Below are 136,434 nucleotides of genomic sequence, written 5' to 3'. Positions count from 1 at the left end.
GTAGTTTTTTCGTTTGATGCTTATTTCGTGAGATATTTGGCCCGGTCACTATTAATGGACCACCCTGCATTTATGTACCTACCAGCTTAACCCGCCTTGGCGGAAGGAAGATAACTACTAAACTTTGTAAGGCGGTATGTGAACGACTCCTGGTAGTTGCCAGGTTCTTAAACATTGCCAGGCCTAGACCTCGGATGACATTTCACTCCCCGCCAAGGCGTTGGGACAATCAAAGATTTTTCCGCGAATCAGAAAGAGATTCCAATGACTCTTAAATATAGAAACACACAGCCAAACCTTTGACTCGATATATGGGGAAGCGTGTAAAGAAACAAGTTACACCACTGACAAATTCGCACCTTTGACCATAAGCATTCTACACATGGACAACTTTGAAAACGCCAACATAAAATCATTTGATTACAAGAAACACAGAGCACTAGTAAAACTTCTGAGAAAGCTTTCAAATAACGGCCACCATTTAACTAGGCCAACTGAAATCTTCCACAGCACCTTAAAGTTCGATTATGAAAGTCTCACCATAATAATAAAATTTAAATGCCTCTGAGTGCGTCGGTCAACAAAACACAGTTACGAACACCTACTCATATCACGCATACAATACGAAGGAGCGGGTTCACAGCTGCACCGCTTCACTTCAAATTTTGTTCCCAGCGAAGTCACAGAACTTGTATCTCCAAGCTGCCCATGTCGCCAAAACGCCCAACCAACTTCACTTCACAACGTATGACAGTAAGCACGCTCGTTCGGCAGCCGTTGACACTCGTCTCCCAGCGATTGTCACGAGATCTCTGGGGTTACCCGTCGAAGGCTAACATTCAACTCGCTTCGCCCGCCAACCCGGAAGATAAGACTCGCGAAAAGCAAAGATATCTTAGCTCAACCACAATCGATCTCAACGATACATGAACAAAATAACGCTGGCGCCAGCTCGCCACAGCTCATTATTCTAGTAAGCAGCTTCGATACATGAGCTGTTAAGCTGATTGTGCGATAATTCTCGCACTTGTCAGCTCTTGCCGTCTTCGGAATTGTGTGGATGATGCTTTTCCGAAAGTGTGATGGTACGTCGCCAGACCCATACATTCTACACACCAACGTGAATAGTAGTTTTGTTGCCATTTCCCCAAATTATTTTAGGAATTCTGTTGTAATGTTATCTATCGGTTCTACCTTATTTGATCGTAAGTCCTCCAAAGCTCTTTTATATTCTGATTCTAATACTGGATCCCCTATCTCTTCTAAATCGACTCCTGTTTCTTCTTCTATCACGTCGGACAAATCTTCCCACTCATAGAGGCTTTCAATATAGTCTTTCCACCTATCCGCTCTCTCCTCTGCATTTAGCAGTGGAATTCCCGTTGCACTCTATATGTTATGACTCTTATTTTTAATGTAATCCAAGGTTGTTTTGACTTTCCTGTATACTGAGTCAGTCCTTCGGACAATCATTTCCTCTTCGATGTCTTTACATTTTTCCTGCAGCCATTTTGTCTTAGCTTCCCTGCACTTCCGATATATTTCATACCTCAGCGACTTGTATTTCTGTATTCCTGAGTTTCCCGGAACATTTTTGTACTTCCTCCTTCATCGATCAATTGAAGTATTTCTTCTGTTACCCATGGTTTCTTCGCAGTTACCCTCTTTGTAACTATGTTTTCCTTCCCAACTTCTGTGATGGCCCTCTTTAGAGATTTCCATTCCTCTTCAACTGTACTGCCTACTGCGCTATTCCTTATTGCTGTATCTATAGCCTTGGAGAACTTCAACCGTATCTCGTCTTTCCTTAATGCTTCCGTATCCCACTTCTTTGCATATTGATTGTCTTAAACTTCACCCTACTCTTCATCACTACTATATTGTGATCTGAGCCTTTGTCTGCTCTTGGGTACGCCTTACAATCATGTCCTGATTTCAGAATCTCTGTCTGATCATGATGTACTCTAACTGAAATCTTCCCGCATTACCCGGTTTTCATAAGTATATCTCCTCCTCTTGTGATTCTTGAACAGAGTATTCGCTTTTACTAGCTGAAACTTGTTACAGAACTCAATTAGTCTTTCCCCTCTCTCATTCCTTGTCCCAAGGCCATATTCTCCTGTAACCTTTTCTTCTACTCCTTCCTCTACAACTGCATACCAGTCCTCCACGACTATTAGATTTTCATCCACCTTTACATACTATACTCACGCTCATAAATTAAGGATAACTGCAGAACGTGGTGCCACACAACCTGGCACTACACAAAACTGGCGCTAATAGCGTAGGCACATAGGGAACACACACGGCTCATATCTGTAAGTCCACGGCATTGGTGATAAGTTGAGAAAACGGTATCGAAACACATGTGCTACGAAACGCCACTGTTTCCTGCGCATGCACTCCAACATCAATATGGGATATGAACACCATGCACACGTACACAGGCTACACAACGGGTTGGCTTACTCTGGATCAGGTGGTCGAGCAGCTGCTGGGGTATAGCCTCCCATTCTTGCACCAGTGCCTGTCGCAGCTCCTGAAGTGTCGTAGGGGTTTGAAGACGTGCAGCCATACGTCGGCGTAAAACATTTAAAATGAAGCGAAAAGCCAGTTAACAACAACCAATAATCACAGAGCACCAAAAGGCTTAGAATTTTCATCAAAATTCTCTTTTCAAAAGTTCACAACAAGATCAAAATCAATAACCACCAAGCGCTAGAAGGCATAGAAACTGCCTTGAGATTTTTAAGTATTACAAGGTCAAGATCAACACAGAGTGCCGGAACGTTTACAAATACAGCCTTTTTTAAAAACTAAAAAGAAAACTCCTTAAAAGAAATAGATGGTGACATTTTACTGTTTTCAGGGTTGATTCCAGGAGGGGTATGCAGGAAATAGCATATTCAACGAGGAATAGAAAATTAAGAAGATCGCAGTGGCAGAGCGTCGCAATAAGCCTAAGAACTTCGGTGACAGACGAACCGCAAGGGCAACTCGGCACGGAATAGCGGTCCCAGTGAGATCCTAGAACCGTCTTCCGCCCATAAATGCACCCGCGCCTTCTCCCGTCGTCACGTCGCATCAAGTCGGCCGGCTGGTGAAGCACACCGGAACAGTTTGTTGGCCGGTCGCAAAACCAGGAGCTGGGTCAGCAAACAATGTGGCTAACTAGGCCAGCCTGCAAAACTGACAACCTGATATTACTGTTAGATCAACTCAGACAGTAGCGACGTGAAAGGCGAGGATACGTCGCGCGGGATTAGCCGAGCGGTCTCGGGCGCTGGAGTCATGGACTGTGCGGCTGGTCGCGGCGGAGGTTCGAGTCCTCCCTCGGGCATGGGTGTATGTGTTTGTCGTTAGGATAATTTAGGTGTGTGTAAGCTTAGGGACTGATGACCTTAGCAGTTAAGTCCCATAAGATTTCACACACATTTGAACATTTGAACAAAGACTAGGATAATTCACCATTTGAACCTTCTGAAAATTTGATCCTTTAAAACAAATAAATGAAAAACACATAAAGAAGGCCATAACACCTGAAATATAAATCAGTACCCAGAACAACGCCCTCTGGCCGTAATAACGGCCTTGATACGCCTCGGCATTGAGTCCAAAAGAGCTGGGATGGCGTGTACAGGTACAGCTGCCCATGCAGCTTCAACTCGATACCACAGTTCATCAAGAGTAGTGACTGGCGTATTGTGACGAGCCAGTTGCTCGACCACTATTGACCAGACGTTTTCTATTCGTGAAAGATCTGGAGAATGTGCTGGCCAGGGCAGCAGTCGAACATTTTCTGTATCCAGAAAGGCCCGTACAGGACCTGCAACATGCGCTTGTGCATTATCCTGCTGAAATGTAGGGTTTCGCAGGGATAGAATGAAGGGTAGAGCCAAGGGTCGTAACACATCTGAAAAGTAACGTCCACTGCTCAAAGTGCCGTCAATACGAACAAGAGGTGCCCGAGACGTGTAACCAATGGCACTCGATACCATCAAGCCGGGTGATACGCCAGTATGGCGATGACGAATACACGCTTCCAATGTGCGTTCACCGCGATGTCGCCAAACACGGATGCGACCATCATGTTGCTGTAAACAGAACATGGATTCATCCGAAAAAAATGACGTTTTGCCATTCGTGCACCCAGGTGCACGCAGGCGCTCCTCTCGGCGATGCAGCGTCAAGGGTAATCGCAGCCATGGTCTCCGAGCTGATAGTCCATTCTGCTGCAAACGTCGTCAAACTGTTCGTCCATATTGTTGTTGTCTTGCAAACGTCCCCATCTGTTGACTCAGGGGTCGAGACTTGGCTGCACGGTCCGTTACGGAAAAGATGCCTTTGATCTCGACTGCTAGTGTTACGAGGCCGTTGGGATCCAGCACGGCGTTCGTGGGGGAAACTGCTGGACTTGCTTCCGTTTCCTGACTTTCCAATCTTGGAGCTGCAAATCTCTCGCTCTATCCCTCAACTGCCCCACTCTGGCAACTTCAGGCTGGCTAAGTTGCAAGGAGATAATGACCCTCAAACGATTGCCCAAATGTGCTAGGTGGGTCAGAATTTTACCAATTATGCCAATTTTGCATGTCGACTGTCCTGCAGAAAGGACAGGTTCCGCTGCACCTCATCCAATGCCACGGAAATACACTCCTGGAAATTCAAATAAGAACACCGTGAATTCATTGTCCCAGGAAGGGGAAACTTTATTGACACATTCCTGGGGTCAGATGCATCACATGATCACACTGACAGAACCACAAGCACATAGACACAGGCAACAGAGCATGCACAATGTCGGCAATAGTACAGTGTATATCCACCTTTCGCAGCAATGCAGGCTGCTATTCTCCCATGGAGACGATCGTAGAGATGCTGGATGTAGTCCTGTGGAACGGCTTGCCATGCCATTTCCACCTGGCGCCTCAGTTGGACCAGCGTTCGTGCTGGACGTGCAGACCGCGTGAGACGACGCTTCATCCAGTCCCAAACATGCTCAATGGGGGACAGATCCGGAGATCTTGCTGGCCAGGGTAGTTGACTTACACCTTCTAGAGCACGTTGGGTGGCACGCGATACATGCGGACGTGCATTGTCCTGTTGGAACAGCAAGATCCCTTGCCGGTCTAGGAATGGTAGAACGATGGGTTCGATGACGGTTTGGATGTACCGTGCACTATTCAGTGTCCCCTCGACGATCACCAGTGGTGTACGGCCAGTGTAGGAGATCGCTCCCCACACCATGATGCCGGGTGTTGGCCCTATGTGCCTCGGTCGTATGCAGTCCTGATTGTGGCGCTCACCTGCACGGCGCCAAACACGCATACGACCATCATTGGCACCAAGGCAGAAGCGACTCTCATCGCTGAAGACGACACGTCTCCATTCGTCCCTCCATTCACGCCTGTCGCGACACCACTGGAGGCGGGCTGCACGATGTTGGGGCGTGAGCGGAAGACGGCCTAACGGTGTGCGGGACCGTAGCCCAGCTTCATGGAGACGGTTGCGAATGGTCCTCGCCGATACCCCAGGAGCAACAGTGTCCCTAATTTGCTGGGAAGTGGCGGTGCGGTCCCCTACGGCACTGCGTAGGATCCTACGGTCTTGGCGTGCATCCGTGCGTCGCTGCGGTCCGGTCCCAGGTCGACGGGCACGTGCACCTTCCGCCGACCACTGGCGACAACATCGATGTACTGTGGAGACCTCACGCCCCACGTGTTGAGCAATTCGGCGGTACGTCCACCCGGCCTCCCGCATGCCCACTATACGCCCTCGCTCAAAGTCCGTCAACTGCACATACGGTTCACGTCCACGCTGTCGCGGCATGCTACCAGTGTTAAAGACTGCGATGGAGCTCCGTATGCCACGGCAAACTGGCTGACACTGACGGCGGCGGTGCACAAATGCTGCGCAGCTAGCGCCATTCGACGGCCAACACCGCGGTTCCTGGTGTGTCCGCTGTGCCGTGCGTGTGATCATTGCTTGTACAGCCCTCTCGCAGTGTCCGGAGCAAGTATGGTGGGTCTGACACACCGGTGTCAATGTGTTCTTTTTTCCATTTCCAGGAGTGTATTATCGAGAGAGAAACTTACCTCCCCAGTGGAGCTCGCTGAAATGCAAAGCGGAGTTCCCAACACCGCCCGTAACCGGGCCGCCAGCTCTAGAACACTACCCTCGGTGCTAAGCTCTCGAATTCTAAGCTCATACTGCAAGTGCTCCTTCTGTAGATGCCCGATTCTGGGACAGCACTTTGAATCTATAGCAAACTAGCTTCCTGCGAACAACAGAATAAATGAATACAATGTCGACAGACAGTAAGTAATCTTCATGCACTAAGGAAATGATCACAGCAAATGACAAATGACTAGAGAAAGGGTAGACAATTCTAGACCCTCCTCCAGGCCTTGATTAATAAGAGTTTCAACTAACATAAATTAGGAAGTAGCTCTTAATTTAATTAAAATGGAACTGACATGCCCCCAATAACAACAGCTTCTGTTTAGTGAAATTAACAAATAGAGAACAGGCACGCCTTCTTGAATAAGTAAAGGTAAAGTCAGGTAGGCCATCTTTAATAACAGCTTCAGTTAAGTGAAAGTAACAAATAGAAAACGGGCAGGCCTTCATTGATAACAACTTCAGTCGAGCAAATTACCTGTAGGTACCAATAAAAAATGATAGCTAAGATCTGAAAATCCAAAACGTACGTGAAGTTCACGAATCGGAGCTGAAGCTTACCTGTTATAAATAGGGTCCAGAATTCAGCACAGCGAGACTCACATCAACTCTATCATCGGTGTGCCACGTCCCATAGCTGGCTGGCCAGGCTACGCACGAAGACGGCACTCGAAGTCAGCCACGAATTCAAATCGACCCACCAATATGCCCAGCAAGCACATTCCGGACTGATTACCCAAGACGCTTGGGCAAGTGTTCGCCTTAGTCGCTGGACATATCTCTCATACCGTCCTCCTCGCTCCGTTACGACACCCCAACTCGCCACGTCACAATACGCCCCGTCTCCCATCAGCAACCACGAGCAAAGATCTTAGTGACGTCAAACGAGAAGGACATCAGACGACAGAACGCGCTACTGGCGCCAGGAATTCGAAAGATGACGCCAGCAATGTCAAGCTCAACCTCCCCTCAGTAGGACTTCTGTTAGTTGGGAGCCTTCACAGATCCACCAATAAACAATACCTTAAGCAACTCCAGCAATACTAAACCCAGTCACTGTGCAGCAACAGGGACGAAGTGCAAGTAATTCGGAGCACACAGAACCTAGAAGCGGCGAAAAGACTCAATACACTTCGTCTACTGAGACGACCAGCCAACGGTTATTCCTGATGAAATCACAGGCAAGGATAAAGTGTGCAAATGAATCGCCAACTGACAGCTTATTACCAAGAGGTCACTTCGACGGACGGCAGCACAATAGGTGGCGGCGGCAACACACTTTCGATGGAAAACCAATAACCATCAGCCTCTTGCGGAACAGATCCTTTGATTACTTCCAGCAGAATCGACCAACCGTCGTCCCGACAGCTCGGAGCGCCAACTTCCTCGCAGAGCTGTCGAAACGACACTCGCATGTCGTAAAAATTCGGCCCACCGGTCAGAAGAGAAACCAAGGAGAGGAAATCGCCCGGAAGAGAAATCGATACGAGCTGGTGCAGCTCAAGGCCTGAATGCTTGTTTTACCCATCAAGTAACAATTACTTAACAATAAAACGTGGCTCCACAGCCAGAAAAATGTGTCTCAAGTACTTCTGGCTGAGGAAGCGTACGATTACACGCTTACATACCTCTCGAACGTTTCATTTTGTCCTATATTAGCATACCTTAACTTGAGGCACACTAACATCGAGAATTTCCCACTCAATTGTTGGAGGCCTGTCCGGTTTGTCTGAAAAACAGGGTTCAGGCGCTTTTTGTGACATAAAGATTCTGAGCCAGATGCATTCGCTTGTCCTGTTTCAGGGGAAGCCACTCGGTCTGCAAGATATGGGCATTAACAGAGGGTGGAATTGCTGTTAGTTGGGGCCTCCAATGTTAGACGCATAATGGGGTCCCTTAAGAATATGATTGCCAAGCTGGAAAAGAATTCCACTATGTTATCCGTGTGCACACCAAGGGGAGTCATCCAGATGTAGAACGGATCTTTCCAGACGCCATGAAGAGCACACGGTACTGTCAACTGCAGGTTGTGGCTCATGTCGGTACCAACGGCGTGTGTCACTTTGGACCGAACGAGTTTCTCTCAGATTTCTGGAGGCTGCCTGAAAGGGTAGTGACTGCCAGTCCTACTTGCCAGGCGAAGGTTGAGCTCACCGTCTGTAGCATCATCGACAGGACGAGTGCGGATGTGGTACAGAGCCGAGTGCATCGCCTGAATCAGAGGCACAGACTGGTTTGCAACCTTATAGGCTGTAGATTCCCTGCCTTGCGCCCGTAGGTTGGCGGGATATCTGGCCCTGCTTAAGGGGCTCCGGAAAGGCTCAAAATCATGAAAAGTTCAATTTTTTTTTTTTGAGTTTTCTGAATCTGCAGACTATTACCTTTTAATAGATATATAATTTATTCAATTCCGAAGGCTACAACTATTTTTAAATTTATTTTTTTTTGAAATGTGTTCTACATGGGCGTGACCCACTGTGGCGCTGTTAAACTGCTGTCAAATGGTGTTATTATTAACGTCCGTGTTCATCTGGTACATTTTAGTCATGTGAGATAAAGTATGTGTTGTGGCTAACCTGTGATGGTTCAATATATATCGCTGGTGTGATTGTCGATTGTTTCATGTTTATTTACTCTGTCGTTATCTCGAAAATATTCGTAATTAATTCTGTTTCTTGAGTCTCTGTTTTGTTGAAGTATAATAATGAGTAAAAGTAAAGTTATTAGAAATCCTCTGAAGGCTTTTAAGAAAAGGAGAAATGTTGGAAAGCCAAAGGTATGTGTTATTACTGTAAACAGTAAACACGATGAAAATCCCCAACATAGCTTGTGTCCCAAAGAAGAAGACAGTTGGTGTAAATATAACAAAGGATTGCTAACTGGTGAAGTGTACACTCATAAGCATAGTCTGCCTCATGCAATAATGGAGGTGATAAAACCTATTTTCAGAGACTTAGCAGCACCTGAACTGTTGAAAAAGTGTATTCACGGAAAAACTCAAAACCCCAATGAAAGTGTAAATAGTGTTATATGGTCGAGAATCCCCAAGACTGTACTTGTTGGAATAGAAACACTTCACTTTGGTGTGTATGACGCTGTTGCGACTTTCAATGATGGCAACATTGTAAGGTACAAGGTATTTAGAAATATGGGAATGAAGATAGGTTCTAACATGGTACGAGCGATGCTTGCTTTAGACAAGGAACGCCTTCGGGCTGCAGACAGGGCTGTAAAGAGTCTAGAAATACAAGCAAGAGTAAACAGGAGGAGGAACAAGAGGAAGCTGGAGGAGGAGTTTGCAGAGGATGAAGATAATCCATCCTATGGACCTGGAATGCACTAAAAAGTTAATCCAATCTTTGTCGCTCGATTCCAAAAACTTTTATTTTCTCATACTAATTACATGTTTTCTAAGGATCTTCCAAACATATTTGTTTCAAACTTTCAGTAAATGTTACACAGTACCTTCTGCATAATTTAACACAGCCTTTTTCCAAAAAACTGTATATTTTTGAATATATAAATAAAAAATTGCAAAAAAATGTTGTGAATTTTCATTACAATTGAAAAAATCATCTTTAATAACTGAACTAAAATTTTGTAAAATCCCTGTGTTAAGTTGTAGCTCATATTCCAATAAATAATCTGTAAAAAGTTCAACTTCCTACCTCAAATAATTTGTGAGGAAAGATGAAATTTATAAGCGTTATTTTAACATCGCAAGTATAGGGCGTTCCGGTGCCCCTTAACATGCTAGTGGTCCTAAACACACAAGAGGCGGCTACGGGTAGCAGGGGCTGTGTGGAGTGGACTAGGTGATTTTTTAGGTTAGAGGGCCACGGGAAAAACAAAGACTGTCTCAGTCTCAAGGGTAACTCGCCAAACACAGGACTAGGGTAGATCTAGGTGGCACTGGTATTATAGTAGTAAACTGTCATAGCAGTACTGGGATAGAACCAGAGCTCCAAGCGCTAATAAAAAGCACAGAAATCATTATTTACTCAAAGCTGGCTGAAGCCGGAGTTATGTTGAGCCAAAATTTTAGCAAAGGACCTAAGAATGTTCAGAAACAGTAGATAATACGCAGTTCGTGGCGGCGTGTTTGTTGCTGTTGGAAGTAGTTTCTCTTCTAGTGAAATTTAAACATAGTTCCTGAGAGTTATTATGGGTAGAGGTTATACTTGACAACCGGAATAAATGAATAATTGGTTCCTTTTACCGACCCCTGACTCAGACGATACAAGATTCAAACCACTCATACTATCATCGATATGTTGGCGAAAAAAGTAGGTTCAAAGCCGGTGGTAGGTATTAAACATAGTCCGAAACTGTACTAAATGCTTCCTCTGAAAATTATCTTGAGCAAGCACTTCATGAGGCATCTCGAAATGTAAATGGTTGCAAAATCATATGTGACCCTCTTAGCAACAAATAATCCCGGGCAAACAATAAGCATCATGACGGATACAGGGATCAGTGACCACAAGGGGGTTGTAATGAGGCCCAATAACGTAACATACAAATCCGCTAAAAATAATCGCAAAATACATCTATTTAAAAAAGCAAATATAAGTTCGCTTTACGCCTGCCTAGGAAACAGCCTTCATTACTTCCTAACCATGTAAGGATAGACCAGATATGGCTTAAATTCTAAGAAAAAGTATGGACAGGGATTGAGAGATCATTACTAAATAAATTAGTCAGAGGCGGATATGATCCCTCACGGTATACAAAACACGCCAGAACATCGTCACAGGACCAATGAAAACAAAATGACAAACTTAAAAGAGCACAAAATCCCAAAGAATGTCGAAGTTTTACAAAAGATAGAAACTTGGCACTGTCTTCAGTACGATTTTCTTTCAATAGGTTTCACAACGAATCTGTCTCGAAATCTGGCAGAAAATCTAAAGAGATTGTAAACTACGCCAGAGGCAAAATACAATCAATACCTTCACTACGGAACAGCGATGGTACTGTTACCGACGAAAATACCACTAAAGTGGAATTACTAAACTCAATTTCCTGAAATTCCTCCAGAAGGAAGACGAGGTAAATATTCCGGAAATCTAATCAAAAATTAATGCCAGCATGAGAAACGTAGACGTAGATACTCTCGATGTAGCGAAGCGACTCAAATCACACACTAAGCGATAGTCTTGCTGTCCAAATTGTGCACGAACTAGATTCCTTTCAGTGTATACCGGTGAAATAGCTCCGCGCCTAGCAACCGCTCGCTCGGAGAAAGATCCGCACCTAAATACTGTATAGTTGCATAGGTAACATCAGTATCCAAGAAAGATAAAAGGAGTAACCGAATGAATTGCAGCCCCATATCGCTAAAGTCGATTTGCAGAAGGATATTAGGACATATATTGTATTCGAACATTATTAATTACCTCGAACTAAACGATATTTTGAAGCTCAGTCAGCACACATTAAGACAATATCGTTCTTCTGCAACACGACTCACTCTTTATTCTCAGGAGGTAAAGAGTACTATCAAAAGGGGAGCTCAAATTGATTTCATATTTCTGGATTTCCAGAATGCTTTTGATATTGTTCTTCACAAGCGGCTTAATAAAATTGCGTTCCTGTGGAGTATCATCTCAGTTGTACGGCTGGATTCGTGAATTCCAGTTAGAAAAGTCACAGTTCATAGTAACTGACGGAAAATCGAGCAAAAGAGAAGGGATATCTGGTTTCACAAAGAAAATAGTATAGGCCCTCTGCTTTCCCTACTCTAGTAGGTAAAATGAGCAGCCTTCTTAAATTGAGTGCAGATGACGCTGTCATTTACCGTCGAGTAATGGCATCAGAAGATCAAAATTAATTGGAAAATGATTTCGACAAAATATCTGTGTGGGGTAAAAAGCAGCCATTGTCTCAAAATAACGAAAAGTGTGAGGTCACCCCCATGAGCACTAAAAGGATTGCCGGCCTTAGTGGCCGAGCGGTTCTAGGCGCTACAGTCTGGAACAGCGTGACCACTACGGTCGCAGGTTCGAATCCTGCCTCGGGCATGGCTGTGTGTAATCTCCATAGGTTAGATGGGTTTAAGTAGTTCTAAATTCTAGGGGACTGCTGACCTTAGAAGTTAAGTCCCATAATGCTCAGAGCCATTTGAACCATTTTGAATTAAAAAGATTCCTTTAAATTTCGGTTACACAATAAATCACACAAATCGAATGGCTGTCAATTCCCCTAAACTCCTAGGGATAACAATCAGGAACTACTTAAACTGGAATGATCATATAGATAATGTTGTGAGGAAGGCGCCCCAAACATTACGTTTTATTGGCTGAACACTTAGAAAGTACAACAAATCAACTAAAGAGACTGCCTATAATACGGTTGTCCGTCCTCTGTTACAGCACTGCTGTGCGGTAATGGATCATTACCGGATAGGATTGACAGAGGACATAGAAAAATTCAGATCAGGGCAGCTCGTTTTGTACTATCGCGAAATAGGGGAGAGTGTGGCACGAATGAGACAAGCGATTTGGGTTGATAGTCGTTAAAACAAAGATGTTTTTCGATGTGGCGAGATCTTTTCATGAAATTTCAATCGCCAATTTTCTCTTCCGAAAGCGAACATTATTTTTGACGATATGTTACTCAGGGAGAAATGAAGAAATGATCATCGTCATGAAACAAGATAGATCAGGGCTCACTCGGATAAACTGAAGTATTCGATTTTGCCACATGCTTTTCGAGAGTGGAAGGTTAAAAGAACAGTGTTAGAGTGATTCGATGAACTTTCTGTCTGTTACTAAGATGTGAAATATAGAGTACACTACTGGCCATTAAAATTGCTACACCAAGAAGAAATGCAGATGATAAACGGGTATTCATTGGACAAATATATTATAGTAGAACTGACATGTGATTACTTTTTCACGCAGTTTGGGTGCATAGATCCTGAGAAATCGGTACCCAGAACAACCACCTCAGGCCGGAATAACGGCCTTGATACGACGGGGCATTGAGTCAAACAGAGCTTGGATGGCGTGTACAGATACAGCTGCCGATGCAGCTTCAACACGATACCGCAGTTCATCAAGCGTACTGACAGGCGTATTGTGCCGAGCCGGTTGCTCGGCCACCATCGACCAGACGTTTTCAATTGGTGAGAGATCTGGAGAATGTGCTGGCCAGGGCAGCAGTCGAACATTTTCTGTATTGAGAAAGGCCCGTACAGGATCTGCAACATGCGGTAGTGCATTATCCTGCTAAAATATAGGGTTTCGCAGACATCGAATGAAGGGTAGAGCCACGGGTCGTAACACATCTGAAATGTAACGTCCACAGTTCGAAGTGCCGTGAGTGCGAATTAGAAGTGACCGAGACGTGTAACCAATGGCACCCCATACCATCACGCCTGGTGATACGCCAGTACGGCGATGACGAATACACGCTTCCAATGTGCGTTCACCGCGATGACGACAAACACGGATGCGACCGTCATGATGCTGTAAACAGAACCGGGATTCATCCGAAAAAATGGCGTTTGGCCATTCGTGCACCCTGGTTCGTCGTTGAGTACACCATCGCAGGCTCTCCTGTCTGGGATGCAGCGTCAAGGTTGACCGCAACTGTGGTCTCCGAGCTGATAGTCCATGCTGCTGCAAACGTCGTCGAACTGTTAGTGCAGATGGTTGTTGTCTTACAAACGTCCCCATCTGTTGCCTCAGGGATCGAGACGTGGCTGCACGATCCGTTACAGCCATGCGGATAAGATGTCTGTCATATCGACTGCTAGTGATACTAGGCCGTTGGGATCCAGCACGACGTTCCGTATTACCCTCCTGAACCCACCGATTCCATATTCTGCTAACAGTCATTGGATCTCGACCAACGCGAGCAGAAATGTCGCGATACGATAAACCGCAATCGCGATATGCTACAATCCGACCTTTATTAAAGTCGGAAACGTGATGGTACGCATTTCTCCTCCTTACACGAGGCATCACAGCAACGTTTCACCAGGCAACGCCGGTCAACTGCTGTTTGTGTATGAGAAATCAGTTCGAAACTTTCCTCATGTCAGCACGTTGTAGGTGTCGCCACCGGCGCCAACCTTGTGTGAATGCTCTGAAACGCTAATCATTTTGCATATCACAGCATCTTCTTCCTGTCGGTTAAATTTCGCGTCTGTAGCACATCAAATTCGTGGTGTAGCAATTTTAATGTCCAGTAGTGTAGTTTCACAGGGTGGTTATTATTAAAGTTCCAGTCTGTAAACGGCCACTGCGTTGACCATGGTGAGACTTAATGCCTGGAATCTGGTATTCGCGCCACACTCTTGCCACCGTGAATCTCGGAATATTGAATTCCCCAACGATTTCCGAATTAGAACACCCCATGCCTCTAGTTCCAGCTACCATTCCGCATTCAAAGTCTGTTAATTCCTGTCATGCGGGCATAACCAATTTGGAAACCTCTTCATATCAATCACCTGGGTGCAAATGACAACTCTGCCAATTCACCGCCGTTTTATACCTCGCAAGCACGATACTGCCACCATTTGTATAGAGTGGTACAAATAAAAGTGGCCCGACAGAGTGCAAACCACTTGTGGGAGCATTAATGTAGCAGGAAAAGACCTACAGTTACTTCCAACATGATGGAGGAACTGCCCATACAGCTGGCCGAACCTCGGAGCATCTTCTCGGGTAACGGAGTTGTTAGCAGAAGTCAGTGAGGTCGCGGCCCTGACTGTCAGTGAGCGATTACATTTTGTGAGGAGCCCACAAGTCTAATGGTATCACAACAACCCTCACAGTCTTCAGGAACTGCAGAACATTCCAGCAGTCCGGCTTCGATCCACTTCAGCAAGTCACTGACGAGGGCCGAAAAGTACCAGCAGCTGCACGGTGGCCACTTTCAGATTCTGCTACAGTCAGGTTAGTGCTGTATTTCCTTTCCTCTTCTGTTTTACTCAGTTCGCCGGAATACTTTTACTTGCCACACCCTGCATATGTGCGTATGACCATTCCATGACCTTTGTCACCTCAGCCTAATGCAGCCTACTTCCTGTTAGTGTGTCCCAGGTTACAAAATAAACACGCACGTCCGTTTGGAGCGTCTCCTTCTGGGAAATAGCCACCGTATCGCCTAGTCAGTGCGTATCACTGCTACTCCACAATCTCTGATAACACGTCCACTTATCAGCCCGGCGCCACGAGGTGAGGCTCAAAAGCGACTTGCACTCGCCAACCTAACCCGCAACAAGCGGGTATTATCTGCTGCGACCACGCACGCCGAGTAACAACAGGTAAGTTTCAACAACCAGTTACTAGGAGAATGTATAACAACCTACTGTGTAAGTCGCTACAGTTACAAAACATGTTTCACTTTAATCTTCCTTGTTTGTGGTTTACACCTGATACAAGTTGTGCTGCACGAGTGATATACGTGTTCTGACGCTTCACAAGCATTCCAAGCCTCGTAGAAATGCCTGCAGATGGAATACAAACTGCTGTTTGTAGTCCTGTATGCCGTCATCATTATCATCAGTGTTGTGCCAAAAGGCAGGTTTCCACACGGTAGTTCTCCATGCTGTCCAGTCTTCTGCCATCCTCTTCGGGTCTGCATAATTTCCTCTTCCCTTTATGTCGTCTATCATCTTGTATCTCCTTCTTCCTCTCAGTCTTCTCCCACAAACCAATCCTTCCAAAGCATCTTCTAGCAAGCACTCCCTTCTCAATGAATGTCCGAACCAGTTCTTCTTCCTTTCTCTTACAACCTTCAGCAGACATCTTCTCTCACCAACCCTTTCCAATACTCTTTCGCTACTCACTCTTTCCGTCCAGCTTATTCTCTCCATTCTCCTCCACATCCACATCTCAAATACTTCTAACCTTTTTTCATCCTCTCATCTCAGCGTCCATGCTTCTGCCCCATACAGTGCCACACTCCAGACAAAACATTTGCCAAGCCTTTTCCCTAGTCCTTTATCTAATTTGCTACATAAAAGTCTCCTCTTTCTGTTGAATGCCTCCTCCGCTATAGCAATTCCAGTTTTCACCTCCTGGTGACATCTCAAGTCTTCATTTATTGTGCTTCCAAGATATTTAAATGCACTTATTTGGATAATGGTAGATTGTCCTATTTTAATATTGGACAGTCTGCGTCTTGTACGGATGACCATACTCTTTGTTTTTGCTGTGTTTATTTGCATCCCATATTCCACACAAGCTTCATTCAGATCGTTTAGCATATTATTCACTGTCCGCTCACTTTCTGTCACTAAAACTATGTCATCAGCTAATCTTATACATTCTATTTTCTTTCCACCAATACATATTCCTCTTTTTCCGTCTAAGCTTTTCACAATAATCCCTGCAAGGTATACGTTAAACAATAGCGGGGAAAGGCAACAACTTTGTCTAACACCTCGTCCAGTGCTCCTTCCTTCTGAAATTTCATTTCCAACCCTTACCCTTACTTTCTGCTGTAAATATAGATTATAGATTCTGTATCAGTCGTTTCTCTTTCCAATCTACTCCTTTCCCCTTTTGCTGTATGCCAAGATCTATTAAATATCCCAGTCAACCATTCTGTGGTACACACTAGGGATATACGTGTTAGCAGAGCACGGTTTCTGAATCGCTAAACACACCTACTTTAACTTAAATTTATCGACTGGTATGTATAGTCTTTGTTCTAATGTAGGAGCAAACGAACCTAATTCCGCACGGGTAGACCTAACTATCAATTACAGGGCGACTCATTTATGATGTGTAGTGATATCGCCAACATTCCTCATGAATCAGCCTACCTGTCTCTGGAAACCGCATCAAAATCCCTACAATAGTTCTTAGGATTAGCATTCACATACAGTAACATCGTGTTGGTACTTTAATTCGTAGTTTGTATAGACATTACGCTGTTCTCTTGAGTTTTACCATCTGTTTAGTTCACTGCTTTTCCCGTCAGATATCGCCTCCTCTGTAGCTGACCAGCTAGTAGCTCCTATCACTGCCACGAGATATCGTTCCCGACGCCAGTTAAATAAGAAACACGCAACTAAACCTGTATCACGTGCTCACCGTAACTACACACTGAGATGATAAGAGTCTTGGGATGCCTCGTAATATCGTGTCGGACCTCCACTTGCACGGCAGCAGATCGACATGGCGTGGGCTCAACAATTCACTGGGAGTCCCTTGCAGAAATATTGAACCATGCTGTCTTTATAGTCGTCGAAATTCCAAAAGTGATCCCGGTGCAGGATTTGTAGCACAAGCTGATCTCTCGACTATGTCTCATAAATTTTCAATGGGATTCATGTCGGGCGACCTGGCTGGCCAGATCTTCTCTCGAATTGTCCAGAATGATCTTCAAACCATAAGCGAATAACTGTTGCCCTGTGACATAGTGCATTGTCATCGATAAATATTCCATTGTTGTTTGCGAACATGGGGTCCATGAATGGCTGCAAAAGGTCTCCAAGTACCCGAACATTATCAATTCCAGTCAATGGTCGGTTCAGTTGGACCAGAAGACTGGATCCCTTCCATGTAAACACATCACAAACCATTAATGGAGCGACCATCACCATGGACAGTTTCTTGCTGACAATTTGGGACGATGGTTTCGTGGGGTGTGCGCCACACTCGAACGCTGTCATCAGCTCTTACCAACTGAAATCGAGACTCGTGTGATCAGGCCACGATTTTCTAGCAGTCTAGGGTCCAACCGATATGGTCACAAGCCCAGGAAAGGCACTGAAGACGGTGGCGTGCTGTACTCGCGTCGGTCATCTGTTGCCATAGCCCAATAACGCAAAATTTCTCTATACTGCCCTAACAGAAACGTTCATCGTATGTCCCGCATTGATATCTGCGATTGTTCACGCTGCGTTGCTTGTCTGTCACCACTGACAACTCTACGCAAACGCCGCTGCTCTCGATCGTTATGTGAAGGCCGTCGACAACTGTGTCTACATCTACATCTACATACATACTCCGCAATCCACCATACGGTGTATGGCGGAGGGTACCTCGTACCACAACTAGCATCTTCTCTCCCTGTTCCACTCCAAAACAGAATGAGGGAAAAATGACTGCCTATATGCCTCTGTACGAGCCCTAATCTCTCTTATCTTATCTTATCTTATCTTTGTGGTCTTTCCGCGAAATATAAGTTGGCGGCAGTAAAATAGTACTGCAGTCAACCTCAAATCCTGGTTCCCTAAATTTCTTCAGTAGCGATTCACGAAAAGAACGCCTCCTTTCCTCCAGAGAATCCCACCCGAGTTCCTGAAGCATTTCCGTAACACTCGCTAGATGATCAAACCTACCAGTAACAAATGTAGCAGCCCGCCTCTGAACTGCTTCTATGTCCTCCCTCAATCCGACCTGATAGCGCTCGATCAGTACTCAAGAATAGGTCGTATTAGTGTTTTCCGTGGTGGGAGGCAATGCCTAAAATTTGATGTATCCGGCACACTATTGACATTGCGAATCTCGGAATACTGAATTCCATAACAATTTCCGAAACGGAACGTCCCACGCGTGTAGCTCCAACCATCATTCCATGTACAATGTCTATTAATTCCCGTCGTGGGGCCATAATCACGTCGAAAAGTCGGAAATCTTTTCCGCATGAATCACTTGAGTACAAATGACAGTTCTGACAATGCATTGCCTTTTATACTTTGTATACGCGACAGTACCGCCGTCATGTGCATAACGCTATCCTATGACTTTCGTCACCTCAGTGATAATGTGCGGTGTGTCACATTTAATGTTCCTTAAGTCATCTTCATCCATTTTGTGAACCCTTACGGTGCAACCGGTATTTCAAATCAAGAATTTCATTTCACAGTCTCTTGGAATTTTCGTATCCTTTTCCTTTAACTTCCCTGATTCGGCGTCAAAGCCCAGCGCAGGTCTTAAAAAGCGTATTCTTCTCCTGGACTAGGTGATGTTTGAGTACGTTATTAATGACTCCCATAGGTTTTGTACACCTAGTGGCTTTTCGAGCTAGGACTGTTTCTTCCAAAAAGGACACTTTATCGCCTGAATAATGTGAACGTGTTCACTGCGAACGTGGTTCGATGAAGCCTCTGCCAGGCACTTCAATGTGATCGAGAGAGTATCCATGTAGATGTAGATGTAGATGTATGCCGGTGAGCTTATATGGACGCTCCTGAGAAGAAAAAGTAGGTACCACGTAGGACAGGACCGGTTATGCTGAAAGCTAAAGCTTTTACTCGGGGAATGGGCTCAAATAGTAAACAATGCAGACTCCATAACAAAACGTAAAAATAGCGACTGCCTTCCCCTACTATCTTCTTCAATTTAAGTTTTTTAAAGAAAATAAACTGTACAGTTAGACCCAAGATACTATAAAAATCTGAAACGATGTGGTAAAGAATAAAAGACGTTGCGATGAGGCTATCGACGTTCAAAACACCTATTTGTCTTTAGATGTGCAGCAATACACCAAGAAATCTGATAAGTAAGTTGCTGATGCCGAGCCCCAAAGAAAATCTAAAGGTCAAATCCCGTTAACGTAGTAACGTTAAATAAGTATCTACGAAAATATCTTGTAGAATAAAATATTTCATTATAATCGTAAGTTTCGGTAGCTTGTGAATTGCGGTGTAAGTGCGTCACGTGCTGCGAGCAGATGAATGAAAAATCAGAGACGTCGTATTCAAGACTGACGTCCTAAGACCGTCACTTCCAACCTTGGTGAATACTACTCATTACCAAGAACGACCCACTTAATCAGTTGATCAGTGAGGGCGCATGCGCTTCTCCGCATTGATGGCGATAGCTTCCCGTGCACTGTTGACCTCTCGCTGTTCTGTGTGTTATCTTCTGCTGTAGAGCCAACGGATGTAGATAAATATGCCTTCAAGTAATCTATCAGGCATGCGAAGCGATGATTTGCGATCAGTTTATTGCCTCCAATGTCTACAAACGTAATTCAATTATTAGGCGCACCGCTACGGCAGCTGCCCACACCTATGAACGTCATTAAGTAGCGACTAGGAGCGGAACAACATCTCACTTACACTTGTTCGCTTCTTCTGTACATGTCGATGAGAAATCTTTCTCTCGACGTGTGATAATGGTGACACTTTTCTGAAAATGTTATTTCTTCTGCGAGCGCCGTTCAACTAACGCTATTACCAAACTAAAGCTATTACCAAACGAAAAAGGGAGATAGGGTGGGGATGATTTTGATAGTGGATGTACTCTCCTCCAACATACGCTGTACAGTATTTGCACGCACATGCCTGGCTGAGATAGCTTAAGATGAAACAGTGCACTCTGTGTTCGCTGATACCTTCAACAAATGGTTCAAATGGCTCTGAGCACTATGCGACTTAACTTCTGAGGTCATCAGTTGCCTAGAACTTAGAACTACTTAAACCTAACTAACATAAGGACATCACGCACATCCATGCCCGAGGCAGGATTCGAACCTGCGACCGTAGCGGTCGCTCGGCTCCAGACTGTAGCGCCCAGAACCGCACGGCCACTCCGGCCGGCCATATATCTTCAACAAAAGCTGCTCATATTGAGAAATGGATCGGCGATTACTGCTTCGGTCCGATACTGTCGAATTAGGAAAGTTGTTTGGAGAACTCTTAAGAGAGTATCCTATTAACACAAAGACTGCAATTTCTGTCTACTGAGGGAGGACCTGGACGAGACGTTATATGGGAGCAAGCATACAGTAAGGTGGGTGGCAGGAGAGGCCTTTTTTGTGCTTTTTTGCATGTCTTCCCAGACGTCTCTTTCAGCTGGGAATGTACGAAGTTTAAAAGTAATCGTTTCTGCTTTCGGTTTCAACATCGACAAACAAAATGTCCAGACACTCTGTGACCAAAATGGTACTGAAACAGAGAATGACAGACTAAAGGCCGAAATACTAAATGTCTTTTTCCAAAGCTGTTTCACAGAGGAAGACTGCACTGTAGTTCCTTCTCTAGATTGTCGCACAGATGACAAAATGGTAGATATCGAAATAGGCGACAGTGGGGTAGAGAAACATTAAAATCCCTCAAAAGAGGAATGGCCGCTAGACCTGATGGGATACCAGTTCGATTTTACACAGAGTTCGCGGAGAAACTTGCCCCCCTTCTTGCAGCGGTGTACCGTAGGTCTCTAGAAGAGCGTAGCGTTCCAAAGGATTGGAAAAGGGCACAGGTCATCCCGTTTTCAAGAAGGGACGTCGAACAGATGTGCAGAATTGTAGACCTATATCTCTAACGTCGGTCAGTTGTAGAATTTTGCAACACGTATTATGTTCGAGTATAATGACTTTTCTGGAGACTAGAAATCTACTCTGTAGGAATCAGCATGGGTTTCGAAAAAGGCGGTCGTGTGAAACCCAGCTCGCGCTATTCGTCCAGGAGACTCAGAGAGCCATAGACACGGGTTCACAGGTAGATGCCGTGTTTCTTGACTTCCGCAAGGCGTTCGATACAGTTCGCCACAGTCGTTTAATGAACAACGTAAGAGCATATGGAGTATCAGACCAATTGTGTGATTCGATTGAAGAGGTCCTAGATAACAGAACGCAGCATGTCATTTTCAATGGAGAGAAGTCGTCCGAAGTAAGAGTGATTTCAGGTATGCCGCAGGGGAGTGTCGTAGGACCGTTGCTATTCACAATATACATAAATGACCTTGTGGAGGACATCGGAAATTCACTGAGGCTTTTTGCAGATGATGTTGTGGTGTATCGAGAGGTTGTAACAATGGAAAATTGTACTGAAATGCAGGAGGATCTGCAGCGAATTGATGTATGGTGCAGGGAATGGCAATTGAATCTCAATGTAGACAAGTGTAATGTGCTGCGAATACGTAGAAAGATAGATCCCTTATCATTTAGCTACAAAATAGCAGGTGAGCAACTGGAAGCTGTTAATTCCATAAATTATCTGGGAGTACGCATTAGGAGTGATTTAAAATGGAATGAGCATATAAAGTTGATCGTCGGTAAAGCAGATGCCAGACAGATTCATTGGACGAATCCTAAGGAAATGCAATCAGAAAACAAAGGAAGTAGGTTACAGTACGCTTGTTCGCCCACTGCTTGAATACTGCTCAACAGTGTGGGATCCGTACCAGATAGGGTTGATAGAAGAGATAGAGAAGATCCAACGGAGAGCAGCGCCCTTCGTTACAGGATCATTTAGTACTCGCGAAAGCGTTACGGAGATGATAGATAGACTCCAGTCGAAGACTCTGCAGGAGAGACGTTAAGTAGCTCGGTACGGGCTTTTGTTAAAGTTTCGAGAACATACCTTCTCCGAAGAGTCAAGCAGTATATTGCTCCCTCCTACGTATATCTCGCGAAGAGGCCATGAGGATAAAATCAGAGAGATTAGAGCCCACACACAAGCATACCGACAATCCTTCTTTCCACGAACAATACGAGACTGGAGTAGAAGGGAGAACCGTTAGAGGTACTCAAGGTACCCTCCGCCACACACCGCCAGGTGGCTTGCGGAGTATGGATGTAGATGTAGATATACATCGATCACCGTCAGTAATCCACCAGATACATCGATTTGTCTAACTTCGTGGTAAATTACAAATTTACTGCATGGGTAAAAAGCAATATACACTTATATGAGACGTCGAATTCGTTATACAATAAGGACAGTTCTAATAAGCATGAACATGACGACTTTTTGCCTGTTGATTTTAGAGACAATAGTTTTGAAAGAGTTGCTGACACTGTGTTTATGCCGATTTTGAGAGCAGTCTTCCAGGTGCTGACGTTCTGCCTATATCACGCAAAATCTGTGTATAATTATTACATCGTTGGAGTGGCAGTAGGGATGAAGCGAGTCTGTACTTCTAATGGCGCTTTTTCAGACCTTTAACTGTAATGGTGGGTCCATTTCTGTTCCAGTTGGCAGTGTTTTGTCTCGTGTTATTTTGATCACATACAGGCATGTCCTTGATGGTTTTCATTGCTATTGAACATACTAAATATCTTGAAAGTGTGAGTTATGGCCCTTTCATTGGCATTTTCAAAATGAACCTCATAATGTGGGTGCTATTTTTTCCTTCAATCGGAACTTTCCAACCAACTTTCTCCAATTACGACATTTGAGTCATACATTTTATTGACCAGTTACTGTGACCTATTATGTATTCAATTCCTTCATTATTTTTTATGTTTCCTGTTTTTCGCCTACAAACCTGAATAATAATCATAACGTAATATATTACGCGAGAATAAAATCTTTCTAGGTGACATTCTTGGATAATAGTTTCTAGGATTTCTTCGTGAGTTAGATTTGTATGTTAACTGAAGCTTGCAACACCTCCTGTCGTCGACAGTAGTTATCCGTCGTAATAATGGACCGTGTTATGCTACTGTAGTTAGGTAGTGCGCTTTTGCAGCAGGGCAACGCACACCCACACACGGCTGCTGTGATGCAGCGAGCTGCTCGTGCTGTACAGCAACTTTGCTGGCTAACAATATCACCGGATCTCTCGCCGATACTGAACGTGTATGGGGCACAATGAAGAAGGGACTAACTCGTTCTCCAGAGTCTGAAACAGCCATTGCTGAATTTCAACAAAAAGGCAAGGTGATTGAGGCAAACTGTACCAAGAAGCCATTGGGAAACCTTTATGATGATTGGCAAGCGAGAATTCATGCTTGCACTTCAGCCAGAGTATTGATAGGACTGTCTGGACATGCTTAACAGTGACACGTGTGTTTCATTTGGTCTGAAATTGTTAGCCGGCCTGTGTGGCTGAGCGGTTCTAGGCGCTTCAGTCTGGAGCCGCGCGACCGCTACGGTCGCAGGTTCGGATCTTGCCTCGGGCAGGGATGTGTGTGATGTCCTTAGGTTAGTTAGGTTTAAGTAGTTCTAAGTTCTAGGGGACTGATGACCTCAGATGTTAAGTCCCATAGTGCTCAGAGACATTTCAACCATTTTTTGAAATTGTTATCATGTGATGAATTACAATGAAGACCTACTTGTTACATCAACATTCAACATGACGACCATTTTCTTGAAGGAGTTGCAGTTTTTTTCCAGCAGCGTATGTATTCAACAGTGTACTAACAAAGATTGAATCAAATATTTATTTATGAAGGGTGGTTAGTGAAGATTTTTTTATGAAACCTTTCGATACTTTCACGTTTGTTTCGCTCACGATCTGACAATGTTCTTTATGTTGTACCCACAGGTAGGCAGGTTTTTGCTTCGCAGACGGAAGGTGAATACGTTGCCACAACCGAGACACTGTTGATCGGTCTGTTGCCTTCTGCATTTTTTTCTTTCCCTTCTTTGTTCTTACTGCAAGCAATCACATCCGTTAAATTTGTGGGTATGTTAGCCTAGTGAACAAGAACCAAAAAAGGTAAAATTGAGGAAAAACCGTTAAGTCGTAAGTTTTAGCACATTAGTAGCAGTAAGTGTGCTGGACGACAAGCTAAAAACCTGACCGGTGGCCTATGACCCTTCCGATGGGGATGAGGCGAGTAACGGAAACTTTTGACGTTCTTCTCGAATAACTCGAAAACCGCTGCTCCTAACGAAAATATTTCCAGTACAAAATTGAAATACATTAAATTTCCTACAAATAAGATAATGTACATTTTCTTCCTAGGACTAATAGTTCCGCGTTGCAGGAAGTGGAAAAATCGGAGGTTATTAATAATATACACTCCTGGAAATGGAAAAAAGAACACATTGACACCGGTGTGTCAGACCCACCATACTTGCTCCGGACACTGCGAGAGGGCTGTACAAGCAATGATCACACGCACGGCACAGCGGACACACCAGGAACCGCGGTGTTGGCCGTCGAATGGCGCTAGCTGCGCAGCATTTGTGCACCGCCGCCGTCAGTGTCAGCCAGTTTGCCGTGGCATACGGAGCTCCATCGCAATCTTGAACACTGGTAACATGCCGCGACAGCGTGGACGTGAACCGTATGTGCAGTTGACGGACTTTGAGCGAGGGCGTATAGTGGGCATGCGGGAGGCCGGGTGGACGTACCGCCGAATTGCTCAACACGTGGGGCGTGAGGTCTCCACAGTACATCGATGTTGTCGCCAGTGGTCGGCGGAAGGTGCACGTGCCCGTCGACCTGGGACCGGACCGCAGCGACGCACGGATGCACGCCAAGACCGTAGGATCCTACGCAGTGCCGTAGGGGACCGCACCGCCACTTCCCAGCAAATTAGGGACACTGTTGCTCCTGGGGTATCGGCGAGGACCATTCGCAACCGTCTCCATGAAGCTGGGCTACGGTCCCGCACACCGTTGGGCCGTCTTCCGCTCACGCCCCAACATCGTGCAGCCCGCCTCCAGTGGTGTCGCGACAGGCGTGAATGGAGGGACGAATGGAGACGTGTCGTCTTCAGCGATGAGAGTCGCTTCTGCCTTGGTGCCAATGATGGTCGTATGCGTGTTTGGCGCCGTGCAGGTGAGCGCCACAATCAGGACTGCATACGACCGAGGCACATAGGGCCAACACCCGGCATCATGGTGTGGGGAGCGATCTCCTACACTGGCCCTACACCACTGGTGATCGTCGAGGGGACACTGAATAGTGCACGGTACATCCAAACCGTCATCGAACCCATCGTTCTACCATTCCTAGACCGGCAAGGGAACTTGCTGTTCCAACAGGACAATGCACGTCCGCATGTATCCCGTGCCACCCAACGTGCTCTAGAAGGTGTAAGTCAACTACCCTGGCCAGCAAGATCTCCTGATCTGTCCCCCATTGAGCATGTTTGGAACTGGATGAAGCGTCGTCTCACGCGGTCTGCACGTCCAGCACGAACGCTGGTCCAACTGAGGCGCCAGGTGGAAATGGCATGGCAAGCCGTTCCACAGGACTACATCCAGCATCTCTATGATCGTCTCCATGGAAGAATAGCAGCCTGCATTGCTGCGAAAGGTGGATATACACTGTACTAGTGCCGACATTGTGCATGCTCTGTTGCCTGTGTCTATGTGCCTGTGGTTCTGTCAGTGTGATCATGTGATGTATCTGACCCCAGGAATGTGTCAATAAAGTTTCCCCTTCCTGGGACAATGAATTCACGGTGTTCTTATTTCAATTTCCAGGAGTGTAGATTCGACGGTAAAAAATTAATGGTTCTCTTCAAATGAACTGGATTAAAACTAAACGTTAAAAGTGTTCATCTCGTCCAAGCGCGGGGTAGCCGTATTAAGGGATAATCTGTGTTCCGGAATTCTAACAGGGTATATGGGGCAGACGTGTGGGGTAGAAGTGCGGAGAAGGTAGATTGCTGGATGTGCACATGTGTGCAAACTGAAGAGCGAGCGGGTGATTCGACACTGTGTCTGCCTCCGTACATCACGAGATGCAACAACAGGGTGTCTGACAAACTCATATCAACCTACCACAGCACGCGTAATTGAAGCACTGCCGACGCAGTGCGCATTATCACCGTCGAGTGTTTATTTCGTACAACATGCGTTAACACTACACGGAAAGCAGGTATGAGGTATGAATAACACTGGCGCAAGTAACTCATAACGACAGAAACTATGCAAATCTCTACATAGCTAGAGACCAAATTGATTCTTAGTCATCCTGAACGGCATCTGTAGTGTTTTCCCAGTAAACACGTCTTTCCCACTCGATGTTCAGTTCACAGACAGTATATACCTCCCCAGCATTTCCTGTCCAGTTCTCTTATGTGAGTTGATAAACACCGAGCTCTTTCTTATGTACTACAGCTATTTTCAGTTTAATAAGTGAGTACTTATTTCAGTTGTTTCGTACGGTGTAACGTAAAAATGTCTGAACAGCTGCCAGAAATTCACTAAATTATTTTGCAAGTTCCCTTTACTTTGACGAAATGCCTATTGGCTTCTGTCTCGGGTTCTTCGACCGACGTTCATCTACTGATTTTACTGCCGTTTCGCCAGCACGAGTGGCTGGCATTGTCAAAGCTTCACCCTCCATTGCCGGTGGTGAACTGGAGCCGAGCTTTAAAGAGAGACGGGGCCCCTCCACGCCCGCACCAACGTGGTGACCAAACCAAAAGTTCTACTGTCACCTCCGTAAACATGTTAGATATCTAGTAAGTGGATCACAGGATGCTGGGCTGTGATGTTATCCGTGCGTCTGGATAAGACTACACATAAACACGGTCCATCAGGTGTTAGATAGTGGACGAAACGCGAGTGAGGGTAGCGATTTCAAGAGCAGAGGGAAAAAAGGGGCCATGGCTCGTGCCGTGGGAAAAAAACCTCTGCGACAGTGGGATAGGTAGTAAGAGCAGTAGTGGCTTACTAGCTGCGACAGTTCATGCAAGGTTGGATTTGTTAGTATGGGTATCATGCATCATTACTGTGGCAAGCGATGGCGATGTATCCCAGTTGCTGCAGCCGCTACATTCCTGGAACAATCAAGATCGTTATACAGTACTGGGAGATCGGCCATAGATCATCTCACTGTGTGGGGGATGTGTGGAGCTTGTCTGCATGCAGTGTACGGTACGGCTTCCCTGCGTGGTGCCAGTTATTCGGCAGTGTATTCCAGCTGGATATCCATTAATGGCGTCTGATTAACAGGGTCTCACCTGTACTGTTATGTTTGCGTATGCTTGGCCATAGATGTTAGGTCCTTACAAGTATGTCTTTTGGTCTTTCATGTTTCCATCTATGGTTGTGGTCGTAGTTTCCCAGATTCAGAATAAACGGGTTCTGCGAATGTCTGGAGTTTCTGTATAGTCTTGTGGTGAGTTTGTGGATTACCTCCGTGAGAGTCTCAAGTCGGTATTCCCGGTGAAGGTCCGCGATGCGTGTGTATCGTGGAGCATTGCTTATGATTTAGAGTACTTTGTTTTGTATGAGCTGCAGACGGCGCAGGCGTGTAGGCGCAGCGTATCCTCAGACAGGAGCTGCGTACGTCATCAGGGGTCGGATAAGTGTCATGTACATGGACCTCGACACCCTTCTGTTCAGTGTGCTACGCCTGTTGAGCATAGGGTAGAGCTGTTTGAGCCTCGGGCTAGCTCGGTTGGTCATGTGTTGTATGTGGTCCCCCCAGAGTAATTTCTGGTCCAGCCAGACACCGAGGTATTTGACTTCCTCACGGAAACGTATTGGGCGTGCATGTAGAGTTATTGGTCTGCAGTATCGGTGTTTGCGCAGTTCCTTCGGTCTTCTAGTGAACAGAACGGCTTCGCACTTGTCGACGTTTACTCTAACACGCCATTTCTCCAACCGGCTCGCTGCCGCAGACTTTATGTACCTGGCGCGCCAACGTCCGAGGCTTCTCCGCGATCATTTCCGGTGCGGTTCTCCTCTTGCTACCTGAGACGGTCGTTCGCTGAAGTACGGAAAGCCAGGTTCCGTTTACCATAAGGCTTTCCTCTTCCTTGCTGAAGCTGTTCGCGTGTTTTTGTATTTCTGCAGCTTCTCTGAACAAGCGCGTGAGACAGTGCTTCTGTGCAGCCAGAACTTCCGTGTCGGCGAATTTTATTACGTGGTCGGTCTCATTCAGTGCGTGTTCTGCCACGGCCGATTTCTCCACCTGTCCCAGCCTGTAATGTCGCTTATGTTCTTTGATCCTGGTGTTGACTGATCGTCCAGTCATTCTGACATAAACTTTTCCGCATGTGCATGGTATACGGTATATTTCCGACATTGCAAGTGGGTCCCTTTTCTCCTTTGGAAATCTAAGACACTCTTTGATCTTCCTTGTCGGTTTGAAATTCGTCTTTACGCCGTGTTTGCGCAATATACGGCCGATTCTCTCCGTCACTCTGGGAATGTATGGCAGAAAGGCCGTACCCGACATTTCTTTTTCTGATTCCTTGCTTCGTCGAGTGTTTGACTCTGTTACACTTCTAATATAATTTGTGGAGTACCCATCGCTCCTCAGTACAGCTTCCAGATGTTACATTTCGCGCCTGAGGTGTTGCGGCTCACATATTCGTCCCGCTCTCGTTACGAGCTTATTAATCTTGCCTCTTTTCTGGCTCGGGTGGTGGTTTGATAGTTTGTGCAGGCATCGGTCCGTGTGTGTCGGTTTTCTATACACGCTGTGTCCCAGGTTTTCGCCATCCCTTGTGACCAGCTCATCTAGAAATGGCAGTTTTTTGTCCTTTTCTACTTCCATGATAAATTTTATGTTTGTATGGGGGCTGTTCAAGTGTCTTAGGAAGTCAGCGAGCTGTTCTTCACCATGGCTCCACACAACGAAAGTGTCATCGACGTACCTGTACCACACCTTAGGTTTGCAGGTCGCCAAGTCCAGTGCCTGTGCTTCGAATTGTTCCGTGAAGTTGGCCACCACTGGACTAAGAGGACTACCCATGGCGACGCCATCCAGCTGTTCGTAGAAATCGCCATTCCACGTGAAATAGCTCGTGGTGAGACATGCATGGAAGAGCTTTGTGATGTCTTGCGGGAAAATGGAACCGATGTGCTCCAGATCGTCACTGAGTCGCACTTTCGTAAACAAAGTAACAACATCAAAGCTGACCAGGATGTCGTTTCGTGCAATTTTCAGTTTCTTCGGCTTCTCAATTAAATGTCCTGAGCCCTTTATGTATGTGTCGATCATCCGCACGTATGGCTGCAGCAGAGAGGCCACGTGTTTTGCCAGTTTATACGTCGGTGAGCCAGGAGCGCTAACAATCGGTCTTGGAACGTTGTTCCTATGGATCTCTGGTAATACACACAGCTGAGGTGGTAGGGCTTCTGTGTTGCGCAGGTTTCTCTGTATGTCCGCCGGAAGAGAAGACGTCTTAGTTTTCGGTACGTCGTCTGATCTAATATGTCTCGGATCTTTTGCTCATAATCTTCGGTCTTCATTACGACGGTCGCATTCCCCTTATCGGCAGGCAGTACCAATATACTCTTGTAGGCGTTGAGATTCTTAATGGCTTGTACCTCTTCTTACTTCAGGTTCCAAGCTGGTGGTTTTGCTCGGCGCAGTATCCTGGCTGTTTCAGTGCGTCTTTCCTCTGCCCTTTCAAAAGGAAGGGTCCGAATGGCCGCTTCGGTGTTGGCAATGATGTCCTCCATAGGTATAGTTCTCGGGATGACAGCAAAATTCCCTCCTTGTTGAAGAACAGACATTTCCTATTCAGTCAATTGTCGTTCAGTGAGGTTGACCACTGTGTGTGACATGTCGGGAATCGCCTTGTCGGTCTGCTTCAAGCATCTTTCTAACTTATTCTTCTGTCGCTCGTGCAGCGCTCGAGTTCGTTCTGCATGCTCCTGTGAGTGGTGCTATCGATCTTGTCCCAGCCGTCTCGATGCATTCTGCTACTTAGTTGATAGAAAATGTCCAAAAGTTCCCGATCCGTTCTTGCCAAGGCTCTCCGTGTTGTATGAATTCGCTCACGAAACAAGCTCGTTCCATTCTGTCGTATATACGATGTGCTTGGGCGGTGGTGAATAGGCGCTTACATTTCAAGAACTTCGGTGAGACACCTTTATCTCGGCACCGTGACAGAATGGCGAGAGATGACATCAATCGCGCGTTTGGACATTTTCTATCAACTGGTGCGAAGAACACAGGGACTGGCCCAACGAGGAGTGGGGCCACGTGCTCTTCCTGGATGAGAGCAGATTCGGTCTGCGTAGTGATTCCTGATGTACGCTCATACGTCGAGAGGTCAGAACACGTAATTGTCGAAATTGCTCATATTGGTGGTCCAAGTATTTCGTGTGTGGAGAGGCATAACGTTGCATGGGCATACTGACCACCTAATCTGGAGAACACACACACATACACACACACACACACACACACACACACACACATATATATATATATATATATATATATATATATATATATATATATATATATATATATATACACACACACACACACTAGGAGGGTGTAATGGGTATAAGTACAGATATTTCTATTGGTGTATGAGAAGGGTATACTGAACAACACTACACCATTATTAACGTCATTTGCAAACCAATGATGATTATAGGTAGTTGCGTCGTTCTGTAGCCAACCACAAACATTTTTCCGTGAAGTCATTAACCATCTCGTTTCACAGTGGAATAAACGCATTAACAGTAACAGCGATTGTATTATCATGAGCTGTTTACTTACGATTATAGGTGGTTGCGTCGGAAAAGATATGTACATGAGTGGTTCTGTAGCCAGCCACAAACATTTTTCTGTGAAGTAATTAACAGTCTCCTTTCACAGTGGAATAAACATATTAACAGTTACGGCGATTACTTTTAATATCATGAGCAGCTTACTTAACTTTTTTCCATCTGTCTCGTTTTCATTTGACTGCGAATTATGCGTAAACTAATGGTCTGGATAGTAATTTAATATACTACTGTCATAAACACCTCGACCTTTCCCCGTTGAAGCTCTTTAATTCGTTGTATAAAATCTCCAGAATCTCGTACATAGTGTTTGCACTTTATGACGCGTGGATCTATACTGCTGTTTATGTGGCCCGTATCACAGACCCCCGACGTTACTTATACTAAACAACTCGCCCGTTTTCAGTTACACTTCAACTGAGCAGACGTCTTAATGCAAGTGTTAAACATCTTAGAAGGAATCCAGTGTCTGATACCCTCTAATATCCATATTTGTCTCAGCTTCTAACTTAACTTCTTCGACTTTTAAAACCCTTTAACAAATGTAAAAAGGAATAACAAACATAACTCCAGTTTTAAAAACCTAAAAATATTGTATATTGATAAACAAATATTTTCTCTTCCAGAAATGGCTCTCACGGAAGTCGTCAAGGGCCCACCCTTCATAATTAAAGCTGTCGCACTGGTGAGTTTTCTTCGACCATCAATGTGCAGTATGCTACTTACGAAAATGATGATTAGTTTTAACACGTAAAACTAAATATTAACCACAAAGTACTACACGTTCTATTTACGCTATCGACTGATATTACTATCAGTATAGTGTCCCTACCACGAGCGCACATTCACGTGTGAATTCGGTTAGGAGATATCCACGCTGCCAGTAACGTGCCAGTGTGTTCAACGTAAATCGTAACTGTAAGGTTTCAGCAACTCAAGTTTTGATTAAAAAAATTAGTTAACAGCTAGTTACTAAAAACCGTAATGTACTGTCTGAAAGCACTACGAAAACTCTTTACTTGACGCACTACACTGATTAAAAATGTAGCAGGTTGTAGCCGTCAGTTCAAGTTAATTAGAGGAGGTCGTAGGTTACGAGGTTATAAGCAATTTCTGGCTGCAAGGGCCTGTTGCATGCCTGAAGGGGCGTACTTCTCCATAACTTTGCGATACGAGCTGATGTGCCTTGCGAACGTTTGCCTGAATGCCTGTTTCCTTTGCTTTCTCGCAAGCGGTTTCCCAGTTACCACCGAATACTGCATTCCTAGTCAACAACTTTGGGGGTCATAGTTCACTTAGTAATGAATCTATTTCTCCCTATTTATTACTTCCAACGAATGTCTTCAGGGGCCGCAGTGGCATAAGGCGTAGTGGATTCGATTTCCGCCAAGGGGTCCCAAGCTCAAATACGGGAAAGGAGATTTTCATCGTTGCAGTCCACCCAGAACAGCCTCAGACCCACTCATCGTGCTGTCGGAATGAATACCAGGAGCCTTTTCCATGTGAAGAGTACGTCCAGTCCAGAAACTCACCAACCCCCAACCCTACTCCTACTGCCGCGGCGTACAGCAAGGAAATGCATTCTAAGTGGAGTCTGGCCGATTGTCCGAATACGGGTGTGCGCCACAGGAAACAAAAATGACCTTCTTCGCTGCAGTTAGCGTATAATAATGACGCAGCTATTGCACAGAACTGGTATCCCATACTGTGGCCTCTAGTACGATCTACCTGTTTGAGTTACTGAACGACAGTCTTCTATTCGTACATATATTTTCTCTTTTTCGTGAAGTCAGAATTCATCAGGCGAAAGGGGACAAGTGAGGCCTCTCCAGGCTCTTTGTGCATTGCTTTAGATACCTCAAATCGTGTTCATTACGGTCCTCTCCAAGGAAACGTTTGTACTCAGACGCATTGAATTAGTGCATAACTTCGTAGAGTTTCTCCAGGGGTTTTGTAACCACAACAGATGCACATAACATACACTTTCGTCATAAATAATATATTCTCCTTTACTCTTCACAACAGTCTACCACTGCTGGGTAACTTTTCGGTTCCGCGGTTGTACACGTCATGTGGTTTCAAGGCGAAGCCATGTACGGAGCTCATTTGCATCCGTAAAGGAAGTTCCTTGAAGGTTGTTTTTTGTAACCGCGACAGGAACGGTCGCGGGGTCGCCGCTAACGAAAACGCAGCGGGACCGAACGAGAGGGGTCCGCGAACAAACAAGACTGACGAACGGGAACTGAACGGCAAGCACGACGACAGCCAACCTAGCAAGATACTAAGATCAACAACAAAGTATTAAGCAACGGGGTCACAAGAGATAACCTCACGAAATCAAAACAACGTTCGCTCGTAAACGGGAGGTAAGCACACGCAACGTAAACACTATGCCTGTAAGCGAGATATCAACCGACTCAAAGCAAATACCAGACTGACTCGCTGAGCTTTTTTTTTCCCTTTATTGAATGTCGACTCCCCCTAAAGGGGCGGGCTGGCAGCAGCTTAGTACGCTGCTCTGCAGTCTACAAACTTTTTAAAACGTAAGAAGAAGATAAGAAACAATAAAAGCAGTCGATAAAACGGTGGCTTAAATTGTAAAACGGTGGAAAATTGTGGAAAGTTAAAACATAAAACAAAGGGTTGGCAATGCTAATAAAATAAACAGGAAGCAGACAGGCAACACAGTAGACAGACAATTAAAAAAACATGGCGATAGTCTGGTTTCTGTTCGCAAGAGATATAAAAAACACACCCAGCGACAGTATGATGTCCGTTCGCAACACTTCGGAAAAGACACACAACACTAAACACTCACTGTAAACACTGCACTAAAATGTCGGCACAAAGATGACACACCATAGCCAAGGGCAGTAGGCGGGGGGGGGGGGGGGGGGCCTGGACAGATGAGGGAGGAATAACAAGGAGGGAGGAGAGGAATCACGAAAGGGGGGAACCGAAGTAGGTAGAGGTCTCATAAGGGGGGAAGGGCAGGGCAGACGCGAGAGGGAATGGGAAAAGGCAGAGGAGAGAAATACTAAAGGACACGGGGGAGAGAAGGGTGGCAGAGAGAGGGTAGGTGGGGAAAAATAGGATGGAAGGGGGGAAAGGGAGCCCAGGAAAAGGACGGAGGAAAGGAGGGGGGGGGTGAGGATCAGAGTTGTTAGGAGGGATAAATGGGGGGAGAGAGGGCATCATCCGGGAGGGGGAGTTGATGGAAGCCACCTTGGGAAAGGAGATGAAGGGTGTAGAGATGGAGGGTAGGAGGGACACAACAGTGAAGACATGGCAGGGGGCGGGAATGGGAGACGAGAGGAGCAACCAGGGGGTGAGGGGGATCAAGGTGGGGGGAGGTGTAGAGTATGCGGATATGTTCGAGGAACAGGAGCATATGAGGGAAAGGAATGAGGTCATAGAGGATCCGCGTGGGGGACAGGAGGCGTATACAGAAGGCGAGGCGGAGTGCATGACGCTCTAGGATCTGGAGGGACTTATAGAATTTGGGGGGGGGGGGGGCAGATATCCAGGCGGGACTGGCATAACAGAGGATGGGACAGATGAAGGATTTGTAGGTGTGGAGGATGGCAGAGGGGTGCAACTCCCATGTCCGGCCAGAGAGGAGTCTGAGGAGTCGGAGGCAGTTGTGGGCTTTGGATTGGATGGAGCGGAGATGAGGGATCCAGGTGAGGTAACGGTCAATGGTGAGGCCAAGGTAGGTGAGGGTGGGGGTGAGGCGGGCAGGACGGGCGCCGATGGTAAGGAAGAAATCCAGGAGCCGGAAGGAGCGAGTGGTACGACCTACGATGATTGCCTGGGTCTTGGAAGGATTTATTTTCAGGAGCGACTGGTTACACCATACTAGCTGAGCGAGAGGCAGCCGCCTAAATGCACGACAGGGTATGTCGCTATTGGCCGCTGGGACCACGTGCTCCACAGTGGCGCCCTCACGTTAGTCTCGGGCCAGGAGCTCGCGCAGCCACAGCTTACGGCGCGACTGCTGCAGAGACCTCCAGTGGTCATCGAGTTTCGTGCCGTCTGGCACGGATTCGAAACCCATGGCTCTCGGTACCAGATTGTTCGATAGAGAGTGGGAAAGGTGAAAATCTGAGGGCGCAAGATCAGGTGAATAAGGTGGGTGCGGAATGACTTCCCAACCAAAGTACAGTGTTTCTCTCAGTCTAGCTGAATGCAGGCGCTCTTTATCATGGAGTAGCATCACTTCGAGCAGTATTACAGGCCATTGTTATTGGACTGCGTCTACAAGACGTCTCAGTTGCTGACAGTAAGTGTCAGCAGTGATGGTTACACCTCGGCGAAGCAATTCATAGTACGCCGCACCATCGCTGTTCCATCAGATCCATAACAGTATCTTTTGTCTGCACAAGCAGGTCTTTGTGCGTGCAACTGCTGCTTTCTTTGGGCTCAACCATACCTTTCTTTTCCTTACGTTAGCATTAAGACACCATTTCTCGTCACCAGTAATGATACAGGACAGTAATGGTCGGTGTTGATCATAAGTCAATTGACGGTAAGCAAGTAAAACACATTCGGCCAGCCTCTGATTTTTGTGATTTTGGCTTAGAGCATGTGGTGCCCATACACCGGATTTTTTAATCTTCCCCATTCCATGTAAACGTCAGACGATGATGGAATCATCACAGATCATCAGATTTTCTAGTTCTCGAGTACACTGACATGGATCACTGCGGATTAACGTGTTTAAACGATTTCATCCAACCCCGAAGATCTTCCTGAATGTGGAGAGTCACTTAAGTTAGAATAATCCCCAACAAAACTAGAAAACCGTTTTGTTGCCGTGCTCTATGGAATGACATTTCCCCGGAAAATGGCGCAAATGTTTCTGGCTCTCTCCACCGCTGCCATCCCTCTACTGAAATCAGGCAGAAAAATATGTCAGAAATGTTCCGGTTTTACCATTTGCCTCTCCATTTTCTAGCGTCCACAGCTCCACCCACTATCTTCAAATGAGAAAGTGACAACATGTACACCCAAATAGCAGTGAACTACAAACAAAAAATAACAATAGATAAATGAACCCATAAACCCATAGCAATAGGAATACCAAAAATGCAAAAAAAAAATGGTTCAAATGGCTCTGAGCACTATGGGACTCAACTGCTGAGGTCATTAGCCCCCTAGAACTTAGAACTAGTTAAACCTAACTAACCTAAGGACATCACAAACATCCATGCCCGAGGCAGGATTCGAACCTGCGACCGTAGCGGTCTTGCGGTTCCAGACTGCAGCGCCTTTAACCGCACGGCCACTTCGGCCGGCTAAAAATGCAAAACAAAAACCCTACGATCGTATGCACCAACCTAATTCAAACTGCACAGCGACGATGCAACAGTGTTTGATAGGTTCTTGGTGGACCCTAACAACATTAAATATGATAATAGTGTGACATTTATAGGAGCAATATTTATGACAACAGTGAACCAGACTGAGTATTGGATCAGGTCGAAATGTTTGTCAAGGTATTCCTCCAGCAGTCGGTATCTTGGTATGGAGTTGTGGTGTACCACACAGAAGTCTTGGATCTTCATATGCACTCGATAAACCATGTTTACGTATGTAGGTGGTGGAGGGTACCAGTACGATTTCCCTATTCCAACCACGAATGACGTGAGGGGAGAACCAGTATCGCTAAGCCTGCGTATGAGATCGAATTTCTCTTCGTGCCGATTTTGGGAGATTCATGTGAGAGGAAGTTGTAGAATTTGGGAACACGTACTATGTTTGAGTATAATAAGTATGATAACTTTTCTGGAAACTAGGAATCTACTCTGTAGGAATCAGCATGGGTTTCGAAAAAGACGATCGTGTGAAACCCAGCTTGCGCTATTCGTCTATGGGACTCAGAGGGCCATAGACACGGGATCCCAGGTAGATGCCGTGTTTCTTCACTTCCGCAAGGCGTTTAATACAGTTCCCCACAGTCGTTTAATGAACAAAGTAAGAGCACACGGACTATCACACCAATCGTGTCATTGGATTGAAGAGTTCCTAGATAACAGAACACAGCATCTCATTCTCAATGGAGAGAAGTCTTCCGAAGTAAGAATGATTTCAGCTGTGCCGCAGGGGAGTGTCGTAGGACCGTTGCTATTCACAATATATATATATATATATATATATATATATATATATATATATATATATATATATATATGAACTTGTGGATAACATCGTAAGTTCACTGAGGCTTTTTGCGGATGATGCTGTAGTAAATCGAGGGGTTGTACTAATGGAGAATTCATAAGTTAACTGGGAGTATGCATTAGTATTGATCTAAAATGGAATGACCATATGAAATTAATCGTCGGTAAAGCAGTCCGAAAACAAAGGAAGTAGGTTACAGTACACTTGTTCGCCCACTGCTTAGATACTGCTCACCAGTGTGGGATCCGTACCAGATAGGGTTGATAGAAGAGAGAGAGAATATCCAACGGAGAACAGCGCGCTTCGTTACAGGATGATTTAGTTATCGCGAAAGCGTTACGGAGATGATAGACTCTAGTGGAAGACTTTGCAGGAGAGACGCTCAGTAGTTCGGTACGGGCTTTTGTTGAAGTCTCGAGAACATACCTTCACCGAGGAGTCAAGCAGTATATTGCTCCCTCCTACGTGTATCTCGCGAAGAGACCATGAGGATAAAATCAGAAAGATTAGAGCCCACACAGAGGCATACCGACAATCTTTCATTCCACCAACAATACGAGACTGGAATAAAAGGGAGAAACGATAGAGGTACTCAAGGTGCCCCCCGCCACACACCGTCAGGTGGCTTGCGGAGTATAGATGTAGATGTAGATGTAGATGTAACGCGACCCGCCAGGAATCCCTTTTCTGTGCTGCCCTCTTCATCAAAGACTAGCACTTGCAACCAACGTCCTCAATTTTGTGTGTGGATATATTCTAATCTCTGCCTTCTCGTGCAGTTGTTACCCTCTACAGGTTCCTCTCGTGCTATGTAGGCTATACCCCTGTTATTCCCTGAACCCTCCACAGATTTCGTACCATCCTGACCCTTCTGCTTCTCAGCGTTTCTTTCCTCGCCGATTCTGTGGGGAACCTCCTCCTTTCTGATCTTATCACTGTACATAACTTTCAACATTTTTCAGTAGCACCACACCGTAACCCTTTCTCTTCTCATTCAGTTTCTCCACAGCCCATGATTCTCTTCCGTGCGATGCTGAGCTCCAATCGTACATTTACAGTAAAATCTTCCGCGAACTAAGTCTAATGTTTGACACTACTAGACATCTTTAACAATCCCTTCAATACACTGTCCAGTCACATTAATGTAACCAACTGTAAAAAGCCTGAATAACCATTTTTTCAGCGTGGGCCACTGCGATAGCTGTGGGAAGAGAGAGTCAGCGGGGTTCTGGAAGGAGCAGCCGTCTACATCGACATCTACATACATACTCCGCAATGCACCATACGGTGCGTGACGGAGGGTACCTCGTACCACAACTAGCATCTTCTCTCCTTGTTCCACTCCCAAACAGAACGAGGGGAAAATGACTGCCTATATGCCTCTGTACGAGCCCTAATATCTCTTATCTTATCTTTGTTGTCTCTCCGCGAAATATAAGTAGGCGGCAGTGAAATTTTACTGCAGTCATCCTCAAATGCTGGTTCTCTAAATTTCCCTAGTAGCGATTCACGAAAAGACTGCCTCCTTTCCTCCAGAGACTCCCACCCGAGTTCCTGAAGCATTTCCGTAACACTCGCGTGATGATCAATCCTACCTGTAACAAATCTAGCAGCCCGCCTCTGAATTGCTTCTATGTCCTCCCTGAATCCGACCTGATAGGGATCCCAAACGCTCGAGCAGTACTTAAGAATAGGTCGTATTAGTGTTTTATAAGCGGTCTCCTTTACAGATGAACCACATCTTCCCAAAATTCAACCAATGAACCGAAGACGACTATCCGCCTTCCCCACAACTGCCATTACATGCTTGTCCCACTTCATATAGCTCTGCAATGTTACGCCCAAATATTTAATCGACGTGACTGTGTCAAGCGCTACACTTCTAATGGAGTATTCAGACATTGCGGGATTCTTTTTCCTATTCATCTGCATTAATTTACATTTATCTATATTTAGAGTTAGCTGCCATTTGTAAGGCATCCAAGATCCCACGAACATAGATGCTAGTATCCGACGCCCCAGGACGGTAGTAGACAGGAGTCGATTGTCAAGCGCTGCAGAAGGCAGTGAGACGAGTGTTGAGTGCGGAGTAGTGCTGGAGAGTGTCGAGTGAGCCGTAGTGCGGGAAAGACGGGCAAGAATGGTGGTCGAGTGAGTTGTAAACGGTAAAATTCACCGGAGTGTGACGAGTGAGCACGTCCCCCTGATCGTCGTGGGGTTGACCCTCACTAATACCGATTCGCGAGTGATATGAAACAGGAAATGACAAGTGCCGAATTACGTGTTTCGCGTCAACCGCGTCGGCCAGCAACAACCACGGATTGCAGTGTGGATTGTCGTGAATGTTAACCATCAGCATTGCGTGTGACGAATTACTGAAAATCAACAACCAATAAAAAGATATAACTGTGATTAGACGTGTAAGGTGAAGGTAGCATCTGCCTCAGCATTTGTGTGTTAGTAGGAAATATATATCAGTTTGTACATCGCAACCTTTGTGGTTCTTAATAATAGACAAACTTTCTATCATTTCCGCTATTCAATCTCAGAACAGCCGCACTCGCTTGAAATACTCTCGAAACCAGCAGAAAAACCGATAGCCTTTCTTCCATTAAGCACACGGTCATATAATCATAATAATTAACTGTTGGCGGCTACGATAAATTACACAAAACCCAATAAGGAATTAAATAGGGGTGTTTCACATTCTTCCCACCAATCACAAATCCTATCCAAGTCATCTTGTATCCTCCTACAGTTACTCAACGACGACACCTTCCCGTACACCACAGCATCATCAACAAACAGCCGCACATTGCTATCCACCATATCCAAAAGATAATTTTTGTTGATAGAAAACAACAGCGGACCTACCACACTTCCCTGGGGCACTCCAGATGATACCCTCACCTCCGATGAACACTCACCATCGAGGACAACGTACTGGGTTCTATTACTTAAGGAGTCTTCGAGCCACTCACATACTTGGGAACCAATCCCATATGCTCGTACCTTAGTTAGGGGTCTGGAGTGGGGCACCGAATCAAATGCTTCCCGGTAGTCGAGGAATATGGCATCCGTCTGATACCCTTCATCCATGGTTCGCAAGATATCACGTGAAAAAAGGGCGAGTTGCGTTTCGCAGGAGCGATGCTTTCTAAAGCCGTGCTGATGCATGGACAGCAACTTCTCTGTTTCAAGGAAATTCATTATATTCGACCTGAAAATATGTTCGAGAATCCTGCAACAAATCGATGTTAAGGATAAAGGTCTGTAATTTTGAGGAGCCGTCCTTCTACCCTTCTTATATACAGGCGTCACCTGTGAATGTGGAGCCAGGCCGATTCCAGTGGCGTGGGCAGTTGGGCTAGGTTTCTCGGCTAACAACCATGGCGGGAACACACCGATCCAGCTGGTCCCACATATTCTCGATTAGGCTTCAATTCGGGAAGTTTAGTGGCTAGGGGAGTACGGTAAACTCATCCTGGTGCTCTGCGGGCTGTATGAGACGTCGCATTGTCCTGCTGGTAGATGCCATCGTGCCGAGGAAAAACAAACTGCATGTAGAACTGGGCGTTGTCTACAAAGATAGATGCACAATTCCGTCGATCCTTTGTGTCTTACATAATTGGGAAATCAACCGGATAATGCACGATAACTTTACCCTGACCATAACGCATGCAGTGTGCTTGCTTTCGGACGTTTCACACCATACACGCCAAAGGCCATCCATCTGATGGAACATAAAATGTGATTCATGTGGAAAAGCCACCTTTTGCCACTTGCTGGAAGGCCGGATGAGTGACGGTGTGTAAATTCCAGCCTTCGTCGCCAACGAACTTCATCAGTACGGGTGCATGAACCAGCCACCTGTTTCGGAGCCCCATACGCAGCAAGATTCGCTGAACAGTCGCTGAGAAGACACTGTTGCTAGCCTGTTGGTTAGTCTTCGCCGTCAGTTGCTGAACAGCTGCACATCTATTCGCCCGTAATCATTTCCACAGGTGTCGTTGCCCCCTTTCATCCTTGGCCCATAGTGCACCACAGCTGCATTGGTGCTGGTTTTGGATGGCACCATTTTGCCATCATTGGTATCCTTTATCGACGGTGGCACGCGAACAGTTTACAAACTTGACCGTTCCGAAAATGTTTCCACCCTCGTTCCGAAAGCTAATGATCATGCCCTTTTAAACGCCAGACAAATAGCATTAGAGCAACGACTACCCTGTTTTCCGTCTCCCTCTGACACGCTTTATATACCCTCCACTTCCAGCGCTGTCACACACCGTCTGTGTGTGGTTACTTCACGTTTACGTCGAACACAGGGGGTGGTCACGTTGATGCGATTTGTCCGTGTACTACGTGAGCGCAAATTTTGATGCTAAATTTATCATAAATTACAATTCTGCTACTCCTGCTTACTTTCTTTTCTCGGTTTACTCTCAGTACATATTATGTGCTCAGCAGAGTGCTCATTCCACACGTCCCGTACTTCTTTCTCATTTTCACTGAGGTTAGCAATGCCATCATAGAACCTTATCACTGATATTCTTTGAACCTGAAGTTCAATCGTAGTCATGACCCTAACTTTCATTTTCGCCATTTTTTCTTCGATGTACGGATGAAACAGTAGGGAAGAAAGACTACGCCTCTATCTTACACCATTTTAAACCCAGCTACATCGGTCTAGGCCTTCCGTTCTTATATGTTCCTTCTTGGTTCTTACAAATACTGCGTATTACCCATCTTCCCGTGTAGCTTACCTGAGGATTTCTAACATTTTGCACCATTTTACATAGTCAAAAACTGTTTCTAGGTTGACAAATCCAATGAAAGTCTCTATATTCAGAACGATATTTTCACTCTGCAGCGGAGTGTGCGCTGATATGAAACTTCCTGGCAGATTAAAACTGTGTGTCGGACCGAGACTCGAACTCGGGACCTTTGCCTTTCACGGGCAAGTGCTCTTCCTTTCTTTCAGGAATGCTAGTTCTGCAAGGTTCGCAGGAGAGCTTCTGTAAACTTTGGAAGGTAGGAGACGAGGTACTGGCAGAAGTAAAGCTGTTAGGACGTGGCGTGAGTCGTGCTTGGGTAGCTCAGTTGGTAGAGCACTTGCCCGCGAAAGGCAAATGTCCCGAGTTCGAGTCTCGGTCCCGCACACAGTTTTAATCTGCCAGGAAGTTTCAATGTTTCTTAGGTCCTGCTTTCCCTGTCAAATGCGACGTCAGTACTAGCTGTTTCGTGTCTTTCACACGCGTCAACCAAGCTATAGACGCATGCGAGTCATTCGACTGCTATAGAGACCTGCATCAGATGGGTTACTAACAGGTATATCGTTCACCAAAGAACTCAGATACTGAATTAAAAAATACGTACAACGGATTTGACGATAGCTAAAGGGTGGTTCTGCTAAATGAGTCTTGGATAGCAAAAGATATTACATAAATATAACTGAAAAAAATGGTTCAAATGGCTCTGAGCACTATGGGACTTAACATCTACGGTCATCAGTCCCCTAGAACTTAGAACTACTTAAACGTAACTAACCTAAGGACAGCATACAACACCCAGTCATCACGCGGCAGAGAAAATCCCTGACCCCGCCGGGAATCGAACCCGGGAACCTGGGGGTGGGAAGGGAGAACGCTACCGCACGACCACGAGCAGCGGACTAACTTGAAAAAAGGGATTCACTAACCATAGCATTAATATCTAGGCCCAAGTGAATGTAAGTATATTACAATCATTGCCGGTGTCCACGCGTCAAACGTAACATTAATATGAATATTAATTGGACACATGACAAAAGTAACAGTTAATTAGAACAAACAAATGAGATAGAACAGGCACTCGTCAACTTTTCAAAGTTCTCGGAAAAAGAATCGCGGAATTCAGAAATAACTAATATCCTAACAACTTCATCACATTCGACATGGCTGTTGGTAGTTTCACAGTGATTGTAAGATCATACGGAATAGAGAGTGGGAAACAACCATGCAACAACTGCTCGCCTGGTCGTTGATGAGGCCGGGCGAATTTAATTGAATGATGAAAGACTCCTGACTTCACTCCTCCCTAAACAGTCGATGCCGCCCAATCACAGTCGATGTGTGGAGACACATTCCGCGTACGGTCCCGATGACTTCCGCCGCATCTCTTCAGACAATGCACAGTCTGCTCTCAGAGCAGAGACGCCGTTCACTGCTGCATCTCCTTGCTGAAGCCCCTAACATTCTCGTCTTAACCCTCCCAGAGCGTACTCTCTGAAATCTTAACACCAGCTGTTCTCGCAGTCCTTGCCATAAATAAAGTCTCCCGCGTCTCTTGTCCGTGGTCTGAGCAGAGTCCGTACCACAAAAAACAATTCTCGAATTAAATAACATGCATCAAATTCTTGGCAATGGTGTAATTCTCAAGGCACTCTCTGTTCTTCCACCAAAGAACCGGAGAAAAAGTGCTCCAATTTGCCTGGTTGCCGCCGACACCGTTTCTAGAACATTCCATCTAGCTACCCTAAGTCATTGATTTCTATTTTAGTCAGCCAATTCGTGATTTTCTCGGGAATCCCCATTCTCGAATATTTTTTAAGCAAATCCAACTAGATTATCTCGCGTCTTTTGCTTGAGGAAGTCCTCGTACTGCCACTGATGCCGGCACGTTAGCACGACTTGCTTTCCGCGGGGGACCGAAAACACAGTAAACAACGCTGAATAGCTCCGCTTCTCTCGGAACAGCAGGAGACAGGAATCTGTTCAAACTCTTTCCCAATTTCACATGCCATCCCAGAAGTTCTTGGGCTGAGTACAACGCTCTCTGCGAGGCTTCCTTTGACTGACCTGGGCCCTAGCTGTAAAGCGGCCATAGACTTGTCTCGGGCGACTCTCTCCAAGGTTCGCTATCCTCCAGTTTGTAGCCAGACTCACTTGGCTGCTTGCAGTGCTTTCTTGCAGCTCATGGAGTAAAAAATTTTCCGGTCCTTTGGAAGGGTGCCCAGTAGAACAATGCTGTTCGGCAGAGTACCCGCGCCCTCACTGATCAGGGGTATTACCTTTCTTCTTCGTCGGTTGAAGAGCCAGATGTCAGGATCGTCCTTTAGGACTTTATCTTTGCAGGAAACTCAAACTGCAGCCCGTGTTGTGGCATATTGCTGACTACCCAGACCAAGGTTGGCAAGGGACATTCACTATTCCACATGAAAAAGTTAACATGACCACAGACATATTAAATATTCACGACATTGTGCATATGGCGGATATGCCATCTGCAATGTATGGTAACAGAACAAAACTTCACAAGCCATGGTCCCTGAAAAATCGTTTTATTGGATGGCTGGTTTCTACGTACAAACATAAATATTTGACGTGGTGATTTCTAGTGGTCTTCATGATATTGGGAAGTGTGTATGCAGCGTGAAATGACTTGCTGCACTGATGGACAATATGTTGTAATATTTTAAAGCATAAGATCCAATGATGACTGTATAGCTTGAAACGCCCCCTTAGAAAAATTATGAATGACTGGGCTGGTAAACTTCTACGTTATTTGATTTTCAAACAGCTGAGCAAAACTGAACGTATTCAGACATTTCTCTATTTACTTATTCTGATCATCACTAAACTGGCACACAATATTTTTTTTTTAGCGCAACGCAGTCTGACTTTCAATAATCCCTACAAAAGAATGGCCCTGACTAACAATAACCTATACCTTTCATGAATCACTTACCACAAAAATCTTCGTTACTCGAACTACTGCAATACAGCGAGCACCAATACTGGCAGCTAAATAAAAGATTCTAACTACTGAAGGCACGAACTACTGATGGGCATAGTTAGCAAATGAAAGATTTTTATAGAGAACAAACAATGTATTTACCTTAATAATGTTCAAAAGTCATCGTATATGTATCTATCAATTCATGACATCCATCTTTACAAATTTCATTTTTCTGGCGAACACACGTCCAGATCGTCCACTTATAGCAACCTCTCAAAACTCTGGCATCTCTCTCTCCACATCCACAACTGCTGGCGGCTCACCTCCAACTGCCCAACGCTACGCGCTGTTCACATCCAACTGCCCAACACTACAATAGCGAATATTCCAACAATGTCAACCAGCCACAGACTGCACACAGCACCGTCAGTGATTTTCATACAGAGCGCTACGTGGCGTTACCAAGATAAAAACCTAAACAGCCTACTTACAAGCTCTGTCGATACAGGCCATTGAATAAAATGCTTTGTTACCGATCTTGGCTAGTGAAGTTTTCTTCAGTTACCATAGCTTAGAGAAGTTTAATATACAGGGTGGCCAGAGAGAATCTAAAATGCTTGTAAGGGTGTTGCAGGACAGGCTGTGCTGAAAAATAATTTTCAAGAAAAGAATTCGATACGTTGCGTCGTTTCCGAGTTATTTAGCAGTGCTGTAATGCGCAGACATCTGTGAGTCCTTGAGGTACCACCTGTTCAAATGCTCATTACCAGCTAAAATGTACCTTTTACGGAATTGATAGATGCGTGATAGGAAACCAAACGATCATACAAGCTTTTCAGTTTCTAACCACCTTGTATAGAAAAAGAAGGCTTAACCTTTACAATTACTGACATCGTTATTTTAATTAGCAACCAGTGTACATCCAGCAATAGAAACATAGCTGCAATTGTGGTTAATGGAATTTAAGAAATATAAGCGAGATGTGTCAGGTCAGGAACGGACTGACACCTTTCCACCTTCACCTTACCTACAGTCAAAGTGATCGTCACCTAAGAGACCTTCAATTTTCTTTTTCACTTTTATGTAGTTTATTCCTGCAGTATTAGATGTGCAATAGTTTTCGCATATATGTACCCTAGCGATCTTCGGAATTGTGTGACTAATATTTTTCATGAGGAAGGATGGTATGTTTCAAGTCTCATGGATTCCACACACTAAAATGCCTAATTTTACTGAAATGTACGCTCTAGAAATCTTTCACAACTAACTTTTCCGTAATGCCCAGCGTCTCTTTTGTAACGTCTGTCTCCAAAGTTTGATGAGTATCTCTGAGATGCTTCTAGGCATGCTAAACGTACTCGTGACGAAATACGCGTGTCTTCTTACGTTTTTCACTAACTCTTCCATTAATCCTGTCAGGTATGCTCCCACACTGATACTCAGTACTTCATCAATGCTCAAGGAACGATGACACGAGGTTTTTGTAAGCTACCTATTTCACGGGTGATTTTCCGTAGGAGTGAATTTCAGCCTGAGATTTGCTTTTCTTTCAACTATGTGTTCCAACTACTTTAGATCGCTCCAGACTGATATTCCCGGGGAGTTTATAGATAATACTGTTGTCAGTGATTTATAGTGATTAATGTAACGGATTAATAATGGGTCTTTCAGCTACTTATACTCAATAATCTACATTTATTTCTGTCGAGCACCAGTTAATAGCGTTAATCTCCTGCATTTCCCTACAGTTTTCTGGCGTTGCGACTTCCCTACATACTGCATCATCAGCTACGCAAGGGCACATGGAGCTTCCGACTTTACCCACTACATCACGTGTGACTGAAAATTCGTGAAACGATCGCAGCAACGAAAGACACCTTTGTTTCAATGGCTGCCACCCCAACTCTTTTATTAAATCTGCAACACCATCTCCCACATTTCGTGATAACAAAAAACGAGCAGCCTTTCTTCGTCATTTTCAGTGTCCTCCGTAAATCTTGTGAGGATCTCATACCGAGCTCCAGTACACACAAGACGACAGAAAAGCGTAGTGTAGGCATTCTCTCTAGTAAATTAGTTGCATAAGAAGATCAAACGACGAGTGGCGTATTTCGTCTCGAAATCGTTTACTCGGTGCGAGAATATTACGGAGATGGAGACACTACAAGAAAGGTATTATGCATCACGAAGAAGTTTACTGTTGAAATTTTCAGGTATACTACTTCCCCCACATACCTCTCGCGAAATTACCGCGACAAGAAAATGAGAGGCACTGGATCGAATAAGGAGGTCCTCCCACGTGGCATTTGCGAATGTGACAGACATGGGAAGACTGGACAGTTGTACCAGGAGCACGCTCCGCCACACTCTTTATGTTCTCTCAGACGGAATAAATTTAGGTATTTCGTAAGATCACTTTCACTCCTTTTTCCACTGCGATGGAGGTCAGTATCGCGACACCCAACGCTGAAATTACACTGTTTTCTTTTGGGCGACCAAGAAAAGTACATCAAACACATTGCCGATGAGAATCGAAATGAAAAATCCTCAGTGGGTGACACTAAGGATGTCAATGAAACCACCTCTTTCCATGGGACGTTGAGTCCCACACACTTTGTGGTTGGAAATGACATTTCACAGTGCTATGAGTAACAGGAAGACATTCTTTACAATCTTTGATACTGCTGACATTCTTCGATGTTTCAGCACTTCTCTATGGACTTTGTGGGCCTGCATCCCAACTGGACATGAGCGCACCATTTTGGAGTTCTGTGCGACCACAGTTCTTGCTCTCGTGTTCAGGTTAGAAGCAGTAGGGACCATTTAAAACCACTTGAAAAAATTTGAACGTAATCCGAAACCGCAAAAGGCCATTATGCTTTTTCATCACTCCAGCTTACACCCTACTGTGGTGTGATCAGGGAGTGGCGCTACATTGACATATGCGAGAATAAAAGGGCAAATGGCCCCTCTGAGGCCTCCCTGTTTAGCTGAACACTCGACGACAGCTGCTAACATTTATAGACAATTTTAAAAATGTACCTTTAGAGATAAAACCTGCAAAGTAGCCTGAGGTGCCTGCAGGTAGGCAACCGCTTGACACACCTTCACAATCAACTGCCTCCCTTTGGGCACCTGGCAGTACTTTGCAAGCTATCACTGTACAGACACATTCTTAAAATAATAAATGTGGGTGGGTGCCACTGAGGTTTTGCTGAACTGTGGGTCTGAGAGAGACCCATTGCTGTTTCATTCATGCATATGTCAATGTTGTACCCCTCTGTGATCACGTCACAGGAGGGTGTGAAACAGGAGAGCTGAGAAAGCGTGAGGATCTTTTGCTTTTTCGGATCACGTTTGAATTTCGTCGCACAACACTCCAAAGGATACCTCATTCGATGTTGTTGCAGTTCCATGATGTCCATCGAGGTGGGGTGAACCGCCCAGAAGGTGTCTACAGTGCCAAAGGTTGTGAAGAACGTGGAGTGGAAATCAACGTTCCACGGAAAGGGTTGTTTCATTGACGCTATTTCTGCCAGCCGGTGAGGGAGTATCTGAGATGTTTTGCTCGGACACCCATAAAAAAAACCGCGATTTCAACGCTGGGAGTTGCTGTTCTGACGCCCATCTCAGAGGTGTCAAAAGAAGGGGCAATATGTGGGTAAGATGTGTTTAGACGACCTTCCCATAGTATGAACATCCACGTGACGTGGGGCAGAACTTTGTGTTAAAATTTCGTGCTAATGTGAGATTATTACCCCACACTGTACGTCCTATGAACTTCTGAAGTCTGGGTTTTTTTTGCCTGTGTTGACAACTCGCTATTTGAAATGTCGTCATGCCCGAGGATGACTTCACTGGATGGCACATTTTTGCTGCATTACAGAAGAAGGTTGTAGAAACGTTTGAACAATATTTCCAACTTAACCGTCGTAATGGGTGGAAAATATGAGGTTTCGAAAAAGTGTTCCTTTGCGTCTGATGTGCAGTTCATTTATTGCATATGAAAATATAATTGGAGAAAACTCTGTGAATTCAGAGCGAATATCCCGCCTAAAACGATTTACACAAACCACAAAATAATTAACTTAAGATGCCGGCTGTGGATTAGAACGTGGCCATTCCAGTGACATCAATATACAGGATAATTCAGCTGCCCCTACCACTGCGTCTTATGCAACCTGCAACGCCATCTAATATCACATGCAGGATTTTCAAATTCTCTTGCTTGCTACATGCAGTGTATTAGGCCTACAGAAAAATGAACAGGTCTTTTTTGTAGGAAATTTAATGTAGTTAAATTTTACACTGGGATGCGTTTTCGATAGAGGTTGTAGTTTCCGAATTATTCAAGGAAAACTTACAGAAGTGATCTTCAAACGAGTTTTTCTTGAATAACTAGAGAACTGTAGCCCCCAGCGAAAACTTATCGCAGTACAAAAATTACAAGCATTAAGTTTCCAACAAAAAGGTCCTGTACCTTTTACTCTGTAGCTAATAGTTAGCATGTATTGAGCGAGGCAATATGCTGAATCGCTCTGGGATGCATTGTTTGATAGCAGTAGGAGGCTAATTTAAGAAATGGTATCCTGATCTCAAGACTTATTGCTGTCATCCTCTTGTAAGTTCAGTCTGTCATCAGTCAGCCAGTCACAAAGAATGTGGACGACACGTGTTCTGCACTTACTGTTAGTGTTTCTTTCATTCACCAAATGTGATCTAAAACCGTCATATTTTCCATGCCGATGATTTGGGTACCAGACGTTACGTTTCTGACGTGCTACGATTGAGGTATGGACCCTATTCTATAGGCCTCCGTGACGTTATTTTTAAACGTTATAACGCAAGGCCACATGCTGACCGTAAAGCGCTGACTTATTTCGATATAGACTCGTCGACAGTTGCTCCATAAACACTTTCTTCAGCCCACTCACACATTGAAAACATGTGTTCATAGGTTCCCGAGAGGCCAATAACAGTCACCCATTAAGATTAACGTAGATTTGAGATCATCTGGAACTAAGAGCACCCATCTCTCATCCAAGCTCTATTCGACTCGATGCTCAGGTCGGTTAGAGGAATTTACTTGTCACAGGGGGAGTTGTGAGAATAACACACTACATTACGCAGCGTGCGTAGCCCCAAATCAAATTCAAATTAACTCATGTATTCTCCCACAGTACTGTATAAGCACATTAGGTAAAACTGTGATAGCTGCTACCCTTCCTGTTGTTGCAGTTGCAATGGCTAGATTCTTCGTAACGGGACACATTAGTGACAATGAATGTCTGATTAGGCCAGGAGGCGTGTTCAGAGAGCCTTAAGATTATGACCAACACTTACGAAACGTAGGTAATCGAAGCTCATGTCCACATACACACAGACACACACACACACACACACACACACACACAACGACGAAATTGGTCGGATGGTCACATGCCATTGTTCTGAGTACGTGGACGTCCCCTACTCTTCACAGAAAGTGGGGTTCGAAGGCTTGTCTCCTATGTAAACTAGGATACATAGTGATCTGTGGCATATGTGCCGAAAGAGCACAATTCTGGTACACGCACAAGTATTTCTAAGCACAGCGTTTATCGTACATTGTTGAACATGGAGCTCTGCAGCAGACCATCCCTACGTGTTCACATCTTGACCCAATGACATCATCGGTTATGACAGCAATGGGCACGAGACCATCGAACATTGTTCAACATGGAGCTCTGCAGCAGACCATCCCAACGTGTTCACATCTTGACCCAAAGACATCATCGGTTATGACAGCAATGGGCACGAGAACATCGAACATTGTTGAACATGGAGCTCTGCAGCAGACCATCCCTACGTGTTCACATCTTGACCCAAAGACATCATCGGTTATGACAGCAATGGGCACGAGACCTTCGAACATTGTTGAACATGGAGCTCTGCAGCAGACCATCCCTACGTGTTCACATCTTGACCCAATGACATCATCGGTTATGACAGCAATGCGCACGAGACCATCGAACATTGTTGAACATGGAGCTCTGCAGCAGACCATCCCTACGTGTTCACATCTTGACCCAAAGACATCATCGGTTATGACAGCAATGGACACAAGACCATCTAACATTGTTGAACATGGAGTTCTGCAGCAGACCATCCCTACGTGTTCACATCTTGACCCAAAGACATCATCGGTTATGACAGCAATGGGCACGAGACCATCGAACATTGTTGAACATGGAGCTCTGCAGCAGACCATCCCTACGTGTTCACATCTTGACCCAATGACATCATAGGTTATGACTGCAATGGGCACGAGACCATCGTACATTGTTGAACATGGAGCTCTGCAGCAAACCATCCCTACGTGTTTACATCTTGACCCAAAGACATCATCGGTTATGACAGCAATGGGCACGAGACCATCGAACATTGTTGAACATGGAGCTCTGCAGCAGACCATCCCTACGTGTTCACATCTTGACCCAAAGACATCATCGGTTATGACAGCAATGGGCACGAGACCATCGAACATTGTTGAACATGGAGCTCTGGAGCAGACCATCCGTACGTGTTCACATCTTGACCCAAAGACATCATCGGTTATGACAGCAATGGGCACGAGACCATCGAACATTGTTGAACATGGAGCTCTGTAGCAGACCATCCCTACGTGTGCACATCTTGACCCAAAGACATCATCGATTATGACAGCAATGGGCACGAGACCATCGAACATTGTTGAACATGGAGCTCTGCAGCAGACCATCCCTAAGTGTTAAATCTTGACCCAAAGACATTATCGGTTATGACTGCAATGGGCACGAGACTGTCGAACATTGTTGAACATGGAGCTCTGCAGCAGACCATCCCTACGTGTTCACATCTTGACCCAAAGACATCATCAGTTGTGACAGCAATGGGCACGAGACCATCGAACATTGTTGAACATGGATCTCTGCAGCAGACCATCCCTAAGTGTTAAATCTTGACCCAAAAACATCATCGGTTATGACTGCAATGGGCACGAGACCATCGAACATTGTTGAACATGGAGCTCTGCAGCAGACCATCCCTACGTGTTCACATCTTGACCCAAAGACATCATCGGTTATGACAGCAATGGGCACGAGACCATCGAACATTGTTGAACATGGAGCTCTGCAGCAGACCATCCATACGTGTTCACATCTTGACCCAAAGACATCATCCATTATGACTGCAATGGGCACGAGAACATCGAACATTGTTGAACATGGAGCTCTGCGGCAGACCATCCCTACGTGTTCACATCTTGACCCAAAGACATCATCGGTTATGACAGCAATGGGTACGAGACCATCGAACATTGTTGAACATGGAGCTCTGCAGCAGACCATCCCTACGTGTTCACATCTTGACCCAAAGACATCATCGGTTATGACAGCAATGGGCACGAGACCAACAAACATTGTTGAACATGGATCTCTAGCAGACCATCCCTACGTGTTCACATCTTGACCCAAAAACATCATGGGTTATGACAGCAATGGGCACGAGACCATCGAACATTGTTGTACATGGAGCTCTGCAGCAGACCATCCCTACGTGTTCACATCTTCACCCAAAGACATCATCGGTTTTGACAGCAATGGGCACAAGACCATCAAACATTGTTGAACATGGAGCTCTGCAGCAGACCATCCATACGTGTTCACATCTTGACCCAAAGACATCATCGGTTATGACAGCGATGGACACGAGACCATCGTATATTGTTGAACATGGAGCTCTGCAGCAGACCATCCCTACGTGTTCACATCTTGACCCAAAAACATCATCGGTTATGACAGCAATGGGCACGAGACCATTGAACATTGTTGAACATGGAGCTCCGCAGCAGACCATCCCCACGTGTTCACATCTTGACCCAAAGACATCATCGGTTATGACTGCAATGGGCACGAGACCATCGAACATCGTTGAACATGGAGTTCTGCAGCAGACCATCCCTACGTGTTCACATCTTGACCCAAAGACATCATCGGTTATGACTCCAATGGCCACGAGAACATCGAACATTGTTGAACATGGAGCTATGCAGCAGACCATCCCTACGTGTTCACATCTTGATCCAAAGACATCATCGGTTGTGACTGCAATGGTCACGAGACCATCGAACATTGTTGAACATGGAGCTCTGCAGCAGACCATCCCTTCGTGTTCACATCTTGACCCAAAGACATCATCGGTTATGATAGCAATGGGCACGAGACCATCGAACATTGTTGAACATGTAGCGTTGCAGCAGTCTATCCCTACGTGTACACATCTTGACCCAAAGACATTATCGGTTATGACAGCAATGGGCACGATACCATCGAACATTGTTGAACATGGAGCTCTGCAGCAGACCATCCCTACGTGTTCACATCTTCACCCAAAGACATCATCGGTTATGACAGCAATGGGCACGAGACCATCGAACATTGTTGAACATGGAGCTCTGCAGCAGACCATCCCTACGTGTTCACATCTTCACCCAAAGACATCATCGGTTATGACAGCAATGGGCACGAGACCATCGAACATTGTTGAACATGGAGCTCTGCAGCAGACCATCCCTACATGTTCACATCTTGACCCAAAGACATTATCGGTTATGACAGCAATGGGCACGAGACCATCGAACATTGTTGAACATGTAGCTCTGCAGCCGACCATCCCTACGTGTTCACATCTTGACCCAAAGACATCATCGGTTGTGACAGCAATGGGCACGAGACCGTCGAACATTGTTGAACATGGAGCTCTGCAGCAGACCATCCCTACGTGTTCACATCTTGACCCAAAGACATTATCGGTTATGACAGCAATGGGCACGAGACCATCGAACATTGTTGAACATGGAGCTCTGCAGCAGACCATCCCTACGTGTTCACATCTTCACCCAAAGACATCATCGGTTATGACAGCAATGGGCACGAGACCATCGAACATTGTTGAACATGGAGCTCTGCAGCAGACCATCCCTACGTGTTCACATCTTCACCCAAAGACATCATCGGTTATGACAGCAATGGGCACGAGACCATCGAACATTGTTGAACATGGAGCTCTGCAGCAGACCATCCCTACATGTTCACATCTTGACCCAAAGACATTATCGGTAATGACAGCAATGGGCACGAGACCATCGAACATTGTTGAACATGGAGCTCTGCAGCAGACCATCCCTACGTGTTCACATCTTGACCCAAAGACATTATCGGTTATGACAGCAATGGGCACGATACCATCGAACATTGTTGAACATGGAGGTCTGCAGCAGACCACCCCTACGTTTTCACATCTTGACCCAAGGACATCATCGGTCATGACTGCAATAGGCACGAGACCATCGAACATTGTTGAACATGGAGCTCTGCAGCAGACCATCCCTACGTGTTCACATCTTGACACAAAGACATCATCGGTTATGACAGCAATGGGCACGAGACCATCAAACATTGTTGAACATGGAACTCTGCAGCAGACCATCCCTACGTGTTCACATCTTTACCCAATGACATCATCGGTTATGACTGCAATAGGCCCAAGACCATCGTACATTGTTGAACATGGAGCTCGGTAGCAGAGCATCCCTACGTGTTCACATCTTGACCCAATGACATCATCGGTTATGACTGCAATGGGCACGAGACCATCGAACATTGTTGAACATGGAGCTCTGCAGCAGACCATCCCTACGTGTTCACATCTTGACCCAAAGACATCATCGGTTATGACAGCAATGGGCACGAGACCATCGAACATTGTTGAACATGGAGCTCTGGAGCAGACCATCCGTACGTGTTCACATCTTGACCCAAAGACATCATCGGTTATGACAGCAATGGGCACGAGACCATCGAACATTGTTGAACATGGAGCTCTGTAGCAGACCATCCCTACGTGTGCACATCTTGACCCAAAGACATCATCGATTATGACAGCAATGGGCACGAGACCATCGAACATTGTTGAACATGGAGCTCTGCAGCAGACCATCCCTAAGTGTTAAATCTTGACCCAAAGACATTATCGGTTATGACTGCAATGGGCACGAGACTGTCGAACATTGTTGAACATGGAGCTCTGCAGCAGACCATCCCTACGTGTTCACATCTTGACCCAAAGACATCATCAGTTGTGACAGCAATGGGCACGAGACCATCGAACATTGTTGAACATGGATCTCTGCAGCAGACCATCCCTAAGTGTTAAATCTTGACCCAAAAACATCATCGGTTATGACTGCAATGGGCACGAGACCATCGAACATTGTTGAACATGGAGCTCTGCAGCAGACCATCCCTACGTGTTCACATCTTGACCCAAAGACATCATCGGTTATGACAGCAATGGGCACGAGACCATCGAACATTGTTGAACATGGAGCTCTGCAGCAGACCATCCATACGTGTTCACATCTTGACCCAAAGACATCATCCATTATGACTGCAATGGGCACGAGAACATCGAACATTGTTGAACATGGAGCTCTGCGGCAGACCATCCCTACGTGTTCACATCTTGACCCAAAGACATCATCGGTTATGACAGCAATGGGTACGAGACCATCGAACATTGTTGAACATGGAGCTCTGCAGCAGACCATCCCTACGTGTTCACATCTTGACCCAAAGACATCATCGGTTATGACAGCAATGGGCACGAGACCAACAAACATTGTTGAACATGGATCTCTAGCAGACCATCCCTACGTGTTCACATCTTGACCCAAAAACATCATGGGTTATGACAGCAATGGGCACGAGACCATCGAACATTGTTGTACATGGAGCTCTGCAGCAGACCATCCCTACGTGTTCACATCTTCACCCAAAGACATCATCGGTTTTGACAGCAATGGGCACAAGACCATCAAACATTGTTGAACATGGAGCTCTGCAGCAGACCATCCATACGTGTTCACATCTTGACCCAAAGACATCATCGGTTATGACAGCGATGGACACGAGACCATCGTATATTGTTGAACATGGAGCTCTGCAGCAGACCATCCCTACGTGTTCACATCTTGACCCAAAAACATCATCGGTTATGACAGCAATGGGCACGAGACCATTGAACATTGTTGAACATGGAGCTCCGCAGCAGACCATCCCCACGTGTTCACATCTTGACCCAAAGACATCATCGGTTATGACTGCAATGGGCACGAGACCATCGAACATCGTTGAACATGGAGTTCTGCAGCAGACCATCCCTACGTGTTCACATCTTGACCCAAAGACATCATCGGTTATGACTCCAATGGCCACGAGAACATCGAACATTGTTGAACATGGAGCTATGCAGCAGACCATCCCTACGTGTTCACATCTTGATCCAAAGACATCATCGGTTGTGACTGCAATGGTCACGAGACCATCGAACATTGTTGAACATGGAGCTCTGCAGCAGACCATCCCTTCGTGTTCACATCTTGACCCAAAGACATCATCGGTTATGATAGCAATGGGCACGAGACCATCGAACATTGTTGAACATGTAGCGTTGCAGCAGTCTATCCCTACGTGTACACATCTTGACCCAAAGACATTATCGGTTATGACAGCAATGGGCACGATACCATCGAACATTGTTGAACATGGAGCTCTGCAGCAGACCATCCCTACGTGTTCACATCTTCACCCAAAGACATCATCGGTTATGACAGCAATGGGCACGAGACCATCGAACATTGTTGAACATGGAGCTCTGCAGCAGACCATCCCTACGTGTTCACATCTTCACCCAAAGACATCATCGGTTATGACAGCAATGGGCACGAGACCATCGAACATTGTTGAACATGGAGCTCTGCAGCAGACCATCCCTACATGTTCACATCTTGACCCAAAGACATTATCGGTTATGACAGCAATGGGCACGAGACCATCGAACATTGTTGAACATGTAGCTCTGCAGCCGACCATCCCTACGTGTTCACATCTTGACCCAAAGACATCATCGGTTGTGACAGCAATGGGCACGAGACCGTCGAACATTGTTGAACATGGAGCTCTGCAGCAGACCATCCCTACGTGTTCACATCTTGACCCAAAGACATTATCGGTTATGACAGCAATGGGCACGAGACCATCGAACATTGTTGAACATGGAGCTCTGCAGCAGACCATCCCTACGTGTTCACATCTTCACCCAAAGACATCATCGGTTATGACAGCAATGGGCACGAGACCATCGAACATTGTTGAACATGGAGCTCTGCAGCAGACCATCCCTACGTGTTCACATCTTCACCCAAAGACATCATCGGTTATGACAGCAATGGGCACGAGACCATCGAACATTGTTGAACATGGAGCTCTGCAGCAGACCATCCCTACATGTTCACATCTTGACCCAAAGACATTATCGGTAATGACAGCAATGGGCACGAGACCATCGAACATTGTTGAACATGGAGCTCTGCAGCAGACCATCCCTACGTGTTCACATCTTGACCCAAAGACATTATCGGTTATGACAGCAATGGGCACGATACCATCGAACATTGTTGAACATGGAGGTCTGCAGCAGACCACCCCTACGTTTTCACATCTTGACCCAAGGACATCATCGGTCATGACTGCAATAGGCACGAGACCATCGAACATTGTTGAACATGGAGCTCTGCAGCAGACCATCCCTACGTGTTCACATCTTGACACAAAGACATCATCGGTTATGACAGCAATGGGCACGAGACCATCAAACATTGTTGAACATGGAACTCTGCAGCAGACCATCCCTACGTGTTCACATCTTTACCCAATGACATCATCGGTTATGACTGCAATAGGCCCAAGACCATCGTACATTGTTGAACATGGAGCTCGGTAGCAGAGCATCCCTACGTGTTCACATCTTGACCCAATGACATCATCGGTTATGACTGCAATGGGCACGAGACCATCGGCATTCGTCCGTCGATTAAGGAAAACATGTCGGTTCTTCGGGCGAATCACATTTTTGCCACACCAGGTCGATGGTCGTCTCCACAAATTCCGTCATCGAGGTGAAAGGCGGCTCGAAATGTGCAGCGTGCCACAAACACAGGCTGTTGGGAGAAGTATTATTCTTTGGGAGACAGTCTCCTGCGCTTGCTTGGGACCTGTGGTAGTAATCGAAAACATGCTGACAGCTGCGAATCACCAGAACCCTTCAAGCTTGATGTCTCCCCCGACGGCGATATCTTCTTTCAGCAGTATAGTTGTCCGTGTCTTGGAGACAGAACCGAACTACAATAATTTGCGGAGCTTTATAAAAGGGCTCTGAGCACTATGGGATTTAACTGCTATGGTCATCAGTCCCCTAGAACTTAGAACTACTTAAATCTAACTAACCTAAGGACATCACACTCATCCATTCCCGAGGTAGGATTCGAACCTGCGACCGTAGCGGTCACGCGGTTCCAGACTGTAGCGCCTAGAACCACACGGCCACTCCGGCCGGCGCGGAGCTTTATAGTGAACTCACGTTGACATCTCCGGGACCAAATTCCCCTGATGTAAATCCTATGGAACCCATCTGAATCGCTATCGGGGGTCATCACCGCGTACGCCAAATAGCGGCCCGTTATTTACGCCAATTACATGACCCGTGCATACACATGTAATGCCACATACCTCCAATAACCTACTACATATAGTCGGATCACTGATACGCAGAATCAGTGATGTACCTCGTTCCAAACAGTGACAAACAAGCTATCAGGCACGTGATCGTAATGTTCAACCTCATCGGTGACCGTCAGATAAGCACAGCATCCTTGCTGTACTCCTTTTTGTCCATTGGCTGTGTTGTTACATTCTCTCATATCTATAACATTTTCGGTGGTTGTGTATAGACTCTTAATAGCATTTATGAGGTGAGATGGGTAACCTCGTTCAGCCACGATGCTCCATAGTATTTCTCCATTCACATCATCTAATGCTTTCTCAGGACCACAAACTCTCCTCGCTGTTCGGTAACTTCTTGCAGTGTAAAATCATTGTCAGTAGTTTCTCGTGCTTTTCTAAGACCTAACTGTTCTTCAGATGTTAGCTTTTCGACGCTATTTTTAAGTGTTGCTTTCAGGACTTTGGAATTAATTTATATGCTGATTCCAGGAGGATTATACTTCGATATTTACCACGTTTATTTCTATCACCCTTTGTAAAGATAGACATTGCTTTGGCTTTTAGCCAGTCTTTTGGTACTTTCTTATTTCTCCAGTACTGATAAAAAGTGTCAAGAAGTCCTAGATGTTGGAATAACCCTCCATTTTTCCACAGTTACATAAACCAGTAGTTTTCCTATTTTTTGTAGCGTTTAGAGGTCGTGACAGTTCTCTCGTATCAATATCGTCTATGCCTTTTGTGTCATTAAGTTCAAGTAACGTCCGAATTACAGTACACCTTACAATCCAGTATCTGATTTCGATAACTGCCCGACCATGACCGCTAACAGGAGTTTTCCCGTATCTCCCAACCTTTTCCAACCATACCTTGTTCTTTTGTGATTCCTGAAAAGAGTATTCACTATTACTAATAGATTTGTTGCAGAACTCAGTCTTTTCTCTCTCTCGTCCCTACTTCAAAGACCATACTCTCTCGTAACCATTGCTTCTATTCCTTCCCCTAAAACCACATTCCAGTCCCCATGACTATTATATTTTCAGCTCCCTTTAGGTAATGAATTTCCCGTTCAATATCCTCATATACTTCGTCTATCTCTCCATTCTCTGCTTGCAGTGTCGACATGCAAATCTCATCTATGCTTATCAGCGTAGGTTTACTGTCGTTTCCGATTATAACAACCCTATCACTGAACCGTTCACAGTAACTCACTCTCTACCCTACCATCCTATTAATAATGAACCCTACTACCATTACACCATTTTCTGCAACCGTTGATATTACCCCAGTCGTCTGACAAGAAATACTTGACTTCTTTCCATTTCACTTCACAGACCCCCGTTTGCCCCCCCCCCCCCCACCGTCTCAGATTCTAGAATCTCTATTATGATCTAACTTCTGACATTCCACGCCCCGACTCGAAGACAGCTACCCTTTCGTTCGTTATTCAATTTTTGTCTGATTGTTACCTCAACTTTGGCAGTCCTCTGCCGGAGATCCGAATCGGGGATCAGTCAGGACTCCTTTACTAATAGAGAGGTCATAATGACACTTTTTCAATTACGCATTCTGTGTCTCTAACGTAGGGGTGTTCATTGCCGCTGATCATTGCTGTTTCTTCCGTATCTAGGGACGTTTAACCACCTCAAGAGCAAGAGAATGTCCCAGACCTCTGTCCTTTCCTCTGCCCTCTTCGATGAGGCCGTCGGCAGAACAAGGATGACTTCTTATGCTGTAACACTTTGGCCGCCATTCCTAACGATTTTCATTCAAAATTCAATCAGTGGCGATGTTCTAAACTGACAAAGAGGGCAGGGGTCACAAACCGAAGAGTGGCCACCCTTTTTGCCAGTGCTAGTCTGCCTTTGATGCTCTCCTTACTCCGTGCGTCATTGGTTGTTTCGCTGCCTAGATAGCAGAATTCCTTAACTTCATCTGCTTCGTGACCATCAGTCCTGATGTTAACATTCTCCCTGTTCTCATTTCTGATAATTCTCATTACTTTTGTCTTTCTTCGATTTACTCTCAATCCACATTCTGTACTTATCAGCAGATAACGTAATTCTTCTTCACTTTTACTTAGGATGTCAATGTCATCAGCGAATCGTATCATTGATGTCCTTTCACCTTGAATTTTGATTCCACTCCTGAACCTTTCTTTAATTTCCGTCATTGTTTCTTCGATGTGCAGATTGAACAGTAGGTGCGAAAGACTACATCTCTGTCTTACACCCTTTTTAATTCGAGCACTTCGTTCTTGGTCGTCCGCCCTTATTATCTTCTCTTGGCTCTTGTACATATTGCACATTACCCGTCTCTTTCTGTAGCTTCCGCCTATTTTTCTCAAAATTTTGAACATCTTGCACAATTTTACAGTGTCGAAAATTTTTTCCAGGTCGACGAATCCTACGAACCTGTCTTGATTTTTCTTTAACCTTGCTTCCATTATCAACCGAAACGTCAGAATTGCTCCTCTAGTGCCTTTAACTTTCCTGAAGCCAAACTGACCGTCATCTAACAGACTAATTTTCTTTTTCATTCTTCTGTATATTATTCTTGTCAGCAACTTGGATGTGTGATCTGTTAAGCTGATCGTGTGGTAATTTTCGCACTTGTCAGCTCTTGCAGTCTTCGGAATCGTGTAGATGATATTTTTCCAAAAGTCAGATGTTGTGTCGCTAGACTCATACATTCTACACGCCTACGTGAATAAACGTTTTATTGCCACTTTCCCCAATGTTTTCAGGAATTGTAATGGAATGTTATCTTTCCCTTCTGTCTTATTTGATCATTAGTCTTCCAAAGCTCTCATAAATTCTGATTCTAATACTAAATTTTTATATCTGTTCTAAGTCGACTCCTGTTTCTTCCTCTACCACATTATGTAAATCTTCCCACTCATAGAGTACTTCAGTGTTCACTTTCCACTTATCCGTTCCTCCCTCCGTATTTATGATTGGTATTCCCGTTGCTCTCTTAATGTTGCCACTCTTGCTTTTAATTTCACAGTAGGTTGCTTTGACTTTCCTATATCCCGAGTCAGTCCTATCGAGCATCATTTCTTTTTCGATTTCTTTACATTTTTGAAGGATCAATTTCTTCTTAGCTCCCCTTCACTTCCTGTTTATTCCATTCCTCACTGACATGTATTTCTGTATTCTTGAAATTCCCTGTACATTTTTGTGTTTCCGACTTTCATCGACAGACTGAAGTATTTCTTCTGTTACCCATGGTTTCTTCGCAGTTACCTTCTTTGGTGTTATGTTTTCCTTTCCAACTTCTGTGATTGCCCTTTTTAGAGATGTGCATTCCTCTTGAGCTGATTGCTTACTGAGCTATTTCCCAAAGCCGTTTCTATAGCCTTAGAAAACTTCAAGCGTATCTCGTCATTCCTGAATACTTCGGTATCCCCCTTCTTTGCGTATTGATTCTTCCCGACTATAATCACCGAGACATCAGCCTACTCTTCATCGCTACTACATTGTGTTCTGAATCTATATTTGCTCCTGGGCACGCCTTCCAGTCCTGTATGTGCTTTGGGAATCTCTGCCTGACCATGATGTAATCTAACTGAAATCTTCCCGTATTACGCGGCCTTTTCCAAGACCCTAAATGTCCGTTAGAGTATCAGAACTTGTGATCGTTAGTATGGCGCGTCGGTGCACAGCTCTTCATTAGCCAGCTTTATGTTTTCAGTGGTACTAACGATCGAAAAACGAATTCCGAGAAGATGTTGTGCCGGGAGAAGCATTTCGCCCAATACAAACTGTTCTACTTCATATTCTTTTGGTCGTTCATGATCCAAAGGACTAGTAAATTTAATTGTGGCTTGTCGTTAGGAAAATGCATGATGCTAGATGAATTCAGACTCGAAGAATAACCACTACGTATAAGTATCCAAACGTACGCTCGTTCGCAAGCAGCACAAGAGGCGAGACGCAAACCAGGCGTGCTCGCCTCACCACTGCCAAAGCCATACTATTCTTACACTACACATGTTCAGTCAGTAAAGACAGTGATTCTAAATCCTCTGTTCATTCTCCCAGTAACCAAAGTCGCATCGAAAAGGAGGCTAACAGAGGCAAAGCCGAAATACTGCATTCGGTCTTCAGAAATACACTACTGGCCATTAACATTGCTACACCAAGATAAATGCAGATGATAAACGGGTATTCATTCGACAAATATCTTATACTACAACTGACATGTGATTACATTTTCACGCAGTTTGGGTGCATAGATCCTGAGAAATCGGTACCCAGAACAACCACCTCAGGCCGGAATAACGGCCTTGATACGCCTGGGCATTGAGTCAAACAGAGCTGCGTGCCCATGCAGCTTCAACACGATACCACAGTTCATCAAGAGTAGTGACTGGCGTATTGTGTCGAGCCAGTTGCTCCGCCACCATTGACCAGACGTTTTCAATTGGTGAGAGATTTGGAGAATGTGCTAGCCAGGGCAGCAGTCGAAGATTTTCCGTATCCAGACAGGCCCGTACAGGACCTGCAACATGCGGTCGTGCATTATCCTGCTGAAACGCAGGTTTTCGCAGGGATCGAATGAAGGGTAGAGCCACGGGTCGTAACACATCTGAAATGTAACGTCCACTGTTCAAAGTACCGTCAATGCGAACAAGAGGTGACCGAGACGTGTAACCAATGGCACCCCATACCATCTTGCCGGGTGATACGCCAGTATGGCGATGACGCTTCCAATGTGCGTTCACCGTGATGTCGCCAAACACGGATGCGACCATCATGATGCTGTACACGTAACCTGGATTCATCCGAAAAAATGACGTTTTGCCATTCGTGCACCCAGGTTCCTCGTTGAGTACACCATCGCAGGCGCTCCTTCCTGTGATGCAGCGTCAAGGGTAACCGCAACCACGGTCTCCGAGCTGATAGTCAATGCTGCTGCAAACGTCGCTGAACTGTTCGTGCAGATGGTTGTTGTCTTGCAAACGTCCCCATCTGTTGACTCAGGGATCGAGACGTGGCTGCACGATCCGTTACAGCCATGCGGGTAAGATGCCTGTCATCTCGACTGCTAGTGATTCGAGGCCGTTGGGATCCAGCACGGCGTTCCGTATTACGCTCCTGAACCCACCGATTCCTTATTCTGCTAACAGTCGTTTGATCTCGACCAACGCGAGCAGCAATGTCACGATACGATAAACCGCAATCGCGATAGGTTACAATCCGACCTATAGCAAAGTCTGAAACGTGATGGTACGCATTCCTCCTCCTTACACGAGGCATCACAACAACGTTTCACTAGGCAACGCTGATCAACTGCTGTTTGTGTATGAGAAATCGGTTGGAAACTTTCCTGATGTCAGCTCGTTGTAGGTGTCACCACCAGCGCCAACCTTGTGTGAATGCTCTGAAAAGCTAATCATTTGCATATCACAGCATCTTCTTCCTGTCGGTTAAATTTCACGTCTGTAGCACGTCATCTTCGTGCTGTAGCAATTTTAATGGCCAGTAGTGTAGTTTGACTGCGGAAGATCGTAGCTCGGTCCCTCATTTCAAGACATCTTGCGAACTTCGAAATGGCAGATACTGAGATAGCCGTTCTCCGAATAGAAAAGCAACTACAATCGCTTAGTAGTGGAAAGGGATCAGGACCAGATGAGATACTTATAAGAATCCACAAACATTATGCAAAAGAACTTGCAACCCTTCTGACAGCAGTTTATGTAGATCGCTGCAGCAACGAAGGGTACCTAGCGGCTGGAAAAAAAGGCTGGACATTTCCATTTCCCAGAAGACCGTAGGACAGATGCTCATTTTCATGGGCCTATAGCATTGACGTCAGTCAGTTGTAGAATTATGGAACACATTTTATGCTCAAGAACTATGGCATTTTTGGAGAGCTAAATCACTTCTCTACAAATCAACTCCGATTTCGCAGAGATCTTGCGCGTCTCACCTAGCTCTGTTTCTCCATGAGATCCATACAGCTGTAGACTACAGCGCCCAGGTTAATGCCGTGCTGCTTGACTTTAGGAATGGAATTTGACACTGCCCCAAACTGCGGTTAATACCGAAATAGGGGCTTAACGAATATGGGACCAGATCTGAGACTGGATTCATGACTTCCTTGCAGACAGAACACGTCGCCTTTAGCGGAACAAAACTGACAGATGTAAAAGTAATTTCTGGAGCACCTCACAGAAGTGTGATACACTGTTACTGTTTATATTGTATATAAATGATCTATTAAAAAGCGTGGGGAGCTTTTTAAGAGTGTTTTCGAACGATGGATGTCTATAAGAAAGCAGTCGGAAGACTTACAGATTTGGAGAATGATCTGCAAAGGATTGATTACTGCTGCAGGCTCTGGTACTTGACCCTGATCGTCAATAAATGAAACGTATTGTGCATACGTAGGAAAATAAATCCACTACTGTGCAAATGGTTCTGAGCGCTATGGGATTTAATTTCTGAGGTCATCAGTCCCCTAGAACTTAGAACTACTTAAACATAGCTAACCTAAGGACATCACACACATCGATGCCCGAGGCAGGATTCGAACCTGCGACCGTAGTGGTCGCGCGGTTCCAGACTGTAGCGCCTAGAACCGCTCGGCCACTCCGGCAGGCACTACTGTTCAACTGCACTATTGATGACAAACTGCTGTAAAGCAGTATCCACTTTAAAATATCCAGGAGTAACTATCAAGAGCGACCTCAGGTGGAGTGACAGCATATCAGTTATTGACATCAGAAGTACCCTTTGCCATTCACCGTTTGGTGGCTTGCGGAGTGTTACGTAGATGTAACAGAGAAACTCACGGCGAAGCTACCTTGCGAGAGTGACATAAACCGAAAAAGGCAGGAAATGAAATACGATGCTGGGTTCAAATTAAAATTAAACTAACGACGCTCTTATGATTTTAAACGACTGTCAAAAACTGTAAATTTTGCTGATGGCAGAAACATTAATTAAGAGCTCAAGATCAAACCATACCTGACATGATTTAGATGCCAACTAAACAGGGATTGCGTTCACTGGAAACTTTTAAGATCTTTATATACAAAAAACATTTATATTGTTCAGTTACAAGCAAATAAAAATATTGTGCTGGCACCCGCTTACAAATATAACTTAATGATAACTTAATAGTCGTACTTTGAAACAAATGCTGCAGGCAGTACCCTATTTGCCCAGTTTGATAATAAGCCTTTGTGCACTCACAAATAATTTTTCATTGGGTTTAATTGCACACGAAGTCGCTAACTTATTTTATGAACTGTCACTCACTGTTATCCAACAGTTGGTAATGTAACTGAAAAAAATCCATGAGAAATGAACAGTGAGAATATTGTGAGAATTAGTTACTAAATTTTCCAAGGGGTCCACAAATTACCTGAAGAAGTAGATGCCAGAACTGGAATCCCTACAGCGACGTAATTCTCCATACGTATTGTAAATATACTATTGTTCTTACAGTATTTAGATATCTGCATTTTTGAGAGATAAACCTAAAGATAATCAAAAATAATTAAACCTTAGACCCAAATAAGAAATAACCTTTATAACACGGAAAATTCCATAACTACCTAACTTCAATAAAACACCAGCAAGAATTATTCTACCTGCACACATAAATAATAACGCCTTAAACAAAGCGTGAGCCAATAAATGAAAGAATGCAAGCTTTCGATAACCTATAGCAAAAATTCTTATTATTAAACCAAGTTGTCTTAAAGTAGAAAGAGCAATAATCTTCCTTAAATCAAATTCAAAATTATCACCCAATCCAGCCATAAATATAGTTATACAACCAATTAAAAGTAAAAATCATCCACAATTATTAGTATTTACATGTTATTATTAAGCAAGCAGAAATAAACATCAGCAGAGTAGAAGCTTTCCTGCTAATTTCATTACGTATGTTTATAGTCTCTAATTTTTCTAAAGATGAGCATAGCATTTTTGTCACCGTTTATGTGACCTGAAGAAGTATCTTCTAACAGGTACTTCTCGCACTTAATGCATTACTCAATTTATTATTCATATCTGCCATATTTCTTTCATAAAACGGTCTATGGAAAGTATGAGACGTCTAATGGAGCATACATCGTAATTTATTTCTATAAGTGAATGGTTTACTTTTCTTTACAATTTAAAACGTCAATGTAAACCTATTGGATGTTTTTTTATTTACTTATTTATATAGTGCACAACACATACAGGACTCCAAAGTACTGCATACTATAAAAATACACTGAGGTGACAAAAGTCATGGGATAGCAATATCCACATATACAGATAAAGTACACGAGAGATAAGAGGACAGTGCATTGACGGAGCTATCATTTGAAGCCAGGTGATTCACGTGAAAAGCTTCCCGACGTGATGAAGGCTGCACGACGGCATTTAAAAGACTTTGAACGTAGAGTGGTAATGGGAGATAGACGCGTGGGACATTCCGTTTCGGAAATCGTTAGGGAATTCGGTACTCCGCGATCCACAGTGTCAAGAGTATGCCGAGAATACCACATTTAAGGAATAACCTCTCACCATGGAAAACGCAGTGGCCGACGGTCTTAACGACAGAGAGCAGCGGCGTGTGCACAAAATTGTCAGTGCTAATAGACAAGCAACACTACGTGAAATAACGGCAGAAATCGATGTGGGGCATAAGACGAACGCATCCGTTAGTACAGTGTACCAAAATCTGGCGTTAGTGGACCAGCACAACATCGCCCATATGGAATCTCCTGTGCTCGTAATCATATCGACTGGACCCTAGACAACTGAAAAAAAACCGTTGCCTGGTCATACGAGTCACTATTTCAGTTGGTAAGAGCTGATTGTAGGTTTCGAGAGTGGCGCAGACCCCACGTAGCCATGGACCCAAGTTCTCAACGAGGCACTGTGAAAGCTGGTAGTGGCTCCATAATGGTGTGGGCCGTGTTTAGTTGGAATGGACTGGGTCCTGTGGTCCTACTGGAACGGTCATTGACTAGAAACGGTTATGTTCGCCTGCTTGACACCATCTGCAGCAGTCCACAGACTTCATGTTCCCAAACAACGATGGAATGGGTCCTCTGGATGTTCGGTTACTTGGAGACCATTTACAGCCGTTCATGGCCTTCATGTACCCAAAAAACAATGGAATTCTTGTGGATGACAATGCACCATGTCACTGGTCCACAAATTTTCACGATTTGTTTCAAGAACATTCTGGACAATTCGGGCGAAAGGTTTGGCCATACAGATCGCCCGACATTAATCCCATCGAACATTTATGGAAGATAATCCAGAGGTCAGTTCGTGCACAACATCCGGCACCCGCAACACTTGAACTGTTATAGAAATTATGGGTGGTTATAGAGGCAGCATGGCTCAATATTTCTGCAAGGAGCTTCCAGCGGCTTGTTGAGTCCATGCCACGTCGAGTTGCTGCACTACGTCAGACAAGAGGAGGTCGACAAGATATTGGATGACCATGACCATGACCATGACCATGACCTTTGTCACCTCAGTGTACGTCTGTTAGCATTTCTAAATGAATTACCTATTGGTCCTTGTACCGTAACAAACTGTGTATCACTCGTGCTGTAAAAATGTGCTTGAATCTACTGCCTACCAATACATTTGCGTCCAACAGAAATAAATGTCTTGAAAAAATCACCCTGGACAGGATTTTTGTATGTTGTCTGTACGTAGCCCACTAATATTTTTATGATTTCTTTTCAGGTTATATCCATTATCATAGCCTGTCTCACAACTAACCAGCAAGTTGGCTTAGGTCCTTCTACTCTTGTGCGTACGGCAGTTGTCGACGGCACGATAGTAGCTTTTATCATTCTAGGTGTCCTAATCCTCATTGGCTATTTAATCGGGTCTCCTCTACACCTCTACCTGGTGAGTTTACCTAAAAACATTTTCTCTTCGGCTAGATTCTAAATTAGATGCAGTTTTTCTTTTTCTTACTAAACGTGTGACATTTATGTATATCTGAAGAAATGTAGACTCTACGTATAAGCCCCCTGGCGAAACGTTATCGTCACTCACTTAACACTTTGACGTACAAACACTTAGAAATACGTCAGTTTAGAAAACTGACCGTTAATGACATTGTTTTGAACGTTTGTGCCGTGTTTTATTTGATATTACCTAAACATAAGTACGTATGGTAAATAAGTAGGCTTAAAGACATATTTACTCATTTATTGTAATATGCTGATGATAATTACAATACATAATGGTAATGAAAAAAAGAAACGTAATTTCCTGTACAGAAAGATCGATTTTCAATTTTTGTGTGGGGAGGAATCTTACAGTCATCCAGATGTTCACTTTCTCCTCTGATATCTGTTTTGCTGTAGACTGTTTCGACTTTTCTGAACAAATTTTACACTCTTCAGGGTGGAGGGAGAATCACCAAGTCTAAAGCAGAACGCTGATTTCATGTATAGTAATATATAACGTACACATGGACACTGGCGTAGCTTCAACTTAACACGCTGGCAACGTTACCAGTTATAAGTGAACGTCACCAGATACATCCGTTTGGAATTTATTTCAAAATAATGGGAATAAATGGTTATTCTACGCAACAATAGTATATCACCTGACGTCCTCCTCTCTTAATTAAAATAGAAGATGAAAGACGTTATTAATTCATTTGTTTCTTAGAGTGTAATATATCTACGTAATTCTTCATTGAGAGTGAAAGTATAATACTCATTATTAAAAAATAGAAACAGGAATAATACGTGGTATCCATCTTCATATTTGATGTTGACTACTCTTTAAACCATAACCGAACTAACTGGGTGCGAGGGACACCACACCTCGTTGGTTTTGTGCGATAAAAGGGAGATGGCTTTGAAAACCGTTGTCTCTTAGTCTCCATCACTATTTTAATACTAAAGGTAACGACCTGTAATACTGCTGTTTCAAGGTGAACGAACAAAAGATTTTTTCGATTGGGTTACACCACCCCAAAATTTTATGTCGCTATCACCTTTAGGGTCAAGTCCCACTCAGTTTCTCAAATCTCTCAGTATCTTTTCCTTCATAAGAGTTGCCACTAGCTTTTAATCTTATTACACGACTTGATGGATATAAACAATATTTTATATCACTACGGCTTCACGAAAACGGTCTAAAAGTGTCTTACTGACCCTGAAATTCTTACTCAATGGTTTTCACTTCTGCGATATAGAAGATGAAATTGACCTTTAGTTAACTGATATCATCTCAAGTACATGAAACAGTTTTTTATGTTTCTGAGCGACAGTCACACAATAATTTTTAAATGGACACACTGAGATTTGACTGTATCGATGTTTATTTAATTACGACCCAGGTTTCGGCTTTTTATGCCATTTTCAAGTGACTGAGTTTATCTCATTAAAACATATTGCAGGACATAAAATTCAAAATACAAATCAAGTACATGAATCTGAATCCGATGTGTGTTCATACGGACATTCTGAAGGCCACAAAATCAAAAAATCCAGATCCTAAACTAAGTTTTAGTTTCGAAAGAAAAAGGAGTTATATTGTAAACCACGTATTCGAAGTGGAGTTGAAAATATTACTGTTCACATTCGAGGACTGAAAACTATTTCTAGAAAATCTGAACCTACAGCTATCTTGGACGTCTGGTATTTGTTTTGACCCCATGCTGAATATCGTACTTTTATACACGAAGGGAAAGATAAAAGCAATAAGAGACAGTGTCAGGGAACCACATCCGTCTCAAACAAAATGTATATTTTTGAAAATATGAATTTTATGTTACTGTTATATTACGTAGACGAATGAAGTCAGGTCATGAATGTGTTTTCACTTTGTCTGCTTCATACAGAACTAGAAGGGATGTACTTCGTCAAAATTTTTGTTAATTTGTCTTCCTTGATTTCAATGACACTCTGCTCATACATTCCTAAAAGAAATCATGTAGTTGTACTGTTGTCAAGAAATGAGCCCAGAAATGTGAAGCTAGGTATGACAGACGACTAAAGCCACGTTTAATGTTGGATTGACAGCCTAGATCAACTGTGCAGCAGTTATTCGGTATCCTGACGAATCACACTTAACATTGCTTTGGTAAGCGATGTCAGTATTGTGGGGTGCGGAGGAAATACATTATCGGCCGTAATGCCCGTCTTTCGAAGTAACACTGAATACATTGTATAACAACAACGTCAGACAACTAGTCTGACAACTTACAAGTAAAAAAGTATTTTAGATTTCCCGGCAACAAAAACAGACAAAACAGGCGACCATTATGACCTTATATAAACGAGGTCACGAAAGGAAAAGTAAATAATCAATAAAACGTGGAGAGTATTTTTCTTTTTGTCTTACAAGCAGTCTACTAATCAGCTTACTTGAAGGACGAACTGAGAACATTTAATTTACATCTACAAAATCAGAACAATTGTATGTAAAACTGAAAGACGTTATAGAAACGCGGTCCATATAAAAACGTACCAATTAAAGTATTAAAAGACCTCAGAGACCTACCTTAGTTTATTTGTGCTCTTCAGAGGATGTTGCGAAAACAGAGACTACCATACCTTCTCTATAAATTAGACTACAGGAAGACCTTTAAGAAGGGTCGTGTGTGACATTTCAATAATTTTCGCAGTTAGGTCATGGAGAAATAGCCATCGTGTAATAAATCAAGCCTGTACGGAATTTTTACCTCCAACAGGAATATAAGATACTACCTAATTTATGGTCGTATTTGAACATAGTTTTCTGGTACGCAGATGAAACTTTGTCACATACATATTTTTCAGTTTATATATCGATCATTATTTATGGTGCTATATTATACCACGAAAATTAGTTTTCAATAAATTTCAGAAAAACCCCATAAAACAGAATATCATCATTTATTCTTATTTTGCAAAGTTATTTTAAGCCATTCAAGACAACTGTATGTATTTATACTGTTATTGACTTACAGTCAATATCTGATTAAGTTATCAACTCAATATAAAGCCAATAGCTTTAAGAATATTTAGTCTAATTTTAGAATGCTGTTAACACTTGTCACTTTCATAACTCTCTAAAAGGATTTACATTTGGGAAACATAAACTTTAAATTGAGAATATTACTTACATAGTAATTGTTCTATGGAATTTTATGGAACCTTCCAGAACTAACCGCGAGATATATACTATTCTTGCTTGGCCTCAATTATGTCAGACTCGTTCCGCATCGGAGGGCGTGAACACGCTGTGAAGGTCTTTGACTTGTGGTTAAAAAGACATTGTATCTCTTCGTAACTTTTATGGGTATTCCGAATTTACATTTTAGTTGTGATTTTGGACAGTATCTGTGATTGATTAATGTTAAGTGGAAATAAAACACTGTAGTCAAGAAACAAGTTATTAAGCTTCTGCCTCGTCGTTACAACAACCGAGTACCTAATGTGTTGCATTAAGACCATTTGGTTATCACCGCTGGACACCGACGTCATTCGCAAGTTAAGAAAACAGTTAACAACACGTGTGAAGATTCCTTTCTTCTCCTTTATCTACGAACATTGCATATGAGAAGGCTATCTACACTTACAGTGAAAATGTGCTTAATTCATTAGATAAAAAATTGAAGGCAACTGGTATATTTTGTGATCTGTCAAAGGCATTTGACTGTGAAAATTACAATATTCTTTTAAGTAAATTAGAATATTATAGTGTAACAGGAAATACTGCAAAATGGTTCAAATCTCATATCTCTGGCAGGAAACAAAGGGTGTTATTAGGAAAGACACAAGTATCAAGCTATCAGGCATCATCCAACTGGGAACTAATTACATGTGGAGTCCCACAAGGTTCCATTTTAGGGCCTTTACTTTTTCTTGTGTACATCAATGACCTTTCCTCGCTAACATTACCAGATGACAAGTTCGTTTTGTTTGCCGATGATACAAACATTGCAATAAATAGCAAATCAAGCGTAGTCTTAGAAAGATCAGCTAATAAAATATTTGTGGACATTAATCACTGGTTCCTAGCCAATTCCTTGTCACTAAACTTTGAAAAAACACACTACATGCAGTTCAGAACTTGTAAGGGGTGTGCCACGAGTACATGCCTAAAATATGATGACAAGCAGATAGAAGAAGTGGACAGTATTAAATTCTTGGGATTACAGCTTGATAATAAATTCAACTGGGAAAAGCACACCACAGAACTGCTGAAGCGTCTTAATAAATCTCTATTTGCAATGCAAATTGTGTCAGACATAGGGGATATAAAAATGAAATAGCTGGCATACTATGCTTACTTTCATTCCATAATGTCATATGGGATTATTTTTTGGGGTAATTCATCAAGCCAAGCTAAAGTTTTCTGGGCACAAAAACGTTCAGTAAGAGTTATATGTGGTGTGAACTCAAGAACATCCTGCAGAAGCTTGTTTAGGGAACTAGGGATACTAACTACTGCTTCCCAATATATTTATTCTTTAATGAAATTTGTCATTAAAAATATATCACTTTTTCAAGCCAACAGCTCAATTCATGGAATCAATACTAGAAATAAGACTAATCTTCACAAGGATTTAAAGTCACTTAGTCTTGTATAAAAAGGTCTGCATTATTCAGGAACACACATTTTTAATAACTTGTCAGCAGCCATAAAAAGCTTAACAACCAATGAAATTCAGTTTAGGAGAAGCCTAAAGGATTTATTGGTGGCCAACTCCTTCTACTCCATTGATGAATTTCTCAGTAGAACCAATTGATTTGTGTGTGTATATACAGGGTGGTCAGAAAATGTGTGAAATGCTTGTAGGTATGTTACAGGGCAGGTTATACCGAGACATAAATGTTAAGACAGAAATTCAATACGTTGCTCCGTTTCCGAGTTATTCAGCATTGAAGTTAGCCAATCGGGGCGTCACGCGCTCACATTCAAGCGGCCTGCCAGGGGCGGTGTTGCCCAAAGAGTGCTTTGTCTCGTTAGCTGGAACTTGAATTTACGCGCGCGTTGTCCCGATTGGCTAACTTCAATGCTGAATAACTCGGAAACGTAGCAACGTATCGAATTTCTTTCTTAACATGTATGTCTCAGTATAACCTGCCCTTTAACATCCCTACAAGCATTTCACACATTTTCTGACCACCCTATTTATAAGTACAATATAACTTCTGCACAATTTCAGTGCAGTAATGTGTTCATTGTAAATAAGTATTATAGTAGTTGTATTACACGTTCATTACCTTATAAATAAATAAACAAACTTTTTTATTTTAAATTCAGTGCATTAGTATTTGTAAAATGATTCTTTCATATAGTGTTCTCTAAAAAATTACGATTATTCCACTTAGGACCTGTGGAATGGTACACCAGCTTATTTGTTTGAGTTGTAAATATTTGTCATGTATTGTTGTTTTTCTGACATGTTCTACAGGGAATAAAAGTAAATCTAATCTAATCTAATATGAAGTGGTTGAATTTAAAATAGCGCCATTTAAAATTCAATTTGAGCACATGTCTTGCCATCACTTGGCCTTGTTAAGAACACAGCACCCGATGATGGGTGTCATGCGTTTCAGTTCGAGCACACTTCTCAGATACTTCTGACAAAACTACGCCTCGTTTACACTGCAACAGCAGATTCCGGCCATCTCACATAACTTTCAATCTGAGCACATCTCTCGGTTACTTGTGTCCCCACGTGTTCATGTTTACATTACAACTGGCCGTCGTACCTTTCTGTCTGGGCTCATTTCTCTCATACTTCTGCTCCCACTGGGCCTTGTTTAAATCACATCATCCAGTAATGGCCATCACAATTTCATTATGAGCACATTTCTCAGATATGTTTGCCCCCTCTTGGCTTTGTTTACATCACAACTGCGATTCCAACCATCATACATACCTTCCAAATTGAGCATATTTCTCGCACACTTCTACAGGCACTTGGCCTCTTTACATCGCAACAGCCGATTCTGGCCGTCATAGCTTTCTATTTGAGCACATTTCTCCCAAAATTCTACCCCCACCTGGCCTTTTTACGTCACAGCAGCCGGTACGTTTCAATTCTAATACATTTTTCTTATATCGTTTCCCCACTTTGCTTTGTTTACATCGCAAAAGCCGATTCCGGCCGTCAAAGCTGTCAGTGCTAGCACACTTGCCGGACGCTTCTGCCCCCACTTGGCCTTTTTTATGTTGCAGCAGCTAATGCTTTCAATTTGGACACATCTCTCGGATATTTCTGCGAAAATTTTCAACACGAACATTAACAGTATTTAAATGCTTGTACTCTTCTTTTCAAACATTTTCGGATTCAATGAAACGAAATAAATCGTTCAGTTCAATAAAACCATATTTCTCTCAGTATCTCGGAGGACTCAGGAATTAAGAGTATTCACCTTGAAACAGATTATCCCTCTGCCTACCTAAAAATTCATTTCGTCACGTTGAATCGTTCACAAAAAAAAAGGAATGGTACTGTTCGTACTGCACACCCTCTAAATTATTTTCTCCACAATATTAAATCTGAAATTAAGTTAACTGGTCACAAATATATGATAAACTGTGACAAAATTACTATACTAATCATCAGGATGTGTCCTTTAAGCACCTGATGGATGTATATGATACACCCGACTTAGCAGGGGTTGCACCAAGTATCTATGTCACATGTAGCAGTAATAAATTGCAAGTATATATACAAAGTTTCCTCTAGCATCTTTTACTGAAAACCGTTTCAACATCTCTACACTAACTTCTCAGATTAGTCTTCGCATGCAGGTAGAAGAAGGAAGTGTGGGACTTTTAAGTTATGTAAAATGATGTACTGAATTTGAAAGTCATTGGTGTGTTCCTCAAGCTGAACTATGTGATATATGTAATGGATATAACAAACAACAAATTAAATTACGGAAACGTAACTAAACCATATCAGTTGTTTCACGTAAGAGGTAGTCATATATGTGTGTATAGTGAATAGTAGCAATATAAAGAGATAACAAATAGAGATGAAAATAATGTGAGATATGGAAAAATTAATTACACAACAGTATTTCTTGTCAGCAACAGAATCGTAGACTGACGAGCCAAAACATTATGGCCACTGCCAGTGTGAGAATGAATGCCTGCTGATGACGTTGTGGGCACTTGAAGCGGCAAGGGTAGTGTATACTCGGGGCAGAGGTCAGTGGGGCATCACCATGGACACGGGCTTCAGATGAGGAAGTCCACAAACATTAGCGACTATGACAAATGGCCCACTATTATGGCCCGGCAGTTGGGTAACAGCATTTCGGAAACGCCGCAAATCGTTAGCTGTTCGCGTTGTACTGTCGTCAATATCTAGGAAAAATGGTTGAGGAAAGGTTACAAGGTAGTGAACGTCAATGTCTGGTCACGGAACGAGGAAGTCGGAACTTGCCCGTACTGCAAAGGAGAATTGGCGGCGATCTGTATCATACATAAAACAAACTACAGTAATAGTGCGGGCACACCGTTCAGTATAAATTGTTAAATATATGGCACCACAGCAGACGACTCTCTGTGTTCACAAGGTGACCCTACAGTAGTGTCAATTACGACTGGAATGGACACGAGGTCGTAGAGTTCGGTGTGTGGATCAATGGAAACGTGTGCCCTCGTCGGATGAATTACATTCTTGTTGCACTATGTCGATGATCGTGCTCGGATACGCTGTCTTCCAGGGCAACGTGTGCTCGAAACGTGCAGCGCGCCATACACACCGGCCAGTGTGAGCAGTATTATGCTATGGTGGACATTCACTTGGACTCTATGCGATCCACCATGAATCCTGTGGACTACGTTAACATTATTGCAGACCACTTACATCCTTATCTGCTTCCTAAGGTGGCCATTTTCTGCTGAAACTGTCCACTGACATATTTCAGAGGTTGGTTGGCTCTGAGCACTATGGGACTTAACATCTATGGTCATCAGTCCCCTAGAACTTAGAACTACTTAAACCTAACTAACCTAAGGACAGCACACAACACCCAGTCATCACGAGGCAGAGAAAATCCCTGACCCCGCCGGGAATCGAACCCGGGAACCCGGGCGCGGGAAGAGGTTGGTTGTTGGGTTGTTTTTGGGGGAGGACACCAGACAGCGAGGTCATCGGTCTCATCGGATTAGAGAAGAAAGAGGAAGGAAGTCGGCCGTGCCCTTTCAAAGAAACCATCCCGGCATTTGCCTGGAGCTATTTAGGGAAATCACGGGAAACGTAAATCTGGATGGCCGGACGCGGGATTGAACCGTCGTCCTCCCGAATGCGAGTCCAATGTGCTAGCCACTGCGTCACCTCGCTCGGTTCAGAGGTTGGTATGCAAATTCTCTTGATCGAGTACTCCTTAAGTACACTGCTCTGTAATTACACATCTCCATTAGCTTTCCCAGAGTCTGGTGTCCGCTTCTGTTCCACCTCTTTTCTGTAGTTGGTGATGGTTGTGATGACTGAAAAGCTTAGAAGATGGATGAGCGAGATTAGAGTCTCTGTTAAGAGGAATTTGCCACTATAAAACTGTAGCATTTTGGGCAGTGGCTGCTCGGCAGGTAACGAGCCAGGCATTCTCATCCCCCTGCTAGCTCCCTAGAAGGGGTGAGGAGATTCAATTCGTTCATCAAATGAAATATCGAATTCTTCGCCGAAGCAGTTTTAGCCAGATAAGAAATTTCTAGGGAGGTGTGCCTCTCTCAAGGCGTGTGAGTGTTTGTTGCGAGGCCTCGGAGTAACGTCCAGTTCAAACATTCAGGATACGGCCTCGTGATTGACTCACCCTGCAATTTTCGACACAGCCGTCGTGCGCTGTGCCCACATTCAGAACTTCTCATTTTTCCATTTCAGAATCACCTAACGGTGCGGGAGAAATCCTCTCGTTCTTGGTGCCTGCCTCTGAATGGTTGGCTGAGGTCTAACGTGCTGAAGACGAGTAGAGGATGGTTTAAATGCTGTTACCAAGCTTTCATTCATCTGAACCCGAAATCTCCATGCTCATTGGGCAATCATTTTCCAGTTCCGGCAAAAGACGAGCAATTTTCAGCCACCTCTTGGAGAACTCACTGCTTGTAAGGCTGTTGTAGAGAAAACACTTAGCTTTAGACCCTCGTTCAGTGATGACTCCACTTGAGGCAGGATGAGTGACTGATGAGCAGGACCTTGCTACCGCCGGAAAGATGTCTGTAGTTCAGGTCTAACTGTCAGTACTAAAGGAGGTCTGAAATCATATCTTCTAGTCGCTACTGCGGCCATCCTGTTTATGGCGAAATACTCTCGGGTTATCAGCCGAGTGGTGGCGTCGTCTTGTCTCAACGTTTCAATGAGTTTCGTAGTTTCGTACCCATCATCTTCTGGCGAGGTGTCGGGATGCCGCACTCACTCATTCTCATTTAATGCTTTCCCCTCTTTGGGGAAGTGTGTGGGGTAGTTTGTAGCCTTGCGGCTTTTATTCCACTTTTTACTTGTGTGTGTGTTTATTTCTGTGATTTTTGGGTGTCTGCGTGATGTGATGATTGTTCTGCGAGTGTCTGGAACTTGCCCGGGGTTGGCGAGATGATTGATATTATGGGGGAGGGAGGAGGGTCAGGAATTGGATATAAGGATATTCTCTTCGACCTAGTCGTCGAAGATCGTCATTGGACGTTTGTGCTTGTTGCAGCACATGTCATACGGACCTAGGGAGTGGATGAGGACGTTTCCTGACCTGGAAGAGCCTTCACAGAAGGCCCTTGCCAGATCTGGGAAACGCTCTTTTAGGAGTGGGATTTCACGTGCAGCGTGCCGTCTGGGAATCCGAGGGATAGACGCAGTGTCCTGCTGAGGGCGCGGTTCTGCAGCCTCTGGAATTAGTCCACGTGCTGCTTCGCCTTGTATCCCCAGACAGGGCATGCATACTCCATTACTGGTCGTATCAGGGCCCGATATACATTCACACCCACAGAGCAGGGAAGGGAGCTGGTTGAGTTGAGGACTGGGTATAGGATGGACATTCTGCCACAGACCTTCGTGTGGACCTCGTCTCTGTGGCGTTTTCACGTAAGATGAGAGTGTAAGGTTACGCCAAGGTACTTGGCGGTTCTGCGCCAGGGGAGTTGGGTTCCGTTTAGGCGAAGGTGGAGGAGGGGCCGTTGAGGAGGTCCGCGCCTTCCGAGCCTCCGGGTGATCAGCAGAACGTGTATCTTTTCAGAGTTGATTGCGAATGTGGGATGGAATACATCGGGCAGACACAACGATGTATCTCCCAGCGCTGTACTGAACACATCAGGAACGTACGACAGACAAACAAGTCCGCCGCAGCAGAACATAGCATTATCGAGGGACACACCTTCTAATTCGAAGAAACGATGAAGCTGTGCAACGGCAACGGTTTCTGGAAGTCGATCTTCAAAGAGGCAGTGGAGATACGTCTGCACAACAATTTAGTAAACAGGGATAGTGGATTTCAGCCTGAAATCCCACATTTGACAAAATACGTCAGGAACGCTCCGATCTGATGGCAGCGGCGTCCTCAGACAGATTAGATAGCCACCAGGTCTCGACGCCGTACCACGCCCCCCCCCCCCCCCCAAACAACCCCCGCCACCACCATCGGCGCGGTACCCTCTTCCAGAGGAACGTGATTGGTCGGCCTACAGTTGCGGACGACGGCCAGGCAGCTATATAGATATGCAGAACACTGCATCCCGACAAGAACACACAGATCCCCGTGTCCCTCCAGGCAGCAGTCCAGCAGTCGCTCCATTCCGCGTCTTCCTCAGTAGTTTCAAAACCCCATCATGGACAGACGACCAAACATCCAAGGCCTGACAATGTGCATCTTTAACGCAGACGGCATTGTTAATCAAGAGGCCGAGTTCAGAGAACTCTTAAAGGAGTTCTCCATCGACATATGCATGATGGGGCAAACCTCCCTAAAACCGGGAATAAAAGCGACATCTCTCAACTACATTAGCTACCGTAAGAACAGACCCACACAAGGCGGAGGAGTGGCCACTTACTTCAAAAGAGGGATCCCCCACCACCAGGTATTCTTACCAGGTACCAATAAAATCGAAGCAGTGACGGTGGTAGTAACCACTGCCTCTGGACCCCTAACAATTGTTGCAATCTACCGACCCCCACAACACGATTTATACGAGGGAGACATAGCTGCTCTAGAGCAAATTGAAGGCAAACTCATAATAGGAGGTGACTTCAATGCCAAACACCCAGATTGGAACTCTAGCGTAACCTCCAGAGCAGGCGCCAAACTGCAGCGACTAGCGATCGACCACCACTTCGAAACATGGGGTCCGGCCGAGCCCACACACTTTCCAAAAAATGGAGGTAGGCCCAAAGTGTTAGACGTATCCCTCACTAAGAGGATCGCGGGGTTTGTGGCCGCAAGGACAGTCAACAGAATGTCCTCTGACACAACCCAGTGATGCTAGAGATCGGTGTGGGAGAATCGGTAGCACCCCCACGATACCAGACGTCTTACAAACGTACAGACTGGGAGCGATACCGAGAAACTGTCGCCTCTGATACCGCTCGCGCTCCGCCACCTACTGCCGAAACAGTAGAACAAGCGCTGCAAGATCTAACAAGTTCTAACTTGCAAGCAGCGGAAGAGGCCACCCTCCGCCCCTCCATCCTCAAAGGGTCGGGCCGCCCCCGGAAATACAGCTCCTGGAACATTTCCTAGCTCAAATTCGACATAAGAACAGAGTAGCAAAAGAGTGAAAGATCACCAGGAATCAGGGCACCAGGAGGCAGCTCAATCGTCTACAGAGAGAGCTGAAGGTCATTCTCAGTGAGCACAGAAACCAGCAATGGCAAAACCGCTTCACAGCTCTCAAAAAAATGGTTCAAATGGCTCTGAGCACTATGGGACTTAACATCTTAGGTCATCAGTCCCCTAGAACTTAGAACTAGTTAAACCTAACTAACCTAAGGACATCACACACATCCATGCCCGAGGCAGGCTTCGAACCTGCGACCGTAGCAGTCGCGCGGTTCCGGACTGCGCGCCTAGAACCGCGAGACCACCGCGGCCGGCACAGCTCTCAAAGTAGACGATCACACACTATGGCAAGCAACCAAGCAATTCACAAAACGACGGGCTAGGATGCCACCAATGCACGGCCAGTGGGGTCTGGCCTACAGCCATGCTGAAAAGGCCAACGCCCTCGCCGACTCCTTTGAGAAGCAGTTTAAAGCGGCAGAACCCCAGGATAAAGAGCATGAAGAGGTAGTCCGTCGTCAACTGGCCGTCTTCCTCAATGCTGAGGAGGACCCAGATGACAAACCCACACTTTTCGCCCCTGAGAACGTGCAAAAGTAATTAGGTCCCTCCCCACAAAACAGACGCCAGGACACGGTAGTGTCACTAATCAATTGGTTAAAAACCTCCCACTTTCGGCGATCACACACCTCACGAACGTCTTCAACGTTATTACTCGTTCCTACGAGTTCCCAGTTTGCTGGAAACACGCGGAAGTGGTCGCCATACACAAACCCGGAAAAGACACTCTATTCCCGCAGCACTACAGGCCGATTAGCCTCTGGCCAACTCTCAACAAGATCTATGAGCCCCTCCAGCTAAAGCCCATACAGGAACATATTACCAGAGAGAAGCTTCTGCAGGATTTCCAATTTGGATTCCGGCAGAACCACTCTGCCCCACAACAGATCATGAGAGGGGTTGAAGGAGCCACAGAGGCTTCAAGGATAGAGGCTACTGTGGGATAGCGCTACTAGATGTAGCCAAAGCCTTCGACTCAGTATGGCATAAAGGCTACTCTAAAAGTTATACACACAAGGGTTCCCCAGGAGCATAGTTAAGTAGATCGAAAGCTATCTCACGAATAGGACTTTCTCTGTCAAAGTAGAAACCGCCACCTCCACCAAAACGCGTGCTGGGGTGCCACAGGGTTCTCCTCTGGGGCCAGTTTTGTACAGTCTGTACACTGCGGACACACCAACAGCCCCCCTGGTGCACACAGAGCACTAAGCAGACGACACAGCCTTCTACACACGAAATGTGAACAAGGACCTGGTCATCCTTAGGCTACAAAGGGTTTCAGGTGACACAGAAACTTGGGCCCGTCGCTGGCGCATTACCATCAACTCTGAAAAGACACGGGCTATGCTGATCACCCGGAGGCTCGGAAGGCGCGGACCTCCACAACGCCCCCCCCCCTCCACCTTCACCTAAATGGAACCCAAGTCCCCTGGTACAGATCCGCCAACTACCTTGGCGTAACCTTGGAGTCTCGTCTTATGTGGAAACCCTGCATAGACGAGGTCCACAGGAAGGTCTGTGCCAGAATGTCCATCCTATACCCAATCCTCAACTCAACCAGCTCCCTTCCGTGCTCTGTGGGTGTGAATGTATATCAGGCCTTGATACGAACAGTAATGGAGTATACATGTTTTGTCTGCGGATACGCGGTGAAGCAGCACCTGGACAAACTCCAGAGGCTGGAGAACTGCGCCCTCAGGAGGGCACTGCGTCTACCGCTCGGATTCCCTATTGACGATGGGCACGCTGCAGCTGAAATCGCACTCCTAAAAGAGCGTTTCCAAAATCTGGCAAGGGCCGTCTGTGAACGGTCTTCCAGGTGAGGAAACTTCCTAATCCACTCCCTAGGTCAGTATGACATGTCCCGTGACAAACACAAACTTCCAATTAGTATCCTGGACGACTAAGTCGAAGAGAACGTCCCTATATCCAAGTCCTGATCCTCCTCCCTCCCCCATAATATCAATCATCTCGCCAACCCCAGGCAAGTACCAGACACACACAGAACAATCATCACATCACGCAGACACCCAAAAATCACAGGAATAAACACAGACACAAGTACAAAGTGGAGTAAAAGCCGCAAGGCTACGAACTCCCCCACACACTCCCCCACAGAGGGAAAAGTATTAGATGAGAGTGAGTGAGTGCAGCATCCCGACACTTCCCCAGAAGATGATGGATACGAAACTCATTGAAACGTTGCGACAAGACAACGCCACCACTCGGCTGATAACCCGAGAAGAATTCATCAGTGGAATACGCCGAGAAAGACTGCAATCGCATACAGCCTGTTTATTTTCGCACTGACCAGTTGGTAACATGGTATGTTGTTGCGCCCTCCGAAGCAGTTCAGAAACGAATATAACTCGCTCCCCTCAGGAGGCTGGGCCGCGATCTTAAAGTCACGCATCCAGCTTGTTGTTCTGAATGCGCATTCCTAATGGAGTTCACTGCTATCTTTCCGTGCACTTTCTACTCTTAATTGACGTCTTATGCAGTCACTGGCCGTGTCCGGGTGTTATCAACAGAACTGTGTCTTCTCCTCTATACCCAGATTTCAAACGTTACACTTCGAGTTGTATTCCATTGTCCGATTATTAATGGTTCTTTTTAAGATGACAGTGGGTAATTCTCACGTTTAAGGTCAACAAATGACCATTTGAGGTGGTTTCTCAACCTGTTACGCACCACAGTTTGGTTTTGTGCATCCCAGGGATGTGCTCCGACCACACCCAACATTCCACAGCTCGACATCTTCGCCGAAGCCGAGGATATCTTCCAGCGTGATAAGTAACACTGTCACGATGCCAAAGTCCTGCTACAGTAGTATGAGGAACGTGATAGTAACTCCTGTTGTAGTCTTGGCAGCCAAATTCATCTGTTCCGAGCACGATGGAACACATTTGAGACGCTGTTGGGACCAGCTCTGCGCCAGAAAGCCACTGGCCCGTTATTTTCGGTGCTGTGTGACTTCTGCCTAGGCAACTGGTGCCACACGGTTCCGGAAACCTACCAGGCATCCATGCCTCGTGAAATTAACCACTGATTGCATTTCAAAGGTGGATCAACACGCTACTAAACTGATGGTCGTAATGTTTTGGCTTATCGGTGAATATTATTAATAATTACTAGTTTCGTCTTAAAATATTGTAGCAGAATAATAGACAAAATTCTTACTTTTCAGATACTACTTTCTTCAGCAGCGGGGGCTATATTGTTCTTGGTATCTGGAGGACTTATATTGGATTCATACGTCCGAGATCCTTATAAATATGGTGAAGTATGCGGTGCAGGAATACTAGCCCTTATTAATGGACTCGTTTACGCTGGTGACGTATTTCTGACATGGAAGTACAGCTAGATACTACCCACCCCGTGTTAATACGTGGCAATACGTCTTAACCGAGTATATATTACAACTATCTGCTGTTCTGTTGAGGTGCGCTCAGTTAGAGCTGTTTGAAACATCATCAAATGAACTTGAACGAAAGCACCCTCAGCTTAATTTTCTAACCGTCTCTTCACCTAAGGCAGATATTTGTTTTCAAACAGTTACATTTGTGTATATAATGTGTTGAATAAGTTATTAAACAGTAGTATTAAGATGTGTCGTTAAGTGTTGACATCTAAAAGATTTCATTCAGGTTTCTTCTCTTGCTCTCATATTAATTAAATTATTAGTGAAGCATTCTTGATTGAGAAGAACTGATCTCGAAGTACCGTTACATATAGAAACATTTTCTTACAGAGATAGTAATAAGGTGTCGTACTAACATTTTCAGTGAGATGACATGAGCAGTGGCAGCCAGTTTGTGAGCGTTGGATATTCTCTATCCATAGACCGTCATTTGTAATTTTTATGTCTAATGAAAGAATGAAAATCTGATTCTACAGAAAATTAACTAATAAGAATGTGATGTTATATTCAAAGAGGTCATAATGTAATGCGTTCCGATCCTCCCAAAATTGTGAAAATCTGTATATAATTTCAGTAAGCTGATTTTTCTTTAAACTCATTTTCTTCAATAAATGAAGTAGACCTGCCACATGTTTTACTTTAAACACGTTACACTTTATGTAGAGCTCTAACAAGAACAAAGTTTTGAATACGGAATCACATTTTCCTATATTTCCTGATACCTGCTTCATGAGAAGTGTTGTATATCTATATCGTCTATGACAAAAACTGAGAAAGTTTCAGCTAGAAACATTCATGTGCCTAAACCAACTGACTGAAAGATAATAGTAGGTACACTTGAATTGTAGCAATATATTTACATTGTTCATGATGACTTACTCATTAAAGCCTTCATTCACCCATTATATTCTGTAGATTACATAATTTTTAAAAAACCATAAGGGATGTGCCAACAGTCTTACGAGCAGGTGGCAGCTCGTGTTCCAGCAGCGCCACAGGAGAGTACAGTGGGTTCGATTGTGAATTATTTTTGCGAGCTCCAAACACAAGTGACTTATTTTCATTTACCTCTGTGCTTACTAATTTAATTCGTGAATTTCTTGAGTGTTTATGTGCTTACTAGCGACGGTCGTGCGTTTTAACAGCTGTGTAGTGTACAGCTCCGCCACCTTCAGCACGAATAGTGTCTGTGATTGCTGTGTTCGGATGCAGGATGAGTTGGTTACCCTTCACTCACAACTCCAAACGGTGCTCACTTCGATGACGCAGTGGACATCATCGTGCAGCTTCGAAGATGGAGATCCAAGGAACGTCCAGCACGTGCCACGAGTCCTATATGTGCCTCCTACATAATACAAAGTTACATACTCAATGTACATACTACCTGTGAAATAATTTTATTTAGCCTGTTCATTTCAGTCAATGTGCTCTTCAGTGTTTAATTATCTACAGTAAATGACATGAATCTATTTAGCAGAAGTGGCATTAGCTCTGAGAGGTATTATGCAGTCATTATGTGGTTCATTCTAATTACACTACTGGCCATTAAAATTGCTACACCACAAAGATGACGTGCTACAGACGTGAAATTTACACGACAGGAAGAAGATGCTGTGATATGCAAATGATTAGCTTTTCAGAGCATTCACACAAGGTTGGCGCCGGTGGCACACCTACAACGTGCTGACATGAGGAAAGTTTCCAACAGATTTCTCATACACAAACCGCAGTTGACCGGCGTTGCCTCGTAGAACGTTGTTGTGATGCCTCGTGTGAGGAGAAGAAATGCGTACCATCACGTTTCCGACTTTGATAAAGGTCGGATTGTAGCCTATCGCGATTGCGATTTATCGTATCGCGACATTGCTGATCGCGTTGGTCGAGATCCAATGACTGTTAGCAGAATATGGAATCGGTGGGTTCAGGAGGGTAATAAGGAAGGCAGTGCTGGATCCCAACGGCTTCGTATCACTAGCAGTCGAGATGACAGGCATCTTATCCCAGAGTCAACACATGGGGACGTTTATAATACAACAACCATCTGCACGAACAGTTCGACGACGTTTGCAGCAACATGGACTATCAGCTCGTAGACCATGGCTAAGGTTACCCTTGACGCTGCATCACAGACAGGAGCGCCTGCGATGGTGTACTCAACGACGAACCTGGATGCACGAATGGCAAAACGTGATTTTTCAGATGAATCCAGGTTCTGCTTACAGCATCATAATGGTCGCATCCGTATTTGGCGACATCGCGGTGAACGTACATTGGAAGCGTGTATTCGTCATCGCCATACTGGCGTATCACCCGGCGTGATGGTATGGTGTGCCATTGCTTACACATCTCGGTCACCTCTTGTTCGCATTGGCGGCAGTTTGAACAGTGGACGCTACATTTCAGATGTGTTACGACCCGTGGCTCTACCCTTCATTCGATCCCTGCGAAACCCTACACTTCAGCAGGATAATGCACGATCGCATGTTGCAGGTACTGTACGGGCCTTTCTGGATACAGAAACTGTTCGACTGCTGCCCTGGCCAGCACATTCTCCAGATCTCCCACCACTTGAAAACGTCTGGTCAATGGTGGCCGAGCAACTGGCTCGTCACAATACGCCAGTCACTACTCTTGATGAACTGTGGTATCGTGTTGAAGCTGCATGGGCAGCTGTACCGGAACACGCCATCCAAGCTCTGTTTGAATCAATTACCAGGCGTACCAAGGCCGTTATTACGGCCAGAGGTGGCTTTCTGGGCACTGATTTCTCAGGATCTATGCACCCAAATTGCGTGAAAATGTAACCACATGTCAGTAGTAATATAATATATTTGTCCAATGAATACCCGTTTATTATCTGCATTTCTGCTTGGTGTAGCAATTTTAATGGCTAGTAGTGTATTACACATCTGTTTGGTAAGAATAACATCATATTTTTTAATAGGTTTGCATACCTTAAGATAAAAACAGTAGCTTTCTCTGGAGACAAGCAAATAGGAATTTGAAAGAGTACAAAATGTGTTGTCAGGATTCGAAAACAAATCTGGGAAACCCTCCTTCTGAATGTCATTGCTTGTAAATAGGTAGACGGTGACAGAGTATTGGTTATAAATAGGTTTTAATGAGATCATTTAGCAACAGAAACCCTTTGTCTCCAAGAGAGTGTATGGTAAATTCCAATCTCTGTTTCAAAGTTGAAAGAGAAGAAATAACGTGCCCCTACACTCCTTAATGAGTTCGTGAAGTTTAGCATTTATATTCACTGTACATCCTGGTATGCTGTCATTGCTGCCAACACCACTGGGGATTTTTTGCCATAGCCGGCCACGGTGGTCTAGCGGTTCTAGGCGCTCAGTCCGGAGCCGAGCGACTGCTACGGTCGCAGGTTCGAATCCTGCCTAGGGCATGGATGTGTGTGATGTCCTAAGGTTAGTTAGGTTTAAGTAGTTCTAATTTCTAGGGGACTGATGACCATAGATGTTAAGTCCCATAGTGCTCAGAGCCATTTGAATCATTTTTTGCCATAACAATCGCCAGTAATGGATGACGTATGTGCCTTCGTTCTACCAACATCAGTTAAGAGGGTCTGCATTTTGAGGTAACAATCGCCACTGAAAAAAAGATGTATAATCTTACGTATGTGTAATACCTAGATCCAAATCCTGACCGAATTTTTATTTATAGATGGTTGCAATTCGCGGATTATAGGTGTTATGGAGGCTGTTAGCTCATGCAGAGTTCCCAGACTGCACGAACCCATCGTTCTTCCCCTCACAGAACGTACAACTACGAATATAATAAAACTGCATGTTTAGTTCCTGGGATACATTTCGAAGTACACAACCGCCCATCAGAATTGCAGGCGAAAGACGTGGCAAACAACACATGTAAAATTGTCATGAATGTTTGGATATGCAAACATCTTTATTTTATTTTATTTTTGTCATCATTCTTCTGAATGGTTTGGTTCAGCCAGCCACGAATTCCTCTTCTGTGTCACACCTTCCATCTCAGAGTAGCAGTTGCAAACAAAGTACTCAATTATTTGATTGATGTGCTCCAATCTCTGTCTTCCTCTACAGTTTTTACGCTCTACAGCTCTCTCTAATACTACGTAAGTCATTCCCTGACACCTTAAGGAATGTCTTATCATCCTGTTTCTTCTTCTTGTCCGTGTTCTCCACATATTCCTTTATTCTCCGATTCTGCACACAACCTCCTCATTCCTTACCTTATCAGTCCACCTAATTTTCAATATTCTTCTGTAGCAGCACATCTCAAATTCTCCAATTCTCTTATGTTCCGGTTTTTCCACAATCTAAAATATAATAGTGTACAATGCCGTGCTCCACATGTACATTCTCAGACATTTCTTCCTCAAATTAAGACCTCTGTTTAACACTAGTAGACTCGTCTGAGCCAGGAAAGACCTTTTTTCAGTGCTAGTCCGCTTCTGATGTCCTCCTCGATCCTTCCATCATGGGTTACTTTAATGCATAGGTAGCACAAATTCAAAACTTCATCTGCTTCGTGATCCCCCTCTCAGAAGTTAGGTTTCGCGCTGTTCTCATTTGGACTACTTCTCATTACTTTCATCTTTCTTCAATTGGCTCTCAATCTGTATTCTGTACTCATGAAGTTGCTCATTGCATTCAACAGGTACTGTAATACTTCTTCAGTTTCCCTCGGGACAAAAATATCATTAGCGAATCTTCTCATTGATATCCTTCCAGCGTGAATTTTAATCCCTCTCTTGAAACTTTCTTTTACTTGCGTCATTGCTTCTTCGCTGTATAGATTGAGCAATAGGGGCGAAAGACTATGTCCGTCTCCTCCAATTTAATCAGAATATTTCGTTCCCTCTCGGTTCTTGCACATATTGTTTATTACCAATCTCTCCCTATAGCACACCCCAATTTTTCTCCGAATTTTCAACATCTTTCTACATTTGAAATTGTCGAACGCTTTTCCCAGGTCGACAAATCCTACGAAAATGTCTATTTTTCTTAAGCCTTACTTCCATTAACAATCGCAACGTCAGAGCTGCCTCTCTGGTGCTTTTACCTCTGCTAAAGCCAATCTCAACATCACCTAGGAGATCCTCGGTTTTCTTTCCCATTCTTCTGTATATTATTCCTTTCAGCAACTTGGATGCATGAGCTGTTAAGATGACTGTACGGTAATGTTCGCACTTGTCGGCTCTTGCCATCCTCAGAACTGTGTGGATGATGTCTTTCCGAAAGTCTGATGGTACATCGCCAGTCTCATATATTCTACACAGCAACATGAATATTCGTTTTGTTGCCACTTCACGAAATGATTTAAGAAATCCCGATTCAACGTTAATGATACCTTCTGCCTTAATTGATCTCAAGTAGTCCAAATCAATTTTAATTTCTGATTCCAATAAGGGATCCCGATTGCCTACTATTTCTTCTCCTATCACGTCAGCAGACGTGTTCTCCTCCACATAAATTCCTTTAATGCACTCTTTCCACCTGACTGTTCTCCTCTGTATTTAACATTGGAATTAACGTCGCACTCTTAATGTTACCACCCTTGCTTTTAGTACCCTGTGTCAATCCTTCCGACAATCATTTCTATTTCGTGATCTTCGCGTTTCTCATGCAGCCATTTCTCCTTAGCTTCCATGCACTTCCTATTTATTTCATTCACAAGTGACTTGTAGTTTTACATTCCCCAGTGTCGCTGCACATTTTTGTACTTTCTTCTTTCTTCGATCAACTGAACTATTTCTTCTGTTATCCATGGTTTCTTCCCAGTTATCTTCCTTGTAGCTAATTTTTTCTTTCCAACTTCTGTGACTGCCCTTTTTAGAGATGCCAATTTCCTCTTCAACTGCCGGCCGCTGTTGCCGAGCGGTTCTAGGCGCTTCAGTCCGGAACCGCACTGCTACTACGGTTTTAGGTTCGAATCCTGCCTAGGGCATGGATGTGTGTGATGTCCTAAGGTTACTTAGGTTTAAGTAGTTCTAAGTGTAAGGGACTGATGACCTCAGATGGTAAGTCCTTTAGTGCTTAGAGCCATTTGGACGATTTTAGAATCCTCTTGAACTGAACTGCCTATTGAGCTGTTCATTAACACAATATCTATGTATATATCCTCAGAGAACTTCAAACTTATTTCTTCATTCTGTAGCATTTCCGTATTGCACACTTTTCACACTGATCCCTTCTAATTAATCTCTTAAGTTTCAGCCTATCCTTCATCATGACTAAATTGTTATCGTAGCTTATATCTGCTCCTGGGTACGCATCACAGTCCAATATATGATTTCGAAATTTGTTCCTGACCATGATGTAATCTAACTGAATCTTCCCTTATCTCCCGTCCTTTTCCAAGTAAACATCCTCCACTTGTGATTCTTGAACAGAGAATTCATCATTACAAACTGAAATTTATTGCAGAACTAAACTAGTCTTTCACCTCGCTCGTTCCTGCTACCAGATCCACATACTCTCGCAACCCTTTCTTTCATTCCCTCCCCAACAACCTCATTCCCATTCCTCATGATTAGATTTTCATCTCCCTTCACGTAATAAATGTTCTCACGTGCTTCGTCTACCTCTTCATCCTGTGATTGCGACGTTGGCGTTGAATACATGAACTATTGTTGTCAGCGTTGGTGTGCTGTCGATTCTGATGCGAATAACCCTATCACCGAAACGTTCACATAAACTCACTCACTTCCCTACCTTCCTATTCGTAACGAATCCTACTCCAGTTATACCACTTTCTGCCGCTGTTGATATAACCCTAAGCTCACCTGCCCAGACATCCTTGTCTTTTTTCCATTGAAATGACATCCACTATATGCAGAGTGAGCCTCAGCATTTCCCTTATCAGATTATTTAGCTTCCCTACTATGTTCAAACTTTTGACAATCCACGCCCTTACACGTAGAAAGTTACCGTTTCCTTATTTATTCAATCTTTCACTCGTGGTTAGTTCCCCATTGTCACTTCAGTCCTGGAGATTCGAATGGTGGACACTGTTTCAGTTACAGGACACATGACCTATGGGTTCACAGTTTGTGTATTTAATGCAGTGGTTTCCATTGCCTTCTGCATCCTTCGAATTCGTTCGCCATCTACATTTTATAAAAAGTTTTTGTTGAGGGCAATCGCAGCTGGAGTAACTCATGTTTCATAAATAAACCGCTTTCAGCTATATTTTAACTTTGGTTTACAAGAGCACGGTTGGTTTCGTGACATCAGATCACATCTTCAGGTGTACATCTACGAGACAGGAAACAAACCATCAAGATTACGTTAGAAAAAAGATGCCCATCCTAATAACCTACGCTCTATGACAACAATATAAAAGCCACGCTGAGTGGCCGAGCCGTTTGAGGCGTCATGTCACGGATTGCGCGGCCCCTCCCGCCGGAGGTTCGAGTCCTCCCTCGGGCATGGGTGTGTGTGTTGTTCTTAGCATAGTATAAGTAGTGTGTAAGTCTAGGGACCGATGACCTCAGCAGTTTGGTCCCTTAGGAATTCACACACACACACACACACACACACACAACAATATGAAGTACCCACATGTCAGTAAAACGAGGCCCACGATACAGAAAGAAGGGGGATTCAACCGTCTCAAAAAAAAAAAAAAAAAAAAAAAAAAAAACTGTTACCCACAAGCAGGACGTCTAGATGAAATTGAGATGTTAAAAGTACATTAATTTACAATGAAAAGAGAAAAATTTGTGTAATACAGTAAAATTCCCAGCTAGTGATTTTGAAAGCTCGATGGTCAAATACAGCGCTCTGCTACTATTATTTCAGGTTTTCTAATCGTACCTACAGTTTGAAGCATGGACTAGTTATGGACTATATACTTATGACTAAAGCTGAAAATGACATTGGTGCTCTGCTTCCCGCCTATGCCAGTAATATTATCTTATGGTGCAGATACGTTGACGACATGTTTCTGTTGTATAAGGGTTGTAATGTGGAATGTTGTGATTTTGTTGATAAAATTAATGCTATATATGAAAAGTTACAATTTGCCATAGAACATAGTGTGGGACGATGGCTACCCTATCAAGATTTAAAAATTTCCTTACAGGATACAAGGACTGAATATGACAGTTTTAGAGGGATTGGGTTGTTTGGGGAAGGAGACCAGACAGCGTGGTCATCGGTCTCATAGGATTAGGGAAGGACGGGGAAGGAAGTCGGCTGTGCCCTTTGAAAGGAACCATCCCAGCAGTTGCCTGGAGCGATTTAGGGAAATCACGGAAAACCTAAATCAGGATGGCCGGACGCGGGATTGAACCGTCGTCGTCCCGAATGCGCGTCCAGTGTCTAACCACTGCGCCACCTCGCTCGGTGACAGTTTCAGAAAAACCCCAGTTACGTGTACAGTTAATCTTCGCAGTTCTAATCGTCGCCTTGTGCACAAGATAGTAGTTTTTAGATCAATGTTGTGTCGCCTTCACAGTTTGGCTCCTCTAAGGAGGCGCATAATAGAGAAGTATTCTGTACATTTCCTATGTCACTGGACACGATTCTACTGATATAATGAATGTTAGTAAAGGTATAATGCGTAAAAATGAAATTTCTAACTATAGGCAAATGGTAATGAAATCACATTACGGAAGCTGGACAAGGGGCACGGTGAGTTCATTAGTTACCATAGGACACCATACTAAGGCAAGATTTCACAGGTAGCAGGCAAAAAGCAAAGGACAACAAATATAAAGCCAGTGTTCCCCATTCCACAGAATCTTGCCGAAGGACTGGTAAATAAAGACGAGGCAGCTTATAGAAAGCACGACGCTACTGCTGTATACAGGGTGAATCACCTAACGTTACCGCTGGATTTATTTCGTAAAACACATCAAATACTGACGAATTGATTCCACAGACCGAACGTGAGGAGAGGGGCTGGTGTAACTGGTTAATACAAACCATAAAAAAATGCACGGAAGTATGTTTCTTAACACAAACCTACGTTTTTTTCAAATGGAACCCCGTTATTTTTGTTAGCACATCTGAACATATAAACAAATACGTAATCAGTGCCGTTTGTTGCATTGTAAAATGTTAATTACATTCGGAGATATTGTAACCTAAAGTTGACGCTTGAGTACCACTCCTCCGGTGTTCCATCGTGTGTATCGGAGAGAACCGAATTACGTAGGGATCCAAAGGGAACGGTGATGGACCTTAGGTACAGAAGAGACTGGAACAGCACATTACGTCCACTTGATAACACCTTTTTATTAGTCTTTTTCACTGACGCACATGTACATTACCATGAGGGGTGAGGTGCACGTACACACGTGGTTTCCGTTTTCAATTACGCAGTGGAATAGAGTGTGTCCCGATATGTCAGGCCAATAGATGTTCAATGTAGTGGCCATCATTTGCTGCACACAATTGCAATCTCTGGTGTAATGAATGACGTACACGCCGCAGTGCATCTGGTGTAATGTCACCGCGGGCTGCCACAATACGTTGTTTCATATCCTCTGGGGTTGTAGGCACATCACGGTACACATTCTCCTTTAACGTACCCCACAGAAAGAAGTCCAGAGGTGTAAGATCAGGAGAACGGGCTGGTCAATTTATGCGTCCTCCACGTCCTATGAAACGCCCGTCGAACGTGTACCTCACCCCTCATGGTAATGTACATGTGCGTCGGTGAAAAAGACCATTATAAAGGTGTTAGCATGTGGACGTAATGTGCTGTTCCAGTCTCTTCTGTACCTAAGGTCCATCACCGTTCCCTTTGGATCCCTACGTAATTCGGTGCTCTCCGATACACACGATCGAACAGCGGAGGAGTGGTGCTCAAGCGTCAACTTTAGATTACAATATCTCCGGATGTAATTAACATTTTACAATGCAACAAACGGCACTGATTACGTATTTGTTTATATGTTCAGATCTGCTAACAAAACGAACGGGGTTCCATTTAAAAAAATGTAGGTTTGTGTTATAAAACATACTTCCTCGCATTTTTTTATGGTTTGTATTAACCAATTACACTAGCCCCTCTCCTCACGTTCGGTCTGTGGAATCGATTCGTCAGTATTTGATGTGGTTTACGAAATATATCCAGCGGTAATGTTAGGTGACTCACCCTGTATAGCATCAGTTGCGGCAGCTGCCCTTCCAAGTATGTGGGGCAGAGGATTTGGCATTAGGTTCCAAGAACACCAAAGTCTGAGGAATTCGATGTCTACTTTAAGTAACCACTTACGTGATTCTGCCCACCTGATAACAGCTGCACCCAATAATTTAAAAGCCTTACACAGAGGAGTGAAGGGGCAGACAAACATTCTGGAAGGGATTGAAATTAATGCAGAGTCTAAAGCAGTACCCTCAACATACGCTTCATAATCGGGTGGGGTTTAGACATTACAACATGCTACCTAACTTTGCATTTCATGGACATAACGTCATAATTTTTAACTGCATGGTTACTGATCCTGGGCTTGTTATTTGCCCTTGCTTCTGGTACGTTTGGTTTTATCTATTTTTTGTGTTGAAGTATCTTATAGTTTATGGCTCTGTTGTGTAACTGGGGCGTCAGTCTTTCCCATGATATTTGAATACGCGAGAAAATGTTTGTAACTTTGCCCGCTGTGTGTGTTGGCACGCCATCCATGGCACTCACGAGCACGTTCACTAGCAGTGTACCGCTATGTGGTGACGTAGTTGGAGGTCTACTGTCTCCTGTCTCCTAGTTTGTAGTGAGTTTTCTTAACCATCGATCTTTCAACGTTACCAGCTGGCATTTTTACCTTAATTTCTAATGTTGCTCTTTTCATTGTAGTTTAACATACTTACAAGACTTCAGTTTTTCAACCTCTCAGTTTGATCTAAACGCCTTGCTTGTTGCAGGTAACAGTACTCTATTTTGGAAAGGTTGACCACCCTCCTCCCCATACCATACCTTTCACGTTTTACTGACAGATGAGTGTTCCATATTGGTTGTCAAGGAGCTGAAATTTATAAGGATATGTATCCCGTTTTTTTATCACAATGTCGATTGTATGTTTCCTGTCTTGTAGGTGTACACACGAAGGTGTGATTTGATATCACTAAACCGGCCGTGTTCCTGTAAAAATAAATTCACAGACAGCTGAAAGCGATTTATTCCAGAAACATCTACATTTTATATATCACAAGGAAACTCACGTTTCTAATTTAGAAATCGCATTTCTACGTTGTTTGCTTGTGAGAAGACCGCCCAAAGCCTCATGTGAGAAGGATAAAAGTCTACTGTAATAAACATTTCGAATGGATGAGTTCCGGAGGACCATACTCTATGCAAGGTCTGGCCTACATTTGTGCTCCTGGAGCGCGCATTCAATGAGTGTAGTCATGTCTGCTGAACGCTGCGGCTTCCCCCACCACTACACTATTCTGAGACAGCTTTATGCTGAAGGCTACACATGTGGGAAACTTATGAAGAGGTGTTTGCAACACAGTGCAGCTACTTCTAAGACACAAATACTGCAGGATACTATTATAAGCAGGAGTTTATCACAAGTGTCTATTTTCAACTTTTTGTTTTCCTTCCAAAGCAGTAACTTTTGTTACTTGCTTAAATAAATACATTAGGTGGTACTAATATAGTGAGCAGAAGTACACAAAAAGCAGTACATACAGGCATTTAACATTATGCTGTGATGTTTATAAATTCATACACATACACTGCGGCTATTAGACGGAGGGGTCCGACAGCCGATCAGTTCCAGTGATTCCACCAGGAAGGAGGTACACGGGTCGTGCTGTCTGTAGTTCAGCCATGCCTAGACGGTCAATACCACGGTTCGATCACGTCCGCGTTGTTACTTTGTGCCAGGAAGGGCTCTCAAAAAGGGAAGTGTCCAGGCATCTCAGAGTGAACCAAAGCGATGATGTTCCGACATGCAGGAGATACAGAGAGACAGGAGCTGGTGCAGACATGCCTCGCTCAAGCCGCACAAGGGCTATTACTGCAGTGGATGACCGCTACCTAAGGATTACGGGTCGGAGGAACCCGGACAGCAACACCACCATGTTGAATAATACTTTTAGTGCAACCACAGGACGTCGTGTTACGACTCAAAGTGTGCGCAGTAGGTTGCATGATGCGTAACTTCACTCGCGAGGTTCATGGTGAGGTCCATCTTTGCAACCAAGACACCATGTAACGCGGTACAGATGCGCCCAACCACATGCCGAATGGACCACTCAGGACTGGCATCACGTTCTCTTCGCCTACGAGTGTCGGATATGCCTTCAAACAGACAATCGTCGGAGATGTGTTTGGAGGTAACCCCATCAGGCTGAATGCCTTAGGCACACAGTCCAGCGAGTGCAGCAAGGTGGACGTTCCCCGCTGTTTTGCGGCGGCATTATGTGGGGCTGACGTACGCCGCTGGTGGTCATGGAAAGCACCGTAACGGCTGTACGATACGTGAATGCCATCATCCGACCGATAGTGCAACCATATCGGCAGCATACATGGACGGCAATTCGCGCCCCCATCGTGCACATCTTGTGAATGACTTCCTTCAGGATAACGGAATCGCCCGACTATAGTGGCCAGCATGTTCTCCAGACATGAACCCTATTGAACATACCTGGGATAGACTCAAGAAGGCTGTTTATGGACTACGTGACCCACCATCCACTGTGAGGGATCTACGCCGAATCGCCGTTGAGGAGTGGGACAATATGGACCAACAGTGCTTTGATGAACTTGTGGATAGTATGCCATGACGAATACAGGCATGCATCAATGCAAGAGGACGTGCTACTGGGTATTAGAGGTACTGGTGTGTACAGCAATCTGGACCACCACCTCTGGAGGTCTCGCTGTACGGTAGTACAACATGCAATGTGTGCCTTTCATGAGCAATAAAAAGGGAGGGAACGATGTTTATGTTGATCTCTATTCAAATTTTCTGTGCAGGTTCCGGAGCTCTGGGAACCGAGGTATACAAAAATTTTTTTATGTGTGTATAAGCGACTCCACACAGCTAAAGCACACCAGTAAACGCAGAAGAAGGCCAGTGTAATCGTGCTCGATACGTTGGTTTCTCCAGTATAGTTTTTTACAGTAAGACGCGGCACGACATTCAGAAAAGTTTAATGCGGCCTAACTCGTGCATAGGTTTGAACATAGGTTTGAAACAACATGAAATCATGTACCTGCATCTTCAACGAAGTCTGCTAAGTTCGACATCAAGCCGAGTTAGAGCCACCTTTGCTGCCAGAGATGACAGCTGTGTTTAGTCAACTGCATTATCACCAAATGACTTACAAATTTCTACTGTATTGTATACACACGATAACTGAAGTTTCGCTACGTACTCCTTCCTGATGTTGCAATTTTAATAGTGAGAACGGTGTAATAAGATATGTCAGTTGCTTGTTACCACTTGTTTAACTAATGATAGAATGATGGCTATGAAGAAATCAGTCTGTAACGTCTCAATGCTACCTTAAACATTGCAGCGAAACATGTCATGTATTACGAATGTAGCAGTTTGCTACAGGTGACTGAAGTCACGTATGACATTACACTCATTTGTTTCTTCTCTAAACAAAACACGTTGAATTCCTGCTCCTTAAGAAAAGGAAATCATTTCATGACCCATGAACTTTTTGCACTGCATCTGCAGAAAGGAGATGATTGTTCAGCGGTGCCCTTACATATCGTATGTTATTATTTGTTCTACTCGACGTCTGTCAGGCCATTTATGGTAGTGTTTAATAGCAGGTCATGCAAAATCCATATACGTGGCCTGACAAATAAAGTAATCATCCAGAAGAAGGGAGAGTGGCGGGACGGGGGTGGAGAAACGAAATCAAACTTCACGGGTTCAGAGGATATGTGATGTTTTCTCAGTGATTACAAACTTGAGTCAAATTTACAAAGAACTTTGCAGTATGAGCCTACTTAGTAGTATGATGAAGCACTCAGATGGCCTAGATAAGTGGTTCCCAAGCTGGGGGTAATTACCGCCTGAAGGGTAAAAGGAAATTGTCTGAGGCGTAAAAACTAAACTATTCGATTCTGTTTCAGTCACGAAACTAAATTATTTTCAAAAGTACATTACTACTATAAAAATTTTGTATGACTCTAATATTGCTTACAGAAGTTATCAGTAATTACTTTTACTCAATTAGTAGCATTAATGCTGTGGAGGTTACAGAGTCCTCACTTAGTCCACCCACAACACACACCTGTTGTGCTTTGTCCCGTACATTGCTGATGATAAAAGTGAGACATATACGAAACAAATGATACATATCTCAAGAAAAGTCTTCTCCAAGTTGAAGATAGTGCTTGCACTAGTCCATAAATTGCTTCATTACTCGCTTCGAAACGCACAAATGAATTAATTGTCAGCACGAGACATCAGCAACTACATAATGGCTACCATAGTGCTGTACACAGTGTTATTACATATTACTATTATTATTGTTAGAGTGATTAGACACAAAGAATTAACAACCTGAAGTCTTCCAATTTTTTGTTGGTTCAGAAGTAAGGAGTGCGGCAAGCAAGTGATTTACGAACAGTAAGTATAGAGCACACATCTGAACTTGTTTGATTTTAAATGAGGCTGCAATGTGCAGATCAAGAAAGTGCTGCAAGGGAGAGGAGTAATGCAGGGGAACTATATTTTGTAACAAGTGTCTGTTCTCACTGAGGATGGTTAGTCTTCTTATCTGAGAAGGATTTGTAGGTAGCACCTGCACCAAGAATTCCTTCGTAATTCATTGTAACACCCCTCTCCCCCGCCCCCCCTGCCACTCGCCAACCCCAGCCCTGCCAACCACCACAAAGCCCCCCCCCCCCTTACCACCCTCCACACAAACTAAATATCATTCATCTCTCATAATTTTAAAGTGTTCCAAGAAAAGCCATTTATTCTACAGTTTAGTTGGATGCTAAAGTTGGTGATAACCTGGGGGATGGGGGGAGGGGAGGCAATAGACAGTTGGGAGGGGGGCGCGGGTACTAGCTAATGTCTGACGGCGATCAGTGGTAATGGTCTAAGAAAGGTTGGGAACCACTGGCCTACATGCATGCACTGATCCATTTGGGAGCGGTGTCATAAAACTGTTGTATTTCCCCTTGAGGCAAGGTGGTCCACAACTGTTGTAACTGGCCCATGATATCCTGGATACTGGAACAGGGACAGAGCTGATATCAGACTTGGTCATACCCATGTTCTGTGGGGAACAGATATTTGGATCTTCCTGGGCACACAAGTACCTCAGTATCACTTACACAGTTCATAGAGAGAAGTGCTATGTGTGAACGAGCACTGTCCTGTTTAAAAAAGGCATGAGAGGTAACGGGTAAGAACACAGGATGTTCGCAGCATACCGTTGTGATGTTACAGTTCCCTGAATCACTACCAGCTGTGAAGTCATTCCCAATGGCTCCCTGCACCATGACACCAGCAGTAATCAAGACTTTGAAAGGATGGGACATCTGCCAACGCTGTCACCATATGGGCAACTGATGGTCATCCATGGTAGTTCGGACCACAATTCATTGTTGAATACAGGGTGTTACAAAAAGGTACGGCCTTCAGGAAACATTCCTCACACACAAAGAATGAAAATATGTTATGCGGACATGTGTCCGGAAACGCTTACTTTCCATGTTAGAGCTCATTTTATTACTTCTCTTCAAATCACATTAATCATGGAATGGAAACACACAGCAACAGAACGTACCAGCGTGACTTCAAACACTTTGTTACAGGAAATGTTCAAAATGTCCTCCGTTAGCGAGGATACATGCATCCACCCTCCGTCGCATGGAATCCCTGATGCGCTGATGCAGCCCTGGCGTATTGTATCACAGCCGTCCACAATACGAGCACGAAGAGTCTCTACATTTGTTACCGGGGTTGCTTAGACAATAGCTTTCAAATGCCCCCATAAATGAAAGTCAAGAGGGTTGAAGTCAGGAGAGCGTGGAGGCCATGGAATTGGTCCGCCTGTACCAATCCAACGGTCACCGAATCTGTTGTTGAGAAGCGTACGAACACTTCGACGGAAATGTGCAGGAGCGCCATCGTGCATGAACCACATGTTGTGTCGTACTTGTAAAGGCTCATGTTCTAGCAGCACAGGTAGAGTATCCCGTATGAAATCATGGCGGTGAATCGAGGAAGTACAGTACATACTGACGAAACTAAAATGAGCTCTAACATGGAAATTAAGCGTTTCCGGACACATGTCCACATAACATATTTCTTTATTTGTGTGTGAGGAATGTTTCCTGAAAGTTTGGCCGTACCTTTTTGTAACACCCTGTATAATGTGATGACGCTCATCAGCGCTCCATGCTTCCTGATCACGGCACCTTCCCAGACATCTGAGTTTATGAAATGCTGTCAATGGCAGCCTTTGCATGGGGTGGTAAATCGCTAGTCCAGCTGCTGCAAGCCTTCAACCAGTCACGTGGGACGACACAGAATGTTGCAGTGAGTCTGTTACTTCTTCTCGGATGGCAGACGCTGATGTGGGAATCTTACAGTGCACGTTGTGCACTGTACGGCGATCCTCCAGACCAGTCAGTTGCACTCTGATAACGAATTGTGCTACGATTGCGAGCCTTGATGACGAGTGTGGCTCCCCTCATGTCCCCATGGAGTCCAACATTAGGCTATTATCAATCCAAATGCATCACAAGTCTCAATGGTGCATCATTCGATCACACGGTTGAACATCCTCTGCTACTTCATCACGCATTTCACGTTAATTTGATTTGGGACTTTTTAATACCAATCGGAAGAAAACTCGTCAGTATCAACAAGAGAAAATAATTACTGTCCAAACGCTAACAAACAACTTATCCTAAACAAAGTGGAAGTCCAATAGGGGTGCGTGGCTGTATTGAAAGCAGACCTAGCCATTGCTTCTGCGTCTTCAAAGTCAAACCGCACACCCTCGACCTTTTGAACTCACTTGATCTTTAAGATGAAAGTAAAAAGCCTCCACCGCAAGAAGACTTTATTTTGTGGTTAATGGTTTTGGACCATTGCTGACCATCTTCAAACCTCATACAACGATGCAACGATGTAGGCGGTGGCAGAGAATGGATCAGGCGTTACGAACTCCACGAACCTCAATTGCGGTCGAGACTGTTTATGTTCATTTTGAAGTACTAATAAAAACCACTGTTCTCCACGGGAACTGTTTTCAAAAACACCTTGCCTGCGGTGCTACTGCCAGTACGTTGCCCTCTGATAACGAATTGGGCTATGATAACAACAATGGAGGAGGTTGGTAAAACTTTAAATGAATGTCAGACAAATCTGTTAGAATCTTAATATATTGTTGAAGTACAGTGTCACTCAAGCCCGCCCAGCTAGCCGCGCGGTCTAACGCGCTGCTTCCTGAGCGGGAAGGCATGCCGGTCCCCGACACGAATCTGTTCGGAGGATTAGTGTTGAGGTCTGGTGCGCCGGCCAGCCTGTGGATGGTTTTTAAGGTGGTTTTCCATCTGCCTCGGCGAATGTGGGCTGGTTCCCCTTATTCCGCCTCAGTTACACTATGTCGGCGATTGCTGTGCGAACACTGTCTCCACGTACGCGTACACCACAATTACTCTACCATGCAAACATTTGGGGTTACTCTGGTCTGGCATGAGACGTTCCCGGGAGGGGTCCACTGGGGCCCGAACCGCACAATAGCCCTGGATTCGGTGTGGGGCGGCGGTGGGGTGGGTGGATTGCTGTGGCCTGTTGTGGGGCTGTGAACCACTGAGGGCTACGGTGGGACGAAGCCTCTCCGTCATTTCTAGTTCCCCAGTTCAATACATACACACACCGATACTCAAGCAAAAGTTACTCGCTCACGCATTTACTTTGCTGAGTAGTCACAACCTTGCTGTACTTTGTAGCATATGGTTGTTGCTACCTGCCACGCGGGACTTTAAATCAAAACTACAGGATGGTTTAGAAGTTGCTGCCCATTAATAGCCTAATATTCTCCAAGACACAAAAATATAAAATAACCTCACTCTCGTATCCTTGTAACGAAGGCAAAATTCAAAAATTGAGACAATGAACACTGGAATAGTCAAAGCATCTAGATTATGGAATAGTCAAAGCATCTAGATTATCGACATTCGTTGTAGTGGTGACGTCTCGTCCGGTGTAGGCTTTGCACATTATCTGACTTAATCTAAGTCTACAGAAGTTGCCACAAATCAAAATATGCTTTAATTCTTTATTCAAATTTCTGTCACAGTTTTCTGTAATTGGCACTACTTTCTAACGTAGCTGTTCATTTTCAAACCAGGCCAGCATCGAAAGTACTTATCGGAGTAAAACTCCACTGACACACTTGGCGATTTTGCTTTGATAAGCGCTTTTGGTACAGGTGTGACATGAAAATGAATTGCTACGGTCAAAACTAGTCACAAGTATAAATTACGGGCAGCTGTGACAGAAATTTAAGTAAAGAATTACCAAATATATGTTGTTGGTCCCTGCCCAACAAAATCTTGGAACCACACAAACTGTACTCTGTCAATACAAAACAAATTCACTTACTATGCGACTTTTCTTGATTAGAAGATGTCCGCTTAATATGTCCAAAAACAAAGCTTATTATGCCATAACTGTGGATCTGAAGTTCACCGCCAACCTGAGCTCTCCTGAAACCAGTCATTTTCTCCCTAGCATTGGGTTTAACCCACACTGCTGCCCATTTTGGGTGTCAGTGACGTCACACCATCCCCTCTAAGAATTATTAATCCCTTTAATGTTATAATAGCATCCTCAGAACGATATCTAACAAAATTTCTCCTACCTACTAACTACGACAATGCATACCGTTCCCATGAATTATTACACTCCTGGAAATTGAAATAAGAACACCGTGAATTCATTGTCCCAGGAAGGGGAAACTTTATTGACACATTCCTGGGGTCAGATACATCACATGATCACACTGACAGAACCACAGGCACATAGACACAGGCAACAGAGCATGCACAATGTCGGCACTAGTACAGTGTATATCCACCTTTCGCAGCAATGCAGGCTGCTATTCTCCCATGGAGACGATCGTAGAGATGCTGGATGTAGTCCTGTGGAACGGCTTGCCATGCCATTTCCACCTGGCGCCTCAGTTGGACCAGCGTTCGTGCTGGACGTGCAGACCGCGTGAGACGACGCTTCATCCAGTCCCAAACATGCTCAATGGGGGACAGATCCGGAGATCTTGCTGGCCAGGGTAGTTGACTTACACCTTCTAGAGCACGTTGGGTGGCACGGGATACATGCGGACGTGCATTGTCCTGTTGGAACAGCAAGTTCCCTTGCCAGTCTAGGAATGGTAGAACGATGGGTTCGATGACGGTTTGGATGTACCGTGCACTATTCAGTGTCCCCTCGACGATCACCAGTAGTGTACGGCCAGTGTAGGAGATCGCTCCCCACACCATGATGCCGGGTGTTGGCCCTGTGTGCCTCGGTCGTATGCAGTCCTGATTGTGGCGCTCACCTGCACGGCGCCAAACACGCATACGACCATCATTGGCACCAAGGCAGAAGCGACTCTCATCGCTGAAGACGACACGTCTCCATTCGTCCCTCCATTCACGCCTGTCGCGACACCACTGGAGGCGGGCTGCACGATGTTGGGGCGTGAGCGGAAGACGGCCTAACGGTGTGCGGGACCGTAGCCCAGCTTCATGGAGACGGTTGCGAATGGTCCTCGCCGATACCCCAGGAGCAACAGTGTCCCTAATTTGCTGGGAAGTGGCGGTGCGGTCCCCTACGGCACTGCGTAGGATCCTACGGTCTTGGCGTGCATCCGTGCGTCGCTGCGGTCCGGTCCCAGGTCGACGGGCACGTGCACCTTCCGCCGACCACTGGCGACAACATCGATGTACTGTGGAGACCTCACGCCCCACGTGTTGAGCAATTCGGCGGTACGTCCACCCGGCCTCCCGCATGCCCACTATACGCCCTCGCTCAAAGTCCGTCAACTGCACATACGGTTCACGTCCACGCTGTCGCGGCATGCTACCAGTGTTAAAGACTGCGATGGAGCTCCGTATGCCACGGCAAACTGGCTGACACTGACGGCGGCGGTGCACAAATGCTGCGCAGCTAGCGCCATTCGACGGCCAACACCGCGGTTCCTGGTGTGTCCGCCGTGCCGTGCGTGTGATCATTGCTTGTACAGCCCTCTCGCAGTGTCCGGAGCAAGTATGGTGGGTCTGACACACCGGTGTCAATGTGTTCTTTTTTCCATTTCCAGGAGTGTATTTATCTGCCCTTTTACACTGCCTTGGACTCTTCTACCATCTCATACTGAAGGAGTGTCTGCCTCTGCAAACTATGCAGTATTTCTGCTTAGGACACAGAATAACTCCGCCGGCCTCCTAAACTTCTCTATGCTATTGTCTGAGTCCACATCACACTGACTTGCGCTTTGTGGCCACTACCACCCTGCTTCGCATCTATGGCAGTCTGCACTTGCCCCAGTTTGAGTGACTTTGGGTAAATAATCTGAATTAAAATTCAAATATCCCGTGATTCTACAATTGGATCACGATGCTGTTTTCACCAAAAATTTTACATATATCTAGATACTAATTTTAAATTAACAACAGCCTCAGTTGCAATGTTTACCTGGATTTACCCAGGTTTCAATTGGGATAACCCAACCTACCTCAGAATAAAATCCGGCCCGTGTGGCCGAGCGGTTCTAGGCACTTGAGTGTGGAACTGCGCGACCACTACGATCGCAGGTTCGAATCTTGCCTCTAGCTTGGATGTGTGTGATGTCCTTAGGTTAGTTAGATTTAAGTAGTTCTAAGTACTAGGAGACTGATGACCTCAGATGTTAAGTCACATAGTGCTCAGAGCCATTTTAACCATTTTTTCAGAATAAAAGGAACTACGATTTGTCCATAATCGACAACGTCAAAAACTAAAAACTATAATATAGTAATACATCGTCATATTGCAATAACTTACCTGGGAAACAGCCTCGGCCCCACTTCGCGACAGCAGTACGGCAGCAACGGATGTTGTACTGGATCAACATATTATAATGGTTCAAATGGCTCTGAGCGCTATGCGACTTAACTTATGAGGTCATCAGTCGCCTAGAACTTAGAACTAATTAAATCTAACTAACCTAAGGACATCACACACATCATGCCCGAGGTAGGATTCGAACCTGCGACCGTAGCGGCCACTCGGCTCCAGACTGTAGCGCCTAGAGCCGCACAGCCACTCCGGCCGTCTCAACATATAATAGGTTTTAGTTTTTGACGTTGTCCATTATGGACAAATCGTAGTTCCTTTATTCTGAAGAAGATGGGGTTATCCCAAGTGAAACCTAGGTAAATCTAGGTAAACATTGCAACTGAGGCTGTTGTTAAATAAAAATTAATATTTATAGAGTTGCTGACAGGGCCGCGAAATGTTGAAAATATTAACATCTAGATACCATTCCACCTCATTATTTTTCTTCTTCGCTATTTTAATGTACTCTTACTGATCTGTTAATGAGGAGTTAATGTTGAAGATATTAACATCTAGATACCATTCCACCTCGTTATTTTTCTTCTTCGTTATTTTAATGTACTCATATTGATCTGTTAATGAGGAGTTAATGTTGAAAATATTAACATCTAGATACCATTCCTCCTGATTATTTTTCTTCTTCGTTATTTTAATGTACTCATATTGATCTGTTAATGAGGAGTTAATGTTAAAAATATTAACATCTAGATACCATTCCACATAATTATTTTTCTTCTTCGTTATTTTAATGTACTCATATTGATCTGTTAATGAGGAGTTAATGTTGAAAATATTAACATCTAGATACCATTTCACCTGATTACTTTTCTTCTTCGTTATTTTAATGTACTCTTATTGATCTTTTAATGAGGAGTGTGATGACCATACACTGTGGAGTCACATACCAGTGCCGTGTCTCTTCCTGCCCCCATAAACTCCGCTTTTTATTATTACCCGCCATGTACATAAAATTCAATTTCGTCCATATTCTTTCAACTCTAATCGTTTGATATACTTTACAGCCTTTTATTGTGGAATTTTCGTTTCCTTTGCAAGTATTGCCAGTTTTGCAGGATTTAACCCAATACTTTTCGCTTCTGATTTTAAGAGAACGTAAGTTGACAGTACCATTAATTTCCTAGCCATATAAAATATGGCCAACCTAAACTTAAAACTAATATATCAGATTGCAATAAGATCATTTCTTTGCGTGATATATGTACTGTTTTCACAGTTACCTGTAACTTCAGATCTGACTTCACACACAGTTTCATATGTTAATGTTGGCATGACAACTGAAAAGTCATGGAAGGGAATGACTCTATACTCTGAAATCTAACAATAAGGGTGGGATAAAAGAGGGAAAGGCTGCATGCTGCCGGCCGGGGTGGCCGAACGGTTCTAGGCGCTACAGTCTGGAACCACGCGACCGCTATGGTCGCAGGTTCGAATCCTGCCTCGGGCATGCATGTGTGTGATATCCTTAGGTTAGTTAGGTTTAAGTAGTTCTCAGTTCTAGGAGACTGATGACCTCAGAAGTAAAGTCCCATAGTGCTCAGAACCATCTGAACCATTTCTTTTGCTGCTTGTTGCAGCTGTCACAACGTCACCTCCTTCGTCGAGAATGCCGCCAGTCACTCCAGTTACTATTCCATAGCTCTCTTTTGTGGGCTACGTTCACAAATCTCAGAATTTTGGCCTCAGAATGTTTCCTGATCTCCACCAATTGTCTTACTGCACAAGAAATTTTGTTTTAAACCTAGATCCAGGTTTCTTTGTTAAATTACGTTTTACACATGGTTTCACAGTACCTCTACTCACTATCTGAAAAATTTTGTAAGCTTACCATTATTACTCTTCATGGTTTACTGTGACCAATGACTACCACTCATTAGACCATTGACTTTTCTCTGACAATTTCTCATGGTAAAGATTCATAGAAATGACGGATTTTTTTCGACCAAACAGCCCAAGGTCACATGTAAACAGGATTTAAGAACACTGACTTATATCGATTTGTGTTAAGGATGTTAACATTGGTAACAGTTCATGTAAATTAAATCATTTCACAACGTACAGAGCTTCGTGCTCGTTCGATGTTACTGTACTCCTACAGTTAAATCGGTCACTTCGAACAGTGAAATATACACATGTTGGAGGATTTTAAGATTGGTTGGTTGGTTTGGGTAAGGAGACCAGACAGCGAGGTCATCGGTCTCATCGGATTAGGGAAGGACGGGGAAGGAAGTCGGCCGTGCCCTTTGAAAGGAACCATCCCGGCATTTGCCTGGAGCGATGTAGGGAAATCACGGAAAATCTAAATCAGGATGGCCGGACGCGGGATTGAACCGTCGTCCCCCCGAATGCGAGTCCCGTGTTCTGGGATTTTAAGAAAGACATGTGTTGAACGTAAAATCTTTCGCTGTAACAGTTGATAGTGCTTCAAAGGCCGAAACTGCAATTTTGAAATAATAATTTATACAGTTAATGGCAAATATGTTGTCCCTTAGAAAATGTTCTCTGTCATTTTCTATACTTTTTTTTTGCAGGATGAATATCATACTTTCTTAGTTGCATGCTATGTTTTCTTAACTGTCTAGAAATTCATGTCTAGTCATCACTTACTCTTCCTTTCCTGGTATTCACAGCTGCTCAGTCTTTATTTCAGTGTGGAAACCTTAGAACTATGATCATCAAAGACTTTACACTATTCTGGCACTTGATGTGTCTCGGTTCACACTTTTCCAAAAGCATGGTGTATGCAAATTTTTCCCACTTCCTATTATTCTGGAACTGTATGCTGCCGAGTCTCTGTTTACTTAGCCTAATACATAATATTTACAGATTAATTACTTGCCTTGACACAAAATACTTATCTCCTTGACACAAGATATTCGCTCTCATACATATTCTACCTTACATCCTGTTACCTATGTTTCAAGCAATGTTTCCTTTACACTTAGCAAACTTTTAATCTCTGTAATTTAAACCAAAAACACTATTAATCCATAAGTATCTCGAGTGTTGCTTTCAGTATCCTGGTTTGCACAGAATTATATCAGGTTTCTATGTCACTAATTTTCCATTAGGATAATAGTGCCGCCACTGACATTCATTCATCGGCCTCCCACTCATCATCCGAAGTTCCCTTTCTAGATTATACCTTCCTCATCCTTTTCTTGCTTCCCTTTGAACTCCAAAACCTTATAAACTTATATATCATACTTTTTTTGGCAATTTCGAACCTACTCTGAAGTTTTAAGATTCCGATAACACCTCCTTTTGCTCCAAAACTGGTTTCACTACTATACACTGTCATCCATTTATCTGCCTACCACTTCCCTGTTCCAGTTCCCTTTCTAGAGGATATCTCCCACATCCTTTTTGTGCTTCCCTTTGACCTCTAAACCCTTATAAATTTACATGTCGTACTTTTTTTCCTTGTCAATTTCGGACCTACTCTAAATTTCTAAGGTTTCTATAACGACTCTATTTTCTGCAAAATTGGTTCCACTATCACCTTTCCTTTGACAAAAGTTTTTATACACACGATTCAAAGCTTCAAAAATTACCTCGTAATAACATAAATTTAGAAAATCTGCACCTATAATCATGTCAACACAAAGTTTAGGAATCATTAAAAAATGTGTGCTCTATTATAACACCATTAAATTGCATTATAGAATTACTTCAGGCTGGATTGCTTTGGATAGCTTGCCAGTAACACTGAACATTTTAACACTGGGGATTGGCAGTGCTACCACATCGTTTTGGTAGGCAATATTATAAAATATTCATGCAAAATCGCTGAAATCTCTGAACCACAGTCAACTCATAGCTTACTCTACAAACTACTAGTTTTTTTACATTAGGATCTACATAAGCTGGAACATGTACTGGCCCTTCTTCTTTGATTATGCCTTCTCTTTGGAACCTGGATGTAACTGTCGAATTTTCCATCTTTAGTCTTCTTACAGGCAGACATTTTAACTCTTGAAGCAACTGTAATGAAGTGACAGTTTACAAAGGCAGTGGGAGTCTAAAAGCATTGCACAGTCATTATCCAATCTTAAAGACAGTTCATATTCAGAATCTCCAAGACATATAAATTTAAAGATAACTTCACTTCTCTCCAGACACTTCTGCACTTTCTATTGTACTTACTTGTTCAAGTTCTATTGCTTGTAGTTAGGAAGTAATTGCACCAGTACGTTTCTTAGTATGCTCTTCTGGAACCCAAAGTACCAACATTTGCCATCTCAATGAATTGCTATTCCTTTTTGTACCTGTTCCAGTCAGTTCCTGTTCATCAAACAGTCTAAAATCGTGTTTGTGTCTTGCAGTAACACACGCAGTTCAGAATCTCAATAAAAATACAAGTACTTCAATCTTATATTATCCATGTACATAGCCAAGGCGGTACCAGTCTGACATACAATGATCTGCAAATGGAGTGAAGTTAACAACGGCATAAACCATTACAGAATGAGGTACAAGCAACTTCACTCTGGAGTTAAAGAGAATGACATGTGACATTCGCACTTGGTTGGACCGAGTAGTGTCTGCATGTGTAGCTCTTGAGAAATGGCTGTCAGTGCCGTGTGAAAGTGCCACCTCCTGGCGGCCAAACTTAGCCACTATGCATCCGCGTGGCCTTTGATGGACAATGATGTGCTGATGCTATTGTTGTGGTAATTGCAGGTGACCATAGTCTTCTCCTTTTTTCTGGGCGCCTGTAAACTGGTGCTACTCCAACTTCCATCCCCTGTAGTGTGCAGTGGCACTTAGTGGCGATTCTATGTCTTCTGTGGCGCCGCTGGTAGATGCCTTCTGTGCTGTAAATAGGTCCTTGTCCAACTGCACTGGAGTATAGGGACGAAAGTGACCTGAACGGTGACGGCATCGCTGTAGGTGGATGCCCACTGGAGGGATATCAGCTGATGTGGAGCCGACGCTGGATCCATTGGAGCATCATTGGGGTAGGAGTGGGTTGCAGCTCTGGCAGAAGCGGCGGTAGTTGTCCATGTGGCGACTCTGGCTTATGTGTATAGCCATCTGCCCCCAGCCATGATAAACTTGAGGAATAGAAACAAGATCGGAGGAAGGTGGGCAGGGCCTAGTATCATATGGGGGCACAATCAGCAGAAGGGCCATCGAGGGGTGAGGTGAGCAACAAAGGCAAGACGCAGAAAGAGCAGACGATGTCATAGGCGTGTGAGAAGGCGGCCAGCCCACCACTCAGAGTGGTTTTGGATGTTATGGCGGGACACCAGCCAGTCGTCCATCTGCACTGTGAAGACGTGCTGACTGAGCTGACTGCAGATGACTGCCAGGACTCAATACTCATGGTGATGAAATGCACGACTCCAGACCGGAGTCACAGGCCTATAGTGCATTATTGGATGGGCTCTGGGAAGTCCTGGTGTAGCAGTTCATTCAGAACAGTGCGGGGCTGGTGGCTGAGCAATAGTTCTACCGTGCCCCTCTCATCGGTTAGCATGGACCTGGAGGAACTAAGAAAGCATTTGAGATCCTGACCCAAGGGGTCATCACTAATATACTTCTTCATTTGCGTCTCAAAAGTGCAGATGAGGGATTCCATATCCCCAGTTAACTGAAGATGAACAAGGAGGCTTAAACAATGTGATAACTGGTAATAGGGAACCCACCCTCTGTCCGCTGAACTTCCTTGTCAATGTAATAACAAATACTCCATCCTGATCGAAACCAGCGTCAGGTCCCAGAGGTAAAGGCGAAAGAGCACCTGCATCTGAATGCTGAGCCGCAGGGTGGAAATGAACCACACAGTTATGTCTAGAAAGGAAAGTTGCCCGCCTTTGGAGTCTGTGAGCTGTCTTGTATGGCAAGAGAAAAACTAACGGCTTATATAACCAGTCACCAAATGAAAATTAACTCCTTAGATAACATTATTAATAGCAATAGGGTCCTTCTCTATTTGAAAGTTATTCTTCTGTGTACCACCAAGCTGCTTTGAGCAAAAGCAATAGGCTGTTCCTAACCATCTGCATGACAATGTGACAACACGGCCCCAAGGCGTACTGCGAAGCCTAGAATATAAGAATGCACACATAATTAAACAATGATACATTATTTACTTAAATGTCCTTGTGTGCCTTGAAAAACATTACAAGATGCAGCATGGATTATAAGAGTTTAAAATACTTTGAGATGAAGCTTTCCACACTCGACCGAATGGCAGTTTTGCCGATTAATTTTCGCGTCTTTGATGTTGCACTGGCGACAACATTATTCGCAATTAGGCACCGGTAGCTTGCTTTCCTGAGTAATCAAGGACATGTACCGGTTCCTCTACATATGTAACTGTATTCTTCAAGATAAACAATGATACACTGTCTTTTACCTAGTAAAAGTCACACCATAACCTTGAGTAGCAGAATCCAAATGGTCAGTTGATCGTAAAACATGGAGTTTAGAGGTACATATATAAGCTTATGCAAGCACATTACGAATCCAGAAAAAGCTATGTACACGTCCGTATGATCATAATATGCGACAGTAGTATACGGATAACAAATATAGGTACACTGTGTAATCACTAACTGTATGTAAAAAGATGTCGTAAGTGACGTAAGAAAAACTATAGGTTCGATATATAAAGAATTAACAGTGGTAACGTCAGTGACGAGTGGAGAAACTCAAAAGCGACTGTGAAATTTCCCGTCGAGTGCTGCGCATTAAAAACTGAAGCGCAGAGAATATGTCGAGTTTTCAGGACAGACTGTTACAGTAACAGCGCTACGGCGCTTCTTAAACTTGTGGGTAACGGCGTCTGGCGCTACTAAAGCTAAATTATGAAAACTTTTAGAGTGCAAAATAAATATTTCTACGGCCGGTAAAACAATGCCCATATTTTAAGCCACCATTGTGTAGCGAAAATGTAAATGACGTTCAGAGAGAGACAGTGAAAGCTATGAAAGTAATGTTTATTGCGTTCAGAAAAATAACTAATTTTAAATATGTGAGCGAATTCCATTCAGCAATCCGTCCATGAAAAACGGGCCTGTGAGATGGTGGTTCACTATCCTGCACCACAAGATTACACTCCGTGAACGCTGACGTTCCACATGACGAAGCCAATGGGCTTTCGTCAGCAGACCAATAGCGCATGTTTCGGCGATTTACCGGGCCGTGCTTGGTAAATGTGGTTTCATAACGAAACAACATACACGATACATCTGCAGTATCCTGTCTGAAATGCCCATGTATGCCCATGTACGTTAACACGATTCTCATAATCGTTTTCTTGCAGCTCTTAATGGAGAGAGAAGTGATAGGAATGGAACACCAACTACTTGGACCGTCACACATCAACCGAGTAGCAAGTCGTATTGCACTCAAGGAACACACATGCACACCGTAAGAAAAAGGTAGCAGCGTCGTACCTAGCAACTACGCATGTTGAATGGTAGCTTTTCAAAATAGGATATCTCGTAAACGACTCGCACTAGAGTCTTGCAACAAACACAACTGACATTTTAATTTACCCTACTTTTAGTCTGTTAATGTCAGTAGGAATCGTTCCATTTAAAGAAGTGCATGTCTGCAGAAAAAATACATTTAATAAGTATTATGACAATCTGAGAAAGAAAACTGGCGTTCTACGGATCGGAGCGTGGAATGTCAGATCCCTTAATCGGGCAGGTAGGTTAGAAAATTTAAAAAGGGAAATGGATAGGTTAAAGTTAGATATAGTGGGAATTAGTGAAGTTCGGTGGCAGGAGGAACAAGACTTTTGGTCAGGTGAATACACGGTTATAAATACAAAATCAAATAGGGGTAATGCAGGAGTAGGTTTAACAATGAATAAAACAATAGGAATGCGGGTAAGCTACTACAAACAGCACAGCGAACGCATTGTTGTGACCAAGATAGACACTAAGCCCACGCCTACGAGAGTAGTACAAGTCTATATGCCAACTAGCTCTGCAGATGACGAAGAAATTGAAGAAATGTAAGATGAAATAAAAGAAATTATGCAGATAGTGAAGGGAGACGAAAATTTAATAGTCATGGGTGACTGGAATTCGATAGTAGGAAAATTGAGAGAAGGTAACGTAGTAGGTGAATATGGATTGGGACCAAGAAATGAAAGAGGAAGCTGCCTGGTGAAATTTTGCACAGAGCACAACTTAATCATAGCTAACACTTGGCTCAAGAATCACAAAAGAACGTTGTATACGTGGAAGAAGCCTGGAGATACTGACAGGTTTCAGATAGATTATATAATGGTAAGACAGAGGTTTCGTAAACAGGTTTTAAATTGTAAGACATTTCCAGGGGCAGATGTGGACTCTGACCACAATATATTGGTTATGAACTGTAGATTAAAACTGAAGAAACTGCAAAAAGGTGGGAATTTAAGGAGATGGGATCTGGATAAACTGACTAAACCAGAGATTTGACAGAGTTTCAGGGAGAGCATAAGGGAACAATTGACAAGAATGGGGGAAAGAAATACAGTAGAAGAAGAATGGGTAGCTTTGAGGGATGAAGTAGTGAAGGCGGCAGAGGATCAAGTAGGTAAAAAGACGAGGGCTAGTAGAAATCCTTGGGTGACAGAAGAAATATTGAATTTAATTGACGAAAGGAGAAAATATAAAAATGTAGTAAATGAAGCAGGCAAAAACAAATACAAACGTCTCAAAAATGAGATCGACAGGAAGTGCAAAATGGCTAAGCAGGCATGGCTAGAGGACAAATGTAAGGATGTAGAGGCTTATCTCACTAGGTGTAAGATAAATACTGCCTACAGGAAAATTAAAGAGACCTTTGGAGAAAAGAGAACGACTTGTATGAATATGAAGAGCTCAGATGGGAACCCAGTTCTAAGCAAAGAAGGGAAAGCAGAAAGGTGGAAGGAGTATATAGTGGGTCTATACAAGGGCGATGTATTTAAGGGCAATGTTATAGAAATGGAAGACGATGTAGATGAAGATGAAGATGAAATGGGAGATAAGATACTCCGTGAAGAGTTTGATAGAGGACTGAAAGACCTAAGTCGAAACAAGGCCCCGGGAGTAGACAACATTCCATCAGAACTGCTGAGAGCCTCGGGAGAGCCAGTCCTGACAAAACTCTACCATCTGGTGAGCAAAATGTATGAGACAGGCGAAATACCCTCAGACTTCGAGAAGAATACAATAATTCCAATCCCAAAGAAAGCAGGTGTTGACAGATGTGAAAATTACCGAACTATCACTTTAATAAGTCACGGCGGCAAAATACTAACGCGAATTCTTTACAGATTAATGGAAAAACTGGTAGAAGCCGACCTCTGGGAAGATCAGTTTAGATTCCGTAAAAATATTGGAACACGTGAGGCAATACTTACCCTGCGACTTATTTTAGAAGCTAGATTAAGAAAAGGCAAACCTACGTTTCTAGCATTTGTAGACTTAGAGAAAGCTTTTGACAATGTTGACTGGAATACTCTCATTCAGATTCTGAAGGTGGCAGGGGTAAAACACAGGGAGCGAAAGGCTATTTACAATTTGTACAGAAACCAGATGGCAGTTATAAGAGTCGAGGGACATGAAAGGGAAGCAGTGGTTGGGAAGGGAGTGAGACAGGGTTGTAGCCTCTCCCCGATGTTATTCAATCTGTATATTGAGCAAGCAGTAAAGGAAACATAAGAAAAATTCGGAGTAGGTAGTAAAATCCATGGAGAAGAAATAAAAACTTTGAGGTTCGCCGATGACATTGTAATTCTGTCAGAGACACCAAAGGACTTGGAAGAGCAGTTGAACGGAATGGACAGTGTCTTGAAAGGAGGATATAAGATGAACATCAACAAAAGCAAAACGAGGGTAATGGAATGTAGTCGAATTAAGTTGGGTGATGCTGAGGGAATTAGATTAGGAAATGAGACACTTAAAGTAGTAAAGGAGTTTTTCTATTTAGGGAGAAAAATAACTGATTATGGTGGAAGTAGAGAGGATATAAAATGTAGACTGGCAATGGGAAGGAAAGCGTTTCTGAAGAAGAGAAATTTGTTAACATCGAGTATAGATTTAAGTGTCAGGAAGTCGTTTCTGAAAGTATTTGTATGGAGTGTAGCCATGTATGGAAGTGAAACATGGACGATAAATAGTTTGGACAAGAGGAGAATAGAAGCTTTCGAAATGTGGTGCTACAGAAGAATGCTGAAGATTAGATGGGTAGATCACATAACTAATGAGGTAGTAATGAACAGGATTGGGGAGAAGAGGAGTTTGTGGCACAACTTGACTAGAAGAAGGGATCGGTTGATAGGACATGTTCTGAGGCATCAAGGGATCACCAATTTAGTATTGGAAGGCAGCGTGGAGGGTAAAAATCGTAGAGGGAGAGCAAGAGATGAATACACTAAGCAGATTCAGAGGGATGTAGGCTGCAGTACGTACTGGGAGATGAAGAAGCTTGCGCAGGATAGAGTAGCATGGAGAGCTGCATCAAACCAGTCTCAGGACTGAAGACCACAAGAATAACAACAACAATGACAATCTGTTTATTGGCTAACAATGCGAACCCCTGACTACCAATCCTGTCTGTGAATATGGCACATAAATAGAAGTTTCCATTTCTGCGATATACGACGCTCATCGTTATGAACAAGCCTGGGAATATGTGAAGACAACAAGCGGGGCAGGGCCTTGTGGAAAATTTTCCGTTTCCGAATGTGTACTGGAACGTGGATACCAGCTGCTGTCTGAGTTGGCTCTCGGTAATTCAGTCCAAAAATCTGATTGCCAGTGGCACGAGAAACTTCAAACTCTTGACCTATCTTGAGAATTTCTTCGAAATAGGGATCATAAACCGAAATGTACCGAAGAGTCTAAGAAATTGGTACACCTGCGTAATATCGTGTAGTGCCCCTGAGAGAACGCAGAAGTGTGACAGCACGACGTGGCATGGACTAGACTAATGTCTGAAGTAGTGCTGGAGGGAGTTGACACCATGAATTCTGCAGGGCTCTACATAAATTCGTAAGAGTATGAGGGGGTGGAGATCTCTTCTGAAAAACACGTTGCAAGGCATCCCAGATATTCTCAATAATGTTCATGTCTGGGGAGTTTGGTGGCCAGCGGAAGTGTTTAAACTTAGGAGAGTGTTCCCGCAACCACTCTATAGCAATTCTGGACCTGTAGGTGTCGCATTGTACTGCTGGAATTGCCCAAGTCCGTCGGAATGCGCAACGTACATGAATGGATAGAGGTAAGCATACAAGATGCTTACGTACGTGTCACCTGTCAGAGTCGCATCTAGACGCATCAGGGGTCCCACATCATTCTAGCTACACACACTCCACACCATTACAGAGCCTCCACCAGTTTGAACAGTCCCCTGCGGACATGCAGAGTCCATGGATTCATTAGGTTATCTCCATACCCGTCCACGTCTGTCCGCTCGATACAATATGAAGCGAGACTCGTCCAACGATGACGCATGTTTCGTCATCAACAGTCCAATGTAGGTGCTGACGGGCCTAAGCCAGCCTAAAGCTCTGTGTCGTGCTGTCATCGCGGTTACACGAGTGAGCCTTCGGCTCCGAAAGCCCGTATCGATGATGTTTCGTTGAATGATTCGCGGTGTCACTTATTTTTTTATGTTTTTTTTTATTTATCACTTCCGCAGGACCAATCGAGGGGCAAATCTCCAGGGTCACAGAACTTGTCAGTACATGAAACTACAACATAAAAGTAATAACAGATAAAAATAAAATGTTTATGAGCCCTAGAAAAGTCAGTCCATAAGTTTAAGTAGACGCAATCAACAATACAACAAGAATCAGCTTAATTTTTCAAGGAACTCCTCGACAGAATAGAAGCAGTTACCCATGAGGAAACCCTGAGTTTCGATTTGAAAGCTCGTGGATTACTGCTATGATTTTTGAAATCGAACGGTAGCTTATTGAAAATGGATGCAGCAGTATACTACACACCTTTCTCCACAAGACTTAAGGAAGTCCGATCCAAATGCAGGTTTTATCTCTGCCGAGTATTAACTGAGTGAAAGCTGCTTATTCTTGGGAATAAACTAATACTGTTAACAAGAAATGACAATAAGGAATACACTTATTGCCCGAAATGCCCGTTTCTGAGCCAAAAATATCCTTTTAGAATGGGAAGAGTTACACCAAAATACAATACCATACGACATAAACGAATGAAAAAGCAAAGTAGACTAATTTTCGCTTCGAACGATCACTCACTTCGGATACCGTTCGAATGGTAAAAATGGCAGCATTAAGTCTTTGAACAAGATCCTGAACGTGGGCTATCCACGACAGTTTACTATCTATCTGAACACCTAGAAATTTGAACAGTTCAGTTTCACTAATCATATGCCCATTCTGTGAAATTGAAACGTCAGGTTTTGCTGTATTGTGTGTTAGAAACTGTAAAAACTGAGTCTTTCTGTGATTTAGCTTTCGTTTATGATCTACGAGCCATGAACTTACGTCTTGAACTGCGCTATCTGAAACCGAGTCAATGATGCACACAACGTCCTTTACTACAAAGTTAGTGTCATCAGCAAACAGAAATATTCTAGAGTTACCTGTAATAATAGAGGGCATATCATTTATATAAATAAGGAACAGGAGTGGCCCAAAACTGATCCCTGGGGCACCCCCCCCCCCACACACACACACACTTGACTGTACCCCACTCAGACCCCACATCACAGCCATTCTGAACAATGACCTTTTGCTGTTGTTGATAAAGTAAGAGGTGAACCAATTGTGAGCTACTCCCCGTATTCTGTAATGGTCCAACTTCTGGAGCAATATTTTGTGATCAACACAATCAAACACCTTAGTTAAATTAAAAAAAATATGCCTAGCATTCGAAATCTTTTGTTTAACCCATCCAGTACCTCACAGAGGAGAGAGAATATAGCATTTTCAGTTGTTAAACGACTTCTAAAGCCGAACTGTACATTTGATGCTAAATCGTGTGATATGAAATGATCAATTATCCTTACATACAAAGCCTTTTCAATAACTTTAGCAAACACTGATGGCATAGGAATAGGTCTAAAATGTAGAAATAGGTCTACATTATCCTTTTCTCCCTTTTTATATAAGGCGGCTTTACTACAGAATACTTTAATCATTGAGGAAACTGACCATTCCTGAAGGAAAAATTACAAATATGGCTAAATACAGGGCTAACAAGTGCAGCACAGTACTTAATTATTCTGCTAGGCACTCCATCATACTGCTAGGCACTCCATCATATCCATGAGAGCGCTTAGTCTTGTTGCGGCCCAGCATTGAAATCTGCAGCAATTTGTGGAAGGGTTGCACCTCTCTCACGTTGAGCGATTCTCTCGAGTCGTCCTCGGTCTCGTTCCTGCAGGATCTTTTTCCGGTCGCAGCGATGTCGGAGATTTGACGTTTTACCGTATTCCTGATATTCACGGTACACTTGTGTAACGGTCGTACGGGAGAATCCCCACTTCATCGCTACCTCGGAGACGCTGTGTCCCATCACCCGTGCGCCGACTGTAACACCACGTTCAAACTCACTTAAATCTTGATAACGTGCAGCTGTATTTGCAGTAACCGATCTAATAACTGTGCCAGATGCTCGTTCTCTTATTTAGACGTTGTTGACTGCAGCGACGTATTCTGGATATTTACATATCTCTGTATTTGAATATGCACGCCTATAGCAGTTTCTTTGGCACTTCCGCGTAATTGAAACTGTTTAATCACAATGTGGCGTCTCGGGCTGCTTGAATAATACGTGAAGGGCCGGTTCCTCGCATCCTGCTCAACCTTGACGGATGGCGAGGTCCTGGTGCGATTAACGTCGTAACCATGGGCGTGAAATTCGTCAAGATCGTCATGATGGTCTGAACTACCGCCATGAAAGTCAAGCCACACTATACTTACCCTCGGCTCAGCAGGTGTTTTTCTCTGTCACTCCTGCAGTCTACCGGTGTTCCACTCTTACCAAAGTCACTAGAAGACGCCAGCCACTACTCAGCCATGCTGGTCTGTAGACCTACTTCCCCCAGCGGCTGCGGCTCTGTACCACCAAGGTTAGCGGTGGCGTCTGCTGTCCGGAGTTCGTTTATAGTCATTATTTCAAAATTGTCTTCCAGTTTTCTACTTATATTTTGGACCTCGTGGCCAATCCCAGAACAAGACCCTGTCTAGTTTGACAGGTCATGTGGAACACGATCACTGTTATATTGTTCGCCCCCGGTAGCTGAGTGGTCAGCGCGACAAAATGTCAATCCTAAGGGGTTCGATTCCCGGCTGGGTCGGAGATTTTCTCCGCTCAGGGACTGGGTGTTGTGTTGTGCTAATCATCATAGTTTCATCCCCATCGACGCGCAAGTCGCCGAAGTGGCATCAAATCGAAAGACTTGCACCCGGCGAGCGGTCTACCCGACGGGAGGCCCTAGTCACACGACATTATCACTGTCATATTCTGAGTGATCATCACGATGGCTTCCACTCTGTCGCCTGTTACGTGCGTTTGTTGTGTCGCCACAACTGGGCATATGACACACGGGCCTCACACCATCCTACAGCTGCTGCCGTACGTTATGGTGTCTGCCATATTGGTTGTGCAAGAAGTCGATTCCTTCTAGGAACCGTACATTATTATCGTAATTATGGGCCCTGAGCACTATGGGACTTAACATCTTAGGTCATCAGTCCCCTAGAACTTAGAACTACTTAAACCTAACTAACCTAAGGACATCACACACATCCATGCCCGAGGCAGGATTCGAACCTGCGACCGTAGCAGCCCCGCGGTTCCGGACTGCAGCGCTAGAACCGCACGGCCACCGCGGCCGGCTATCGTAATTATTACGCTGCACTGCAACCTTTTCTCTGCAAATAAAGAACGGTCTACACCCGCAGCAAATAGCTCCAGAATCAAGCCTGTGACAAAATTTGTTCTTGTGCTGACGAGGATGTCGTTAACAAGTCCACAAATTCTTGTATGAATAGTTTCAGTTGCGCATTCCCATGCAGATCGAAATAACTAAATTTTCGACAACGAATAATGCAGCTTCCGTTGATGTAACGGATGAATGCTGTAAAACAGTTCTTGACAACTTTGAGATCTTCCTGGCAGATTAAAACTGTGAGCCGGACCGAGACTCGAACTCGGGACCTTCGCCTTTCGCGGGCAAGTGCTCTACCAACTGAGCTACCCAAGCACGACTCACGTCCCGTCCTCACAGCTTTACTTTTTCCAGTACCTCGTCTCCTACCTTCCAAACCTTACAGAAGCTCTCCTGCGAACCTTGCAGAACTAGCACTCCTGAAAGAAAGGATATTGCGGAAACATTGCTTAGCCACAGCCTTGGGGATGTTTCCAGAATGAGATTTTCACTCTGCAGCGGAGTGTGCCCTAGAGCACTTGCCCGCGAAAGGCAAACGTCCCCAGTTCGAGTCTCGGTCTGGCACACAGTTTTAATCTGCCAGGAAGTTTCATATCAGCGCACACTCCGCTGCATAGTGAAAATCTCATTCTGGAAACTATGAGGTCTTTTTGTCAGGTTTAACCAGTTTCTCGTCAAATACTCTATAATGCGCCAGCTGCTCTGAAACGAGTCATGTGCTGTCCAGTCGAGCACAGAAAGCTACCCATCTTGTTTGCATGCACCTTAAAATTAGTGCTTTGATCAATTGTCTCCGATATTACTTACTTTTTGGACCACTTCCTACTAATGTTCTAAACACTTTTGGTCTACTTGTGATTGCCAGTTTTGTGAGCTTCCAGACTTCTCATGTTCTGTCCTTTAGATTCCTTAACTCATGCATTTCAGTTTTTGTGCACCACGCTAAGATCTGAATCTACTTTCGAAATCATCATTTTCACTTTTCGTCAACCTGTTGCTCTAACTGCACTCGATATTGGGAAAACTGTTGTTCAGCGTCATGCCTTACATCAAATTGTAATATCGTAGTTTCGATTGACTTACGCGCATTGACCTTGTCAGTCTCTGCTTAACCTCCTTGTAATACTTACCGATTTCAATCGCCGGTTCAGTCTTGAGATTACCTACCATTTCATTTAGTGGCAATAGCAAAATATTTGGCCCATCCGACTTTACCTGTGGAGCTACCTGCTTCACTACCGTCATCAACGCCTACAAACATTAAAGCGCTCACATGGAAAGATTATCTTCGTGGTGTGGAAGAGTGTTTATTGATTTAGTAAGTATTTCACCGTGGGCAATGAAACAGGCACTGATTGTGAAACTGTTTGTAGAGTACTTTAGTGGTGCAGGTGAAGTGCCGGCCGATGCGGCCGAGCGGTTCTAGGCGCTTCAGTCTGAAACCGCGCGACCGCTACGGTCGCAGGTTTGAATCCTGCCTCGGGCATGGATGTGTGTGATGTCCTTACGTTAGTTAGGTTAAAGTAGTTCTAAGTTCTATAGGACTGATGACCTCAGAAGTTAAGCCCCATAGTGCTTAGAGCCATTTGAACAATGTTTCTTGCAGGTGAAGTGCGCGTTACTTATGAACAAATAAAGGAGCAGTTGACAGATGAGGATGCTTTACCAGGAGAGGTCCTTACTCTTTTAATAGATGAAGAGGCATCAGATGGAGAAAATATAGTGCCATGGTAGTGAGGGATCCAGCAACATCACCAGCGGCGGATTTCCAGGGAAGCAGCGATTTATCTTGTCAGTTATCACCTCGAAGAAAACGAAATTCCCAGAAAGATATCGGGATTATGCATACAAGAAATGGACAAAACAACCAAGGAAGAAAGAATGGAAAGGTTGATCCTGCTCATCTGCATCGTCCTGGTTTAGCAACTGATGTCACACAGTTCCTGAAAATTTGATTAGTGTTTGCACAGAAAAGGAAAATAAAGGGCAAGGCTCTGTTACAATTTTTTTTAAACAGGCTAAAACAGCGTCATTCGTCAAGACCAAATATTTTATAGGTTACGATACATTGTAACTCACGTGATCATTTTATAGCAAAGTGTCAGGGAAACGGAACAATACATGAACACACTTCGAGACTTTGGGCACTGGAAGTAAAGAAGAGAACTGAGGCTCACAATTCATTGCAGTTCAAAGCTTCGAACTCGTGGGTAAAGAAATTTAAATGTAAGAATAAAATTGTCTGTCGTAAAGTAACCCAAAATGTTAGCAAGCCGTTTGTTGAAGGGGTGCCGATATTCAACAGAAGGCTTATCAGTTCGTCAATGAAATCAGGTCTCTCGTTGAGGAAAACCGTCTCTCGCCAGATCAAGTACTTAATGGCGACCAGTCAAGATTTAATACGGAGTTACGACCTGGACGGACTATCTCAGTGATGGGAAGAAAGCATGTCTCTGGTGAGACTGCATCCATAGCAGCCGCCACACCCTCTTATTCACAGAGGTGACAAATCCAAGTACACAGGTGGCGGTAGTATTTCGTATACCAAGTATAAAAGGGCAGTGTATTGACAGAGCTGGACGTGGTCACGGCTGCTCGACGGGGAATTAACTGTCTCTGAACGCGGAGTGGTACTTGGAGCTAGATGCATGGGACATTCCACTTCCAAAATAGTTAGGAAATTTAACATTCAGAGATCCGCTGTCTCAAGAGTGTGCCGGAAATACCAAATTTTAGGCGTTACCTTCCACCAATGACAACGCGGAGGCCGACAGCCTTCACTTTACGACCGAGAGCAGCGGACTTAGCAAGGAGTTGCCGGTGCTAACAGACAAGCAACACTGCTTGAAATAAACATAGAAATCAATGTGTCCCTTACGACATTACGGCAAAATTTCGTGTTTGTGGAATACGTCAGCAGACGACCGATGAAAGTACTTTTGCTAACAGTATGACATTGTGTGCAGCACCTCTCCTGAGTTGACGACCATACTGAGAGTAGGGCTGTGAAAATGGATTAATAATTGCTTGAATAACTGGAAAAATTTATTGGAAAGAATAGTTGAGAAAATTTTGAAGGTATTTTATGAATCTGTGCACAGTCTTCGAAAATCATTATATTCGAGGTCATTAAATATAACTAGCATTACGTACTGCTGCTTCCAGTAGTGTGTGGCACCAAATAATGGCAGAAATTGTCGATCTGTCTATAAATTCTTAAACACACGAAGGACAATATTTTTAGTATAGGTAAACCAAGTTTAATAGGTGCTTATCAAGTCTGAGCCATACCTTCACATTAATTCCATTGTGTTTAGACTTGAGTGTGACAATGTCGATGCTGGAACGCTCCTCCAGATACGATGGCGTTAATTTTTCTTGTCTGCACCGAACCTCTTGATGCAGGATCTTGGCGGCGAGTAAAATGATGAACAGATAGGATTTGAATTTTAACCATGTGATTAAATATTCCTTCCTAATAACTTTTTACAATACTTTTAATGAAAGGTTAGAATATACATTTTTAACAATGGTGGTACGACGGATCCCAGCACATGTCCGTACGCTACCACTTCCCGAAACAAAGGGGTGAAGATGTATGAATTAATAAACTGAAGAGCCTATGTCTTACTTTGTTTCATACAGATACTTAACGATGTAAAAAACGTTATCCTTGCCACAAAACAATTCGTCAATTTATTTTCGTGGTGTCTTTGGTTTATGGTTCAAATGGCTCAAATGGCTCTAAGCACTATGGGGACTTCACATCTGAGGTCATCAGTCCCGTGGACTTAGAACTACTTAAACCTAACTAACCTTAGGAAATCACACACATCCATTCCCGAGGCAGGATTCGAACCTGCGACAGTAGCAGCAGCGCGGTTCCGGACTGAAGCGCCTAGAGCCGCACGGACACAGAAGCCGCCCTTTGGCTCATAGCTCATTAAGTTTACATGTATACTACTGGCCATTCAAATTGCTACACCACGAAGATGACGTCCTACAGACGCGAAATTTAACCGACAGGAATAAGATGCTGTGATATGCATATGATTAGCTTTTCAGAGCATTCACACAATGTTGGCACCGGTGGCGACACCTACAACCTACTGACATGAGGAAAGTTTCCAACCGATTTCTCATACACAAACAGCAGTTGACCGTCGTTGCCTGGTGAAACGTTGTTGTGATGCCTCGTGTAAAGAGGAGAAATGCATACCATCACGTTCCCGACTTTGATAAAGGTCGGATTGTAGCCTATCGCGATTGCGGTTTATCGAAGCGCGACATTGCTGATCGCGTTGGTCGAGATCCGATGACTGTTAGCACAATATGGAATTGGTGGGTTCAGGAGGGTAATACGGAACGCCGTACATGATCCCAACGGCCTCGTACCACTAGCAGTCGAGATGACAGGCATCTTATCCGCATGGCTGTAACGGATCGTGCAGCCACGTTTCGATCCCTGAGTCAACAGATGGGGACGTTCGCAACACAACAAGCATCTGCACGAACAGTTCGACGAAGTTTGCAGCAGCATGGACTATCAGCTCGAAGACCATGGCTGCGGTTACCCTTGACGCTGCATCAGAGACAGGAGCGCCTACGATGGTGTACTCAACAACGAATCTGGGTGCACGAATGGCAAAACGTCATCTTTTCGGATGAATGCAGGTTCTGTTTACATCATCATGATGGTCGCATATGTGTTTGGCGACATCGCGGTGAACGCACATTGGAAGCGTGTATTCGTCATCGCCATACTGGCGTATCACCCGGCGTGATGGTATCGGGTCCCATTGGTTACACGTCTCGGTCACCTCTTGTTCGCATTGTAACAACTGAAACGGCTTCTGATACCAAATGTAACTGGGTTTTCTCTTTTGATGCTGTCAATTGTCAGGATGAGCATTCTAAACAATTCTGTCAGGGTGAAAATATTAAATAAATTAACTTTTCTCTTTTAACAACATGTGGGCAGGATGGGTTCTTCCTTGGCTCGGGTATGAGGTCGAATGAAACATCATTTTTACATAAGATAACTTTTATTGAAGATTTGTACAACTGTATCTTACGGGATGTTCTGGTTCGGAGAGCGGCAGCTGTGTCGTTTGTGAAGTCTTCTGCTGCGGCAGCGGCGGCGGCGGCGTCTGATTACGCGTAGCGGTGTGTATCTCATGTCGCCGTCTCGCCCAGTTGACTGGAGACGCGCAGCGCGAGGTGGCCCGTTTAATTATTGCGAGCGAAGTCGCGCATCGGATGATGATACCTTGGATGTGGCGTCCCAGTGTTTCTCTTCTCTAAGCGGCCGCGTGTGTTGTGCGTCGACCAGCGGAGCGGCGCGGCGGGGCAAGGCCGGTGTCCCGGACTCGAACCACGGACTCCCGCTTGCCACTCTTCGGCTGTCAGGTATTCATCCCAGCTCACAGGTGACTGCTGAGGTGAGGCCGTCTCCTTCCCGTCCTCACGAGTCATCCGGGTATGTAAAAACCAGACTTCAAATACCTTTTAACTTCTGTCTTCTGGCGCCGCGGCTGCTGCTTGCTATTCCATTACAGCAGCGGACTTGGTGCGTCTGTGCATGATGCAGTCTCTTCTTGCATGACGGTCTTCAGCACGGAAACTGACTGAAAACTACTGCTACTCTTCTTTTCTTCCTTCTTCGTCACTCGTCTCCGTCTCCGTCTTCATCCGTCTTCGTCTCCGTCTCCGACTCCGTCTCCGTCTTCGTCTCCGTCTCCGTCTCCGTCTCCGTCTTCATCTGACTTCATCTGTCTGGCCCACTGCGTCTCGCGTATTTATTCACTTCAGTTTACTGAAGGTGAACGACTTCACGGTCATTGCCTCGTCTGTCACGTTGAAAAGCTTCTCGAAGAATCTTCTTAACGTCGGTCGTTGGCTCTTGGAATGTAGGTGAGGGCCTTTGATCACATGTGACGACTGAGAAACACGTGAGCCGGTCATTGCCTCTTCTGTCACGTTGAAAAGCTTCTCGAAGAATCTTCTTAACGTCGGTCATTGGCTCTTGGGATGTAGGCGAGGGCCTTTGCTCACATACGACAACTGAGAAACACGTGAGCCGGTCGGGCGATGCCCTGACGGCGAATCGACAGCGCCCGCTTATGTGGAACTTGCTGATTTCATGGTCATTGTCTCTTCTGTTCTGCTGTTTTGCCCGCTGAATGCCAGTATGTAACTCTCTAAACTAAACCAAGTTTCTCATTTATATCCTAATTTCTAGTTCACTTTGATTTCACTGATTTATTTACTTAATTACCACTCAACATTCCTCCACCCTTCGGAGAAATTCGCCCTCGAATTTACCACTCAATATTCCTCCGCTCTTCACACGGCAAAAGCACTAACATAAGCAATGAAAACTCTCGACTTAGAAGATTACACACGCTTCACATTAAGTATGTTGAAAATACTTTAGCACTTTACTAAAGCAATGTACGCTCATGAATCACATAGTTCACACACAAATGGTTATAATAAGTGTAACAAATCTTGATGACAATGAATAACAAAAATAGATTATTCACTTAGAAAGTTACATATCAACACCTGTTTAATCAACCCTATATTAATGCAAGAATATCCATTCTGCAGTATTGTTTATTTTAACATGAGACTGTTTAGTAAAGACTGAAGTGCAACAAACAAAATTAATACACTAATGCTCAAAAGTAACTACTGAAGTATACCAGTTAAGAGTGTGGTATCCAGTTAACAGGGATTTGATGAAGTGGTATATTATTATTTGGCTTATTTTTTCGTCTTAGATAAAAGAAAACTGTACAAAGTAGAAACACCAACACAAAAGTTCCAGATATACCTGTTCCTAGGATTATAATTTTAGTTCTGTGTTCACTTTTCAACTTTAAAACATGTTGCATCATAACATTGGCATCAATTTTGCCTTGCTGCGAGTTTATGAACATATCTAATGACTTCAGAAGGGAACTGTCAAGGGAGTAATTGAGGTAGGACAGGTTTTGTGTAGGAAATGCTTGCATGGCGTTTTCTGAAAAAAGCAAACAACATGGTTATGGACCTACGAACCTAGTAAAAACAAAAATAAAGAAAAGAAGGAATATATTGTTAACTACAAGATCTACATGGTTCTACGTTTAACTTTTCTTTCTTAAAAAATAAACCATTATTATGTATTAATTATTTACATTTGTATATTATCCACAGTCTATTAAGATTCCTCTAGGACATTCGCACCCTTGATCGAAGATTGTATGGTGCCATGTCTGTATGTTGTGCTGGCGTGGCCACTCTTTTTCCTTTACGGGAACTTCTTCCACCCTTCGGAAAAGCAGACACTATTGTTGAAGGAATTACATCTGGAGCGCCCTTGAAAGGTTTTAAACGACTTGCATGGACAATAGTAGTTCGGGTGGGCAGTTGCAATTTAACATTGACTGGTGACGTGATCTCAATAATTTGGTAAGGACCTCTGTAGTTTGTTACAAATTTCTTCGTTTTTCCTTTCGCTATGTAGGGAGTTGAAAGCATAACCCACTGACCGATTTTGTAATTTGGATATTTAGCTTGGGTATTACCTAATCGTTCCTGTCGTTCCAAAGCCTTTGTATTAGATTTTTGAACCTTTTTCCATACATCCTTCATCATTCGACTGAAATCTCTTACTGTTTCTCCGACTTTTCCGTTTTTCTGCCTGATTACATCAAAAGGGGACGGCATTTTTCTCCCATAGGCCACTTCATAAGGTGACATGCCAGTTGCTTCATGCGTTTTGGCGTTGTATACCGACACGATTATTGGTAAATACGTATCCCAATTAGAATGTTGTTCGTTAATATAATAACTAAGCATCTTGCCAATTGTACGATGAACTCTTTCTGTGCGGCCGTTGCACTGAGGGTGTAACGGAGTTGTGCGTAATTTACGTATTTTTAGTAAGTGGCATAGCTGTTTCATTAGTTCAGACATAAAATTAGATCCCTGATCTGTGATAATAGCTTCAGGTACGCCAAATTTAAGTATCCAGTTGTTAACTAAAGCTTGGGCAACTGTATTTGCTTGCTGATCTGGGAGACTCTCCATAGCTAGATAGCGTGAAAAGTGATCTATAATTGTAAGGACATACTTATTACCAGCCGGTGTTTTATGAAATGGCCCGTAGAGATCCACTCCGCAGATTTGATATGGACATGAAGCCTCGGGGAGCCTCTGTAAGGGTATTTTTGAACGAGAAAGTTCAGCTCGTTGTGCGCACGCTATGCAATTACGAACGTACTGCGCAACATCCTGCTTTCTGGTTTGCCACCAAAATCGCTCTGCTACACGTCTTTCGGTTGTCCGCTGTCCACCGTGTCCTGCAAGGATATGATCGTGCGCCTCTGCCATTATTTCTTGTCTAAGGTGTAGGGGAACAACAATTCGCGGTCCAAGTTTTGTTTGACGGCATAATACACCATCTTCAAAGCAAAATTGTTTTTGAGTTGCGTATTTTTTGCGTTCTGTATCCTCATCTTGTGCCTTTCTCCAGTCCTCAGTATCTCGGCCTGTTGCTTCCAAAAGTGCTATTTTCCGACTTAGGCAATCTGCATTCGTGTGTTTTTTGCCTGGTTTATGGATAACTTCGAAATCCATTTCGGAAAGACATAGGGCCCAACGGGTAAGACGACTAGATGGATCCTTTAATCCAAGCAACCATTTTAAAGCTGCGTGGTCTGTAATGACCTTGAATTTCCTACCATACAAGTAGCATTTAAAGTATTTGATGCCATAAATAACACTTAACAATTCTTTCTCCGTTGTGGAATAATTTCTTTCTGCCGTTGTTAGTTGTCTCGAAGCGTAGGCTATGGGGTGTTCCGTGCCATTAATATTCTGACTCAAAACAACTCCTAGTGAATGACCACTTGCGTCACAGGATAAAATAAATTCTTTATTATAATCTGGGTAGGCTAATACTGGACTGTGTGTTAACTTATCTTTAAGGATTTGAAATGCTGATTCACAATCTTCAGACCAATGAAATTTTGCACCCTTTTTCAATAATTGGGTTAAGGGTCGGGCAATTTCAGCGAAATTTTGAACATATTTTCGGTAATACGATGCGAGACCAATGAAACTTTGTACCTCCTTAACGCGTTGTGGTGTTGGGAAGTCCTTAACTGCCGAAATTAATCGAGGATCTGTTTTAATTCCTTCCTCACTAATGACATACCCTAGGTATGTAACCTCTGTCAAAGCAAAAGTACATTTTTCCATATTTAATGTTAATTTAGCTTTTCTAAGTCTCTGAAAAACATCACGCAGACGCGCAGCATGTTCATTAATGTCTTTGGAGAATACAATAATATCGTCTAGATATACACAACATTGCTGAGTTTTGAGTCCTCGCAATACTCCATCGAGTAGTCTTTGAAAAGTTGCTGGTGCATTTTTCAAACCGAAAGGCATTCTTTTAAATTGCCAATGGCCTCCAGGGGTAGAAAATGCTGTTTTATGCCTATCTTCAGGAGCAACTTCCAATTGATGATATCCGCTACGTAGATCGATTGTTGAAAAGTATTTACTGTTACCCAAACTGTCAATGATATCTGTAATGTTTGGAAGAGGATAAACATCTGAGATAGTTTGTTTGTTAAGGTGTCTGTAGTCACAACAAAACCTATATCGTTTCGTACCGTCGGGAGACTTCATTGGAATAATTACGATATTTGAATTATAAGGCGAATCAGAATATTCTATAATTCCATGTTTTAGATGCTGTTCTATAAATTCATCCAGTACTGGCTGTAAGTGATGCGCAACTCTATAAGGCTTCCTATAAACTGGGGGGCTATTTCCTGTTGGGATCCTATGCTGTGTGATATCTGTTGCTGGCAGTGGACCTTCTGCATTTGATAAATCTTGAAACTCAACTAAAACTGCTTCTATCGTGTCTCTATCATTTCCTTTCAAATGCTCAATCTTCTGGCGTAATGCGGTTTTATAGGCGTCTGGTTTCTGACCATCGTTAACATCTGACCAAATGAACTCTTCTTCTTCAAAAGTACTGACTGTAGCTACTAATATTCCCTTATGCAACTCTTTGTCCTCCACTCCGAAATTGTCAATATGTACCGGTACTTTTCTTTCTCCCTCAACGTCTTGAACCCGTACAACACCTCTACGTACAAAACAATGTGATACATCTAATTCCTCATTTTCCTCTAAAGGTTCTATTAGACACACTGTATCTGTAGGAACTTCGGGGTCAACGGTCATCCAGAAAAGTTTTCCTGAGCCAGATGGTATCTGATCCCGCGAATCAACCTTCAAGGACGTTGCACGCAGTGCAGTTGATTTCGCCTTCCGGTTGGGGAAATCTTGCGGCAGAGGGCCCTTTGCAGCGGTGTCACCTAGCTGAAACACTATTCCGCTAAGTTCTACAGTTTGCTGTCTGAGGTCGATTTTAGCGTGATGTTTATTCAGGAAATCCAACCCTAGGATAGCGTCGTACCCGTCAGTTACGTTTGTTACCACTTCTACATCTTCTTGAAATTGTACACCGTGAATATAGAAAATCAGTGATGTACATCCTAATGACTTCACTGTACCTCCTCCTACTCCACTCAATCTATACCTTGGAGGGTCATATTTCTTTTCTCCAATACATTCATTACTTACTATTGATACGTTTGCACCTGTATCCACTAGTATCCTTGCCTCTTTATCCTGTATGGTAGCAGATAACCAGCATTCCGCCTTCACATTCGCCTTAATGGCAAGAAATTTTATTGGGAACGCCTGGCGGCGGCTCCGACATTCCCGTTTGAGTTTAACTGATTTCTGTTTCCAAAAACTTTCTTAGACCTGCATTCCTTGAATGTGTGACCTACTCTTTGACAATTAGTGCATTTAGGTTGTCTGCAGTTTTTTGCTATATGTCCCTGTCGATCGCACCTAAAACATCGTACTCCTGCTGAAAATACATTTCGCTTCTCCTTGTTTCTGGTGGCAATGTCTATTTCTTCGAAAGCTGTCGCCACAGATACAGCTTCTGCTAAATTTTTAGGAAACTCTGCCCTGACACGACGGGACGTTTCAGGAGGTAACCCACGTAAAAATGTAACCAGAGCTCTATTTTCTGCCTCTTGTAAAATAACTTTATTTGCTTCATCACTAGTTGTGGACTGATAGGTGTTAATATTAACTTTTCTAATCCTATCTACAAAACCTTCTAACGACTCGTTTTGCCTCTGAGTGATAGTGTTTAACTGTTCCCTATAAAATCTACAGCTGTTCTGTTTTTGAAAACGTGTAAGCAATCCTTTCTTCAATTCCTCAAATGTTGGAGCATTCCGTAATTCTTCATGGTATAATACGTGTGCTTTAGCCTCTCCTGTCAATCTTAACTTTGTCATTTGTAAGAGCTGTTCATCTGACCATGATCCTAACTTTGCAGCTGCTACTACACTCCTGGAAATTGAAATAAGAACACCGTGAATTCATTGTCCCAGGAAGGGGAAACTTTATTGACACATTCCTGGGGTCAGATACATCACATGATCACACTGACAGAACCACAGGCACATAGACACAGGCAACAGAGCATGCACAATGTCGGCACTAGTACAGTGTATATCCATCTTTCGCAGCAATGCAGGCTGCTATTCTCCCATGGAGACGATCGTAGAGATGCTGGATGTAGTCCTGTGGAACGGCTTGCCATGCCATTTCCACCTGGCGCCTCAGTTGGACCAGCGTTCGTGCTGGACGTGCAGACCGCGTGAGACGACGCTTCATCCAGTCCCAAACATGCTCAATGGGGGACAGATCCGGAGATCTTGCTGGCCAGGGTAGTTGACTTACACCTTCTAGAGCACGTTGGGTGGCACTGGATACATGCGGACGTGCATTGTCCTGTTGGAACAGCAAGTTCCCTTGCCGGTCTAGGAATGGTAGAACGATGGGTTCGATGACGGTTTGGATGTACCGTGCACTATTCAGTGTCCCCTCGACGATCACCAGTGGTGTACGGCCAGTGTAGGAGATCGCTCCCCACACCATGATGCCGGGTGTTGGCCCTGTGTGCCTCGGTCGTATGCAGTCCTGATTGTGGCGCTCACCTGCACGGCGCCAAACACGCATACGACCATCATTGGCACCAAGGCAGAAGCGACTCTCATCGCTGAAGACGACACGTCTCCATTCGTCCCTCCATTCACGCCTGTCGCGACACCACTGGAGGCGGGCTGCACGATGTTGGGGCGTGAGCGGAAGACGGCCTAACGGTGTGCGGAACCGTAGCCCAGCTTCATGGAGACGGTTGCGAATGGTCCTCGCCGATACCCCAGGAGCAACAGTGTCCCTAATTTGCTGGGAAGTGGCGGTGCGGTCCCCTACGGCACTGCGTAGGATCCTACAGTCTTGGCGTGCATCCGTGCGTCGCTGCGGTCCGGTCCCAGGTCGACGGGCACGTGCACCTTCCGCCGACCACTGGCGACAACATCGATGTACTGTGGAGACCTCACGCCCCACGTGTTGAGCAATTCGGCGGTACGTCCACCCGGCCTCCCGCATGCCCACTATACGCCTTCGCTCAAAGTCCGTCAACTGCACATACGGTTCACGTCCACGCTGTCGCGGCATGCTACCAGTGTTAAAGACTGCGATGGAGCTCCGTATGCCACGGCAAACTGGCTGACACTGACGGCGGCGGTACACAAATGCTGCGCAGCTAGCGCCATTCGACGGCCAACACCGAGGTTCCTGGTGTGTCCGCTGTGCTGTGCGTGTGATCATTGCTTGTACAGCCCTCTCGCAGTGTCCGGAGCATGTATGGTGGGTCTGACACACCGGTATCAATGTGTGCTTTTTTCCATTTCCAGGAGTGTATATCTTCAAAGAAGGCTGTTATGTCCTCGCCAGGTTTACCTGAAAAAGGAGTTACTAAGGCTGCTGCTGAGGAATCTAGGGTGGGAGGGATTGAACTGGTTTGCCTAACCTCACTCAACTGCTTAAATAATGCATTATTATCATTTTTAAGCTGTGCTATCTGATTAACTAAGCTCTGAATAGCTTTCTCAGTAGAAACCGCTTGTGGTGCTGACTCTGACTTTGTACGATTTCGTGTCATCATTTTACAACTATTAGTTACACCATCTTACCACACTGAATAAAAAAGATGTTTAAATATTTTCGACAAACCCTTAAAATCATGAGAGAAAATACACTTCTAAATAAAGAAAATATTACGACTGCTATGCAAACCTCTATCCTTTCACACATTAAACAATACTAACTGTGGACCTTTAGTGACTGTCATTCACCTCATATTGAGCCAAGGGTTTTTTCTCTGACACAAAATGTAACAACTGAAACGGCTTCTGATACCAAATGTAACTGGGTTTTCTCTTTTGATGTTGTCAATTGTCAGGATGAGCATTCTAAACAATTCTGTCAGGGTGAAAATATTAAATAAATTAACTTTTCTCTTTTAACAACATGTGGGCAGGATGGGTTCTTCCTTGGCTCGGGTATGAGGTCGAATGAAACATCATTTTTACATAAGATAACTTTTATTGAAGATTTGTACAACTGTATCTTACGGGATGTTCTGGTTCGGAGAGCGGCAGCTGTGTCGTTTGTGAAGTCTTCTGCTGCGGCAGCGGCGGCGGCGGCGGCGTCTGATTACGCGTAGCGGTGTGTATCTCGTGTCGCCGTCTCGCCCAGTTGACTGGAGACGCGCAGCGCGAGGTGGCCCGTTTAATTATTGCGAGCGAAGTCGTGCATCGGATGGTGATACCTTGGATGTGGCGTCCCAGTGTTTCTCTTCTCTAAGCGGCCGCGTGTGTTGTGCGTCGACCAGCGGAGCGGCGCGGCGGGGCAAGGCCAGTGTCCCGGACTCAAACCACGGACTCCCGCTTGCCACTCTTCGGCTGTCAGGTATTCATCCCAGCTCACAGGTGACTGCTGAGGTGAGGCCGTCTCCTTCCCGTCCTCACGATTCATCCGGGTATGTAAAAACCAGACTTCAAATACCTTTTAACTTCTGTCTTCTGGCGCCGCGGCTGCTGCTTGCTATTCCATTACAGCGGCGGACTTGGTGCGTCTGTGCATGATGCAGTCTCTTCTTGCATGACGGTCTTCAGCACCGAAACTGACTGAAAACTACTGCTACTCTTCTTTTCTTCCTTCTTCGTCACTCGTCTCCGTCTCCGTCTTCATCCGTCTTCGTCTCCGTCTACGACTCCGTCTCCGTCTTCGTCTCCGTCTCCGCCTCCGTCTCCGTCTTCATCTGACTTCATCTGTCTGGCGCACTGCGTCTCGCGTATTTATTCACTTCAGTTTACTGAAGGTGAACGACTTCACGGTCATTGCCTCGTCTGTCACGTTGAAAAGCTTCTCGAAGAATCTTCTTAACGTCGGTCGTTGGCTCGTGGAATGTAGGTGAGGGCCTTTGATCACATGTGACGACTGAGAAACACGTGAGCCGGTCATTGCCTCTTCTGTCACGTTGAAAAGCTTCTCGAAGAATCTTCTTAACGTCGGTCATTGGCTCTTGGGATGTAGGCGAGGGCCTTTGCTCACATACGACAACTGAGAAACACGTGAGCCGGTCGGGCGATGCCCTGACGGCTGAATCGACAGCGCCCGCTTATGTGGAACTTGCTGACTTCATGGTCATTGTCTCTTCTGTTCTGCTGTTTTGCCCACTGAATGCCAGTATGTAACTCTCTAAACTAAACCAAGTTTTTCTTTTATATCCTAATTTCTAGTTCACTTTGATTTCACTGATTTATTTACTTAAGTACCACTCAACAGCATTGACGGCACTTTGTACAGTGGACATTACATTTCAGATGTGTTACGACCCGTGGTTCTACACTTCATTCGATCCCTACGTAACCCTACATTTCAGCAGGATAATGCACGACCTCATGTTGCAGATCCTGTACGGCCTTTCTGGATACAAAAAATGTTCGACTGCTGCCCTGGCCAGCACATTCTCGAGATCTCTCACCAATTGAAAACGTCTGGTCAATGGTGGCCGAGCAACTGGCTCGTCACAATACGCCAGTCACTACTCTTGATGAACTGTGGTATCGTGTTGAAGCTGCCTGGGCAGCTGTACCTGTACACACCACCCAAGCTCTGTTTGACGCAATGCCCAGGCGTATCAAGGCCGTTATGACGGCCAGAGGTGGTTGTTCTGGGTACTGATTTCTCAGGATCTATGCACCCAAATTGCGTGGAAATGTAATCACATATCAATTCTAGTATAATATATTTGTCCAATGAATAGCCGTTTATCATCTGCATTTCTTCTTGGTGTAGCAATTTTAATGGCCAGTAGTGTAGGTTATACATAATAAAAGGAAGAAAAATGATTCAATACAATTGGCTGGACCCTAGGCGCCTGGAAAACCTTGAGCTGGTCAGATGAGTCCCAATTTCAGTTGGTAAGAGCTGATGGTACGATTCGAGTGTGGCGCAGACCCCCCGAAGCAATGGACCCAAATCGTCAGAAAGCACTGTGCAAGCTGGTGGTGGTTCCATAATTGTGTGGGCTACGTTTACGTGGAATGTACTGGGTCCTCTGGTCCAACTGAACCGACCATTGACTGGAAACGATTATGTTTCTGTACATGGAGACCATTTGCCGCCATTCAGGGACTCCATGTTCACAAGAAAAGATGGTATTTTTACGAGTGGCAGTGCGCCATGTCACTGGGTCACAGTTGTTTGCGATTGGTTTGGAGAACATTCTGGTCAGTTCGAGCGAATGACTTGGCCAGCCAGATCGCCCGACTTGAGTCCCGTCGAACATTTGTGGGACATAATCGAGAGCTCACGTAATGCACAAAATCCTGCGCCGGCAACACTTTCACAATTATGGGAGGCTGTAGAGGTAGCAGTGGTCAATATATCTACAGGGGACTTCCAGCGACTTGTTGAGTTCATGCTACGTTTAGTTTCTGGATAATGCCGGGCAGAAGATGGTCCGACACGACATTAGGAGGTACTCCAACACTCGGTGTCACCTCAGTGTGTGATAATGTCCGTTATTTTGATGGATGGTACGCTGCTACCGCTTTTGCATGTCCTTGTATCGTAGTCCACCGCTCATTTTCCTTCCAAATATGAATATAAATTTACCGAACATTAAGGCGTTCGCTAGCAAATCTGCTAATATGACAAATAATGATTTAAAAGTCTTGCTAGAAGAAGTAACGTGACCAGATACACAAGAAAAAACTGTAGCCCTTCCTCTGGTTGACTCCTGGACAGCAAATAGAGATGGTAACCACTCATTCTCTCGAATTCCACTACAGGTATCTCTGGATCGTAGTAAAGCATAACTGTATCGAAAGTTATCTACTTAAATAAATGTAACTGATGGAAAACTTTTATTGGTGTCATTTTACTTCTTATGGGGCTTACATCTGTTTCTGAAAGATGGTGAGATTTAGACACTAATTGTCAACTACTATGTCATTCTACTACTACTGAAACTTTCCAATGAGGAACAAACGA

The 136,434-nt window shown here is 44.3% G+C and overlaps 1 protein-coding gene across 1 annotated transcript; it reads left to right on the top strand.

The window, feature by feature from the left end:
- The first annotated feature begins 15,343 nt into the window (after positions 1–15,343).
- On the top strand, positions 15,344–84,589 carry LOC126203582 (uncharacterized). The gene is made up of 4 exons (XM_049937942.1): positions 15,344–15,454; positions 31,888–31,946; positions 68,517–68,684; positions 83,754–84,589. The coding sequence occupies exons 2-4, from the start codon at positions 31,890–31,892 to the stop codon at positions 83,928–83,930; spliced, it is 402 nt and encodes a 133-aa protein (XP_049793899.1). The 5' UTR covers positions 15,344–15,454; positions 31,888–31,889; the 3' UTR covers positions 83,931–84,589.
- The last annotated feature ends 51,845 nt before the right edge of the window (positions 84,590–136,434 follow it).

Source organism: Schistocerca nitens, chromosome 9 (assembly GCF_023898315.1).
Source record: "Schistocerca nitens isolate TAMUIC-IGC-003100 chromosome 9, iqSchNite1.1, whole genome shotgun sequence".
In the NCBI taxonomy this organism is placed as follows: domain Eukaryota; kingdom Metazoa; phylum Arthropoda; class Insecta; order Orthoptera; family Acrididae; genus Schistocerca; species Schistocerca nitens.
This window is presented reverse-complemented; position numbering and strand designations above follow the sequence as displayed.

What these genes read in the sequence shown, in the direction of transcription:
- LOC126203582 (XM_049937942.1), top strand. Translation starts at nt 31,890, where the DNA reads ATGGCTCTCACGGAAGTCGTCAAGGGCCCACCCTTCATAATTAAAGCT. An exon ending in TAATTAAAGCTGTCGCACTG is followed by an intron (nt 31,947 to 68,516) that starts GTGAGTTTTCTT and finishes ATTTCTTTTCAG; the next exon opens with GTTATATCCATTATCATAGC. An exon ending in CTCCTCTACACCTCTACCTG is followed by an intron (nt 68,685 to 83,753) that starts GTGAGTTTACCT and finishes CTTACTTTTCAG; the next exon opens with ATACTACTTTCTTCAGCAGC.